The following is a 144179-nucleotide window of genomic DNA, read 5'->3' as shown; positions in this document are numbered from 1 at the left end:
CCGGTCAATCCAATTACGAGAAATCCAGGTCTTACCACGGGTCTTAGCCAATCCGATGCGAGGACCAATTTGACCCAATTATGGGAACATCCAGGTTACTACTGGACTCTTATCCAATATGAGACCTGAATTGGTCGGGCGACTCAATGTGGTCCCGATTACGGGGTTCGATTCTGTTTCAGGCTGTCCTGTTCTCTGTGCCGTTTCAGAGAACGTTGTTTTCGATAAATGGATTTCTTAAAGGTAAAAACGGAGGAGAAAGCTCTAACGGCGAGAGCCAATTTTGGATCCAAGCTTGATGGCGAGAGCCAATTTTGGATCCAAGCTTGACGGTGGGAGCCAATTCCGGATCTAAGACGGAAGATTGAAGAAATTCACAGGATAAGGTTATGGGGGATATAGTTTTGAAGGGCGCATTTTTTTTTTTTCCTTGGAGAATCGGGGGGAGCTAGTTTCAAGCTTTTGCAAGGTTACTAGTTCGGTTTTCATTGGAGGTTTTTGAAGATCAAGGGAATTAGAGAAGAGGAGCTTCATGCTTCGAGTCGGGGAAGGGAAGACATAGAATTTGGATTTTTCTTCTTCGTAGAGTTTTGGAAAGACTGAGGCAATCGCTGCTGAAGTCAGTATTGTAATGGTGAATCGGAATTTTTAATGAAGTGGGTTTGAATACTCTTGACTGTTTTGTAAAATCGAGTTACGTCTGTGATTGAAGGATTAAAAGGGTGTCTATAGGATTGAGTATGCGGAGTGAATGAAATTTATTGGGTTAATCTAACAAGACAGTCAGTGGATACAAGATCGTAAGTACAAAGCGGTATTGAAGATTAACAGTTTGGGTTGTTCGGGGTTCTCTGTAACGTCTAGAGACCTACCGGCTGGGATAAAAAGGACTTCGACAAGCAGTCAAAGAGCATCCGTATAGATTTACGGTACATTGTTGCAGTCGTTTATATTCCAGCAGTCAAAACTGATAGACTGCTTGACTATCGGCGAATCTCCATACTACCTTCTACAGCCAGACGCTCGACGCGTTCTCGAGTAGGAAAGCACGTAATACGACAAAAAGTGGTGAACCCGACGTGAAAGCTTGAGGTAGAAAGTATTGGATTTCGGTTGATTATATCTTTATTTTATGGAAAACGAAAATAAAAATTTGGAAGGATTTTTGGGAGGAGTTTCTGGTGGGGAGTCTTCTAAAGGACAAGGTATGCACATGGATTCATCTATTGCTAGTTTGTTTCAAGCCTTCTCATTGTCAATGCAGCAATAGCAAAGCAATGATCGAAAGGAAGCTTTGGCAACCAAAGCATTGCAAGCAGTGGTCAATAAAATTGATCAATTTGATGGGAGGAATATTTCAAGGTATTTAAGATATAATGTTCGTGAAATGGAATTAAATCGGGTTTCTGAGAAGAAAATGGTTGCACTATTTGGACTTGTCACGATACCTGAGATAAGGGACCACATTACATCGATTACGGATCGTTATGGGAATTCATGGGAGGATTTTTCACATGCATTGAAAGACGAATATTTCTTGGAAGATGCTGATCGCGTTACTAAGAAGCTGTTTCTGGGATGGATTGAATGGCCCAATAAGAATTTGCAAGCAACAGAGCTACTAAGGAAATTTGAGAGGCAATACTCTCAGTTATCGAAGGTAGAAAAATTGACATTGGAGCCGAACAAAGTTGATCTATTTCTTCAAGCTGCTGATGGAGAATTGCAAGAGAAATTAAAACCCCTTCTTGAAGACAAAGAAGAAGATGAAGGATTGACAACGAAGTGGAAGAACGTTGAAGATGTAGTGGGGTTGCTTACAAAAAAAGAAAGGAGGAAGGATAGGAGCAATATTCCGAAAACAGTACAAGCACCCAAAGCTCCAGTACGTACAACACCACCAACAATGCCTACAGTTCAACCTTCGACATCCTTGTCAAAGAAAGCAAATATGGATATGGAAGAAATTATACGAGGAATACGAGATCTTCAAATCAAATTGGCAAGACCTGAAGAAAATACTTCTATAAATAATTCGAAGAATGTTTCAAAAGAAGGATATGTACAAAGATGCATTTGGTGTGATGATGCTTCACATACTAGAAAAGATTGCAATGAATTTAATAATATGATACGGCAGGGAATTATTTGCTGGAAAGATGGGAAGATAGCATTGAAAAATAGAGAGGATCTTCTTCAAACCAATTTTGGCAAGGGAAGAATGAGAGCATTGGTTCAAGATTACTTAAAAGAGCATGAAACAGTAGCACGAGAAAGTGCAAGTTATGGTGCTAGGGTAGATGATGAAATTGGTGGAAGTACGGAAACTAGTGAGTTTTGGGCTTCTGCCGTTTCTAAAATGCAAGAAGGGAAATTACCTCGAGAAGCGTTATTGAGAACTGCAGCTACAATACGAGGTAGAACAGGTTGGGAGGATCCTGTTGAGTCTCTTTCAATTCATGCATATATTGCTAAGAGCCAACATGAAGCTTTGATGGAAGAAAAAAGACGAGGAAATTTTGATGATACTAGAGAAGGAAATTCTTTTAAGAGGCAAACTCAAGGAGACAAGGCTCGAGAGGCAGCTTCACAAAAATTGCCTATAAAGGATACCTCAGTATCATTGGGAGAAAAAACAACGGAGACAAAAAATAAGGGCAAATCAATTGCTTATAAGCTACTTTCTGACATTGAAGCGGCAACAAATTTGAAAGGGGTGTTGGAAGAACGTATATTAAACGCTAAGGTGGAATTCACATTGAAAGAAGTTTTGGAAAATGCAAAGAAGGAGTTTCATGATGTTATCATTCACAGCATTAAGCGGAAGAGACAATTAATGGGCGAAATTGGAATGAGTCATGCTATTGATGCAAGAATATATAAAGATGAAGAAGAGGTTGATATTGGTTATAAACAACCAACAACTGAAAATAATGGGTATAATCAATGAGTACGTTTCGAAGATTATAGTGATAAGAAAATGGAAACTTTGAGCCATTATACTCAAAAGCATTCGGCAAGGGCAACTACTGAGGTATTGGTGAAAGTAGGAGATATAGAAGAACCAATTGTTGCTTTAGTCGACCATGGTTCTGAAATAAATCTCATGTCTAAAGATCTTTATAAGAAGCAAAAATGGCCAATTGATATGAAATATGGATGGGCAATACGAGCAGCTAATAACACACGAGGCGAATTATATGGAGCTTGTCCAGATGTCAAAATTCGGATTGGGGATGTTACGACGGAGCAACATTTCTTCGTTCAAGATGCAACGTCTTATTCGTGGATTTTAGGACAACCTTATATCACGGCAACACGGATGGAAACAAAAGTACTTGACGACGGTTCTGCTTATGCAAGAGTACGGAGCGAAGATGCGAGGAAAGCTGTACAATTTCTAACAGTACCTCCTAACCATGAACGGAATCGAGATAGGTTGAGGGAGAAACCATTGCCAAAGATTGTTGAAGGATTTAAGGATTTTGGGGAGGTACCACAGTAAAGCGAGATTATGGAGGTGCAAAAGAGGAGGTACTCTCTCGAGATGAAGGTTCCTTTGATTCGAATTTTATTGGTATATTGGAGAATGGAAATATTATGTATAAGAAAGTTGATGATTTTAAAAGAAAATAAAGAAAAAGATTATATAATATTGAAAAACAATTATGCAAGATAGATACATTGCAAGATGATGAAAGGATTTTAGGTGTTTATGAAGAAAATGGACTGGAAGATTCATTGGAATTGATTACATCTATTGGGTTAGGAGATAATGATAAATTGTTGAGATTCATTCGAGAGAGGTTTATACCATGCTTGAATCTTTTCAAGCACTAGAAGTCATAGTAGAGACGAGATATAAAACGGCAGATAAGAAGGTAAAGCCTGTTGCCGGACCATTACCAGAGGATTCTAAAGAACAAATGGGAGAAGCATCAAAAGAAGCAAGTTTAAGAGATTCAATGAGTATTGGACATCAATTTACTGAAGAAACTTTTGAAGAATTGAAGATTGGTTTTCATGGTTCTTTATTGTCGGAGGAAATTACTTGCTTCAAAAAGATGTTGGCTAAACAAGGTAGATCGTTTGTCTTCGAATCTCATGAAATTGGGTGTGTGGATCCAAATATTATAACACCTATGGTTATCTTCACTCTACCGCATGTACCTTGGAATCTAAGACCGATTCCAGTACCGAGGGCACATTTACCTAAATTGGTGGAACTATTGAAAGAAAAAATAAAGATGAAAATATTGGAACCTCATTTGCGCCGTATTCTAGTCGATGGTTTACTGTACCTAAGAAGAATGGGTCACTACGGTTTATTCAAGATATGCAGCCGGTGAATGCTGTAACTATCACGAATGCAAGAATTGGACCTATTGTGGATGAATTTGCTGAGGCGTTTGCTGAAAGGGCGATCTATTCAATGGGTGATTTGTATTCAGGTTATGATCAATTTTAACTTGTCGAAGAAAGTAGAGATATGACAACGATGAGGACACCGCTTGAATTGGTTAGAATGTGCACTCTTCCTCAAGGCGCGACTAACTCAGTTGCGCATATGATGAATGGGATGAATAAGGTATTGAGAGATTTTATTTCGGAAAAGACTATGCCTTTTCTGGATGATGTTCCAATAAAAGGGTGCAGAGAAGGAGACAAGGATGAAACTTTAGATACGAGGGGGTGTCACAGATATGTTGTCGATCATATATAAGATTGTGAAAAGATTTTAACTCGACTTGGAGAAGTTCATCTTCCATTATCAGGTATGAAGTCCGTATTTGGAGTACAAGAGGTTGTAATTGTTGGACATTTATGTGGATCCTACGGAAGAAAACCAGATCCGACTAAAGTTGATGTAATTGGAAGGATGAAAGAAGATTGTGATTCTTTAACAGAGGTTCGCAGGTTTTTGGGTGCATGTGTATTTTATCAAATCTGGATCCCTCATTTTGCCCACATAGCAGATCCATTATATGAACTGTTACGCAAGGGTTACCGATTTAAATGGGAAGAAAGGCATATTCAGGCAATGCAAAGATTGAAGAAATTATTGATGTCACCTCCAATATTGAGAAAGGCTGATTATAAGTGCAATAGACCTGTGATTCTTACTGTGGACACTAGTTCAATTGCCATTGGATGGGCTGTGGATCAAGATGATTCAAATGGGAGTAGATTTGCAATTCGATTTGGGGCTAAAGTTTTAAGTATTCGTCAGCGTGCATATTTGCAAGTCAAAAGAGAACTTTGGAGAGTCGTTTCGGCTATGAAAGCTGAAAAGGACTATTTGATTAAGGCAGTAGTAGTAATTGAAACAGATTGCTTGCCATTGCTTGGAATGATTATTAACTGTTCAACGCCAGATATTGCAATGTTGAGATGGATTGCTTATATTAAGTCACTAAATCCAGAATTTAAGCATATCACTGGGAAAGACAATTTAGTAGCAGACATGCTATCTCGAGCAAGATACGAGAGGGAGGATGAAATGGTTAAAGACATTGATGATGTCGGATTGAAATTCTATTCAATATCAAATCTCAACAGGGAAGACAAGCTATTTCTTGAAGAATCTTATGAAGGAGAATTATTGGATATTGGTCATTACTTGAATACCTTGACTAAGCAGGAGAATTGGTCTACAGAAAAATTCAAACAAATAAGAAAAAAGGCATATGGATTTTTACTTCGAGATGGATTCTTATGGAAGAGACCGAAGAAAGGAATTGGGATGCCATGACGAGTGATAGGCAAAAGAAAAGAAAAACTAATTATTAAAGGAGTTTCATGATAGCTTGTAATGGGAAAGTTAAAGAGTGGCCATGGCTTTTGTCATTTGCATTATGGGCTGATCGAACAACACATAGTTCGGTGACAGGATATATGCCAGTAGAACTTATGACAGGTCGAAAACCAATTATGCCGATTGAAGAAAAGGTACTTACTTGGAGTATGCTACCATGGGAAGATGGATTGACAAGAGAAGAACTTCTGGCTATTAGGATTCGACAATTGGAGCAAAGAACGGAAGATGTCCAGATAGCATTGGGAAGGTTAAAAAGAGCAAGGTTACAAAACAAGGCGCAATTCGATAAGCAACATCGATTGAGACCAAAAGCAATCGAGGAAGGTGACTGGGTACTTGTTTATGACAATAGTCTAAATAATCAACATAGTACTTTGCGAAAATTCTCAAAACGTTGGTTTGAACCATATGTGGTAACAACTGTTCATGATAATGCGACTTACTCATTACGGGAGTTAGATGGTACAAAGTTGAAAATACCAATTGCAAGGAAGCGAGTAAAAATATTTAAACGAAGACACGCAGAGATGAATATGGAAGACCTTAATGAAGGTATAGAGATTCCGCAGCAAGAAGATGAAAGTGATTTGGATAATGAAGGTGACGAAGACGAACTGGACAAATACGTAGAGGATATATTCTGAATCAAACAGCAATTGGGTAAATTGGTGTATACCGGAGGATGCACAGGTTCAGAGGGTGTGGATGTCGTTTTGTAACACGAGTATACAGTGAAAATAAAAAGAAAAGGGAATTTTATTAATATCAGTTACCTCGAATATTGGGAGCAACGACCAACTCCTGTACAAATACTGAGTGGCCAGGTTCAGTCACCCCGTTACAGTCAGCCAGGGCATACTGAAATGCTCCATTCAATTCTAATAATAGGAGTCAGTAGGAAGAGAAGGACCAATTCACACGATGGTTTCGAAAAGCCAATTGGATCCAATTTCGAGAATCCAATCCGGGTCCTCTTATCCAATATGAGAACTGAATTGGCCGGTCAACCCAATTACGGGAAATCCAGGTCTTACTATGGGTCTTAGCCAATCTGACGCAAGGACCAATTTGACCCAATTACGGGAACATCCAGGTTACTACTGGACTCTTATCCAATATGAGACCTGAATTGGTCGGGCAACTCAATGTGGTCTCGATTACGAGGTTCGATTCTGTTTCAGGCTGTCCTGTTCTCTGTGCCGTTTCAGAGAACGTTGTTTTCGGTAAATGGATTTCTTAAAGGTAAAAATGGAGGAGAAAGCTCTGACGGCGAGAGCCAATTTTGGATCCAAGCTTGACGACGAGAGCCAATTTTGGATCCAAGCTTGACGGTGGGAGCCAATTCCGGATCTAAGACGGAAGATTGAAGAAATTCACAAGATAAGGTTATGGGGGATATAGTTTTGAAGGGCGCATTTTTTTTTTTTCCTTGGAGAATCGGGGGGAGCTAGTTTCAAGCTTTTGCAAGGTTACTAGTTCGGTTTTTATTGGAGGTTTTTGAAGATCAAGGGGATTAGAGAAGAGGAGCTTCATGCTTCGAGTCGGGGAAGGGAAGACATAGAATTTGGATTTTTCTTCTTCGTAGAGTTTTGGAAAGACTGAGGCAATCGTTGCTGAAGTCAGTATTGTAATGGTGAATCGGGATTTTTAATGAAGTAGGTTTGAATACTCTTGACTGTTTTGTAAAATCGAGTTACGTCTGTGATTGAAGGATTAAAAGGGTGTCTATAGGATTGAGTATGCGGAGTGAATGAAATTTATTGGGTTAATCTAACAAGACAGTCAGTGGATACAAGATCGTAAGTACAAAGCGGTATTGAAGATTAACAGTTTGGGTTGTTCGGGGTTCTCTGTAACGTCTAGAGACCTACCGGCTGGGATAAAAAGGACTTCGACAAGCAGTCGAAGAGCATCCGTATAGATTTACGGTACATTCTTGCAGTCATTTATATTCCAACAGTCAAAACTGATAGGCTGCTTGACTATCGGCGAATCTCCATACTACCTTCTATAGCCAGACGCTCGACTCGTTCTCGAGCAGGAAAGCACGTAATACGACAATGTATGAAGTTTTTGGCCAAATTCTCTTCTATATATTCCTTGAGTTCAGCTAATTCATTTTGAGATAAATTGTAGATTGATCCAAATGGCGGTTGTGTTCCTCTTGAAGGTCAATTGAGCAGTTATAGGAATGATGTTTTGGAAGAGTATCCACATTCTTTTTCTCAAATATATCTTGAAAATTTTGATATTGGCTTGGAATGCCACTTGAAGTCTTTCTACCAATAGAAACAAGTGTGGCATAAATGATACAAGGTGATCATTTTTTTGCAACATACAAGAAAGCACTTACATTCACAAATATAGGTTTAATTATACTAGACTTATGACTTTCTGCTTGATTAACTACACTCTTAGTTATACTTTCAGAAAAGTCAAGACTACGAGAAATCCAATCTATTTTAGGATTATATTTTTCTAGCCATGATAAACCTAAAATGATTGGATTAGAAAGAGATCTAATGATATTAAATATTATAAAGCTACTATGACCATTAATTGCTATTTCTATAGGAAGGATTTCATGAGTAACATCTCTTGAAGACAACGGACGACCATCTATGACTTCTACATGAACAATTTAGTTTTCTTTACTAAAAATATGCTATATCTTTTAGTAAATTTTTCATCTAAGAAATATGCTGAGGCTCCTAAATTTAGTAAGGTAGAAGCTTTGAGATATTTAGGTACTAGAATAATATTTATCGTAAAACATGGAAGGAGTTCTGAAGAGAGGATAGGACTTTCACTAGGCGTTGTATAAGGTTCCAACCACACGGTCCCTATTGTAGCTAGACAAATTTGATTTCCAACATGCTATCTTTTTTGATAGCTGTACTCCTTATTTTATGGTTGCGTTGCTTCTTTGGACATTGTTGAGCGTTGTGCTTAGGTTCTCCACAATATAAGCTTAATCCTTCTTGATAACAACAAGTCTTTTCTTGCTCAGTAAGAGGTTTGAAACGTACTGCATCAATTTGCATATGCTCTACTTCTGAATGTATGTGTTGAAGAGGTGCTTGTGTTGCCATTGAATTATAGTAACGTTGAGGTCCACTTGTATGGTTCTCAAATCAGAATTCAAAAAGGTGATTGTCGTACTTCACAGCAAAGTCAACTACTTGACTCAATGTTTGAGAATCAAGTAAGTTGAACATTAATTTTTTTACCTCATATTGTAATCCGTAGAGAAATTGGCTAATAAGTGCAGCATCATCTTACTTGATATCAATTACAAGTTGTCAAAATTGTGAAGCATAGAACGTTAATGATTGATTGCCTTGTCATAAAATACGGAACTTATGGGTTGCAACCCAAATTGCATCATATTCTCCATACATGGATCAAAACTCTACCAGAAAATTCTCTAGATTATCCAATATTAGATCTCGTTGTTCAAGAAAAGATGAAAACCACGATAGTGCTAAACCTGAAAGAAGCATATCAATGAATCTAACTTGCGATCCTGGAGTTGGATAGCTTTAGGATTGAATTTCAATCACAAGTTGCACTTAATTGATAAATCCTTGAAACTTATATCTGGTGCCATCAAACTTCTTGGATAGGGCAATTCTTGGTTCTGTAACATTGTAAGGGTGTTCCACCATAGGAGAAGGGACATGATTTGGTACAGATGTTGAAGTAGTTTCAATTATTTCTATATCTTCACTTCTTACCAATCTTGTTGATCCTCGTGGTGGTAAATTGAGTTGATGCATCGCTACCATTAATTCCCTCAATTGCTCTTACATTTGTGCCATTGTACTCTTCATTTCAGCAAGTTTTGACATGATAACACTTAGAAAAAAAAAGATGTCTAATATCGCTCAAGAAAAATAGAAGAGAGGACTTGAGAACAAAGAAAATAATAAGGACAATATCACTTTAGAAGAGGGTAACCTGTAACTTCTAATATGCTTGCGTCTTATCAAGAAAAAGGGATAATCTACTCTTAATCAGGATTAGACAAAGTTCTTATATTATAGGTGTACTCTTGTCAATCTGTCAAGGACAAAAACATGATAAAGACAAATAAACAAGTGAGACTTCTCTCATAGAAAGATGACAAAATAGAAATAACTTGATATATATATATATATATATATATATATATATAAAGAAAGAAACTAGAATGGCTATTGCCAAAAGCCAAGAAAATTAGAGACCCTTGAAACTAGACTAGAAGCAAGAAAGGAGTTGACAAGAATGAAGAAGGCTTCACTCTTGTCTCTATATATATTATCTAATTAGGGGCTATGTGGCGATGTTCTATAGGACCTCCAATATGTGTTGACTTTGTAGGACACATGCCTTGACTTATAAGGCAAGTTTTTCTACGTGTAGGCCATATAGTTAGCTTGGTCTTCAAGCTAACAACATGTGTGGTACATGGCCAACTTGTTGATTACATTTCTAATCCCAAAAAGTCAATTAAAGACACCTATAAAGTCAAAGCAGCATCTATGAAGCTTCTAGAAAGCTTCCATACCAAATACTATAGAATTAATTTACTTTTATCTACTTTTACTTACTTCTACCTATTTATACATGTGATTATTGGCTTACATGCATATATCTATGATACTATGATAAACTTTAAATGATTGGATTAGAAAGATTTAATGATATTAAATACCACAAAGCTATTATGACCATTAGTCATTACTTCTATAGGAAGGATTTTGTGAGTAATATCTTTAGAAGACAAGGAACGACTATCTATGACTTTTATGTGAACAAGTTTAGTTTTCTTTACTAAAGATATGTTAAGTCTTTTAGTAAATTCTTCATCTAAGAAATACATTGAGGTTCTTGAATCCAACAAGGCAAAGGCTTTGTAATGTATAAGTCCTAAAATAATATTTAATATAAAACAAGAAGAAGGTTTTGAAGAGAGAATAGAACCTTCATTAGATATTATACAAGGTTTCAGCCACACGATCCCTATTGTACCTAGACAAACTTGTCTTTCGATATATTGTCTTCTTTGACATTTGTACTCCTCATTTTATAATTGTATCATTTCTTTGGACAATGTTGAGTAGTGTGTTTAGATTCTCCACAATATAAGTACAATCCTTTCTGATGGTGATAAGTCTTTTCTAACTCAATAAGAGGTTTGAAACATTTCACATTAATTTGTATATCCACTACTTTTAAATGTATTTGTTGAAGGGACATTGGTATTGCCATTAAATTATAGTAACGTTGAGGCTTACTTATCTAACTCTTAGATCAAAATTTGAAAAATTGACTGTCATACTTCATAGCAAAGTCAATTGCTTGAGTCAATGTTTGTAGATCAGATAAGTTGAGCATCAATTTCTTTATCTCATATTGTAATTCATAGGAAAATTGGCTAATAAATACAACATCATTCCAGTTAATATTAATTACAAGTTGTTAAAATTGTGAAACATATAATGTTATGGATTGATTGTCTTGTCATAAAATATGGATCTTATTGGTTGCAACATGAGTTACATCATGTTTTCTATATATGGATCGAAACATCACTAAAAAAACCTCCAAATTATCCAATATTAGATCTTGTCATTTAAAAAAAGATGAAAACCACAATAATGCTGAACCTGAAAGAAGTGTACCAATGAATGTAACTTATGATCATAGAATTGGATAGCTTTGGGATTGAAGTTCAATTACAAATTATACTTGATTGATAAATCCTCAAAACTCAGATCTCGTGCCATCAAACTTCTCAAGCAAGACAACTCTTAGTTCTCTAGTACATGAAGAATGTTCTACCATAGGAGAAGAGATATGATTGGATGTAGATGTTGAAGCAGCTCCAATCATATCTATATCATCACTTCTTTCCTTCTTATTGTTCCTTACAGTGGTAAATTGAGTTGATGTATCGCAAGCATTAATTCCCTCAATTACTCTTATATTTGTACCATTGCATTTTTTATTTCAACAAGCTTTGCCATGATAATACTTAAAAAATAAATATCTAATATTGCTCAAGACAAGTAGAAGAGGCGACTTAAGAACAAAGAAGATACTAAGAAAAATATTAGTTTAGAAGAAGGTAATCTGTAACTTCTAGTACACTTATGTCTTATCAAGAAAAAGGAGTAATCCACTCTTAATGAAAAAAAGACAAAGTTCTAATATTGTAAGTATATTCTTATTAATCTATCAATGACATGAATTGGAAGATGATGCATAAACTTGGAAAACCTGTATTAAAAGAAAAGTGACAAAATAGTAATAACATAGTATATATATTAAAAACAAATTGGAATAGCTATTGCCAAAAGACAAAGAAACTAAAGACTCTTAAATCTAGAATAATAGTAAAAAAAGAATTGACAAGAGTGAAGAAGGCTTAACTCTTGCCTCTATATATGTTATAAAATTAGAACCTACGAGGCGATGTTCTATAGGATCTCTAATATGTGTTGACTTTGGAAGATATATGCCTTAGCTTACAAGGCAAGTTTTCTACGCATGGGCCACAAAGTTAGTTTGTTCTTTAAGCTACCAACATGTGTGGCACATGGCCAACTTGTTGGCCATATTTCTAATCTAAAAAATCAATTAAAAACATATATACAGTCAAAGCAACATCTATGAAGCTTCTAAAAAGCTACTATATAAGATATTATGGAATTAACTTACTTTTACCTAAATCATATAGGTAATTATTGGTTTACATGTGTATGTCCATGATAAGTGGTCAATTAAGCATTGGTCATTAAGTCAACCATGATTTTTTAATATTTTAATATTTAGATTTTTTAAATTTATTAATTTTTATTATATAATTATTTAATGGTTAATTCAATATTGACATACCACCAAATAGTATTCTTTCTAAATGTGAGATTATTTCTATTCAAAATAATGCTCCTATAGTACAAAAATTTTATTAAGTTTTATTTTATTTAAATCCACTTTGCTCTTTAAAAACATAAGCTAATAATTTATTTGTATCAATTACAATAATATATAAATTTTATTTATAATGATATTGTATTACTTGGCTTTAATTTTTAAAAATATGTACCAAAAGGATTTTAAGAAATAATTTATTTTTATTTTCATGTCACAATTTTAATATTTAGTGATGCAAACTTGTATTGTATAATATGTCATTTTTTGATTAATATAATTTTTTGTAAAAAAATATTAATTATTAGAGATCATTAATCATTGGTGGTGGTGCATTGAAGGTAGAGAAGGAAATCATTCTTGCCATGGTCCTACAATCTAGGTTGCTTACTTTTGCCATGTAAGCCATATAAACTTGCTTCACCCAATCATATATAGCCACATAACCTCATTGGCCATATGGCTACTATTAATAATATTTTTTTATTAATAAAATTCAATAAAAATCAATTAATTATTAGAAATTAGAGGTTGTTGATTATGCATCGTAGAATGAAGTCAATTCCTAAGATTTTTTTATTAAGTAATGAAGATTATTAGTTTTTGAGGGATTAATATATATATATATATATATATATATATATATATATATATCATATATAAATGCACACATACACAAAGATTTTAATATCAAAAAATAAAAATTCATATGGTAGTTTGAAAAAAATAATATATTAAAATTAATGGATAGTTATCAAGGTTTTTGTTGTTTTTGTGTATTGGTCTATTTTTACAATTCACAATACTTTATCATTTATTATCATTAAACTAAAAAAATATATAGTTGGATTACTTACTTGTAGTTTTATAATAACAAAGTTTTTATTTTGAAATAATATTTTAAGATTCTTTTAGAAATTTTGTTTTATAAATCTTTAGCTAATATTTTATTGAGAACATTTGCAATTTGAGTTGAAAGTCTTGACAAATTGATGTGATTTTCTGCCATAAAATTAATGCATCAACTATAGTTAAGTCTAATTGTTGCATGGCTTGAAATAAAATGACCAAAACAAATATTTAACCAATCTAAAGTACTTACTCTCTTTCATCAAACATCTTCTATTTAATCAACTTTTTAATATACTATTGTGATATATCCTTGCAATACAATATGAAATTAACCAATGGTTAATCAAACATAATCTAACAATTAATAATATCACCAATGAGTGATATATACTACAATCTTTCTTTGGCAATAAAAGTTGAGAACTAGATGCCATTGTACCTGTAGATGTTAAATCAATCACATACCAAATTGAACTTGTATAAGCTATAATTACTTGTCATAATATGTATGTAAAAATTTGACCACCAAATTTAAGAAAAAGTTTAAATTATCAACATGCATTTTCAAACATTTTTATTTATATATATATATATATATATATATATATATATATATAAAGAAATATTAAATAGATCCAAGTTTTTACTAAATCAACTCACCTATCTTAACCATCATAAAAAAAGGAATGATTTTTAGATTTATTTCCTCTTTATTATATCTACAACCAATAAAAACCAACCACATTCACTATTCTTGATTACCATATTCTTCATCAAAGACAAGTCTATTTAGTAAAAGCATTGGTCTATTTAACATTCCCCTTTGTGTCTGTATATATATATATTTATATATTTACACACATATAAATAAATAAATAAATAAAACTACAATAGGTTTCCTTTGAAGTTTCTACAACACTAACAAATCTAACAAACAACAAGTGCACTTTTTGAAGTATTTACACATTTGATCTTCACACAAAACTAAACTTAGAAAGGTAGGAAGATAACAAGATAGAAGAATGGTATAAAATATTCTCACCTTAAATAAATCCTACTTGAAGATCTCTTCTTCTTCACTATTGATTTCTAACCTCAAATCACCATATGTTTCGTAATGAGAAAAAGGCAAATGGTGGCTGAAGAATCCATCTTCACTCAATGTTCAACCCTCACAAGATGCTTCAGTTCACATTTTTAGTTATTTAGTGACATCTAGATACCATGCCTCCAATTCATGTCTCACAAAGGCAGGAGCCCTCCAGCCATTGGTTATATATAATAAATGTTATATGTGAAAAATCCTTTGAACTTGCTTTTCACATCAAAACTTTTATCTAGAAGTTGACCATGTGTAAAGAATTTAAAAAAAAAAAAAAAAAAAAAAAAAAAAATCGCCCTTCATATGTGTACACTTTCAAAAAACACAATTAACAACCTCACAAAGATCTCTTTGTCAAACACGCCAAAAGATACAAGCGTCATCATAAATAAGCAGCAATGCTCGGTACATTTAATCCAGCATTTTTGTCCAATCATGTGGTCCCCATATTTTAGCAAAGTCTTTAGCGACTTTTTCTTGGTCCCTCCTCGACAACGCCTGCATATGAACTTCCTCTTCTTCGATTTCTAACATTCCTTCCAATACAGCCCTACCAAAATCCGGTTTGAACTTGCTCTCATCATCAATCACATGAGCATAACCTCCGTTCATTCCAAACTCTACATGAAAATAGGGGAAATTTATGGGCACAGAGGACCGTAGGCCTTTGATCCGAGTGTCAATAAGCCTCTTTGCATTATGTTGACTCCATTCACTCTCTGCTTCGTCGATTGCCTGCAGCGGTTTCCCACATCAAAATAAGAATAGTAAGAGTATGAGAAGAGCATCGGACATCTTACTTCGAAATAGACATGTACTTAAATAAGAAATCGGGCTCAACCTTCTTGAAGTAAAGAGAAGCATCCTTGGCAAAAGTGGATGGAATGGGTACACATTCCACCAAACAGTGGCGCTTTTGACGAGATAGATGCATGGCTGTCTCCAAAAATATAACCTCCTTTTCCTGCTCTCCAAACATGCGTACCAAACACTTCTTGAAATTACGAAGTTCCTCCCAAGTATCATCATCGACGTTACGGGTAGCTCCCTCGTGCTGCATGGGCACTATGTAACAATGGCCATTTACAAGAGGTCGTCTTGGAGGTAATGTAAGGTATGTATGGTTAGCAATTGCCATAGTAAGATGCTTGGGTCTCTGTACATTGTCGAAGCATAATTGGCAACGCTCCGTTTGTGTTTGAATGCGATTAAATCCTTGTACTGAAGGGCGTTCTCTCGCACCCTGGGAAGATTTCTTCTTCTTTTTCTCTGCCAGGGGACCCAAGTATTCATACTCGTCATCTGCTTTATACATCTTGTGCTGACCTATCAATCCTGCCAATGCTTTGTCCGCACTTTCCCTCCGTGATTCTAAAGTTTTTTTCCCCAAAGCCTCGAGCCTTGCTAAAACTTGCGATGGCCCAGGGGCAGACTGCTTTTCTTCTATGTCATCTGATTGCTCCCTCGCCACATTAGCAGCAGCATTTGCAGTAGCATTTACAGCAGCTTCGCTTTGCTTCTGTCAACACAAAAACATTTGGACAACGAATGTTTAAGTAGATGATTCGAAAAGCTCTCAAGAGTGCTGGATCCTCACACTCCACAGATCCTCCAACCAAAAGGAAAAGAAAAGCAGAGCGAACTCACTATATCCATTAACCAAATGTTATCGCATCGAAGATGCAATTCTAAAGAGTTCGAAGGCGTACCCTGTCCCCACCCCTATAGAGTTCAAAAAAAATGCCCAGTACAAGGTTTTTCTCATATTCGAAAAATGTATTCCTCCATCTAGATTGTGAACTAAGAAAATGCCTAAATTTAAGTCATAAACTTACCTGAAGTTCGTCTGCTTCCTTGTGTTTGCCTCGAAGCCGCAACTGCATCACTTTTGCTGCAACTTGGTTACTACTCAAATTTTGAACCTGCACGCTAACTTCACCCTTTCGCCCAGTATCAGCCCCAGCTAATACTGGTTTAATGTTATTTATCCCATCTGCATGATGAGAATCCACTCTGTGAGCAGACTCAGAACTTGCAATGTTTGTGACCTCATGTGAAGATTTTATGCGGCTCGGAGCAGCATCCCCAGTCTCACCCTGAACCTCCACTCTTGTGACCGATTTCGAAACAGTAGTCACACGAGCACTACTACCTATCTTGACATCGTGTGGATCAATGTCCTTCACAATCTTGGTGGTTCCAATCTTAGTCGTAGTCCTGATCGTAGTGGAGGCATGAGTTGCAGTGTTCGACTCTTTCTGAGACGGAGAAGATGGCACCCTCTTCAAGAAATTTCCATCATTTTCAAACTTGTTGTAAGTTTGAACGGCAGCCTTTAATATAGCAGTATCTTCTGGTCGAATACCTCCGCTATTTCTCCAGGACAATTTTCGGTCCACTCGTGGTTCTCTCATACGGTTATCTTTTACTTTAACGTCTTTCAAATAATCTCTGCTTCCTGTCCTTATCCTCCTATCATCCTCGTCCTCTCCCTCTTTGGATTCCTCCACTTTCGTGCGTTCAGCAGCCTGAGGGGTATCAGTAGTTTTCCTCGTTCTGTCTCTTTTAGCATGCATATGTGCATTGGCATGCGCTGCCCTTTGAATCGCAACGCTGTCGACAAGTGAAGCTAAAGAACCCCATCGTTCTTCGACCACCTGACCATTCCAACAAAGCGTCAATTTCTAGAAAGCTTCTTTTAAGTAATTTTTAATTACATGAACACAACAGTAAACAATATGAGAAACAAGCACAGCCATCTCGTCCTAAAGACAGGTCCAAACATAATTTTACCACCTGCTCGGCACCACGGAAACTCAGAACACAAACCTCATCTAGCTTTCGGCCTTCACGTGCAGCTTGCTCTTGAGCCCTTTTCAAGGCTTTCATTCGCCAACTCGCACCACCATCTCCAATACCTGGTGGAGGTGGCAACCTACCACGACCTCCTCCGCTCAAACCTCCCTTTTCTGTGTCGGTAGGCAGTCCTTTGCCATCGTTTTTCCAATAAGGATTAAGCTCTTTGATATTGCTGATTGGTTTCTGTGAGGATAGGCAAAAACCAAGCCATTAAAGAAACCTAACAAACTATTCAAGCCTTACCTACGCACCTCAAAATTTTAAATTTGTAAAGTGTATAGGAGTATAATGCCCTTGAAAGCAGCCAACAAAAATGAATATAAAGGAAAACCTAGTTTATAAATTCTCAAAACCTTAAGGCAAGAGAATCGAAACAATCTCACATCACGATTGTTTCCACCAAGATACAGAAGAGGACATCATACCTCTGGTTCGAGAACTAGCGCATCGTCAACCTTCGGAGCCGGCGGTCTTTCTGGAGCAAGGTTCATCCATTCTAAACCTGCCTCCTTCCTTTTGTTCTCTTGCAATTCACGGTTTTTCTTCCTGTTAGAGACACCATCTGCAATTTGATGTTCGAAACTTGAATGTTAGGGTTGAAGTTAAGTGGAGCCCTTGGAAGCTCGACTGAATTATCAAACATTAGCTAATCCCACCCGAAGAGGTTGCAACAAAGGCCTGCATATTCGAGAATGTGATCTCTATCCAAATCCAAAATCCAACCCCAAACCTCTTGCAGGTGCTCTCCTCAAAACCAACAGCTATTCGTAGGTGCAACTTCAAACCCTAGTCATTTAAATACCACGAATTCCAGCCGTCTCCTGGTGCGCGAAAAAACGCCAGAATTGACAGAAATATCAACCAAGAAAGCACCTGAGTCTTCGGATGTATCGTCGCTGCTATACTCTTTTTCTTCCTCTTCATCCTCAGAATGCTTGGATTTAGATTTTCTCCTGTAATCGGATCGATCATCCTTCAACTTATACTTCCGCTTCTCATCCCCGTGCTTGTGTTTTGCTCCATACTTACGCTTCTTGGAGGACTTGTCGCCTTGACCTTCATCACTAGCAGTGGCGGGCAATTCGTCCCTCGGAATGAACCGCACTGCCCCTAACATGGCTACATAAACGCCTTCTCAAAAAATTCCACAACAATCGCTCAATTCCTAAACTCCCAAAAACGGCCCTTCTGCCCGCTCACCAACTCTCTACTCCAGGAACAAGAAACCTGCTCGAGACACGAGCCATCACTCCACATGACATCATCCACGGCAGAAGAATCCCTCTGAACGCACAGCACACTTGACTAATACACTCCCTGTCTCCGTTACTTCACAACATAGAGCGGCATGAAGCGTGCGTAGCACGCTGAAAGTAAGATTACGACGTTACCTGAAAAGCTCTTCGAAGAGAAAACGTGGCCGTTCGCTTCAACAACAACGAGCTCGTAAGCAGCGTCAAGAGAGTGAATCAAGTGAAACTAAACTGACGTAGGTCCAAATCGTCAAAAGAGTGCTTTCTCAAGCTCGCAATTACACAATTGCACACCTTATTTTCAATTCCAAACGACTGCTTGGAAACCTGCACACCTCTGCAAGTCAGACCTAGAAATTTGTTGCCGAGAGCTTTAAAAAAGAGACGATTGCATGAGGCTTGTGGATGAATTTTCAGAATCGTCGGATGAATTTTACTAACTGACGACGTAAATCCGCTTAAGGGCTTCATCTGATAAATGTCGTCCAGCGGATTATCATCCGCGGGGCTCAGTCCACTCGACCCTCGCTGCCTGTCCGCTGCCCCTGGTAGAATGCGGGCAGCGGGTAGGGTGGAACAGCGGGCTTTCTTTATTTAAATATCAATTTGTTGTCGTTTTGGTTCAAGCATTTTGTTGAGATCGTTAAATGTAGCCGGCTCTCTCCATAATATTTACTGTAGGCTACAGTAAATACTGTAGCTACAGTATTTAGAGTCTAGTAGAGAAGTATTGTTTATCCTCTCCCCTTTTCTCTTCTTGTATATGAGACACAACCAAATCAATAGAATTTTATGTATGAAGCTCTCTCTCCTTAGAAACCCTCTTGTGTGTATGACTTACTACTACTCTTATGTGTGTGTATTACTTACTATTACTCTTATATCTGTCTAAACATTCTCAACACATTATCAGCACGACTCTCTTCTACACACTATCACAATTTTTTTGCTCTAGTCTTGACTCTTCAAACCTGTTGCTACTCTTGTTGAGTGTCTGCCTCATGATCTTGCTATTCTTTTTGCTGGCCCCTCACACATTAGTTGCTTGCTTAGAGTACTTGTTCTGCTCTTTGTCCTGCTTCCTTAGAATACTTGATCCAGCTGAGCTTCACCCCAGCTTGCTCCCTAGTGTGCCCTGTGCTTACCGCCAAACAACTGCCAAGCTGCCGTTGAATCGCCACCAAACTATCGCCAAACTATCGCCGAGCTACCGCCAAACCGCCATCAAACCTGTTGCTGCCACTGCCGCCACTGACATCCTATTGCCCACCCAATCGTCGTTGACGCTGATGCTGTCGCCACTGATGCTACCGCTGCTACCCTGCCGCCGCTGCCACTGTCGCTCACCCCAGCACCTTGTCGCCGCTGCCACCTTGCTGCCCTATTGCTGTTGCTTGCTGCCTTAATCCATATTCTCTTCTATAAAAAAAATAAAAAAATAAAAATAAAAAATTATATTTTTATTTTTGAAGTTCAAGTTTATCATTTTATTTGACTTTATGTTTTAAGGTATGTTTTATCTAACTTTTTTACTTGATTTTGTCTTTTGCTTTATAGATTTATTTATAACGAGTGCTTCAACATCTTCAACTACTTTTACTATGGTTCCAACTATTACCAGTGCATCCCAACATTTTCAACCTCTTTTATTTCCACCATTGACTGTGGATAGAAATAATTATCTATTATGGACAAAAATGGCAAAAACAAATTTATTTACAAAACAACTCTTGGATGCCATTATGTTTGAAGAATCTTCTACAATAAGTATTTCTATTCCTCTTGCTATTCGTTGGAAAGTACTTCTTCTCCTTCGTCGTCATCTTGTACCTGCATTACAACATTAATACTTGGAAATAGAAGATCCTATAGAACTTTGGAAGAATCTTAAATCTAGGTTTGATCATCAAAAGACCATTTTCATTCCAAGTGCATGTCATAATTAGACACATTTACGTGTCTTGGATTTTTCAAATTTAAATGCTTTCAATAGTAAAATGTATAGTATTGTCTCACAATTATAATTATATTGACAAAGTATCTCTGAAGAAGAAATGATTGAGAAAACTCTCTCTACATTTCCTCTTGTATCTACTGTGCTTGCACAATAATATAAGAACATGAAATTTCAGTCATTCTGATCTCATGTCCTATCTACTTCTTATGGAGAAGTAAAATGAGCTACTCTTGCGCAATGTGGAAGCTCATCCTATTGAAACTATAGTTCCAGAATCTCATGCACTTAATATTTTAAAATCTAAGAAAAAATTATATAAACATGGAAAACGTGCTTATAAGTATCAAGGTAGTCATAGTCATGACTATTTCTACCCGTATGGAAAGAATAAACATTCTACTATTAATTATAGTAGAAAATAAAAATCAAAGATGCATTCTTACCCTAAATATGGAATGATTGGACATTTAGCACATGCATGCCATACTTCAAAATATTTTATTAAAATATTCCAATAAAATAAGAAACTACAAGCTGAGGCTTGTGAAGTTCATACCATGGATGCATCGATAGATTCAATTAGTGTTGATGACTTAGAAGCTTATATGAATGATAAAATCTCTAATGATGAATCAAATGATGCGTTCATTGATTCTGCAACAACACATACTATCTTACAAGATAGATAATTTTTTATTAAAAAATCTTCAACTTGGCAAACTAAAAATATGATGACCATGGCTGGAGCAAATGCATTTTATTTCCAAGAGGGCATAACAATGATAAAATTACCTACGGATTCTATCATAAAATATAAACATGCAATGTTTACACCCTGAGTACCTCGGAGTCTGATCAGCTACTAACATGTACATATTAATGGTTATTACCTCTATACCGCCATTTTAAATAGAAAAGAGGTTTTGGTTTTTGCGAAGAAACATAAAGTTGTTGAAAAAGCTTTTGCTACAGAAAATGGTTTATACCGAATTATGATTCGACCTCCTATTTTATTTAATTTTACATCATCTATCACAAAGAATCGTGTTTCTCTCTAGCAAAGACGATTGAAACATCTAGGATCCACATTATTTAGAAAGATCATTTTATGTATAACTGGGCTTAATTTAAAGCTTGTGGATGTAGACTCTATGGAATTATGTCGTGCATGCGTGTAAGGTAAAATGATTACTCAGCCTTTAATTTAGAAACTTCCACAAGAATTACCACCAATACTTAAAAGATTGCATAGTGATATTTGTAGTCCTATTAATCAAATATTGGGACCATTTTGTTATTTTTTGGTCCTTGTTGATGCATTAAATAAACAATCACATGTTTCATTCTTATCAACTCGAAACATGGTGTTTGCCAAACTTATATCTATGCTTATTCATTTTCGGGCACATTTTCCTAATTATCCTATAAAAACATTGCGTATAGATAATGCAAAAGAATTCACATCAAAGTCTTTTGAAGACTATTGTACTGCAACATGAATTGAGTTGACATATTGTGTTCCATATGAATATGCTCAAAATAGACTTGTAGAGTCATTTATAAAGCATATACAACTCATTACTTGGCCACTCCTCCTTCAGACAAATTTACTTGCATCTATGTGGGGTCATGCAATTTTACATGCTGCAGCATTAATATGCCTCCACCCTTCTTTTCTTGAAATTATTTGACTACATGAGCTTATTTTGGGTCGTGTTTCAAATATATCTCACTTACAAGTATTTGATTGTTGTGCTTGGATTCAAGTACCAAAACCTCAATGGCGTACCATTGGAACTCATCGACAGAAAGGCATATATGTTGGTTTTGATTCTCCAAGTATTATTTGTATTGTTGATCCATCAACTAGCAAATTATTACATGCACGTTTGTAAAATTGCCATTTTGAACAAAATATATTTCCATCTCTTCAAGGAGGAATATTCAATCAACAAAGAAATAAAGTACTCATATTTGAAGTACTAAAAATGTTTACAATGAATCCCGATCCTAGGACATCTTTGGTAAAAATTGAAGTTGCTTAGATTTTACATCTAAAACGAATTATAGATGAAACACCTGATGGCTTCAATGATGCACCTAGAATTACAAGAGTTCTTATTAATGAGGCTCAGAATCCACCTGCTTAGATTGTAGTGCCATTGACTATAATACTTCAAGATATAACAACAACAATTAAAATAACTTATCGACCAGATAAGCAACCGCATAAGAAGAAAGCTATAAAATTGACTAAGCTTGGTTTTATTTCTCAAGAAATTGCCACTCATTCTGCGGGACTACCAATTCATGATGATATATCCATGCATAATGTACCTTCAATTCCTATGAAAAATAATCTTGGAATTGGAAAGAATAAGAACAAGTTGAGTAAAGAATTATTTATTCTATATTGTGCTACAAATGATATTTGGGACAAACCATCTATTACAGTAGATGAATCATTTGCATATATGATTATAGAAGCTCTTTCTTATAAGAAAGACAATCATGAACCTCAAACCATTGAAGAGGCAATGTGTCACTCTAATTGGTCAAATTAAAAAACTACTATCGAGGAGGATTATACCTCTTTGCATAAGAGGAAAGTCTTTGGTCCAATTTTAGATACTCTTACATCTCGCCCTATGGAATATAAGATGGTATTAATATACAAGCGAGATGCTCAAGGTCAAATAACCTGCTATAAAGCTCATCTTGTTGCTCAAGGATTTACTCAACGATTTAGCATTGATTATGAATCTACATATTCTCCAGTCATGGATTCAATTATATTTCGATATATTATTTGAATGACAATTCATGCCACCCTTGAAATGTATATGATAGATGTAGTAATTACATATCTATATGGTTCTCTTGATGCAAATATTTATATGAAAATTCCAACTGGCTTAGAAACAGGAACTCCAAATGGATCTGCTCCAAGACAATATCATGGTATTAAATTATGTAATACCTTGTATGGTTTAAAACAATCTGGACGCATGTAGTATCAATGTCTTCAAGATTATTTAATTACAAATAATTTTATAAGTGATCCACTAATCCCTTGTTTGTTTATCAAACGAGATAAAACTAGTTTTGTGATCATCGTTGTATGTGTTGATGATCTTAACCTAGTAGGCACTACATCTGCATGTATTACAGCTATTAACCTACTTATGCGTGAATTTGAGATAAAAATGGTAGGAAAAATAACTTTCTGCATTGATCTTCAGATTATGCATCTAACAAATGGTAACATTTTTATCTACCAACTAATAAATATTAGACGAATCTTGTAAAGATTTAATATGATTGATGCTTATCCATTGTCCATACCAATGATTAGACGTGGTTGTGATGGTCATGATCTATACTATCCATGCAAAGAGGAGGAAGAAATATTGGGAGATCAATATCCATACCTCGTAGTGGTTGGAGCACTTTTATATTTAGCTACATCTACAAGACTAGATATTGCATTTGTAATTAGTGTTCTTACAAGACATAGTGCACGTCGAATACTACGACATTGGAATAACATCAAATATTTATTATGTTATTTAAAAGGTACTGAAGACTTCAGATTATACTACACACAATCTGCAAATCCAAAATTGGTTGGATATTGTAATGCAAGATATAAATCTGATACTACAATAGCTAAATCTTAAACAAGATATGTATTTTTAAGACATAGAGATGCAATATCATAGAAATCAGTGAAACAAACAATAACTGCAACTTCATCCAACCATGCAGAAATTATTGCCTTACATGAAGTATCTCAAGAATGTATTTGGTTGTAATCAATTGATGAATTCATTCAAACAACCTGTGGATTTTCATATGATGATTCTCCAACTATCTTGCATGAAAATAATAGTGCTTGTATAACACAAATATAAGTTGGTTTAATTAAAGGCAACATGACAAAGCATATTGATGCAAATTATTTTAGTTATATCCATGACTTGATTATTGATCAAGCACTTATAATTAAGAAAATTGAATCTACAAATAACCTTGCTAATCTCTTCACCAAAGCTCTTCCATTGTACAACCATCATTGACTTACTTATCGCATTGATATGTGGCGACTTGCTTTTCTTGAATAAGAAAGTTAATGAGCTCTTTAAATAATTAAAGAGAATGATATTGCACTCTTTTTCCTTCATCTATAATTTTGTCCTTAAAAAAAATAAGATTTTTCTAGATAAGGTTTTAATAAAACAATAATTGTTGATTTTGTAAGATCACAGAAAAGTATAGATCATAATTCTATACAAATTTTATATTATGTAAATATTATGATGAGCGACGAGGAGTGTTGAGATCATTAAATATAGCCGGCACTCTCCATAATATTTACTATAGACTACAATAAATACTATAACTATAGTATTTAGAGTCTAATAGAAAATTACTATTTATCCTCTCCTCTTTTCTCTTCTTGTATACTAGACACAACCAGATCAATAGAATTTTATGTGTGAAGCTCTCTCTCCTTAGAAACCCTCTTGTGTGTATGACTTACTACTACTCTTATGTGTGTATATTACTTACTATTACTCTTAAATCTTTCTAAACATTTTCAAGACATTTGGAAGTTAGTTATCATGGAATAGGTGGTAGCATGGAATCAAGTGGCTACCATTTAGCATCGTCAATCAAGTTTGAGAATTAATGCTTCCATTCCATACATTTATTATTTCCACCTATCAATCAAGGAGTGTTTGAAAGGTCTAGCACCCTCATCTTTGGCCAACTAGTTCCATGTTTCTAATCTGACACTTATATTGCTTGAATTTGATCAATAAATATATCATAAGTTGTTTCAAACCAACCAATCTCCTTAGTAATAATTTTATATAACAAAAAATAGCTAGCAATTTTCTTTCACCAAATACATCCACCTTGATTTAAAGGTGTTTTATTTTATAACAACTACTAGTCAAAACTAGTTGTTTGCAACAACCACATCATACTCATAGGCACTAAATGAATTAAGCTAAAGATACTAGATTTTTCAAGTACTACCAAATGATTGAAAATAGTAAAAATATGGATAGAAAGATTAATTTTCTAAAGATTTTTTGGCTACCACCCTTTGTATTATTTCTTTTATTTCTTATAAACAACATCTCTTATCATTTGGCTTTCTTACAAGTAATATCTCTTATCATTTGATTTTAATGTATTCCTCTTTGCTTTTGCTTTGTGTCATAGATATATACATTTACTTTAATAATTATATGGATGATAGAGTGAAGCTTTTTTTATTCTTGTCAACTTCTTTTTTACTTCTAGTTTAGTTTCAAGGGTCTCTAGTTTTCTTGTATTTTGGCAATAGCTATTCTAATTTCTTCTTGAATATGTATATATACATGTTTATTTATTTCTATTTTGTCATTTTTTTTGAAAAAAAATCTCACTTTTTTATTTACCTTCATCAAGTTCTTATTCTTGACAACTTATCCATTAAATTTAAAACTTACTATTAGAGACTAAAAAAATCAAAAACAAAGAAAAAATAAAAGATAAGAAATAAGAATAAATAAATAAAAATCAAAGAATTAAAATATAGAATATTAAAAATAAAAATAAAAAATAAAAAATCTTATCAAAATAATAATCTTTTTCATAGATATTTATATTGTTGAATTAAATATAAATAAATAGAAGTAGGTAGAAACATATTAGATATAAAATATATTCTTGAAAAAACTTTAAGAAAGTTTATTAGATATAAATTAGATATTTGGACTTTTATAAGTATGCCACATAACTATTGAAATTCATCCAATAAATTTTGTACTTTTAAGAAATCATGTAGGAAACAACTTACAATTTGATTCTTATTCTATAAGCCTTATAGTCTTTAAAAAGCTTTGAAAAGGTTTTTTTCATAGCTAGTATATTAAGTCAAGATTAAGACAATCATTAGTTTTGAAAACACCTATTTTATGTTCTAATCTTAGTTCAAGACTTTTTAGCTTCTTTGTAACTGATAATGACTATTATAATTTTATTATTATTATTATTATAAGAATTTGTTAAAACCATAAATTAATTTTATTAAAACCACACCCTTTCTTAACATTGAATGATTTATTTTATATCAGTCTCTTATCTTCAACCCCATTCCTAGATCAAGCTCTTCTTATCTCCTCTCTTTATCCTAAGTCCATTTCCATTCCACCTCCCTTTTAAGTTTGAAGGGCTTTTATTGTTATTCACCTATAAAATATTTATACTATGATTTAAATAAGATTAAATTACTGCAAACTTAATATTATAATTTATTATGAATATTTTTATTTTAAATTTAAAAACTTTAAATTTAATTATTATTTTTTTGTTTCACATTAAAATTTAAATATATTTATAATAAATAATTAATAAATTAATATCTACTAAATATATTATATAAGTATAGTTTTGTTTCTTAATACAAAAATGATAGAGATAGTACATCAAAATAGGAGGTAGAAATGGAACTATGTGGCTATGGTGTAGAGATGAGATAGGGTAGAGATGAAATTTGACTAGGTCCAGCTCAATAATTATAATGCATATTTTAAAATATATTGTTAAAATTCAGAAAGAATTCATTGAAGATCAAATAAATAAAGAAAAAATTGTGATCCAAATCTATATGTTGGATAGAAGCCGTTATAAACCAACAACTTTAGTATGTCAAATTTTAGAAAAAGACTTATTTTATTGAAAAATATAAATATAAATATTTTTATAGTTATTATTCAACATCACATATTTCTCCAAATCAATAGATTTTAGATGTAAAAATGGCTCAGATTACAATATGTCAATTATGTATGACATGCAATGAGGTCTCATGCCTTTGATTCTATCAAGAATCTCCAAAAACCATTTAGATCAATATCTTCTATAATTTGTTACATTTCATTTATTTTTAATACATATAGATGTTAAACTTTTACAATGATAATGAAAATAGATCTTAAATGATATATAATATGGAATGAAATATTTCAAGTTTCATAATTTTTTAACAAGTTTTGATAAGTTTTGAAATAATCTCCAAAGAAATGGTCAAAAACTGAGTCAATGAGATAGCTTCGCTTTAAAATTTATTTTTTTTAAAATCACAATTATACAATTTTTTACAACCTATAAGCTTTTCAAATATTTTAGATAACTTTGTAAGATTACAACACATCTTCATATTTTTTACTTGAATAGTCTTTACAAGTTGCTAAAAATGTTAAGCAAAAACCATATTTTGATACATTTCTAAAGTATATAAAATATAAGGTCGTTTAAACTTCTAATTGTTTAAAGTGAAATTATAAGAGAGACAGACTTATACAATTTGAGTTTTTTCAATCTACTAAAATATTCTAAATAATTGGATAGAACTATTAATGATGAACATCTTTTAACATTAAATATTTTTATTTTAGTCAAACTTCTAAATAAACTTGGTAATAGGATAAAATTACAACACCTATCAATTTCAAAAGATGATAGTTAGTTCAAATTGAATAATAATTAAGGCAAAGATTTAAGATTTGTACTTCTACTAAGATTTAATTTTTTTGATTTTTTAATTGTCCAATTGACTCTAATGGATTTATGAAGTTTAGGCATTCTTTGAAATCTAACTTCAAAATCTCTATCAATTTTTCCAAGGTTTCTAATATGATCTTTAGGTATAAAGAAGATTTTGTGACTCAACCCTTGAAAGTTGTTAGTTATTTAATTGAAATAGATAAGCTTATGAGGCTCTTACATTCATCAAACTCCAAAGATATCAAGCCATCAATATTTCCTAAAGAATCAAATAAAAACTATAGACTAAGATATCTTTTGAGATTGAACATTTTAAGTCTCTTCACTTATCTAAGGAATTCTATTGCTTTAGTGATATTAGAGCAATTTTTAAAATTGAAAGATTGAAAAATTTGAAATATTGAAAGATTAATCTTAATTCCAATAAACTTAGGTATATTTGCAAAGCTTATATACCCTTTGAGGCTCAATTCTTCAAGTTCACCCAAATTCTCTACAAAATCTAGAAGACCCACAAAAAATGAATAATGATGAAGTATAAATTGGTGAAGTTGTTTCAATTTTTTCAATGAATCTAATAATATTGTTAAAGCTATATATTTTTCGAAGTCTAAAGTATCCAAATTAATCAAAGTTCCAACAGCTTTAAATAAGCTTTCCAAGCTTGAGTATTTATATAAGTTGAGTTTTTGTAATTAAAAAATGGATTTCGGCAATTCTTCAAAATTTTGATTTGATAAATAAAGTTTTTGTAATTCTAAAAAAAATTTGAATGAAGTTGGTTGTATAATGAGACATAGCCAATATTTTATTCATAATACTTAAAGCTTGTCAAGATTTATTATTGATTCTACCATAAATTTCAAATGCTTGTAATTTGATAAATATAGCATTCATAAGTTTTTCAATTGTCCAATAGATCTTAGTATTTCTTTTATCAATTCTCTATTTAAAAATAATTTAAAAAGTTCATTTTGATGGTTCAAAGATTTGAGTAAAATCTTTATCTTATAATTTGAGACAATAAGCACCTCTAATTTTTGAAGATGAGAAATTGAAGGTTGCAATTCGTCCAATTGTATCCATAATAGATCCGATTTTTTTACATTTTAAACTTGTATCATACAAAGATAATAATATAATATATTAAACCTAAATTTAATAATTTTTACATGTTGATCTTTCACAAAATAGAAAACATAATACCACTATGATGTGTAATATATAATAATAAAATTTAAGTTAATATTAATCTAACTATAAAAAGTACTATTTTTATTCAAGACATATTATAGAAGCAATATATATTTGAAGAATCAATCATGGATAAACTAATTAATAAAATAATTTGAATAATCAGTTATTTTATAAAACATTTACAAGTTATAAAATCAAATTATTATAATAACTTATGCAAATTTAATACCTTCAATAAAATATTCTTGTAAATATTATATATATATATATATTTAATGAATGGAAGTTGAATGCTACATAAATCAAAATCATCCAGTTATTGAATTCATATATTATAGGTAGTTTCTTATCATCATCATTTGGCCAAATATATTTTTGAACATTCTTTTTTCATTTCAAAAAAAAAAAAAACACATTAAGTAGAAAAGAAATAATAGAAAAAAATTCATTATACATAAATATTTATAAGGCTTTCAAATGTAATAAATCAATACAATCAAGTTGAAAACTTGAATCATCATTATAAATGACTAAAATTTGAACATTATCAATGACCTACACAAATCAGTAAGAAATCAATGAAATTAGCATGTAATATATAATTAAGAAGAAAATAATATTTACTTTTTAATAAATAATAATTAGTATTAATTACAAATATTGAAGATATATATCATTTTATTTTTCATCTTTAAATATGAATGTAGCATCCATAATTGACTATATTATCTACTTGATTTTACAATCTTTCAATCCATCTCTTTCAAATGACCGTGTAGTATAAATTGGTTTTTATTACCCACTTTTATTATCTAGTTTGACAATAAATTATTTAGTCCAATATGTATAAAGAATCTTTATACTTCATAAACTTTTAGAGTCTTTTATTTTGGTATTCAAATAAATATACATGCAACATCTAAAAATATTTCTTTATAAACATCCATCATTGAATTGTAGCTTATTTGAAAAAAATTATAAAAGGATTTTTTTCTCATAATACTTCCATCATTTAATCATTTATGTTCAAATTTGTGCATCTAGATAAGATAAAAGTAAGAAAAAGAAAGAAAAAGAGCTAGTCTCAAATACAGACATAATACAAATGGAGGACGTTTTCTCAATTAATATTAAGAAATTGCTACTAGTTACAAATATTTGGAGGCTTAAGTTGAATCAATTGGAGTGCACAGCTTTATTTGAGAAGTACCATGCAAAATATAAGAGACGCTATTACTTTGGCATGAATAAGAGCTTTAAGGTGGATGTGACAAAAATAGCAAGAGTGGCTCTTGTAAAAATGTGAATTAGGTCGTTAGAATAGAAAGGAATTGAAAATATCTATAATAGGCTATCTACAACATTTGACTTAATCAAATAGATTTTGTGCCTCATGCCAATACCATTTACCTCCAAACTTGCTAATTGGAATAGTATCAACGATGGAAAGTTCTACACAATCAATAAACAGCATAGTACAACAACTACCAACATGATACTTGAAGAAGAGTTGTATGACCAAAAAGATGAAGTATAATATTGAGACATGTATATTATTTGGTACTCCAACTATTAAAACTTAGAAGATATTTTGAAGTACTATAGTCATGTAAATAATATCAATCCTTTTAAAAATATATAGAGAAGAGATATTATTCATGCTGAAGAGAGATGGATTCAAATGGGGAGGCCTAAGAAGATTTGAAAGAAAAAAAAATCCATTAATGCAGAGTATGCACTGTAGAAGGTGAGTTTGAAGTACTAACTTTATATTATTTTCAATTCTATATTTTTTGATTGTAGGTGGTATTTGGTTTATAGAATAAGATGATTTTTTCTTTCAATATACAATGTTGATGGTCTTAAAAGTAGCAACCATATTTACAATGTTTATATTTTTTATTTAGAAGTACAAATATTTCTTGTCACAAACTTTGCTAATTATCAATGTTAAAGGAAAGGAGTTCAAGAAGGTTTTTAAGGATGTTATGGCCAAATTTAGATTAATTTTTTATAGCAATGATATGTTTACTAAATAGAAAAAGATAATTACAGACTACCAAGAAGAAAAACTTATTTGTCCAAAACATAGTTACAAGATGAATGAGTTACCAAATTAGATCTCGAATGATAGATTTCATAAAAGGTTCTTTAAGAATCTTAATCCATTTAGTGAGTTTGAGATCAATGATTTGGCCATATATATTCTCAACAAGAAGCCATCTTCATTAGACATTGAGAAGATGGTTCTTAAAGTTTTGATAAAAAATGCCTCCAAGAAATTATGAGAGCATGGAATTTTTGGACCAAAAGATTGGACATAATAGAAGAAGTACAAGAAGTACATTCTTATTGAAATTCATAAGTTGAGTAGCAATAAGCATCTACCAAAGCAACAAATGATCCAACTATTGTTGTAAACAAATAAAATTAGAGACGATTCAAGAAATAGAAGAAAGTAAACTCTGCAGCAATGCATTTTTTCATGGAAGCTGCAAAGAAAGATTTTATAAAGAGGAAGTTGGTAATGTAGAATAATAATAAGGGCATTCCTTTCCAACTTATCCAACAGCTATAACATTACTTGGATTTTGAGCCATCAATTGCAGAGCTTGAATCAGCTGTGGAATTTTGTGCCATAGAAGATATGCCTAAGTTTAGGAAATTTCTTCATAATCTTATCTTGAAGCTATCAAAACTTAAAGACCCTCTACTACCATTTGGATGGAAGTTGATAGATTTTTACAACATATTTAGTGTTGTGATAGGAATAACAATTAACCATTTTTTCTATAAGGAGTTTACTTACTTCTACCTAATCATATAAGTAATTATTGAAGTATATGTATATGCCTATAACAATTATAGAGCTTAAGGTAGATTTTGTGACTAGGATGAGTTTGAGACCAAGTTTAGGAATCAATTTTGGCCCATTAATGCGAAAAAGATAGCATGCGATCTGTTAAAAAATCTTACTCAAGCTAGGTCGATGCAACATTATGTCTCCCAATTCAAGTCTTTATGTCTCCGAATTGGTAATGTTTCAAAGGAAAAGATGATGGATCAATTCCTACGAGGTTTTAAACTTAGAATCTAGTGAGAAGTAGAGTTAAGGAATCCACAAACATTTAAAGAGGTAATTTGGATTGCAGAGAAGATTGATGCTATAGATTTCAAAAATCATAGATTACAACCTATACCAAAAGTCTTATGGTGCTATTTAATATTAGTGCACAACAATCAATATCAATAGAAATTGATGCCTTACAAAGATCATTGAGATTACAAAGACGACAAATATTTGTGTAAAAAGGATTGTGTTTCTATTGTCAAGAGCTAGGCCATCAAATCGAAGGTTATCCAAAACATCAAAGTGCAAGTAACGGCAAAACAAGGTAAGTTTATAATCTTGAAACTCACTAAATTAATAATGAATCAGAGCAAGAAAACATGGCTTCTTAGTAAAGGCACCGGGAGCCAGTATTAGACGTAGCTATTGTTTCTTAGAGACAAATGGCATAGCCATAGACAATTATAAAAAAAAGTCTTCCGATGCTTCTAACGAAACTACTAAGATGACAACCATGTCAAATACTTGTAGATTGTGACTCTATAGAAAATTACATCTCAATTGAAATTGCTGAGTAGTTTAAAATTAAAACCAAGGAAATCAAAAGAAGAAGTACATATCTTGTAGATGACCGAAAGAACATATTGAATGAGACGTGTAAAGAAGATATTTTGAGATGGATGGACACATATGTCTTAAGAGAGAGATTCAAGGTAACAAAGCTAAGATATGATATTATCCTTGATATGCCATGGCTGGAGATATAAAATAAGCAAGTTGATTAGATAGCAAGAACTATCTCTTTTGAAAATAGAAGATGCAAGGTGATTCTTCACACCTTCATATTAAATGAAGAAGAAAGACAATCTGCAATCAAAGACTTACTTGTATGGATAATCTTTATGAAGAAGCAACTACAGCATGAACATCTAATATATATGGTAGTTCTAAATCTTGTGTCAATAGTAAGAAAGATAGTCAAAGGGATAGAATGAGCGGAGCAAATCATACAAAAATATCAAGATGTCTTTCCAACCGACTTATCTAGTGGCGTACCTCCTGATTTAAGTGCCCCTTTCAAATAGAACTATTGCTTAGAGCCAAACAAGCAAGTTGACCAATTTGTTGCCTAACACCAAAAGAATTTAAAGAACTATGGAAGACATTGGATGAACTCTTGGAAAAAGGCCTCATTCAAGAAAATACATCACCATGGAGAGGACTTTTACTCTTAGCACCTAAGAAAGTTGGTAGACTTTGCCTTTGCATCAACTATCAAGGTCTCAATAAGCAAATTCTTAAAAATGCATATCTACTTCTACGTGTGGATGATCTTCTTGACCAACTTTGAAGTGCGACCATCTTTAGTAAATTGGATCTTTGGAGCAACTATTGGCAAACACCTATTGCAAGAGAAGGTGGAAAAGATGGCATTTTGTACATGCTATGGATATCTCGAATGGTTTGTTTTATCCTTTGGCTTCACTAATGTTCCAACTTCTTTCATGGATTATATGAATAGATTATTTCGAGATCTTTTAGACAAGTATGTAATTGTCTTCATTGTTGATATCCTTCTATATAGTAAAACTTTTAAGAAGCATAAACAATATCTACAAGAGGTGTTGCTCCAACTATAAGATAATTGTATTTATTACAAGTAATTAAAATATGAACTTTAAAAGTCAGAAGTCATCTTTGTGGAGCATGTGGGGTCCTCCAAAGGCATGCATATGGAGCAAGATAAGGAAAAAGTAGTCGAAGATTGGCCAAACTCTAAGGATGCTTTTGAAGTTTGCTCATTTATAGGCCTTATGAGATACTATTGTCATTTTGTTTGATGATTTGCTCACATTATTGTCTCATTGACAAACATTTTGGAGAAGGTTGTCCTATTTGAATGGAAACTAGAGCAACAAAATACCTTTGATAAGTTGAAGGAGGCATTTATTACTGCTCTAATATTACAATTGTATGATCTTAATCTCTCTTATATGCTTGATATTGATGCTTCCAACTTTGCTGTTGGAATGGTATTTCAACAAGACTTTTGTAGGGGCCTTCAATGTGTGGCATATGAATCACGCAAGCTCAAAAAGATAGAGTGCAATTACTCTACATATCATCGAGAGCAATTAGCAATTATATACGCTGTTGTATGGCATGATTTGCTATCTGGGAATACACTAGGTATCTAGCTATAGAAAGTGTAGCTTTAAACTTTATATAAATCTTGTATTAGCCTCCCAAAACTCCTTTATTTTTCCTAAAACTCAAAATATAACAAAACCCCTTCAAAACGTATTTTTTCCGTGAAAGGTTTTCTTGTCTTGAACTTTAGAAAATCATAACTTTTGATTTAAGTATTTAATTTGTTTCAAATTTACAACATAGGTAGAATTCATTCTTAACTTCTATCACAAAAAAAATCAACTAAAAATTCACTTCCAATCTTTTGGTATCTAAGAAACCCTAGCAGATGCTCTAAACCCTAATTTATAAGCATCCAAACACTATTTTCTTAATATCTCAAGAATCCAATATTAAAATGTCTTAAAACTTATACACAAAGTTTATTAATATAAAATTACATATTTCTTAAATTTTGAGCCAAAGCCTTGTCAAATTGCTCAAGATATAGCTCAAGAGACAACCACTAGAAAATCGGGTTACTTACTACCCTTAGATTGCATGCACTGACTTCAAAATCTAATAACTCCTTCACTTTAGCTTGGAATTTAGTAAGTAGTATGTAAAAAGTATAGCTGCAAAAATGCTCTCCATAGTTGCAGTTGCCGATCCTCAATTGTTATCCGTACGCATGCGTTATGCCAAAAAGAGTGACAATAGCTTCTAAATCAATACCTTAACTTTGAGCACTTATATCTCCTTCATATAAACTCCAAACCATACAAAACTTGTACCAAAACCATAGCTAAAAACCTAAACTTCCTGACCCTAGCCTTCAAAACTCGAATGGCTTCGAGAAACTAACCCTAATCCCTAATATGGCCTAGGGCAGCCTCCTCAAAGTCCATTGGTCATGATTTTTTACCAATAGGAATGGAGATTTTCATCATTCATCCCCATTCATCTATATTGGTGCCCTAATTACTTCCTTTGCTACCAAAATCCTTCTTCAATCCTTTTTCTTATAAGATTTGTATAATTTATGCTCTAAACACCAAATAAAAGAACCAAAAGAAGTTTTCAAAGGTCACCAATGTCTAACAAAGGTGACTCTAAATATTTAGAAGTTACTATCAACCAAAACCAATCTTAAAAGCCATTATCAAAAAAAAATTAAAGTTATACAAATTCTATAGTAATCTTTTTAAACAACCTCTTTTCAAAGTAATAATCAAATTATATTCTACAACCAACTAAAATCTACTAACATGGCTCTTACCATGTTACTTAGTAAATTATATATTAAGTACATAATTACATTATTTTCGTATAATGCCCGAACTACAACACGACAATGCCACAAAGGTGTGGCGATACTATTTGTTAGAGAAGCCATTGGTTGTTTGGACTAACTATTGACCCTTGCTACATGATTTACATCTGAAAAATATGAAATTGCGGCATCATCGTTAAAAAGAATAATTGTAGCTTTTTGATATTCAACATGTGTACAAACAAGGGCGACAATATATTATGCCAAATAATTTATCATAAAGACCAAACTTGAAGGATAAATCAAAAATCAAGGCAAAAGTCGCTACGATTAATAGTATCATTTCAAATCTAACCAAAGAAGTAACATAGAAAGAAGCTATACAACGAGATGTTTATTTTAAGATAATTAGTGATCAATTGAATGTAGGTGATATATAATATTAAGATTATACTCTTAGTATAGGCTTACTTATTTCAAAAAGTAAATTTATACACCTAACAATACTAAATTTTTGACACGCATACTTTAAGAAGGACATGAAATCCTAATATCTAGAGATTTGGAATGAAAAAAGACCCTAGAACGGATTTTAAGGAAATGATTTTGGATAGATTTGGATCATGATGTTTGAACCTTTATATGCTTGTGCAAGTCATGTTAATATAATAAAGCACGTAATGCAGCATTTTTTGGACTATTGCTACTAATCCACTATCTACGACACGTTAGGAGTAGATGACTATGGATCTCATTATGTATTTGCCGCAAATGCTTCATAATCATACCGCAGTTTCTGTCTTTATAGATCGATTATCAAAGCAACTTTACTTCATTGCAATGCATTTAGATATTGATGTTCCAACAGTTACACAAATCTTCTTTGATACCATCTTTTGTTATGATGGATTATCTTATGTGAACATCTCAGATCAGGATCTATACTTTATGGGAAGTTTTTGACAAGTCTTATTCAAGCTATTAGGCATACAACTTGTCATCTCTACAACCTTCTAACTTTAAACAGATGGACAAACAAAGCTTGCAAATCAAACCTTAAATGATATGTTGTAGGCATTTGTGGCAATTTATCATAATGATTGAAATGAATACTTGACATGACTGGAATTTGCTTATAATGATAGTATTTAAGCAAGTATCAATCATTCACCATTTTTTCTTAATATTGGTCAACATCCAATTATGCCAACAACTCTCCATCATGTCATCAATACCAATAATTTGACAACATAAGAATATATACAATAACTTACAATGACCTTATAAGAGGTATGGTATCGCCTCTTAAGTGCATAGAATTGACAAAAATAATATGCAGATAACCATCAGTAATACAAGACTTTTTGGGAGGGTGATGAGGTGTTACTTTCCAATACCAATTTCTCACTTGCTACATCAACTCAAATCCGTAAACTAGTACCTTGGTGGCTTGGACCTTTTTGCATTTCTGCAATGATATTTGATATTGCATACTGCCTTGAGCTTCTGCCACATATTCAAGTCCATCTAATCTTCTATATTTTACAATTGAAAGAATTTCATATTGAGCCAATGCACTTTTTGGATCAACAATAACCACCACTACCACCATTTGTAGTTGATGACCAACAAAAATATGAAGTAGACAACGTTTTGGAGCATCGCTACCCTTGTCGTGGTAGTAGACATCCACAACTTTGGTACAAAGTTCTTTGAAAAGGTTATCTCATTTACAATATAATGTGGAAAGTTACACAAAACCTCATTCATTACCAAAAGACAATTCGGAGATACCTTGAGAGTGAAACGAGGATGTTCCACATTAGTAGAAGGTAATTAATTATAACAAAGTATAGATAAGATAATTATATAAATAATTAGAACCATAGAAGTTTTTAGAATTGAGATTAGATTAGTGGACCAGGTAGGATCCATTGTAGAATATTCTAGAAAGGATTTAGGATGGTTATTTAGGTAGAACCTACCATAAAATCTTCTAAAAAAAGAATTTAATGTAGTTATTTATATAGGACCTACTATCTAAGAATATTCTAAAAAATCCAGGGTGATATGATAAGATATAAACAAGACTAGCCATGGTCTTTTGGAGTATCTAGTCATATATGGCTTCAGACCCTTTTTTTTAGTAAAATTTAGTTTTGCATCTTTCTGTTATATTTCTGTTTGCTTAGTTTTGTCTTTTTTTTTCATATTCTATTTAGTTTTTTTTGATTTTATTCTATTTTTTTTCTTATTTTGTAACGAGATTTTATGTTATTGTGGAATAGAAAGATCTTAGATTTTTGAGATAGTTTAGTCTTATTTCATAATAGCAGTCAAAGTTCCTTAGGTTGAAGCGTCACTCTACACATAGTATAATTTGAATTAGATGTGAATATGGCAGAATAAGCATTGCAATGAAGGTCTCTTTATATAGCTCAATATTGCCTATGATATGCAAATGTATAAGTTTAACTTACTCATAGATCTTTCTGGATGCATAATGAAAGATTAGCCAATTTACATATTAAAAGATCTCACTGCAAGGAATTGGATTGATAAATTTCAAGATGAATATCTTTTTATAAGAGAGTTATGCCACATATTCCTTATGCATGTTTTTTATGCAAAGGTCCACGTACTTACATAGACCAAACAAATCAAAATTATTTGTTCGAAGCTACTCATTGTGCGTATGGTATATGATCTCTATTGTAGAGGTCATAGAATTGCCAAAGTAAAAAATCATATTTGTTCAAGTAGCAAAGAATATTTCTTTGTGAATATCAATTTTTATATTTTTTTACATAATTGGCTTGAAAAAAATTGCCATTTTAGATCTCTACAAAGACATTCTATTGTACTTTAAACTCTTCTTTGAAATGTTCTAATACCCTTAAGTACTAATCTTATAAAAATTCTTACCATTGCTTGTTTCTAAAGTCTTGCATGTAATTTTTTATAAATATTCCTATTGATTCTTCTTTTAACCATCAATAAGAAAAAAAAGATTTTTATGCGTCTCTTCTAAATAACTTATGAAGTATATAAGATTACAAATAAATAATTTCTTCCAAAAGATCAAAAAATATAAGATCTATAATATGATTTAAACATGTTGAAATCTTATAAATATTAAGCAAATTCCATGAAAGTTCACTACTTTGTAATGATAATCCATTATAAATGTAAATTTCTCACCAATAGAAGGTTGTGTAAGAGCACCATGATTATCCATGATTGAATAATTTGAATTCTATCTCCAACTTATGAATAAAGTTATCTTTTTTTACCAACAAAAGTTGAAAACTAGATGCCATTGTATCTATAGATATCAGATTAATTATATATCAAGCTAAACATATAATAACTCTTCATGTTGCTTATTTGTATAAATTTGTATGTAATTTTTTATAATATTTTTATTAATATGTCAAAGATATAGAATAATAGTTAAAAATAGAAATATCTTTCTAATTTCAATATTTGAAGCTAATTTCCTATCTTCAAAAATTTTGCTATACAAAGAGATCTCAATAAGTATTTTTTGTCCCATTCAAGCACAATCCAATAAGTTTCAACTTTCTTTGAAGCCATGAAGACTGTAAAAGATTTCTTTAAAGTTTTCTTTGTTATAGTATGCAAGATTAGCATCTAATACTTATTGATCTTGTATGTGGCATTGATCAAGAACACATTTTGATTCATACAAACCTAATTTTTTGAGATATGTTGAAAAAAAATATGGATTATTATTCCACTATATTTTAACATATATGTTATCTAGCAACCTTAGCAAATAAGGCCATTGAGCAAGATTTTAAGCAATAAATGTATATCAAGCAAAATCTTTGTAAATTTTTAATGTAAATTATAGATTGATTTTTGTATAAAAACAAATATTTTATCATGTTAGCATATTGCTAGCAAAACCTTCAACGAGCAAATATTTTCAAGTAGCAAACTTTCAATACATGGACTTTTAATCATTCTTGGCTCTTACACATACCATGTTCAAAAAGAGCCAACGACAATATATAATTGTGCTCAAAATTGGTGATCTTAAAGTATTAGAAATTGTTTCTTTTTTCTATCCACACAAAAATTTCAAATGGACAATTACTTTTTTAAGTTGACTTCTCTTGTTTTTGAAAAGGTTCAAAAATAATGCTTCTATAGCTACCATAATATAGTCACAATAACACCACATGCTAAAATGTTTCTTTAAGTACTTAGTCACAATGACATAGTCACAATTTGTTGTATAGATCTAGACATCTTTGAATAACTTTTCTTGTGAATTATACATTTTTTTTAATTTGGTAGAAGAAGGTTCATAATGAGAGAAAGAGAGAGAGAGAAAAAAAAAGATAAAGAAAAAAAAAGTTATGACAAAATTTAAATTCAAATAAAATGCAAATATTATTGATTTCTTAATTTGAGACTTTTTAAGCTACTTAAGCAATAGCTTTGTATTATCAAATATAAATGATAGTAATTGAAACTTAGAAACAAGTCATAAGACATAAGATCATTTAAGGTAATCATTTGAAGAAGAAATTATATGTATATATAAATATATATATATAAATATATATATATAAATATATATATATAAATATATATATATATATATATATATATATGAGAGAAATTTTTATAGAAAGAATAGAATTCATCAGATATATAAAATAGTGTAGTATTTGCATTTATTATGTAAAAGACATGCATTATAACTTGACTTACTTTCTATACAAAATATATGCAAAAAAAACATCACCTACTATTATATGTGACCTTTAGTCTAGATAACATCTTAATACTATCCGCAATCCATCAAATATTTGTATCAACCTGTCCATTACTTAGGATTTTAGTTCTACTTAACAAGATCACATATATGTGTACTAACCTCACAAGTTTCCATTTACTCTTGGTCATGGCTTCAATAGCTTTTAAGTATATATCTTGATGACTAGATAGACACCACACATCTAATTAATTTCTCAAATTGATACCTCGTCCAAGCTATAGCAATACATTGTAATTATATTTATTCTTTATGTATATATATATATATATATATATAGATAGATATATAATTTATTTATATAATATCATGAATCAAAAGCCTTGACGATGGTATTAGCTAGAATCAAAAATTTATACACATTATAATGGCAAAAATAGTCTATCTAGTAATCTTGTTGCTAACTTGAGTTAACAATACTAATTCTTCATGCATCGCTTCTACATACAATACAACCTCAATATGTACAATATTTATAAACCACCAATGCAAAAAAAAAAAAAAAAAAAAAAAAATGTATAAAGCTTAATAGTTCTACAATTATTTGTAGTACACTATATGTATTTGAAAAACATTGATGAAGCATTCGAGAAGGTATTCAATACAAGTGTGGAGAAAAATACTAGAAATACCAACTTTTAATCTATAATATAATACTTGGAAATATGGAATTGATGCTCAAGTATGTGTCTAGATGATAGAATAGTATTGTATAAGAATTTACATCATTGCAAAAATTAGAGTATTGATGGTATACAAAGTACCAATTGAAAATAATTTAGCTTGTGAAAGGCTTGTAATGCAAGACCACTATCCTTACTTAACAAAGCAATGATTGATGGAATTATTACATACTCAAAATTTTATTGAGGAGTCAAACAAATGGATGTTGAGAGCTATGTTGTTATACAATCCAATTATGTGCTTAAGTTCTCTTTAAAAATAGTTGCTTTGGTGAGAATAATACAAGTAGTAACTTTTAGAAACTTACACATGAAATTTGTTGACAAAGTTAAATTCAAGGTTTGAAACTAGCACCCACTTGCCTTTAATGTGTAGGAAGAAGATGGGAACTTAGATGGTTTATTTCTAATATGTGCTATGGTAATCTTTGAAAATCAAGAAAAAAACTATTAAGATAGGTGCAAATTTATAATTCTTTTTTGTCGGCTTTATCTATGTAGATCATTATAAGGAACATTATCTCTTGACCTTGTCCATTGATCAATCAAGGAAACTACTAGAAGGAGAGTTGTCATTCCCCTCCTAATATCTTCCCTCTCTCCTTCCCCCTTGTAGTTGTATTAAGTAGCAAGATCCATGTAATAACATTCAACCAATCAGAAATCTCCAAATTTTTTTAGGCTTGAGTGTAATAACTTAAGATGTGCTTGTAGCCTAAGCCTTCTGTTATTATTCTAAAAGTGATTCTTATACTTGATTTGCAATGAAAGAATAATTCTTAAAATTACCAATATATATTATTTTCCAAAAATATTATATTTAAAACATAACATATCTAAAAATTAATTTTTTATGCTCACCTTATTAATTATATAGTTACTACAAATGATATATATTACAATGAGTATTGTCATTCAGACTAAAATAGTCCTATGCAACTACAAAAATATCACTATTCATATCAAAAAATAAAACATTTACATAGATTTATTTTTTATTTTATTTTTTATTCAAAGTAATGTTTTTTTTATGGAAGTTGATGAAAAGGCAGTTCTCAAAAAGTCCAACTTAAATGCTACAATAATTCCAAATGATATAATTCCAAACCTTGGTACGTTTATAGTCAAGTGACTGCTCATTCTAGGTCCAGGTGCCACGTCGTCGCAGGGGGGCTTGCCAGGTGGATTATAGGCGGCACACGTGGACTGTATTTTGGCGGGAAGCTGAGGGTTCGGCAGCGAAGGGAGGAGCACTTCGAAGCTCCTAAGCTTACGTAGAAATTGCAACGGTTTTCGAAGCTCGACGAATTTGCAGCAGCAGCGGCGGCGATGGAGGTGCACAGGATCCCGCAGGGCCAGTACGTCGACGGCCTGCGATGGCTTCCCATTCCTTCCACACTCGCACTCTCACTCTGGGATGCCGATACAGGTCATGCCCTTGAACCCCTGGTCTCTCTTCAGACTTGCTCTTAGCTGTGGATTGAATGACTCGCTACACTCTCTTCTCCTCACTTTGATGCGCTTGGATCGTTTTACGTCGCTTACATCTCGAATTCCGTCGCGGTTTCTTGCGTTCGGGGCGTTGGATTCGATCGGTATAGGATATGAGCTGATTCAGGAACCAGTGTTTGTCTGGATTTGCAATATGGGCCATTTCCGTTGTTTCAGGGTGCTTGTGCTCTAGGGGATAATTGCTACGTGATTTCATGCGTAATGTAGTGTTAATCATTCCTCTTCTCACATGCATTTGGTGCAGAGGTTTACGGATGTGTGGGTTTAGGGTTGTGCAAGGGTAAACAGTACGCTGTGGTAGGGTTCCTTGACATGTTATTGACAAATTTGAGAAAATAACGGAGTCTTATTCTTGATAGAATCTGCATTTCACTTCCAAGAATTAAACGCGGGCTTACTTGTTTCTATACAGGGTATCAAAGTATGTTTTAAGTTCGATGTGGTTGACTTGAATACTTACGTTACTGTTAGCAGTAGCCACTTGCATTTTCTATTGTATAACCTGGGGTGTAGTCTCGGCAAGGTTGTTCATTCACGAGCAAGATTGTTGAACCATGTATGGTTCTGCTGTGCATGAAACACTGAAACTGCATTGCCCTCATGTGTTTGCAAACAGGCCTTTCCACTCTCGAAATTGCTTTCCTTCAGGATCCTGAACAAGAAGGCCAAGCACCATGGATGGAGACCCAAGCTTCCTGGGATTTGAGCACCCGCACGAGTGCAATGAAATCTTCCTCGAACCAATCCAACATTGCTCTTGCTCTAGCTTCGGAGACTGGTTCTTTGCAAGTCTTTCTTATCGATGCCATGAATCCTTCTTTGGACTCTGCACCTCTGGTTCTGGAACGCCTGCACAAGAACGTTCCATCGGCTTTGGACATCCAAAAGGATACCCTTCAGTGTGTTACGGTGGGCAGCGACGGCAGAATCAATTTGGTGCAAGTAAGAGTATCTCCCTAGATAATGTTGCATGGCCACTGACCTGCTGGGTTGTCTTACAACGCATGCTTTTTGAAACAATCTTGTGCTCTAGTTCTGCCAGATCTATTTCGACCATATCTGGGACTGTTGCGCAGGCCCGGCAGTCAGGACTACAAGGCGATTGCTTGCATGATAATCGTGGCGTGCTATCATACTCAACAGTCTGCTGGGCGTCACCTACTGAATTTGTCCTTGCAGGGCATGGGGCAGGAATTCAATGGTGGGACAATCGCCGGCCTGGTGGAGCTGTTGCTCAGTCCCCTGCAAAGTGGTAAGAGCTTGTCACAAATGAACACCACTTCAGAATGGACCTAAATAGGTAGATTAACATGTGTTATCAGCTGTTGATGCACCAGGGGAGTGTGGGTTTCAGTAATTTCTGGTACACTAAAGATCCTCAGATATCTATTGCAGAGGGGAACTGACGGGACGCAACAGGGTGGGTGCAGATGGAGTTGGTAGCATCCACACTGTAGATGTCCACCAGTCTCGCAAACATCTTTCTGTGGTAAACTATTTGTGGCGCATATTTGAATTGAGCTCATTTTGCCTCAGCTTGACCGTTTGTATTGCCTCAAAGCCTATGTGTCTTTACCGGCCAAGTCGATCCAGAAAAAATACGTGAATGAATGTCCTTTTAGGAAAATGATAAATAATAAACTTACTGAGACGAAAGCCAAACGTTGATGCAAGGCATTGATACAAACGTTGATACAAACACTGAAACGTGAATACCTTCTCCACTTGGTTTACTCAAACTTCAACAGTCTGTTCAGTCACTTTTTGGAGGCAAAAATAGCTCGTTGTGGTGTTAATTATCAACAATACTAGCGTGTAAGAATGTTTGACCAATCAACATGCGATTAAACACAAGGCATCTTTGTAAAGGTGGGAGGCTCAGGAGGAACAGTCCTGGCATGGGATTTGAGACGGCAAAATGAGCTCCACTCTCTTGCAGGAAGGGGCTGTAAGAGTGGCTCCAGCACAGGTGCAGAGGGTGAAATCTGGAACGTGAAACTAGATCCAGCGCTGCAAGTAGGCCAAGGCGAGTCCGGAAAGATACCTCCGGTCTTGATGTGCTCTGAAGATGGCATTCTTGCTCTTATTGAGTCTGGTTTGTACCCGCTCCTGAACACCCTAGTGTATTTTATGGATGTATTTAGTGCTGTGCATTGATGTAGGTTAGCCTGTTTTTTGAAATGTGGTTTTTGAAGGACATTTTTTCAGGAGTTATTATTTTGAGTTATTATTTAGGAGTTATCTTAAGCATATTCCCTTGTAACTCATGAGCATGAAATAGTTTTACATTAATTGCATCAGCAATAACTGATGAAATTATGTGTTTAACTTATCAGGAATGACTACGGAGTTGGCTGTGGAATCATGTGCTATAAATAGCTTTGATGTTGACTTAGAACTCGGATCTGTCAGTATTCTAACCTCTCAACTGCCCTTCTGTTTCTTAGCGTTTATTTCTTTTGTAACCTAAATCTGCTTCAGAATGTTCTTCAGCACAGTTCTCTTTTCTAGTTTTTGGATTGGTGTTTTTTTGAATTACGAGTTATGTTGGTTTTGCAGGAAATAGTGTGTGCTTTGGAGCATGAAAGTGTGTTGTACGTCAAACGATCATCGTAGTTTTATGAGAAATATATAGTACATCAGAGCTCAACTCTTTTCTCGATTGGGAGTTCTGTTAGTAGTATCAAAGTTTTATTCGCTATGGATTATTTTGTTACAGGAAACTGGTGCAAGTTTTTGAGATCAAGCCTGAGTAAAGAAGTGGTCGAGAAGTGCGAGTCTGTAGAATGAATTACACGTAGGAGCAAAGAGCTAGCATACCACAAGATTATGTTTTTTTGACTTGTGGAAGGAATCCATGCCTATGCCTTCGAGGTAGTGACATGTTTTCGAAGTGGTATGGCTGATTGAACCAGAACATGATTCTCAAGTTCAAACCTGGTGTTCATGTATTCACTTCAGCTTGATGTGAAGTGATTAACTCTTTCATTCAAGTAATCACCATACTATTTCTGTTCAAATATTGAAATGAAGATTGACGTAATATTTGAAACTTACAATTTAAATCCTTCATAAAAAATCAAAAATCAAGAGATCAAAACAAGAGTTTTAATTTTATGATATGTATGTATGTATGTATGTATGTGTATATATATATATGCATATAGCTAATGTAGTTGTATTTGTTGCAAAATTGATTTAAATGCAAAAATTTAGAATTTGTAGTAAATATATCACAAATATTAGATATAGAATTAATAATAGCTTTTTTCAATTGTAACATTTTAATTTAATTATACTTTAGTAAGCTATAAGAATTTATCAAAAATTATTTGAAAAAATATATTTAATTTTAAAGTTTGGAATTACACAATAAAAATAAAATTATGTAATATATATATATATATATATATATATATATATATATATGCACTTACATATATATAAGAATAAAACTTAGATGCCTTTTACTTAGAGGACAAAGTGAGTGAACTTAATTTTTAATTTTTTAATTTTTTTGAAAATGAGAAGTTTTCTTTAATTGCCATTATATCTCCAAAAGTAATTCAAAATGCTTTAAGAAGAAAAAATAAAGTACAATAAATTTATTTCTCTGCATGGTATAAATAGTGGTGACTTTTGAGATTTCTAATAGACTAATCTAAAAGAAGTAGTTTTTAAAAAAATTGAAAAGCCATGTGATTTAATACATAAAATAATTATTTTTTAAAATATATATATATATATATATATATATATATATATATATATTTATAATTTTTTGAATCTAGATTTAAATTAATACATTATGGAACAAGATATAAATAAGAAATTTGTATAAGAATAGATAGTTAGAACTGTGGAAGTTTTTAGAATTAGGATTAGGTTAGTAGACCAAGTAGGACCCATTATTGAACATTCTAGAAAGAATTTAGGGCGGTTATTTAGATGGGGCCCACCATAGAACCTTGTGAAAAAGAGTTTAAGGCGATTATCTAAGTGGAATCTACCACTTAAGAACATTCTAGAAAGTCCAAGGTCTTTTGAGGCATCTAATTAGATATGGCTTTAGACCCTTTCTCCTAATATAATTGGATTTTGTATCTTCGTATTTTATTATATTTTGTCTTAATTCCAATCTCTTACTTTTGTCTTCTGTGTCTCATTTTGTTTGCTTCTGTTCACTTTTGTTTTCGTCCAATTTGTCCTACTTTGTAATGAAGTTTTATATTACTGTGGATTAAAATGATCTTGAAGACTTGAGATAGATTGGTCATGTTCCATTGATATTAAAATCACTGTTAGACTACTTATTTTTAGTAGTGTATCAATAATCATCATCTAAACTAAGGTCAATTATCGTGGTCACACTGGGTACTGCATTGAGGCTACCACAAGCTACTCTTAAAAAATCAACTGGGAGGTGAGAAGGCATTACAATAGTGGAGTCTAACGGAAAAATTAAAGCATGAGAGATATGGCAAAGCAATTCTAGATGGAGGCTCAAAATCCAACATTTCTTAGGCCATATAGCTACTTTGCAAGGGCAAATAGAAGCCTCAAGGACAAAGGAGTTGACATTTGCTAGGCTGAAATTGAGTAAGCTTAGAACATAGTCTAGGACTTTAATACAAGAAGATGTATGTCAATGGCTCTTCAACATGCGATAATACCTCCATCTATCTAAGGCAAATACTTCTAAAGGAATTACATATGTAGCAAGTTATTTGAGAGATGCACCAGCCATTTGGTGTCAATATCAAATTCAAGGCTATATAGGTCAAGGTGGATTTTGTGATTGAGAGGAATTTGAGACCGAGTTTAGAAATCAATTTTGATCCATCAATGCAGAGAAGATAGTTGGCGATCAATTGAGAAATCTTACACAATCTAAGTTAGTGCAAGATTATGTCATTCAATTCAAGTCCCTATGTCTTCAATTTGGCAATATTTTTGAGGCAAAGATAATAGATCAATTCCTACAAGATTTAAAACATGGGATCTAGTGAGAAGTAGAGCTAAGAGATCCACAAACATTCAAAGATGCAATTCAGATTGTAGAGAGAGTCGATGCTATAGATTTTAGAAATTGTGGAGCATGACCTATAACACAAAGTTCTATGCCGCTATCTAATATTATGGTACAACAATCAATATCAATGGAAATTGATGCCTTACAAGAATCATTAACACCACAAAGACAACAAATATTGATGCAAAAGGGATTGTATTTCTATTGTTGGGAGCCAAGCCATCAGATCGGAGATTGTTCAAAATGTCAAAATTCAAGCACTAATAAGACAAGGTGGATTCACAATCTTAAAACTCATCAAGTCGATAATGAAACAAAGCAGAAAAATAAAGCTTCTCAGTAAAGGTGCCAAGGACTAGTACTGAGAATAGCTACTGTTTCTCAGAGACAAATGGCATGGCCTTGAACAATTATAAAAAAAATTGACTAATACATCTAATGAGACTTCTAAGAAGACAATTATGTCGAATGCTTATAGATTGTGGCTCTACAAAAAACTGCATGATAATTATAGATGTCGATGGGCTTGGAATTAAAACTAAGGCAATCAAGAGAAGAAGTATATACCTTGCACATGATTGAGAGAACATATTGAATAAGACCTATGAAGAAGAAACCTTAAAGTTGACTAACATCTTTGTCTTAAAAGAGAGGTTTAAGGTGACAAAGTTAAGATATGATATTATCATTGGTATGCCATGGCTAGAGATAGAAAATAAGTAAGTTGATTAGATAGCAAGGACAATCTTCTTTAAAGATTGTAGATGCAAGGTGATTCTTTGTACCTCAGCATCTAGTAAAGAGAAAAGACAATCTGCAACCAAAGACTTACTCATAGGGACAACCTTTATAAAGAAGCAAATACAGCATAAACAATTAGTATATATGGTGGTTTCAAATCTTATATCAAGAGTAGGAAAGATAATCAAAGGAATAAAATGGGCAGATCAATTTATACGAAAATATCAAGATGTCTTTTCAATTGATTTACCTAATGGCATGCTTTCTGATCAAGGTGTCTCTTTTCAAATAAAACTATTGCTTAGAGCTAAACCAATAAGTTGACCAATTTATCACCTAATATCAAAAGAACTTGAAAAGCTATAAAAGATATTTGACAAACTCTTACAAAAAGGCCTCATTCAAAAAAGCACATCACTATGAAGAACACTTGTATTCTCTGCACCTAAGAAAGATGGTGGACTTTGTCTTTGCATCGACTATCAAAGCCTCAATAAGCAAACTATTAAAGATACATATCCACTTCCATGCATGGATGATCTTTTTGACTAACTTTGAGGTACAATCATCTTTACTAAATTAGATCTTTGTAGTGGCTATTGAAAAATACTTATTGCAAGAGAGGATGTAAAAAAGATGACATTTTTTAAGCACTATGGATATTTCAAATGGTTGATTTTACTTTTTGGCCTCACCAATGCTTCAACATCTTTCATGGGTCACATGAATAGATTATTTTAGGACCTTTTGTCAAGGACAAGAACTTAATAAAGACAAATAAATAAGTGGGACTTCTCTCAAAGAAAGATGAAAAAATAGAAATAACTCAATATGTATATTAAGAAAGAAACTAGAATGGCTATTGCCAAAAGACAAGAAAATTAGAGACCCTTGAAACTAGACTAGAAGCAAGAAAGGAATTGATAAGAGTGAAGAGGGCTTCAGTCATGGCTCTATATATACTATCTAACTAGGGGCTATGTGGCAATGTTCTATAGGACCTCCAATATGTATTGACTTTGTAGAACACATGCCTTAACTTACAAGGCAAGTTTTTCTATGTGTGGGCCACATAGTTAGTTTGGTCTTCAAGCTAACAACATGTATGGTACATGGCCAACTTGTTGACCACATTTCTAATCTAAAAAGTCAATTGAAGATTCTTATAAAGTCAAAGTAATATCTATGAAGCTTTTAGAAAGCTTCTATAGAAAATATTATAGAATTAACTTACTTTTATCTATTTTTATTTATTTCTACCTATTTATACATGTAAATACTGGCTTACATGTGTATGTCCATGATACCTTTTGGACAAATATATAATCTTCTCATTGATGATATCTTTGTATATAATAAAACCTTTGAAGAGCATGAACAATACCTTCAAGAAGTATTGCATCAGCTGTACAATAGTCGCTTCTATTGCAAGCAATCAAAATGTGAACTTTGGAAGTCAAAAGTCACCTTTTTGGAGCATGTAGTGTCTTTCAAAGGCATAGTTATGGAACAAGATAAGATGAAAGCAATAGAGGATTGGCCAACTTCCAAGGATGTTTCTGAAGTCGGCTCATTTTTAGGCCTTGTTAGATACTATCACTATTTTGTTCCATAATTTGATGATATTGTTGCTTCATTAACAAACCTACTAGAAAAAGGTGCTTCATTTGATGAAAACTGGAGTAGCAAAGGGCCTTTGATAAGTTGAAGGAGGCACTCATTACTACTCCAATATTGCAACCATATGATCCTAATCTTCCTTGTATACTTCACATTGATGCTTCCAACTTTGCTATTGAAGTGGTCCTTCAACATGACTTTTGTAGGGACCTTCAATTTGTGGTATATAAATCATGCAAGCTTAAAAGGACAAAGTACAATTACTATGCTTGTGATAGAGAGCAATTAGCGATTGTACATATGACAAAGGTGTAGCAACACTATCTCTTGAGGAAGCCAATGGTTGTTTAGACTGACCATTGACTCTAGCTATACAATTTGTATCTAAAAAATATGAAATCACTACATTATCATTGAGAAGAAAAATTATAACTTTTTTATATCCAGCTTGAATATAAGCAAGGGCAACAACATATTGTACCATGCAACTTATTATGGAGATTGGACTTGAAGGATGAATCAAGAGATAAGACAAAATTTACTACTATTAATAGTATTATTTTAAATCTAACCAAAGAGGCAAAATAGAAAGAAATAATGCATTGGGATGTTTATTTCAAGATTGTTAGTGATTGATTGAAGGTGGGCGATATACAGTATCAAGATTAAATTCTTAAAGATGGCTTATTCTGTTTCAAGAAACATATTTATGTATTCAACAATATTATACTTTACATGTGCATACTTCAAGAATGACATGACATTCCAATATTTGGACATCTATGACAAAAGAAGACTATAGAATAGATCTCAAGGACATGATTTTGGATAAGTTTGGATCATGATTTTTTAGCCTTCGTATATTCCTACAAGTCATGTCAATGTAATAAAGCATGCAATATAATATCTCTTAAACTATTGTAGTTAATTTTGCTACCTACAACATGTTGAAAGTAAGTGACTATAGATCTCATTACGTCTTTGCTACAAATGCTTCATAATTATATTGTGGTTACAATCTTTATAGATTGACTCTTGAAGCAACTTCACTTGTGCGTAGTACACTCAAATATTCATGCCCTAGCGCTTGCATGAGTCTTCTTTGATACTGTCTTTCGTCACCATGGATTACTTCGTATCATCATTTCATATCAACATCCATGCTTCATGGAAAGTTTTTAGCAAGCCTTTTTCAAGCTACTAGGCACACAACTTGCCATGTCTATAGTCTTTCATTTCTAAATAAATTGGTAATCAGAGTATGCATATCCAATTTGAGAGGATATGCTATGGACATTTGTGGTGGTTTATCATAATGATTGAGATGAATACTTGATGTTTTTAGAATTTTCTTACAATAATAGTATTCAAGCTAGTACCAGTCATTCACTATTTTTTCTTAATACCGGTTAACATCTAATTACACCAGCAACTCTTCATTGTCTCATCGACACCAATAATCTGATAACAAAGGAATTTATACAATGGCTTAGAATGGCCTTATAAAAAGCACGGCATTACATCTTTTGTATATAAAATCAAGAAAAGTAATATGTAGATAACCATCAGTAACACAAGATCTTCCAAGATGATAATCAAGTATTATTCTCCAATGCCAACTTGCCATTTACTACTTCAATCCAAATTTGTAAACTAGTACTTCAATGGCTTGGACCTTTCCACATTTCTACAATAATTTTTGATATTGCATATCGCCTCAAGTTTCTACGACATATTTGGGTCTATCTAGTCTTCTATATTTTGCAACTGAAGGAATTTTATACTAAGCCAAAGCGCTTTCCGGATTGACATCAACCACCACCACTATCAATTGTAGTTGATGACCAATAAGAATATAAAGTAGATAGCATTTTGGAGCATTGCTACCTTGGTTGTGGTAGTAGACATCTACAACTTTAGTACAAAGTTCTTTGAAAAAGTTATTCCATTCATGATAGAATGTGGAAACCTACAGAAAACCTCACTCATTGCCAAAAGACAATTTTGAGATACTATCATGAGCAAAACAAGGACGTCTACATTAGTGGAGGGAGATTAATTGTAATAGGATATAGATAATATATTTATATTGGAATAGATAGTTAGAACCATGGAAGTTTCTAGAATTGATGTTAAGTTAGTGAATCATGTAGGATCTATCATTGAACATTCTAAAAAGAATTTAGGGTGGCTATTTAAATGGGATCCACTACTTAAGAACAATCTAGAAAATCCAAGGTAGTAGAACAAAGTATAAATAGGACTGGCTAGGGCCTTTTGGAGCATCTAGTCAGGTATGGCTTTGGACCCTTTTTCTTAATACAATTGGATTTTATATCTTCATATTTTATTCTGTTTTGTCTTAAGTCTAGTTCCTCAATTTTGCCTATTGTGTCTCATTCTATTTGGTTCTATTTAATTTTATTTTGGTCTAATTTGTCCTACGTTATAATGAGGTTTTATATTGTTGTGGATTAGAAGGGTCTTGAACACTTGAAATAGACTGTACCTATTTTATACTACGACTTGTAATAAAAGAGTGATTTCATCTATTTCAAGGTTTTTTTTAGTTTAAACCACATCTAAAGAATAAAGCTTCAAAAAGAGAGTTATTTACTAAATTATGGACCTTGATAAGGCTTTTGAACCATCGCTTTTCAAATTGGGGTTTTAGGTATAAAGTACCTCTTTTGTTAATTATCAATCTTGTCAAATCTTCTATCTTTATTTGTATAGTTTTTACAATTTTTAAACTTCTTATATCTTCATGATAATTAATATGTTTTATTTATATGTATTTAATTTCTTTTTTGTTTATACTTCTTATTCTTTATACATAAAATTATTTATTTATAATTATATTTTAGATTCTATATCTAATATTTCTTCTTTAGACTTAATACTCTTATATAGAAACAAAAGCAAATAGATTGACAATTATAAAGAACAAAGTCTATTTCTAAAAAATAACAAGTTTTAAGAAATAGATGCAAACAAAAAAAATATAGAATCATCAAGTCAAAAACTTCTAAAAATTAGAAATAAAGAAATCATAAGACAGTTTGTTGATCGAATTGTAATACAATATTATGGCAATTTTTAGAATAAATATTAATGTTTTAAATATTATCTTAAAAAATTATAGTATTGATCAAATATTTATAAATTATATATATATATATATATATATATATATATGCTAAGACCATCAAATTTGAAGCTTATAATGTATTGCAATTAAAATTATGCCTTGTGGCTAAGTGTGCTATTAACTTAATAATAAAACATAGAATTAAGTTTCATAAGATATTTGATTGAATATTTTGTATTTTTTTTAAATAAATTTTAATTTTTTAAATATAATTATTATTTTTATGAAAAAAAATTACAAGTATTTGATTTAATATTTTAATTTTTTAAAACTTCAAGTTTAAAATAAAATTTTAATATTGGATTTTTTTATATCAATGCTAGTAGTTAAATCCATTGGCTTTGCCAACATCAAGTAAGTTTTTGGCAGCCAATCAAAAATATATAATAAATAAAATAAAATAAAAACACAATATACCTCAACAGCTGATTAGTGGCTCTTATTGAATTTTAAAAAAAAAATGAATTTACAAAATAATAAAAAAAAAAATGGCACTACATGAACTAAGTGAAAGTTGGATTCATTTGCATTGTTGTTGCCACCAACTTAGCTCGTCCCATCCTCTGATCTTAATAAATTGGATACTTTGGAATAACTAGGTTGAGCCTGTAACTGGGTTTTACCACCCTAATGCTCCAACCAATGGAATTTTTTGACACTTCAACTAATATAGGCTAGTCAATATATATATATATATATATATATATATATATATATATTATTGTATTTAAATAGATTTTATGAATTATCATTTTTGTAATCCTTTTATATTTCTATATATGTCCAGAATGTGAATAAAGTCTACTATATTCTTCATTACAAAATGCTTACAATATTGATTTAAAATGATGGTAAGAAATCCAAAAAGATTACTTTGAAAACAAAATTCGTAAATAAAATTTGGTGCAATGAGAATGTTAACAAAAGTTGAACATCAATTATTTTTAACATAGTCTAATCAAAATTAATATTGTTTCAAAATCCAAGTTACTTCAATACTATTTTATAATATCTGTTAAATCTAGAATTGCTTCTTTTCATTATATTAAGATATCAAAGTTTTGAATTCCACTTTACCTTTATATGTACTTCTGAATCAGAATAATTATTCAGAAAAAGAAACATTCCTAGAAGCATCAAAAACGCTAAAAAGTGCAATGTACACTAATTAATAGATGTAATACAATAAAAATATCAATAGCACATGTGTAAATTTGTGAATGAATGATAAAAATCCATATCAAGAACAAAAAGATATTGTCAAAAAACCCATGTCTAAAAAACCTTTCAGCCATAATAATATCACTTATTCTGCAAAAAATTGTAAAATTTAACTTATCCTTTGCTTTAATCAACCAATTAAGGGTTAATTTAATGCTTCAATTTCTAGGGTTCTTATAATCTGGAAAGGATTTTTAGGGTTTGTCCTTGGGTTTCTCCAGATTCGCACCATTGTTGTTCCCTTGACATTCGAGATTGGAATTGTTCCCCGAGTTCCCGAGTTTGTCCCCAATGATGTTCTTTATGGCTCGCCCGAGCGCATCCAGCGAGGATCGCTTGTCCCGCGTGGCACCCTTCGACGTGGTGCTCTCCGCGTCCAGCGTGGCACGGTGGTACCGACACATCAGCTCCCGCAGCCTCGACGTCTCCTCCCCGAGGGACTCGAAGACGTCGGACTCGCCGACGCGCCAGCCCCAGTTGCCGGCCTGCGTCGCTGGGATGTTCATGCGCGACGCGCTGTCCAAGCCCATCACGTCTTGCATGGAGACGATGCTGGTGCGCGCCACGGACGCCACAGCGCCGCGGATGAACTCCCAGTGCACATCCGCGTCGCCCTCGAAGCGAAGATGGGCCCTCGCGACCTGCTTCTCCGCGTCGCTGGCCTTCTTCCACCACCCCACACACGTGTCGTTGTCGTGGGTCCCGGGGTACACGACCTGATCGAGCTCGTGGTTGTGCGGGAGATGGGGGTTCGCGGCGTTGTCGCTGAAGGCGAACTGCAGCACCGCCATGCCCGGTGCCTTGATCTCCTTCCGCAGGGCGATCACGTCCCCTGTGATGATGCCCAGGTCCTCCGCGATCACGTCGATCTTGCCCACGGCTTCTCTCATGGCTGTGAAGAACGCGCTGCCCGGGCCTGCCTTCCACTTCCCTCCCATCGCATTCTGTGCCGTGGCTGGGATCGCCCAGTAGCCTGCGAATGCGCGGAAGTGGTCGATTCGGAACTCGTCGTAGAGCTCGTACGCCCGTCGTAGCCTCGTGGCCCACCATGCGTATCTGTCTTTGGCCATTTCTTTCCAGTTGTACAGAGGGCTCCCCCACAACTGCCCCGTTGCACTGAACGCGTCGGGCGGCACGCCGCTGACTTGCATGGGTACTCCGGTTTTTGGGTCTAGTTCGAACAGTGCCCTGTGAGCCCAAACGTCTGCCGAATGGCCTCCTATGTATATTGGCATGTCGCCGAGGATTTTGATGCCCGCGGCGTTGGCGTACTTGTGGACGGATTGCCATTGACGGTGGAAGAGAAATTGGGCTGCAATGAAGTTGTCGATGTCGCTCTTGTGTTTTATGCGGACTGTCTTCATGGCATTTGGATCTCTGTCTCGAAGTTGAGTTGGCCACGTCCACCACGTCTTCGCGAGTGTGCATTGATCTATAGAAGCAAACAGTGCTGCATCTTCCAACCACACAGAGATCTTCGGGTCCTTTCTGAACCTTTCTAACTCTTCTTTGAGTTTTCCTGAGCTTTTGCTCACAAGTTTAGCTGCGGCTTTCAATATGAGAGGATTTTTTATAGCCGCGACTTTGGAAGAATCCATACGTTTCACTGGAAGAGGTTTCGGCAGATCAGTTTTTTCCAACAATCCGTCTTTCACGAGTTCCTCTAAAGAAATGAGTAAGGTGTTTCCACAATTGGCATTAGATCCGGCGTATGGTGAACCATCTTCTCCTCCTCTTGTTCCCGGAGGAACTAAAGGCAAAACCTGCCAGACGGTGCATCCAGTTTCTTTCAACCAATCTAAGAATCTATACGTGTCCTTGCCGAAGTCTCCAATTCCATTAGGTCCTGGCAATGAAGTTGGATGTAAAAGAATGCCGCACCTTCTTCGAGGTGCTTGCTTCAGGGGATCATCATCTTGATACTTCGCAGGCAAATCTTCTCCTATTCCTACACCTAATTTCCATTTCTTCATCCTCACTGAATTTTTGTCAAAATCCATGACAGATAACCAAGATCTTGATCCATTTGTATAGTTGAATGGGTTGGGTAAATACGAAACTGTAGGCGGTATAGTTGTGAAGAATTGGTGATTATTCTGAAACACTGTTGAGTGCAAAGCAACGGCTGCGGCTTGCAGAAGACGAGAATGATTCTTTCTCAGCTTCTTCGTTGTTCTTGAAGTTCTTTCATTGTTGCTCTTGCAACAAGACATAAAATCTTTTGATGTGAGAGCATTAAAGAACTCATGTTGGAAGCACTCTCGCTTGAAAAAATTGGTTGCGTCAGTAGGTTTTCCGAATTTGAAGTGTTGGCCTCGTTGAATTTTAACAGCAGAGAAACATAGTTCACCTGGAGTAAGAGTTTGGTTGCCCAGCACAAAGTAGTTTGCGTTTGTAGGTTCTTTTTTCAGTGCTTCACAATGCACCAAAGAAAGTCTTCTTGTCGGTAAGCTCTTCGTACACTTCACTGACAGTATGGAAGACTTTTTAACTTTCTCGAAACATTCGAAAATAATGGCAGAAGGATTAAAATACGGGTTTGTCGAACACAACTCCATTGAAAAGGTTGATAAAGCAACTCAGACAATCATTTTTCTCTTCCGCCAATGGTTAATCTTGCTGAAAAGAACCACTTTATCGTTTTGCTTCTTACCATTGAAATTTTATTTGAAAGCTTTGAACTTTACATTACTGTGTTACGTTCTTCCATCTCCGGTTTCTCATCATATGTGAATGACAAGATGTTCTAACTATTTCTTTTTTTGAAGAAAGAAAGAGCATTAAAAAATCTGTTACTAAGCATTTGCTCAAATTCCCTTCATTGAGGCACGCGAAGGGAAATCGATACTCATATTCGAGCCAACGGTTACACGTGCTACAAACTATGCAACTCTTCATCATGTCTATTACCATCCACAAACCACTTCAACTCCCATGAGACTCTCCCACAACTGCCAGGCAACAGATTTCAGGACAGCTCTTGGAACCACGTGGGTTGTCGATGTTGCGCTCCGAATGTGATGAGGGTCTGCGTCCAACGAAGATTTCGATCTCGTAGGAACCTGCTGCAGGTACTTGAAAGAAATTAGCTTTAGGATCTTGACAAGCATTAGTTCACTTGAAGCTCTGCAACATTCCAGGTGACGCAGTTGTTGACAACGAATTACTCCATATCACACCACTGGCAAATTCGCAAGATTTGCAAGGCTGCATTTGAGAAATGAGCACCTTAACGTGGATAGTCTAGCAAAAGAGCACCACTCCGCTTTGAATATTTCTGAAGGACGAAACCACTTCAAAGGGAGAATGCGGTGTTGATGTTTGTTGTAGAATGCGGAGCAAGAACGATAAAGACACATTGTCGACGTAAGTCACTCTCCACTTCAAACCTCGACTCTTCATGACGACCCTCTGAGGGCTGACTAAATTGTTTCACTTGATACTGAACAACTTTTTCGAGACCAACCGGTGAATTTACGAAGAGTGCGCAGGTTGGCTCTTCATGGATCCTTGTATCAGTAGGAGGATGTCATTAGTTCAAATGCAAATATTGAGTGTGAGCCAAATTGTGATATCTAAATCCTCGCTGAGTATCTTCTTTTGCAGTTTACTTTTCTTGCATTCAGAGACCTAAATGACAACTTTGACAGTTTGAAAACCACCCTTACAACAAATTACACCTTGTATTCATTGTTAGCAATATTCTAAGAAAGAATTGTCCAGTTAGCTTTTCCATTGTCGGGGGTTTGTCATTGAAGCAAGTGGCTTAACCATCCCGCTCAAATATTCCAAGGGAGTTTTAAACGAAAAAGATTTGCAAATGAAAATGTCGAATGCATCTGTACATGGCAACCTTAAGTGTCGAATGCATTTGAAAAAGCACGGCAACTGGTAACTCAGCCAAATGTGATTTGGAAAGAAATGAAGGCAACATGTCAAGCATGGCAAATTGGACACCACAGCAGGGTGAGAAGTACAAATCCGAATACATAGAACCGACAAGTTTTGGAGGTTGATAGGAGATGGCCACAAGATCACCAATTGTAGCGGCGACCAGGTGAGCGATCCAAATTTTATGTAAAAAATGGCGAATAACTCACTAGCTATACATGAGTAAATGCCAAGGCAGTTTCAAACCTCGGACCGAGTCACTAAATCGCTTACGTTACATCTGTTAATCTGCACATCAATATCCACGACGGCCCAATGTAGGCCTCCTGCAATAAGAAAATCCTCGACAGGACATCTCGAGATCCGCTTGGAGCAGCAGGGTTCGAGAGAGAGAGAGAGAGGAGCACAATTTGACCTCACACCTGCGAGACCTTAACAAGGAAATGGTTATAGCGGCCGTAGTGCGTTTCGACAACTGGTTTTCTTGTTCTCCTGATGCAAACACTAACTTCCACGTTTGCAAGTCTTGTGTGACCGTAGTTGCACCAGGATCAGAGCGCGAAACGCCCGATTGTACATAGGCGCCTTCAGAACATAATGTCGGAGTGAAGGATTGACTTAGGTCAAACGGATATCATCCTCAGATAATAATGCACATCGTGTGAAGAGTTGTCCCAGAACTTGAAGCTTAGGCCACCAGTCGAAAATTCCGCTTCCAATGTGTCGGTTCTCCAGAGGAGCTGGAGATCAATACCACTCGATCTACGATACATTCAGCTCGAACATTGAACAGATATTGAAAATGTTAGCTAAAAGTGAGCATTCAGTCACTTGACCACACAGCAAGCTTCGACATGCCTCTGTCGCCAGAAGAAGACAGCGAAAGAGCGCTACTTCTATCTTTTCCTTTCACCTTCAGCTGGGCGTTGCCGTGACCCGAGCCCTTGAATCCATTCGCGAGGACATGGATAGCACAACCGCAGTGCCGGTGGTAAGGGTGTTTCGAGTGAGAAGAAGTCGAGCATGCGCTGCACCCCAACATCGACGGCATGCTGGGACCTCCACAACCCATACTGCCACAACCCTCCATTGCCACTCAAACCAAAGAACGCCACAAAACCTCCAAAAAACGCAAAAACGTAACTTGTTCTACGTTATCGATCGAACCCAATACTTTGAACCCTTCCACGACGCTTGCTTATCAAGCGCCTCCGAGAACTCACCCACGAAACTGAACAATATACCTACACACAACACGAGAAAACCCGACACTATTCTTCTCTAAATATATTTTGCTGAGCAATCACGAAACGCCTGCACTGAAAACCAAACTCCAGCTGCTTCCTCGCCGATCAACTGCCTCGACCGAATCAAACACAGGCCCCTCTCTGCACCCCTCTAATCCTCAGACTCGCTTACTTAACAACAGCTCAGATCGGAGTAGCCAGATCGGTAGAGCCCTAATGGTTCGGTTCAATACAAAACTGCAAACAAGCGAAGGCGGTGGCCAGCAGCTCTTGACAACTGAAGCGCGCTGCGATCGCTAGACACAAGTTGGAACTGACAGCTTGGGCAAGGTACCCTCTTAAGGGAATGAACTACTGGCAACAGCAGTTGTTGGTCCCAACGCTGCAGCCATCAATGCCATGGAAAAGCAAACGCGCCTTGTATAGAAAAACAAAACGCAAGAGGGCCGAAGCCGACACACACACGGTGAATCCGGCGAGAAATCGCCGACAGGTCACCCCCCGACACGAACCCGTGCTGATATACACCGACCCCTCTCTGTGGTTCCCATGACCAGGTCTCGGGATCTCCGCATTAGGAACGGCAGGGGTGAGCTGGAGTGCCGAGCTGGAACGGTCCCCCATCACCGACCTCCTCCACATGGCGACACACTGCTATCTGGAACCTGATGCGCTGACACTCTGACACGCTGACACGCTGACACGAGGTTGTCGACGAAGCGCTCGTCACCTGAGAACAGCTTACTTGGTCTTAGTTAATTTACACCTCAGTTATTTTTTGCATAGGTTTTAGGCTTTAGGTGTTGGAGTGAGTGGGTGGCCAGGGTCACTGGGTCCATAAAGGACTTGTAAATGGAATCCCATCATGTGCATGGGTCAAGGGAGAAACTACCCATAGACTTACTTGCACCATGGAGGAGGAATGTTTAGTATATGTTCATCCAAATCCAATAAATTTTGGCTCTTTTGACTTTCTTTGGTATGCCTACTTATCATGGTTGTTGAAAAGGTGGTGAGCCCAAGTAAAAATGCTTGGGTTGAAAACCATGCAGCATACAAAGTAAACAACTGTAAGAAAAAAGAAGAATGGAATAAATTCCTCTTTTCGATGTTGAAATTGAAACCTAGAACCTAATTTTTGTGAATGCCCTCACCCATTGTAGTCTCTCTATATGATTTTTTTTTATAAATGTTTTTATTTTGAAACACATACACATATGCACACATAAAAATGGATCGTGCTCAAATATCATCTTGTAAATGATGACTTGGTTGTAGCACACATCTATAAAATATAAGTCTTCAGATTGCTTTGCCAAAGTATGTTATATGGTGCATGAAATAAGAAATTATATAGATAATGAGTACTTAAAATTGCACAAAATAGATTGTTTTTAAGTTTATGCATGCATGTATATCTATACATGTTTTATGATTAGATAAAAAATTGTGCTCAAAATAACAATATTTTGAGATAAAGTTAAATGAACATTGTACATTTCAATGTTTTAAAATCATTCTTATTATTATTTGAGGTACAATAAGATAATTTTTAAATTAAATATTCATGTAGACCCTTGGATAATTGGTATTTCATATAGATAACATGATATTTTTTATTCATAAATAGTAATTTGACAAAACTAAAAAAAGTAATTAGTCAAAATACTGATATAATAAAGTACATACACACACATGTTCTATATCTTGAATTTAAACATAGCTACCTTGTGAAAACTTTTTCAAAGGGAGTAGTAGAAATGTTAGTTTTGTAAAAGGTTTCAATATTGTACACCCCAGTAGCTAAAAAATGATAACATTGACACCAGAGCAATAAATTGGTAGGCATGTGATATGGACATGAGAACATCAAAAGAAGAAAATTGTTGGTAAAGTTGGTTTCACATTTAGACATTTATAGATCCATTTGTGGGTAACTACTAGTCAAGGAAGTAGGTGCTGCCTTTAAAGGAGTAAGAGGAGGGAAGCAAAAAACAAACAAAAAACACAAACAAAAGAAAACAATTGAGTATGGAAAGTGCTTTGACAGTATTGAATATCTCCGTTTATATTGAATGTTAATTGTTTGATATAGTTATTCTTTATATTTGTGAAGGATCAATAAATATTTTTGCTACTAGATTATCATTCAATTCAAACTTTGTACACCTTTTGAGTAATAAAGATTTGACATTGGAAAAGTCAATGTGATTACAATTATTGTGACGATGACTCATCAAGTTAATCAAAGTTCTTCACTGACACCGTTAGAAATAATTTCTCAACAACATCAATAAACAATTGTTTAAATATAATATGTGATACTTCAAACTATAGATGCTGATACACAGTTGGTTGATTTTAAGGAATGAATATTACTTAAAAAGATTATAACTTGAATATGCAAAATATGTTTTTTAATAGTTGTTCCTTTGCAAACGACATGAACTACAATATTATACTGTAAAATCTAATTTCATATCCATTACCTCCGTTACATAAAATGAGAAATAAACTTAAAATTGGTGGGTGTTTTTTCTTATAAGTTTAACAAATTAAATACTCTAAAAAGTCAATCTCATTTGATTAGTGTTTTTAGACCTCTTTTTTAGTTCAAAATTTGAATCATTGGGAAGATCCAAAACTTATCAAAAAAAATCTCACATAATATATATATATATATATATATATAAATCAAATTATGACTTTAAAACTTTGTTCAAATCCAATTCCACCTCACCTTTGTTAAAGACTTTGTCAAGAGTGGAATCAACTTGATTGACTCCCATTTTGGCATTATACATCATATCTATTGCTTAGAGAAATGACCACCAATAAAACTCATTGGAAAGCGGAGAAAGCTCCTCGGAACTTTTTGGAATGGAAAAGTTAGATCCTTGTAACTTTGTGAGCTAATTGCATTTATTCCATTGCCTTATCCATATCTCCCAAAAAGTATAGTGAAACGTAATAAAAAATCAATATATAGATATATGTATGTATGTGTGTTTGGGGAGAGGGGATGGTAAGTACTTCAATTCAACAAAGAAATTATACAACTTATACTAAAACTTACAATGATTAATTTAAAAATGTTTGTGTATGTGTGTTTTTGGACTTGACACCATATATATATTTTTTGGTTTTTTGGATTTTTTTTTTTTTTTTTTTTTGAGTACAATGTAGACAAGTTCGTATGCCACCTTAAATTTGTTTTTGCAAACTTTTTGGCTTGTTCTATTATATGTTTACCAAGTTTATGTTTATCCATGTCCAAAAATATACTTTTTAGCTATCTGGAATCACTTAAAAAACAAATAAATGAAAATTCTACCACTTAAAAATTATATCTTTCAAAAGGTGTACAGCTCCATCTAAGTGTTAATTGTATTAATATTAATGTGGTTGTATGTCACTTTGATTTTTTGATTTTTTTGATTTTTTTTGAAAATGGAACCATGACAATGGCATCAAAAGTCACACATTATATTGATACTGAGTTCTATTTATATATTTAACATAATAAGGAACAAGAGCAATAAATCTTTTACTTCCATCACACAATTTTTACATCAACTTTAGTATCCAACATATATTTGTATGAGAATAGTATTTCATTTGGATGGTGTGTATGCACATGTGGATACAACACCAAATAAGCTTTTATAATAACCTCAAAGGCACAATGCTGAACTTATACATTATGCATTGATATTCTAAATGTCCATACATTTACTAACACGCCTTGTATTTCTTTCTGTATCATTGCATTATCACTACAGTATATTTTTAATTTATAAATAAATAATCATATACATTCATATTCAATTTCTAAAAGAATTATTTTATTTGACTGTATTCAATGGATTGTCCCATAAATAAACCAATTCCATCAAAAAAACAATTGATCAAGCTAACATTTAGTACACAAAATAAAAATATCATTAGGAATTAATTTTTCAAGAAATATATATTTTTAATTTATGAGAAACACTCACTCGAAGTGGGAAAGTAGTTCCCAATGGATAGAACGTGGTTTCCAGTAGATGGAGCGAGTGCCCATGCTACGCACAGCTTTCCTTGCGAGGAGAACACCTCCCACCACTGGAAACAGAATTGGAACTTAGAAGCTCTGCACACAAAATTAGGGCTAGGGTTTTAATGTACCAAGGGTTTATGATTTATCCATTTGCCCTGCACCTCGCGTGAGGAGTGCCCTGTCGTCGCCATTGCAGGAGCTCCTCCGGACAGGTCCTGCTTCCTCCCCCCAGCGGATCTTTTATTTTGCCGTCTCGTCATTGCTGTCAGAGATTCTTCCAAGTAGCCGCGCTTATTTGCATGGATTCCGCAGCGGTCGTTCGTTTATACGTTCGTCCATTCATTCTCTCATTCTAGTGTAGGTGGAAGATCCGTTGCGACGTATTGCTGTCGTTTTGAGAATTCCCTCTAGTGATTTGGTTTTCTTCTCCGAGAGGAGGCAAAACGGTCAGCAAGGGTTTTGATCGGTCGAGCTCATGTAGGCAGGTTTACCTAAGTTCTTTGCGGGTTTGTTCATCTCCTTGTCGCTCGAACGAATTTTTGTCTTTTTTCGTTTTTTCGTTTTTTTTCGTTTTTTTCGTTTTTTTCGTTTTTTCGTTTTTTCGTTTTTTTTTTTTTTTTTTTTTTTTTTTTTTTTTTTTTCTGTTGGTTGTCATTTGTGATGTTTTAGCATACACAATTTATGCGGGATTTTGTAATGTTCTGCATTCGGATTGTTGACTTTGATTGTCGATTTTTTTGATCCCCCCCCACCCCCCACATTAACGCGAGTGAGGCAATTCCATATGAATATTGATCATTCTTCTTTTTAGGTTAATAGGGACACGTATTTGGTCGGAAGAATTAGTTCTTCGCAGATTTCAGTAGTTGTCAGTGTTAATTGGAAATGTGGATTTGGTAGCTGCCACACACAAGTACTGCACAATCGTTAGGTGAAAGTATCAGATATTAGGTGCATCTTTTCCAGCAGCAGCAGCGTTTTTAGTTGTGAAGTGCTTCGTCTTTATCGACCAAATTAGTATAGACGGTCGATGTGCAGTCACAGTGGCAAGGACCTGCATTGCTGGTTTGTTTATTTATTTCTTGTGTTTCACATTTAGTTTTATTTATTTATGGAGTTGTGCATCATGCATGCAGTTAAAATTCTAACTGATATTTTATGTCGAAGAATGTGCTTTGATGATCATCACTCTTCAAGGTTGAGGGTTTAATACAAGGGCTCCGGTCTCTATTATGGGATGGTATTTTGACTACTTGGTTCGAACCATCCTCTTGAGTATGCCAGGTTGAACTTTAACAACACAGTTTAGATTAAAAGGCCAAATTATTATTGAATTAGAAAATGCTAGTGTGAACTTCAATCTTCAGTATTCTCAACTCTGGCGTTCTCCTTTTCGAAGAAAGCTTCCGAGTGTCTGTAAGACGTCTGACAAGTGTGCGTCCTATTTCTATTTCTGAAGTACGGGAAGTATCGAATTCCACGTAGTTTCATGGATTTGTAGGACCCGAGTTGCGTAAGGTGGTGTACCATATTCAGACTCTCCAGGTTTCCGGTCTGAAATCGAAGTTGTTTTCGAGTAATATGTTAAGCGTTCAGAGAGAGCGTAAGAAGTTTGACGAGTAGCATTCTCTGTTTTTGCCGTTGAAAGAAACTCTTGCCTTCTGGTCAAAATTGAGAAGTGTATGGTGCATGTCTATGAATTCGTAAGCTTCCTAATATCCCTTTCATGCTGTCCTTCAGATTTTCATGCTCTTATCTAACTTGGCGTAATGTCTTCTTTGATGACAACGAACCTCTTTGTTTGCAGGTGGCAGGATGGCAGTTCGATGGAAAGCCGGTCAGCGGCGCAAACGGTGGACCGAGCAAGCCATCTCTCTTCGTGCTAGTTCTCTCGCTAGGCTACAAGACTCAGTTGTATCAGCTGATTTGCAATCTGATGCAGCATTTACGAATTTCGCTAAACTGCTCCAGGCTTTTGGACGACTGCCTTCCACCTTTGCACAAATAGCGGCAACCAAAGCTCTCTCTGATGTATTGCTGTCGGTGCTCAAATCTGATCACGCTTCCGCACAAACTGCTCTGCTTTTGTACGTGGAGCTCCTATTTTTGGACAATTCTCGTCCTATTCACCGCGGCTTGTTAACACCCTTGTCACGTCTATCTGACGATTGGAAAGTTAAAGTAGCAGATGCACTCAATGCCTGTTGCTTGGAGTATGGTCAGGGCGGAACAAAGCACCGAAGGTTTTCCATAGTGGGAGTCGTATCATCTATCTCTACACTTCCACAGCCGGGTATACTGAAAGGAGTATTAGAGATTTGCTTAAATGTTTTTACGTTGTCGGCTTGCCATGATATATCATGGGTGCTAGAATATTCCAATGAAGGAGGGCGGCCCCCACCAAACACAATGGAGGATTGCCAGGACGCAGTTGGTTCTCTTTATTACGTGCTGCAACATTATCCTCACACGTTTATAAATGAAGATTTGGATACAAGGGACGTCTCAGAGGAATCAACACTGAAACTTAATCAGATTCCAGTAGATCTGGATGTCTCAAATGATAAGTGTTCAGTAAATACTGAAGGACGATCCATTCAGTTTTGGTCGAGGTTGTCTGGGGTGGTGGTGTATGGCAGAATAGTTCGGACACTGATAGATGTACTTCAAACTTCGGCGCTGTCACGAGACTGCGTGGTGGCTGCAGGAGTAGGACTCTGTGCCGCTGCTCAATTCAAGAACACCAACGACGAAGTTGCTTTAATGCTAGCTAAATCGGTCTTTGCTTCTTCTACAGCTCATAGTGTTGCTGTCATATCAACTGTGGATGGTGTTAGTGAAGGACCCAATCAGTCCGGAATGATGGAAGCCGCCATTATGGATCAATGTCGAAGTAATCTCTCAGCTGAGGTCAGTAAATTCTCTGAATTTGGCAGGCTGTGTGTGTTGCGGGGACTCTTAACTGCCCTGCCTCGAGTAGCTCTCAACACTCCTCTTCTAATTCGAGAGGGTATCAGTTGTGGTGAGTCAACTACCATGAACGAACTTGGCTGCAGCACAGAATCAGCCTGGAAGTTGTGGACAATTCTCTATGACGGGATATTGCCTGCTCTTTGTACGTTCTCTGAGGGTTCTGTCGACAGTCATTTCAAGTTTCATACAATTACAGCTCTCCAAATATGCTTACAGCAAGTGCGTGCTTCTGTGACTGGAAAATTAACCCAAGAAGCACTTGATCGACTAGGTGAAGCGGCCAGTGTTCACAAAGTCATGATTAGTGGGTATGAACCGTTGCCATCAACAATGTTATCTCGAATTCTACAAATTGTGTGGAATAACTGGGAAGATCCTCTCACTCAAACCGTGAAGCAGGTCCAAGCTGTTTTTGACCTCCTTGTGGATGTCCAATTTATATTCGCACAACATGGACACAATGGCGACAACGATAATGTTGAAGCAAGCCATGGAGATTTTGTGAAACAGATAGCGTCAAACCTGCTAGCAGAGGGACGTTACAGAAAGGGCAAGTATGTGCCTTTGGCATCTTTAGCTGTACGGATAGGTGCTGAAAAGTTGTTGTCTATGAACCCGAACCTGTTGTTTGATACTTTTCATGCGCAGTCCGATGATGACGTGTGCTGTTCTGCGAGCTCATTTTTGAAAACATTTCTTGAGCGTCTGAAAGAGGATTGCTGGAGCTCCTTTGGTGGAGTTAATGAAGGCTGCCTAGCTTTTAGACGGCTGTGGATTCCCCCTCTTCTCACAGTTCTTCTCTCTGGAAATTCCCGGCTCAGGACCAATCTTAATACTTACGCACTACCGGTTGCTATGCGTATTGATCCGGACAGTGTAATTCCCATGTTGGCATTCATATTAGACGGAGCTGACAAGTGGGGAAAAAGGTCCAATTTAAGTTGGGAGGAGTTGATGGGTGCTCCTGGCTTGCCTTCTCACCTAACAATGCATCAGCGCATAGCAGCTTTGATATCAGTGCTGAAGGTGGCGCGTTCTTTAGCTCTCATCGGCGGAGATATTGATCAAAATTTCGACACCGGAAGTTCTGTCACTGGGATTACTAATGAAGATCTAAACTCATCATCTGGTGAGACTGTTATCGTGAGGGTTCAAAATGAGATCGTTCAGGTCCCCGTTTCATGGCTTGAGCAGGCGTTAACCCATCTCGATGATAGCTTACGAGTTGATGCAGCAGAACTTATCTGCTTGAATCCAAAAACGACATCTATGCCCTCTGCTTTGGAATTGAAAATGTTAAGGCTCTCAATACCTTTGAATATGAGGTGTTCCTCTACGTCATTTCGAATGCGATGGACCAGCTTGTTGAAAAAGTTCTTTAATCGTGTTCGAACTGCAGCATACCGGCATCACCGACTGAGTAATGAACCTCGGCTTGTGAAGACTTCGCCTTCTGTAATCAGTTATGGGGATGAAAAAAGAAAGAAAAGAGTTGCAGCAGCAGAGAAGCAGTTGAACGGAAATGAAGATGAGCATGTTTCGAAAGATGGGGTTAGCATTGCTGAGATGCAAGAATTTATGCAGCTGTTGACCCAGTACCTACTTTCTTCGCTCTATCCTTCTGCGCCTTACGAGCGCAAGAACATGGCAATGGAGCTTTTGAACGCAATAATTGAGGTTTGGAGTTTCTCACCTGAAGAAAAGCCGACGGGAACCAACTCACTTATTGCAGACTTTTCGCCGTACCAAGCTGGGCTTTTATCGGCTGAGGCAACTCTTGTAGTTGTTGGTGCAATCGTAGACAGCTGGGACAAGCTGAGGGAAAGTGCGTTTAGAATTCTTGTGCGTTACCCGACTCCTCTGCCAGGTTTGGAGTCAACTACCTCAATCGAACGCATTCTACACTGGGCCAAGGGCCTTGTTAGTAGCCCTCGTGTGCGAGAAAGTGATGCAGGAGCTCTTGTTCTCCGCCTCGTTTTCCACAAATATGTACTTGACCTTGGTTGGAGTATTAATGTTCATACTGTACTGGCATCCACAGTTGTGAGCAATGAATGTGGGAAAGCAGGGCCTGCTAGAATAGGAGTAGCAATAGCAGAGTATGTGGAGTCTCTGAATGATTGGCTGGAATGGGGGATTAATGAGGGGGACAGGGACCTCCTGAAGGCCTGTTCACATAGTTTTGTGCACGGGGTACTGTTAACACTTCGGTATACAATGGAAGAGCTTCCATGGGCTTCAGTTGCTGTTCAAGTGGGTGTTCACCGTCTTAGAGCCGCCCTGCATAAGCTCATCAGCCTGCTTTTGCGGGTTACCTCTTTGACTCTGTGGGTGGTTGCTGCTAGTGCTCTTAATCTGCCACCTGACATGGCTTCAGATACCTCAGCAGGTATGTTGGATGACATGATTGATGCCAATATCGACGAAGAGAGCTTTGAAGATGGAGAGGGGGTCGCCCCAGTTGAGCAGATGATCATGGTTGGCTGTTGGCTATCAATGAAAGAGGTCTGATCTTTGTCTTTATATTTTGGGTTAAAACCTCTGCATCTGTTTTTCTACTTTAGAACATTGCTCTCAATAATCCTCCATCGCTGACTCTTGTAGTTAAATGCATTCCTTTCCACCAGGAGAAGGTACTTAGAAGAATTGTTTGTTGTTCCTTTTATGATCGTGGAAGTTCTGAAAATGTACTGCAGGTTAGTCTTCTTTTGGGAACTATTGCGAGAGAGGTACCTTTATCTGAATGCTTTTCTGAAGAAGAGAAGACAAGATCGCTGGTTGCTGCAGAGGTAAGAACATAATACTAACATCTATTGATATTTCAAAAATATTAAGTTCTTTCTTATCGTCTTGTTATAGATTTTAATAAACTACATTGATCGTCATTATATAGGTTGTCTCTACATTTATGACTAATGTGGTCATAAAAATAGTTCGACCTTCTTTTATCGAATTCAAGGCTCAATCTCTACAAATATAGAGCGGAACAGCAGTGCCTTGTGCTGTGAGGGCCCGTGCCCGAAGTTCATGATAATTTTAGAACACATTGACAGCGTCTTCATATGCCAAGTAGTGATGTTATTAATATGGTTTTAATTATATGGTTCTTTTCTGGTGATGGTGTAGAATACAAGTGGGCTGTTGAACGCCGAACAGCTGGAGGCAATGGGGGCACATTTCTTGCAAGTGCTTCTGGCCATGAAACATAATGGTGCTATCGACAAAACTCGAGCTGGATTCATTGCCCTTTGTGATCGGCTTCTTCGCTCCCCTGACCCCAGGTCATCTTCTTGTGTATCTTTGTACTCAAACGTTGCAATAGATAGCTTTAACATATATGAAATTAGAGGCATGGTCCTAATTCTAAATACTTGCAGTACTCCATTTACATTCTCAAGCTCAAATGGTTATCTGCTCTTCTTTGATATATTATGTAGTTTTTTAAATAGCAGGATTTCAAAAAACATGTTACTAAATTTAACGAATTTATTCTTAATTTATTTCTAAGGCATATTCTTGTCTGAAATTTTTTGTTTTGCCAGATTTTTGTCGGGTTTGTTCTTGTGGAGGAGCTGTTGAAATATCATCAACTTCCTCATAATGCACAGTTCTTGGATTTTTTCAAGTTTGTCTCATTTGTTGTATCTTTTATAGCACAAGCAACAAGTTTAGTGCGAAATGGATTTGTAGGAGGAGCATTTCTGTGATAGATTTTGGAAATCATTCCATTGGAAATTGTTTTTCACGAGTGAATTGCAATGGATGCAGGTTGAATAAATTGCCTGAAACATGGATGCATCAGTTGATTGAAAGAACAGGGTCTAAAGGACAGACAGTAGACAATCTATTGAGACGTAGTGCTGGCATACCTGCAGCATTCCTGGCGCTTTTTTTGGCTGAGCCTGATGGTGCACCTAAAAAGCTTCTTCCAATGGCCATGAAATGGTTGATAGATACCTGTAAAAAGTTCGTATTCGCATCTACCAAAGCAAGTTCTGAAAGCAACGATAAGCATATTTCTCGTGGGGAGGATCTTGTACTTGTTGTTGACAACACCGCTGATAATTTGGAGCTGCAAACTAAGATGAAACGGCGGGATGAAGGTGTGGTGCCCACCGTCCATGCGTTCAACGCAATGCGAGTCGCATTTCATGACACTAACTTAGCTACTGATACTTCTGGATTCTGTGCGGATGGCCTCATAACTGCTATACAAGCTTTCTCATGCCCTTATTGGGAAGTTCGCAATAGTGCAACACTTGCATTCGCAGCTCTTGTGCATCGTACAATTGGATTTCTGAATGTGTACAAACGTGAATCTGCGAGGCGAGCTATTACAGGCTTTGAGTTCTTTCACAGGTTAGAAGCTCGGGTGCTTGCTGCATTTTCTCAGGTCAACTGTTTTATTCCATGTAAAGGGCCTTGTCAAAAGAGATTGACCTTGGCTGTCTTTGTCTTCCTTGCGTGTAATATTGAATTGTTTAGGAAATGAAGTGTTCGTGACTCGGTCTTCGTCTTCATTTGATATGTGCAGGTTTCCAACTTTACACCCCTTTCTTTTGCAAGAGCTTCGGTCAGCGACCTTGCAACTACAGCAAGATGGTGATGGTGGATATCAGGGCCATGGAATGACAAGTACTCTTCATCCAAGCTTGGGTCCTGTCTTAATCATATTGTCTCGGCTCAAGCCCTCGGTTATAAGCACAGGCGTGGGTGATTGGGTCAGCCCTTCTGCGTTCCGCCCTTATGTGACTTCATGTGCAACACTTGAGAATTTCCATGTCAGAGTGCTAGCATCACGAGCCCTGGCACCTCTCGTTTCGGCTGATGACTTACCTGCAGTCTTGTTGGAACTTGCGAAGAGCTTACCGAATGCAAGAAATACACCAAATATTGCGCTATCCTATAATGCAATGCATGGGGTGCTGTTGCAGATGACTGTTCTCTTGACCTCAAACTGTTCTGCGCTTCCGGATCTTGAAATGCGCCAAATGATTGTGACAAAGTTGTTCACCGAGGTCGAACAGCACTTATGGCTCGGTTCTATTCATCATTGTCCTTGCCACATGGTAGTAGGAGCCTTCTTTTGTATGTTAGAAGCAATGTTAAGTGTTGCCAAGACTTGTGCTCAAGGCGTGGTATCCATGGAGACCTTGACAAGGAACGTGCAAGCGCATCTTCTACATCTTTGCGCTGAGTGCCTGGAGGATGAAACTGAAGGTATTGCAAGCTGGAACGAGGCTATGCAGGTTCTTCTCTGCGAGCGAGCGTCGAACCTCTATTTTGGGACCATCCTCTCGAACTTGTTGTTACAGAGCATTGATGCAAAGGCTACACACAGTGACGGGCCTGAGCAGTTGAACGACTCCTATAGAAGCAGTTCGTCAGACATGTTGGCAGTGAAGAATCTAGGGCTCATGTTCAGTAGTGCGCTTTCACATAGAATGTATGAAGTGCGTTTAGAAACCCTCAAGGTTCTAAAAAGTTTCTTTTTCTGTTTAACACAACCAATCACTGAAAGGATCGGCTGGATTAGTAACTACTTGCAGCCATTGCTCGTGGAGCGATTAAGAATTGAGACCCACCCAGGTTGTGTGCGTCGCATTCTCCATGTTCTTTACGCTTGGAGGTCAGTGTTTAAGAAGAATTCACCAGCAGAGGATAGCAATACTGCTTGGGATTCATCGTCGTTGGTAACATGGGACAGGGTGCTGCATATCTACAAGACATCGAAACACGCTAAAACTAAGGAAGTCGCCATGAGGTGTATGGGAGCTTGCTTGAGCTCGGTGCTAAGCTATCTGCGCTTTACAAGTGATGAAGATTGTCATGTAGCAGACGGATCATCGACACCTGAACTTGTTAGGCGAGCAGTTGATGAATGGATTTGCCTAGTGAATAAGCATAGTGCAGCAAGTGAATCTGCAAATTTTCGCCGTGCTACAGCAGAGGCAATTGTGGCTTCCAGCTTGCTGGATCAAGTTCCAAGCGTGGCGTTATTCTTGACAAAAGTTTCAAAAGTGGGGGGGCACAGACTGGAGTTTGCGGAGTGGTACGGAAAAGGCCTATTACAGGTGTGGTGTGTCTGTGTGAAGCTCCTGGAAGATGAAGACCCAGATTTGCGGCAGAGTCTTGCATTGTCTCTGTTGGACGTCCTTGCTCTTTCATCTGGAACCAACGGAAATGCTCATTTCAATGCAGCAGTTCCGTCACAGGTAGAACGGGTGGTGCAGCTGGCTTTTCAGTGGTTGAGCTCACATTTCGGGTCGTGGCATGTATACTGGAGTGTGTTGGCAGAGTGGGTATTGGGTTCAGAGGATATAGATGCCCTTCTTGTAAGTGAAGTTGATCTGGTCAGACGTTTGTTTGACAAAGAAATTGACAATCACCATGAAGAGGAACTTGTGTTCGTACAACTTTGTTGCCTCCATTTGCGGCTGTTAGTCGGTTACGACTCTTTGTCCTCATCTGCTGAGGTTCGAGGTTCTGATTTATTACAAGGAATACATCATTCCAGGCCAGAATCTTGTGAGGCGTTTGTGGGAGCGTGGAGACAGAGGTTCCTGGAACAAGTCAAATCTTGTGCAGAGTTGACTCTGCGTATGCAGGAGAAAATGCCGTGGGTCGGTGGTGTGACAAACCACCAGGATGCGTTTAAAATGGTCTATCGTAGGCTGCTTGGTCTCTTGATTTTTGCAGGGCCTTGCATCAGCAGTCAGGCCCAAGTCCTCAAAGACCAACTTTTGGAAATCAGCAGATTATTGCGACAATTGCCTTTGAATCCGCTGGTGTCCAATGTTATGTATAAAATATTGCAGGCATATGAAACTTATGATGCGGCTATTGATTTGGGTTCCGCCAATTATCGTGCCAGCATGGGCTTAGCTTTCTGTGATAAGTTCGAGCCGTTGTTTCTTGTGGAGTGAAGCTCCTTATGGCGGATTGGAGGGTATATCCTCCAGTTGAAATTCTAGCTGCTGCTGCTGCTGCTGCTGTCCTAAGCGTGTGGAGCAGGTCGTTTCGATTATTTTGCTTCAGACATAACCATGTAAGTTGTCATAGCTTGAATACTCGGAGTTATTTTGGAAGAGGTAGTTCGTCTCACAGGTCACATCCCACTGCTATCTTTTGTATTGAATACAATTGGTTTTTTGGAATCGTAGGGTGTGGTAGAGATCAGGCTGTAAACTAATCAACACGTTGGAGTCCTGTTGCAGGAATATGCGAACTATTAAATTCATTTCACTGGATTTATGATGGTAGTTGATTCTTATGTGACACCGCGGATACGTGAAAAGAGACACCAGCGGCATACTTCATAGCGTTTTTCAGTGAATACTCAGCATCAAAACAGTAAGGGTAACCTAGAAAGGCCCTTGTGCGACTTCCCAACTCCATAGGGTTACGTGCGAGTCCCCTCGCTACTTGAATTGGCTAGCTGTAAGAATGAGCTTGCTCCGGTAATCGCAAGCATTGGACGTGGAACAATCATGTGGGGTTAAGAATTTTTCAAAGCAAGACGATGCTCAAGTTTTTTTAAATTTTAACGTCTCCATATATATATATATATATATATATATATATCCAGTGGGTTTGCTCTGCTTCTAGTATGTACACTTTTAGGTCATAATTGCTGGAAGTTCGATTTGTTTGTTGAATTAGGCATGTGTGTAACTCTGGTGAACGGCAGAGTATTCAACCAGATTTGCGGTGTCACAGTCTGCAAGCAATGTGCTGCACATTTTCACTAAGTCGCAAATGTTTCCTCCCCTGTTGAAAAATGAGCCAGCGGATTCTTCTCTCTTGTGTGGTACAGCAACGTGAAAGGAAAACCGTTCAAGCTTTTCCAGATCCGTTATGTGAATTTCTGAAAGTAAACTAATTTGGCGCTACTTGAAATTCAACCTCTTGCAGATTCTTTCATATGTATATATATATATTATATATTCTTTCATATATATATAAATGTATATATTAATTTCTTATTTTCCAGTAATAATAGAAAACAAAACATCTGATCGAAAATGAAAGATCTTACTAAATACACACAGAACAAATAATCCCACGAGTACGGCAAAAAGTCGTTTTAGAAAAACCCTAAAATTTAGTATAATTCTGCTGTACATGAAGCATTACAGGAAAATCCTTCCCTAAAGTCGTAATAAACATGAAGAAAGTTAACGAGAATGAGCTCCATAATGTACAGTCGAAAGCCAATTGCCAAATCAAAGGAAAACGAGCGGGAAGACCAAAAGAACGGAGTCCCAGTAGAAAAGCAACTCCTCAAATTAATAAAATTAAAGAGATGACAATACAACGATAACGGATGAATAAAGGAGAGTGAAATGGATGAAATATAGTTTCCGGATGAAAGATGTAAATGGATGGATAATGCACATGGATGGATGGATGAAGGCGAACGCGACATGAATCGACTTCTCCCGCCATTCCCTCCTCCTCCTCCTCCTTTTTTCCCTCCTTTTTCCTTCCTACCTTTTCGCTCTTCAATGTTCCATTCAACGTTCCTTCATCTTTGTTGTTGGTCTATGGCCATGTCCTCCCATTGCGGTTTCTCCAACGGATTACCACCTCGCTTGGTGTAGTGATCGGGAGGAGCGTGTTTCGATTACAGTTCCCCCGCCTCTTTCTCCCGCTCTGGCCAGTGCCCTAGTTGGTAGAGCATGCGATTCTCTGTGATTTCGCTCGCCTTTTATTACTTGTGTGGCGTTGTCACGGAAGGGTGGAGGTCGGAGTGAGTGTTGTAGGTGAGCAGCCCTCGCGTGGTGTTTGGTTTGGAAATGGACGTCGAATGTGTAGTGCGAGCTCTTTGCAAAGGCCTCTTGGTTTGTGATACGCGGTTGAGTGAGGGAAATAATAATAGGGGGTGCGGGCAGAATAGTGCGGGCTACATAGAATAATGGCAGTTGCTGTATTTTGAGGATGTGCTGTCTGGAGTGATGGAGTGGGAGTGTGTTCGACTGCTGGAATGTGCAATGCGCATGCTGGATTGTGGAGTGGAGTGCAGTGGAGTGAGGGGAGGTGCTAGTAGACTAGTTGTGTGCTGTGCTGTTGGATGTTATCATCGGCAGTGAGAAGGGTCACCGTTTTCCTTGAATCTCATTTTGTGATGTGTTAGGGTCATCGATTTTCTCATTTTTCGATATTGTTATTGCCATTTTCTCTGCAGGCGTTGTATCTTTTCCGACTCTCGGTTGGTTTCATTGTAATAACGCGCCAGAGGGCTGGAGACTGCAGAATTGTCAACATCACGATGAGCGGGCTTGTTAGGGGCCGACCTGTGAGAAGAGATGGTAGCGGAACTGATACCGTTGCCAAATCCGGGGCGAAAGAGACTCTAGCCATTGTGGATTTAGATGATGTGCCAGATGAAGCCTTTGCTGCGTCTGACGCGAAACGGAAGAAGACGCCTTCCAGGACTTCCGCGAAAAAACAGAAAGTTTCGGCAGGGGTGGGAGGTTCGAAGAAAAAACAAGCTCCTAAAGTGCCTAATGTAGCGAAAACCGTTGGTGAAGAAGAGGACGAAGACTCGAGTATGCTTTGCGATGATGGTGATGATGCCGCAGCTGCAGAAGAAGTGGTGGGTGCTGAATTGGACAAAGACGACGTTGATTGTTCCTTCATAGAGAGCAGTCGAATACCTTCTCATGTAGCAAAAAAAGATTATCCTCATCGATATGCAGATAGTTTACAGGTATGAATTCTCGCTTTGTTGAGCAGCGTTGATACTGTTGCTGTCAAAAAAATCAGAGGGCAATTAGGGCATTTTAACTTTGTTTGCAACAGGGCATCTAAGCTTCTTACAAAGATGCCTGTGAAACTCACAAGTTGTTGAGTGCATGACATAGCATTAATTTGCTTTAATGTTCGCAGGCGGATGGCAACAAATCAAAGAGATACAGGTTAGTTGCTCTCACTGTAATCCTTCAATCTCCCTATGCCCTCGGTCCTTGGAGATTCTGTTTAAATACTTTGCTTCCAGCAAACCGGTCGAGCTAGCTAATGTCGAGCGCGATGAATTTGAATGTGACCTGCTGGAACTTTCAGTACTTCGGCTCCGTCGTTAATACATTTGTACTATTTGAAGGATTTGAACCTAATTGCCTTTTATCATTTGCAACTTCATTTTTATTTTTGATGCTTATTTCTTGAAGACTGAGATCAGGACGCAGACTGTGGAAGAGCAACCGCTTGCTGTAATCGCACATTACCGGCAGGCTGAGGTGGAGGGGAAACTGTATAAGCTAGGCGATTGTGTCCACGTTCATGTTAGTTTCTTCCTGATCCTCTCTCTTCTCAGTTTGGGGGTAAACCTCATTGTAAAAGGGATCCCATCTCCACCGACCTTCATGCACCATCCTTATATACATCACGACACACTTCTCATGTGCATTGTGATCGAAGAATAGTTCTTGGCTGCATTGTCCTATTGCTGAACTTGGTGTCGCCAAGGATGTCGTGGTGACTACATCTGTGGTGCCAGAAATCTTATCAACACTTCATTCAATGGTGTGAATGGCGCAAGGTGTTCTGTATTTCTCGCTATGCCTGCGGTATGACAAACCTATATCAATTTTTGACGATAATGACTTGTTTTGGCACGTGGGCAGTCTGGCTTGGAGGACCCCTTCATAGGAAGAATTACCGAGTTCTATGAGAAGGAAGATAAGTCTCCATGGTTTCATGCGCAGTGGTTCTTCAGATCGTATGACACCGTAAGTTGCAAATGGATGCTTGCCTGAGCTGGTGGTCTTCTGCGTAGTGAGTCTGGTGTATTCGAGCAAAGTTTCATACCTCATGTTTTCGTCAGATAGTTTATTGCACTCACATATTGTGGCGGTCATATGTCACAGTTGATGGGTAAAGAAGGCCGGAATCACGACCCGAAGAAAATCTACTATTCTGAAGTGGCGGATGAAAACGAACTGCATGTGATTGTGGGGAAAGTATCTGTTATTAGAATTGCCTCAAAGGTAGGCCGCACGATGATGACGCTTACTCACCCGACTACCTATGTTGGCACCCTGCTCTGATATGAACGGTTGCATTGATGTTATGCGGATTTTTTTGGTGGTTCTGTTTCAAGCTTGAAGACCAAATGTCGGCGGATGCAGAGAATTTGCGTCAGGTTTCTTACTCACATCAAAGTCCGTGGTTGCGTGATAGCGTGCGGCTAGTGGTAGCGTGTTCCAGGAACTCGAGTTCAAATCTCATTGTTTTGCTTGCAATCTTGTGTGGTGGCAGGATCGATCCGACAGATCACCAATAAAGACTCCGGCCTGTGATTATTACTTTGATAAAGGATATATGTTTCAGTATGGGACTTTTTACACGCTCCCAAAAGATTTGCCTGGTCAGTGTTTGTGGTTTCTGTGTTTGAAGTGGTTGCCGTCGATTTCCGTCGATAATGAATTGGTGTATGTATTTAGTCCTTGGACATTTAGTAACCGTTTGGATTGAAGAAATGGTATATGGCGGTTTCATAGGACTGGCTTTTAATCAAATGTTGTTTCTATTAGTGTACCGTTTGATTTGAACCTCATTTTCGCTGCAGAGCCCCCTGGACTAGCCCAAGCGGAGAACAAATTCCACATCACGGAAAACACTATTGCATCGAAGAGCGGGTCTAAGTCCACGGAATCGGATAATTCATGCAGCGACTCTAACGACAAGAAAGATTTCTATCTTCTTGATCTGTACTGTGGGTGTGGTGCCATGTCGACTGGAATATGTCTAGGGATGAACCTAGCAGGCATTAATCTTGTTACGGTACGTCACCTTCATGTGTTGCCTCTCTCTATAGTATCTTCTTCCTTATGCAGCCATTTTAATGCATGTCTTGATAGGAGATTGCCCCTTGTTTGCCTGCTATATACGTGCTGTACCTCAGTTTGTTTTTCCGTCCGGATTCCTTCTTTTCTTGATCGTTACTAGATGTGTGCAATTTTTAAGCTATTAGCTCTCTTCTGCAGAAATGGGCCGTGGACCTGAACGAGTTTGCATGTATGTCATTAAAGTATAATCACCCAGAAACCACTGTAAGTTATTATTCTTTGGCATTGTATGTTGTGCACCTGGGATTCATCACGAGTTGTACCTGGGTCTCTGCATATTTGATCTTAGTCATTTATTGTTAACAAATTGTGGTTGCTTCTAATGTTGATTTGGCTTTAAATATTTTGGACACAACTTTTAGAACTAAAGAACTCTTGAGCTCCTTTCCATTTGACTGTGACGAAGGTGTACCTATCTTAAATATTGCTGTCTGCAGGTCCGAAACGAAGCTGCTGAAGATTACCTGCAGTTGCTGAAAGAGTGGAAGAAATTGTGCGAGAAGTATCCGGTAGGATGTGTTGTGCAGGAGGACAGTGAAGAAGATGAAGATGGAGATGATGACCCGGCAGCAGGGGAGTATGAAGTGGAGCGACTTCTCGGAATACGGTGGGTTGGAGAAGTAAGCGAGAAAGACAAAGAGGTTATGGAGCAAGTGGATGACGTGGTGGATAATGAAGAGGTCCCAACTGCGAAGACTCCTAAAACCCCGAAGACCCCCAAGAAAGAAAAAATTGAGAAGGACGCTGAGGTTCCTCTAACCAAAGGTCTCGAGTTCAAGGTAAGCTCCTGTTCAGCATTTATTTTAACACGAGTTTTGAGACAGACGATAGTCCTTTTCCACTGCTACGTGTCGAGGTTTTTGGGTAGATTTTTTGCTGCAGTTATGGTAATGCTAGTATCTTGCGACTCTTTGGATGTGGTTCACCAGCAGTTACTGCATAATATTCTTCCAGAAAGTTATGCTTACAAAGTCGTGCTGCTTATATGTTTGGTGGTTCTTCAGGTCAGGTGGAAGGGTTATGCTCCTGAGGACGATACATGGGAACCAGCTGCAAGTTTGGAGTAATATTTCTTTACGTTAATCGTTTTATGGCATGGATAATACTGAAACGATGATGGTATAGGCCTGCAGAGTAGGCTAAGTGGATTAGAACCATGTCACGAACTGTGGCTGTATAATGTCCGCTGACTGTCTCTTCGCTGGGATGCATACAGTCACTGCCCAGAACGTGTGAAGGAGTTCGTATTAGAAGGGAGGAGACAAAAGCTACTTCCACTTCCTGTATGTTACCACACCTTATTTTTTTATGCGTTTGATGTTGATGAGTTTTTTGTGTTGAGTAGATTCCTGGAAGTTCTGATTAGGATTGGGAATGTGGGGTGTGGATTCTTAGAGTTCGTCCTGTGTATTGTATTGATGCCATCAATAGTTTGGACCGGTGTAACATTTGGAGTCACTTCAATTGCAGTTCATATTTGCTAATGTTGTTGCTTATTGAACTTTTTCCGTATTCTAGGGTGATTGTGATGTTATCTGTGGAGGCCCTCCTTGCCAAGGCGCCAGTGGATTCAACCGGTTTCGGAACAGAGTAGATCCTTTGGCAGATCCAAGGAACAAGCAGATGGTTGTGTATATGGACATCGTTGATTTCTTGCGTCCTAGATTTTTCATCATGGAAAACGTTGTTGATATTCTCAAGTTTTGTGATGGCATACTGGGGCGCTATGCTCTTGCAAGAGCTGTGGGAATGAATTACCAGGTATAGCTTAGCCCCACAGAGCATGATTCAAAATTCATCATGATGTGATATTTTTGCTTGTGAGGGTTACATGGAAGTTCTTCTGGGTCTTGAGATAGTGATTCGGATTCAGTTCTTGGTGTTAAGATGCTTGAAATGTTGACTTACCTCACATACAGACCAATACCGTTTCTTTTCATCCAAATTTTATTGGAGCTCAATCTTGTTGTTCATGGGTTTCTGAACTTTGTGCAGTCAAAAGTTGGCATCATGGTCGCTGGGTGCTACGGAATGCCTCAATTTAGAGCGCGATGCTTTTTGTGGGGAGCGGCTAGTGACGAGGTCAGCCTTGTCATGCTATCTTTCCCTATTACTCTCTTTTGAAATGCTTTTGAACATTACCTATTCAAAATATATACCTATTTTCTATGAAAAAGTGTTTACATTAATATGGATATTTCAGTTCATGATCTGAAATTTGAGATGTTAAATGATACCTTGGGATGTAGCTTGTGTTTTGTCAGTAAAGTTAGACATCAGAAAAGTGTTCTCATAATTGTTGAAATGAATAATGCATTTGATTGCAGATACTTCCGCCCTATCCAATGCCCACACATAAGGTTATCGTACGTGGTGGTTTCCCACAGAAATGGGAGGTAAGGATCTCATTGACGCTAGTTTTACTTGCGGTGCAGATTCTTTCGGTTTAGATGACAATTGACTTTAGCTTTTCCCGCTGAAGTTGTGATCGTTCAATGTTGTTTTTTCTTTTTTTTTTGACGCAGAGATGTTTAGTTGCTTATGAAGAGAACAAGCAACCTGAATGGTTACAGCTACCTCTTGTGCTCAAGGATGCACTTTCTGATCTTCCTGCTGTAAGCATTTCCTTGTCCAAAACCTTTTTGCATAGACGTGGAGCTGAACGTGTTATTCGAAATCACATGCAATGGTTTTTTGGGTGAAATAATTGTATTTTTTTGCTGTAGGTTGGGAATGATCAAAGCAAAGATGACATTTCATACGACGAGGAGCCGCAATGTGATTTTCAACACTTCCTGCGCTTACCAAAGAAAGGTATCTGACGTTGCTATATTTTGAGCACTTAGTATGCAAATAGTTCAATAGTTGCTGATTATGCAGATGATGAAAACTTCAATTACTGATTATTCTAGAAGAATTGCATTGAAGAAACTCGATTTCATGTTCGGATGAGTGCAGGAACTGGTGGTCTAGGCAGTCTTGGTCCACAACAAAAGAAAAAAGCTATCCTTCCAGATCATCGACCTCTTTGCTTGAATGCAGATGACTATGAACGCGTGAAACAAATCCCGAAAAAAAAGGTATGTTCATTTATCGTTAGTAAGCTAAATCTCTGATTCTTATCCCCTACTTTTGTTACACCTGCCAGCTCTTGCTTCTTAAGCAGTTGTTTTCAACTAACTACTTTTAGAACAGAACAACACTGGTGGAGCAATATCAGAAGTACACGGAATGTTATTCTTTAAGCATGAAAACTTGCATGATTAACGACGTTGTCTGGCAGGGAGCGAATTTTAGAGATTTGAAGGGCATAATCATTAAAGCGGATGGAGTGACTGTGGATGTGGTCAGGGAGCCGCGCGAACTTCTGAAATCGGGCAAGCCCTTGGTATGTAATCCGCACATTTGTGTGGTTTCAGGATCGATGAATTTTGAGTTCATTGCTACCTTTTTAACGTGACGTATCTGCTTGGATTATCTTCTGCGTGAGCTACTAATCTCTGCATTCGACATGCAGGTGCCAGACTATGCTATTAGTTTCATACGTGGACGCTCTTTCAAGTATGCCTTTTTAACTTATCTGGGGATATTTTCAAAGTTTTCAAGTATTTTGGTGAAGTATATTTTTTTGTTGTTGTTCGTCTCCTCCTCCTTTTCCTCCTCCCAGTCATTTACTTCTATCTCCGATCACGGGAAGGTTGGAATCTGACTTCTTATTGCTGATTTTGCAGACCCTTCGGAAGATTGTGGTGGGATGAGACAGTTCCAACCGTTGTTACACGAGCAGAGCCTCATAATCAGGTGCTACCATGGATTCTGTGAATAGACCAGTTTTAGGATGTCTTTGTCAACCCCACAGATTTGTGACTGGCCAAATTTGAAGACTTCTAACCTCGCAACGACAACTTGAAACTAAATCCGTTCGTCTGTCTAAGAACTATCTTTAACGATCTCTTATATATTGATTGCAGATCATTCTTCATCCTGAGCAGGATCGCGTGCTGACTATCAGAGAGAATGCCCGACTACAAGGATTTTCTGACTACTACAAGTTATTTGGTCCAATCAAGCAACGGTATGTCTGGCTTCCATCTCTTGTTCACAAATCATGTTCAATGCTGTTTTGTTTTGAAGATGCCCTTAACATGCGTTATGACCGGGGGGTTGCCAGATACATGCAAGTAGGCAATGCAGTTGCGGTGCCTGTTGCAACAGCTCTTGGATACGTCCTTGGACAGTCTTTTCTCCGTAAGGTCTCACATCAACAAGAAACGCTGGAGCTTCCTCGCCACTTTCCTTATTGCTTGACGATCGACCCGTGAGCTTCGCACGAGAAAAAGACCCCAAACGATTAATCAGTGGGATGGATTGCCGTGGGGGTTGCTCTCAGCCCCTCAGCCTCACTACTCACTCTGACCAATTTAACTCAGGGTTGCATTCGAGAGTAGTGCAGTGGTAATAACCTCTCTGCAGGTGGGCACAGCAGCCAAGAAAAGATGGACCTACGCGCTGTCACACTGGGTAATGCTCACCTGGTAGCAATTGAGGTTTAGGCAATGAGAGGGTGGGACCCTGACACTTGGGTGGAGTAGCTGTTAACTTCGACACTCCATCATGTATTCAGCAGAAGAATCAAACTGCAGTTAGTCATTTCTAGAGCTGACAACGGGCTATGTGGAAATCTGCCAAACTGTGTCTCGACCTTGCAACAATTATTACGTTAGTTACTCTAGAGTTGAGTTAAAACGAATGTGCCCATAACGTGACCAGTATTATGATTATCATAAAAGGATGCATTATTTGTATTGAAAGTGTCTCATTTGTCGAAACTTCACACGCTGCAGGTTATGTTGGCTCCTAACACTAAAATGCTTTCGACGCATCTGTAATAACCGGTCGGGCTGAGGTTGCTTGCTGCCCCGAGCCCAAGGGAATTTGGGCCAAAACCATCTCGCCTACCTTCTTTCTGTTTTTTTGTGTTTTCTTACAATTCAGGTTTATACTTTCATTCCTGTTTTTTATACAACTTTTGTCAATACCCATGTATGTCCGTAACAAAGGACATTGCTATGGAAGTTACGGCACTCTATCATTAGTATACATCATTACTAAATAAATACTGCTAAATCAAATAAAGATTTGGTTGAATTGTGAACTGTGTACATGCCAGTAATTGCTAATTGTGGTTGATGTTTGTCGTAGAGCTGATACAAGAAACAAACATGCTTGTGTAGCAACAGATAATTCATTTAGCTAATTCTCCTTGTTAGTATTAAGTGTGAAACAGATAATGCGAATTTATTTGTTGTCCCACTTGGAAATAGCAGTTGTGCTAGATTAATGTGAAAATAGATCATTTAAAAGTATTGTCAAGAAAAATACTCAACTTTTGGTAGCATACTATAAAGAAGTTTGATAGTTGTAAGAACTTAAAAGTACTTATAAAAAGAAATTTAACTAACCCACAAGAATGAGACTCACAAGAATTTAATTCAAAAAATTATGCATTCCATAATTTATAAATGTTAACTTGTAAGCATGAGTTTTGGTATTTGGATTTAATTTGCTTAAATAGGGCAATTTAGTAATTTAAGTATACTACATGAGGTTATAGGTTTTAGGATTAGAATTTAAGTAATTTTTGAATTCAAGTATAAGTTCACTAATTCAAGTAAATTATAAAGACCAATTTTGTAAACAAATTTTTACTTTTTTATTCTAAAATTATTTTATTCCTAAATATTAACTACATATACTAAGGTGTATTTTATGTTCTTTACATATATATATTTTTAAAATATTTTATTTATGATTAGTCCTATTACCTTGTATATTTTCAATTCAAGAATAAAAAAACATGCCAATTTTAAAAAATCCAAATTTAAATTATTTATTTGAATGTACTTGTTTTTTTAATATTTTACTACAATTTTAGAACATTAATAAAATTTAAAATATTTTACAGTTCCATTTTAATATAAATATTTTGTTACTATAAGAGGTTTTTTCATAATTACTTTGATAAATATAATTTTGTAGATTTTAAACTAAAAGAACTTAAATTTGTTCTACTATGTTCATTAAAATTGAGTTTTATTTTGATTTTTTATATGTACTTAAAATTACTGAAAACCTCAAAAAATTATTCATTTTAGTTTACAAAATTCTTATATTGACTTAGTAAAAAAGTAAACTAAAAAAGAAAACTAATTAACCATGATTTGATTGTCTACATTAAATTAAGTTTTTCAATATTGTACTCAATTAATTGCATTAAAATTTATAATTTGATTTTTCTTTTCTCTATAATGAGGCAAAAGGTATCTACTTTAAAGCAAAAAAAATGTTCTTAATGCTTTAAATTTAGTAGAACATCTGTTTACAAGTCATTTTATCACAAATACCAATCTCATACAACTTCTGTTATCTTCTATCATATCAAGTGAAATTTTCAATACTGATTGTTTTTAAACTATAGTTGTAATAAAAACACATTGAAGATATTTAGATAATTCAATTGTGATAAACTAGTTTTTATCACAATTGAATCATCCAAAAAGCATCAAGGTATTTTGTTTTGTTGTTGTAAGAGTTTGAAGAAGCAAATTTTTCAACACCAATTGTAAAACAATCTATAATGGAAGGGTGAATTACAGGTTGTTTTACATTCTAATGGTGAACTTCTCTGTTGCACATTCAATTAATAAAAATTTGGCAGCATCAACCCACCTCTATCTTCCACGATTGAGAAAAATATCATCTTACTTAAGTCTCATGTCAGAGTTCAAAACCATAAAAAAAACGAGCACAGAAAGCAAAACCAACCACCCATTTCTTTAAGAAAACTAAAATTCTCATAATCCCTTCATGCAAGACAACCGAAGTGCTCTTCTATAAAGTATGTTACCGACCCCTTACCGACAAGAAAAAACAATCAAACAAACAGGCCCAGTTGCAAATGTTTCCTTTCTATTCAAGGTGTGCAAAAAAAGCGAGACAGATTCACATGCTCTCCGACTCCGAAATCCTCGCCTCAGCTCGGCACTCGCACCTTCCCAAGCCGTGACTTCATATTCGAATGCCGAAGCATATCCTCAGCTTCACCACATTATATGTGCAAAACGATCACAAACTCAACACTGACTGCAAATTAGTTCACTGAACCAAAAAAAACCAAAAACACTCACAGCGCTGAGTGACTGTCATGTCATAGATACTAGTTACGGCTTACAACAGAGGCAAGCTCGCGAACAGGCTGCCAACAAACAAACAGTACACACACACGCTGCACATTCACAGACACAGCACAAACAAACAAACAAACCCACAAAGCGATACCCCCCTGAAAAAGCTATCGACAAATCCGAACCGAACCGAACCGCCCAGAAACAAACCCCTTACTACACCGAAAAACACCAACCATCTCCGTTTCAGAGACGCACCACGACTGCAACAAAAACACACTTACAAACTCACAAATCTCTGAAGGGCCAGCACAATGAATGAAGGGGGACAAAGGGCATGAATAAATGAGATCACAAAAACTGTGAACCTCCGCACCACAACCGCACCTTCAAAAAGCAAGCTTGGTCATGTACATGGCATAGCTGACTCCAGTCAGTCAGCAACAAATTTCTATTTATATATATGTATATATAAGTATATTACCGCCCCCTGATCGAGCTCTAAACTGAGTAGTGGCATAATCTGGTGACGAGGAAAGCAGAGGAGGATGAGTTTGGAATCCACCACCAATTTCCAATGTAAGAATCTGACCATCAAACTTTACAATCAACTTCTATTGTAGTAGTAGAAGGCTTCAACCATTTGGTGCAACATCACCCTTACACACTTATGTGCAACTTTACAAAGGGTGGTTGGGGCCTCATTCTCCTTACTCAAATTTTATTATATATTCATATATATAGGGAATTATTAAATTGACCTAGTCATCATTGTTGGTTGAGGATCCAACTATTTTTTCATTGGTTTTTTATCAATGAAGATTTGGTATTGGATAATTTTTTGATGATGGTTAGGATGGGTGGATCAATTTAGTAAATTTTTGGGCCAATAAAGTAATACTCTATCTATAATATATAATGAAATGTTAAATAGACCTAGGCTTTTATTAAATTGATCCACCCATCATGACAAAAAGAATAACATCTAGATTCATTTCTCCATTATTGGATCCAAAACCAATTAAAACCAACCACATTCATCATGATTACTATATTCTTCATTATAAATAGATAAATTTAGTAAAAATCTAAGTCTATTTAATATTCTCATATATATATTATATAATTCAAAAGATATAATTATGTGTGTATATTGATATATATATATATATATATATATATATATTAAATAGATTTAAATTTTACTAAATTGATCTACACATCCTAACTATCATGAAAAAAAAAAATGACATTTAGATTCATTTTTCTACTATTGGATCTACATCCAATGGAAATCAACCACATTTATCATGATTATTATATTCTTTATTAAAAACAGATCTATTTAATAAAAACATGGATCTATTTAATATCTATCTATCTATCTATCTATCTATCTATCTATTTGTCTGCAATTTAGTCAAAATATTAAAGTCTGTTTGTATGATTATTCTCCACCTTAAAAATACATTCTTCATTCTTGTGGGTGAATGTTTAGGTAAACCAATTGTCTATTGTGATGTCATTTATTCATTCATTTTCTTTGGAGATGATGTCAATAATATGGCACAGTTGACGAAAAGAGAAAGAAGTCTATTGGAGTTATCAAGGACATATATATTTATCCCAATAATTATTTATATGATTAGGTAGAAGTAGATAAATATAAATTAATTTTATAAAGTCTTCTAGAGAAGCTTTCTAGAAGCTTTATAGATGCGGTTTTGACTTTAGATGTATTTGTAGGATAGAAACTTGGCCAATAAGTTAACCACGTGTTGATAGCTTGTGGAATAAGTTAACTTTGTGTAGTAGCTTGTGGAACAAACTAACTATGTAGCACATACATAGATAACTTGCTTTGCAAGTTAAGACATGTGGTTAGCAAATTCAACACATGTTGGAGGTTCTATAGAATATTGCCATATAACTTTTAGTTAGAGAGTATATAAGGAAGCAAGAGTGAAGCCTTCTTCACTCTTGTCAATGCTATTCTAGTCTTTAGTCTTATTTCAAGACTTTTTAGTCTTCTTGTTTTTGGCAATAGCCATTCTAATTCAATATTATATCATCTTTGAGTGACTTTCTAGCTCTTTTCAGTGATACAAGAGTGTATTGAGGATTTTTTTTTCTTTGAGATTTATGTCCTTGACAGTTTAATAAAAGTGCTAACATATTGTTTCTATCTTGTTTTAGAAGAGAATGGATTAACTTACTTCTATAGCTATATTTTGAAGGTTGTAGATTATCCACCTTTAAACAAAAAATCTTATTTTCTAACATTGATCTTTTCTTTAAAGAGAGTGGATTATCCCTCTTTGTGGAAATTTTTATTAAAGATTGCAGATTACCTTCTAATTTAACTTTTTGGATTTGTTTGAGTTGTCTATAGAAAGAAAGATTATGGATGCTACCCCTAATGGAAGTGAAAATAGATTTACAACTATTGCGGATCTTCACGAGCTTGTCAATATTCTAAGGGTAGAAATTTCACACATCACCAACGTCAACCATGGGAGCACTAATTCTATACCTATGGAAGAAGTCCAGAGTCTACATCAAGAAGTTTTGTAATTGAGGAAAACAAGTTAGTCAGCCTCACAACCAAATTCAAAGAGTATTGCTTCTACAAGCTGAAGAGAGGCAAGAATTAGTATGCCCGAGAAGTTTGATGGAACAAGATCAAAATTTTGAGGGTTTTTACAATAGTAGAAGCTCTATTTAAGATTACACCTTTTCCAATATGTAGATGGATTTACTCAAGTCGGCTTCATAGGTGCAGTTCTATCTAGAAGTGTCCTTTTTTGATTTACACCTTTGATGGAAAAGGATTCATAACTTCTTTATGATTTAAATTCATTCTAAGAAGTGTTTATGGTCACATTTGGAGAAAGTGATCAAGATCGAGAACAAGTAGTAGAGACAAAACTCTTATTTTTACAATACGGATTACAATTAGCTACTACACATGCTGCTGAATTCCAAAATCTTATTTGTGATGTGGACTAGAATGATAAAGCACTTATCAATCAATTTCGACATGGGTTGAAGGATAGTGCCAAAGATTTATTTTTAATAATACCAAAAGTAAAATATTTAAAATAATTTATTACTCAAGCCATTGCATGTGACAAGCGGTTATTTGAAAGACATCAAGAACAAAGTCTTGACTAAAGAGGAACGAGTCAAGTAATGGCGGCAACTCCCAAGTTTTTTGAAACATATTCATCAAGGTTGGAACTAATGAATATTGATACGATACGTTTTAAACCTCTTATAGAGCAAAAAAAGACTCAATGTCACCAAGAGGATTTGTGTTTATATTGTGGAGAAGCTAAGTACATTGCTCAACATTATCTAAAGAAGCAACACAATTACAAAATGAGGAGCATAATTACCAAAGAAGATAATTTGTTGAAAACCGAGTTTCTCTAACTACAATAGGGGCCGTGTGGCTAAAATCAGATACAACACTTAGTAAAGGTCCTATTCTCTCTTCAAATCCCTCACCTTATTTTACAATAGATATGTGTTTAGGACCTAAAAATCACAATGTCTTTGCCTTATTAGATTTAGGAGCCTCAGCCTATTTTATAAACAAAGATTTTGTCAAAAATCAAAAAACACCTTTAGTCAAGAAAATAAAACTTGTACATATAAAAGTCATAGATAGTCATTTGTTTTCTTCTAGAAATATTATTCATAAGACTATTTCTTTAGATGTAGCAATTAAAGATCATAATAGCATAGTAGTATTTAATGTAATAAGATCTTCCTCAAATTTGGTTATTTTAGGATTATCGTAGATAAAAAAAAATTATAAGTCTCAAATAGATTGGATTTCTTATAACCTTAACTTTTTTGGTAGTATAATCTAAGATTGAGCTAGTGAAGTAGAAGTATATAAGTCTAGTATATCTAAACTTTTATTGGTAGGAGCGAGAGCTTTCATGCATATTGCAAAAGAAGGATCATCTTTTGTTATATATACTATGTCTATTTCTAATGGTGGAAAAATATCAAGTGATATTCTTAATCAATATCAAGAATTCCAAGCTATTTTTGAAAAGAAAAATATAGATATTCTTCCAAAGCATTGATCTTATGATTATTCAATTAATTTGCAAGGAATTGCTCAATCACGATTTAGACCAATCTATAGCTTATTACAGAATGAGTTGGGTGCAGTAAGGGAGTATATTGATGAGAATTTGGCAAAGAACTTCATATGCCATTCTAGATCTTCAATGGGAGCTCCTATCTTATTTGTGAGGAAGAAAGAAGAATCTCTATGGATATGTGTGAATTATTGAGGACTCAATAAGATCACCATAAAAAATAGGTATCCTTTGCCTTTGATTTCAAGACTTCTTGATCAACTCAATCAAGCAAAGATCTATATGAAAATAGATCTATGAGGAGCATACAACTTAGTTCATATTAAAGAAGGAGATGAATGGAAGACTACTTTTTGAACTAGGTATGGACATTTTTAATATGATGTCATGTCTTTTAGACTCACGAATGCATTGATCGCTTTTCAACATCTTATAAATGATATTTTTTATGAATTTTTGGATGATTTTGTTATTTATTATTTAGACGACATTCTAATCTACTCAAAAAATAGAAGAGTATGAACTTTATATTCACCACATATTATACAAAATTAAAGATGCAAGATTATATTTCAAGTTGAAAAATTGTATATTCTATATTATTCAAGTTGACTTTTTAGAATACATTATTTCCAACAAAGGCCTTATGATGGATCCTAAGAAAGTCCAAACTATCATAGATTAGAAGATTCCAAGGACAGTATGAGATGTACAATACTTTTTGAATTTTGCTAATTACTACTAAATCTTCATTAAGAACTTTTTTCGAGTTACAACTCCACTTACATGTTTGACTTATAAAGACAAATTTGAGTGGAATAAAGAAACATAAGTATCATTTGATGCTTTAAAAATGAAGTTTATTTTTGCACCAATCTTGTATTGTATTGATTTTTTGAATATATTTTTTTTATAGAAATACATGTGTTAGAATTTGCTATAAATATCATATTGTCATAAATGGAAACATATGACAAACTCTATCTAATAGCTTTTTATTTTAGGAAATTTTTAGCAGCCAAGATTAATTATGAGATCCATGACAAAGAGCTCTCAAGAATGGCATCATTATCTATAAGGCGCTTTAAGTCAAGTCATCGCATATATAGATCATAAGAACCTCAAGTACTTCATATCAATATGTATTTTGAATCATTGTCAAGCTTATTAGAGCACATCTTTATCCAGATTTAATTTCAAGATCACTTATCGACTAAGAAAACAATAAGGTCTATCAGACGCCCTTTCTAGAAATTCTTATTTTGTACCAAAAGAAGAAGATGTATCTTTTGATCAACAAAGAACAATTCTCTTAAAGCCCAGGTATTTTCATCTTCAAGCAATAAAATCAACATTGACTATTGATTCAACTTTTGTCAAGCAAATTCAATTAAGTATGTCGTCTGATCTTCTTATTCATGATATTAAAAATACTTCTTCTAAGTTCTATAACACTTCAAAGTTTGAGTTCAAGAACAACATACTATATTTCAAAAATTGCCTATATATTCCAAAAAGTAAGGTACGATTACGTGTCCTTTAAGCTCGTCATGATTTTCCAATAGCCGGTCATTTTGGATACAATAAGACTTTGGAACTAATATCAAGAGATTTTTGGTGGCCTCAAATGTGGAAGGCAGTCAAAGACTTTGTACAATCATGCGATACTTGTTCAAGATCCAAAACTCTTTGCCTTTGACCATATGGACTTCTTCAACTATTACCAATTCCAAAGCAACTATGATCTTCCGTTTCTATAGATTTTATTACAGATCTTATAGTCTTAAGTTTATATGATTCTATATTTGTAATTGTAGATTACTTCATCAAAATGGTACCATGTACAAAATCTATTTCAGGTAAAGAAACAACTAAGCTTTTCATTGACAATATCCATTGCTATTATAGATTGCCAAAGGATATTATATTGGATAGGAAGACTCAATTTGTATCAAGATTCTAGAAAATCCTATTGAAGATTTTAAAGGTGGATATAAAGCTTTCTTTAGCTTTTCATTCTCAAATTGATGGGCAAACTGAACAGGTGAATCAAGTTCTAGAGTAATATTTGAGGTGTACCATCAAGATGATTGGACAACTCTTTTACCATTGGCAGATTTTGCATACAATAATTTGGTACATTCTTCTATTGAAAAAACACCTTTCTTTGTTAATTATGGTTATTATCAAAATCTTGATATTTTTGACTTTTCAAAAGTTGATAATCCTATGGAAGAAGATTTAGCAAATTATTTGTCAGAGCTACATGCAACAATGAAGATACAATTAAAAGAAGCTCAAGAACAACAAAAGACCAATATGGATGCTTATTGCAAGGAACAACCACAATTCAACATAGGTAATAAGATATGGTTACTTTGTTGCAATACCAAGATTACTTGTCCTTCTGATAAGTTACATTATTGTAGGCTGGGGCCTTTTTTTATTTGTGAATAAATCAATCTTATTGCTTATTGATTATATCTATTGGAGTCTATGAAGATCCACCTTCTATTTCACATATCCCTTCTTGAGCCATATAAGACAATGAATATCTTTAGAAGAAGTCAAATGCCACTTCTTTCTATAGAAGTAGATAATAATTAAGAATTAAAAGTAGAAGAAGTCTTAGACTCAAGGCAGCGTTAAAATAAGTTGGAATATCTTCTTCACTGGTACAGATATGATATTAGTGAACAAACATGGGAGCCATCAAAGAATCTTATAAATGTGGTAAAGAGAATTGAAGCCTTTCATCAAAAACATCCATCAAAACTAAGATGAAGAATAGCAAATCTTTCCTATAAAAGAAATAAGACCAAAGAAAGATAACACTCTATTTTCTATCCTTCTTTCTAGCTTGTATATAGTTAAGGAGATGGAGAAGCAACAACCAATAGATTCAACTCAAGAGCTTTCATTTGTAGACTTATCAAATGAGACATTGTAATTGTCACAACCTTCAAGATGATAAAATGAAGATGAAGATCTTCAAGAATAACATGTCCTTCCTCGAATAGATGGTGAGATATAACATATTTGATATCACGACCTTAGAAGAGTCTTCCGATGTTTGGTGATTTTATTAGAGGTAAGAACAACTCCTGACGGTGTTTCAAATGTTTTATTTAAAGAAAGTTACTAAGGCCTCAACAATGACCAAATAATAGGGTGGTCTTCTTGTCCTGATATAGAACACTATTGATGGCTGAGAAGGCCTATCAACCATCTTTGAAGAGATGAAAGATCGGAGTATGTGGCAAATACAATTCATCGCATCTTGGACTTTCTCAATATATGAAGACTGCTCCTTGTTGAACGTGTTACTAAAAAAAGAGATAATATCATGGATGTATATATATATATATATATATATATATATATATCTCAATAGTTACTTATATGATTAGGTAGAAGTAGATAAATATAAATTAATTTTATAAAATCTCCTAAAAAAACTTTTTAGAAGTTTCATAGACACAGTTTTGACTTTAGATATATTTATAAGATAGAAACTTGGCCAACAAGTTAACGACATGTTGGTAACTTATGGAACAAGCTAACTATGTGGTGCATACATAGATAACTTACTTTGCAAGTTAAGACATGTGGCTAGCAAAGTCAATACATGTTAGAGGTTCTATAGAATATTGCCATATAGCTCTTAGTTAGAGAGTATATAGGGAGGCAAGAGTGAAGCCTTCTTCACTCTTATCAATACCTTTCTAATCTTTAGTCTTATTTCAAGACTTTTTAGTTTTCTTGTTTTTGGCAATAGCCATTCCAATTCAGTATTATATCATCTTTAAGTGACTTTCTAATTTCTTTCATTGATACAAGAGTGTATTGAAGATTTTCTTCTTTTGAGATTCATGTCTTTGACAAGAGTAAACGTGAATTGGTATTTCTAGCTTGTATTTAGTTTTACAAAGTAGAATATCTGAAAGATTGTAAGTATTGTTAAAAAAATAATTTTAAAAAATAAATTACTAGATTTGAATCCCAAATATGGCAAACAAAGTACATGATTATGGTGTATATTGTCTAAACAATTCTTCCAAAAACAACAAAATCCAACTGGATTATGATATACATGAGATGAAGTAATGAAGTTTAAGGTATCAATATTCTTTTGGAAGAGTTTTCAACTTTGATTACAATGTAATATAATGTAACTACCCTTGTTATTGTAGTTGCGTCTCTTAAATTTAGAAGCAACAAGCCTCAATAGGGTGCAATCATAGTGAGTTATAACAATATAACAATTGCTTTGGATGCCACATATAAAAGAGTAGTACATGTTTTTAGTGATTTGGACATAATCTTTAGTCATTTTATTGAACATACATACATAAATATATATATGAATATTTTAGTACATAAATACTAAAATTTTGAGATAATATTTATAATTTTTATTCAAATTTTTTCATTGCATTTTCATAATCAAACTAAAAAACTAAATCCCAATAAAATTAAAGTTTATGAAGTATTTAGGTTGTAAATAAAAAATTGAGTCCACACCAAAGTATATTGTTAAAATCCAAAATGACAAAATTTCATTTTTAAAAGTACAAGGATTTCAAATTTAGTTTCTTTTGGCTTCAATGGATTTTATGCCATTTTTATAATAAAAAGGCTATCAAATAAGCTTATGGTTTTTTAGCTCTATAAAAATACCTCTTTATAAATCCTAAAATTTTACAAAATTAAACCTAATTCTTTATGTTTACTATCAACTCAATGCCAAATTCTTCATACACAGACATGCATATGTTTATTTATTTTATTCTTTTGATCAAAAGACAACATTTAGGGTTAGAGCTCAATATTAGTTAAAAAGGTGTAAAGTCAAAGATACAAGTTGATAAAAAAATGATTATCAATTTTTTAAATGAGATTCAACTTGGTGCCATATAGCTAAAGCTCTTCTAATTTTAAAATTCTTTAATCATATTTGCCCTTCATGTGTATTAAAGAAATTTGTAGTAATAATAATACATTATCAATTTGCATCATTATTGGTTTCCCAAAAAAGTAGCCCTTTCAAACATCGATGGTATAAACTACCACCAGTTATCATTGAACAGTAATAATTAATTTGTCAAAAAGATTATATATCAAAAAAAGAAAAAAAGAATGCTCCATCAAAATCAATCAAAACCCTTCTAAGTTTGTTGTTGACAACAAAAAGATGGACATGTTTACTTATATACTCTTTGACAACAATTAATGGCCTTTCTTCATTAGAAAATAAACATTCTTAGAGGGTCTAAAAGAAACACAAATATTTTACTAGATCATTATATTATTCATTACTTCTTTTTTTCTTTCTTTCTTTTTCACTTAACTTAAAAAAATTAAAACAAATTCCAATGTTAGCTTGATTGACTTACAGAATTTATTTTGATTTTATTCTTTACATTGCAAAGATGTAACTATCTTAATTATAAATGTATGTGCTTCAATAAAAAAATATTACTCAGGGGTGTTTTATTTCGTGATTTTTTTTTCTTATCTTTTTATAATTATTTTAATGAAGTATGAAATTCTGATTTTTAATCATTTATTATTTTTACTTTTACTCTTTTTTATGGAAAATTTCATATTGACGTGTAATAGAATTATTTAACAAAACTAGTCTGATTGAGGATTTTCAGTGTGTTATAATGTCACAACAAGTGTATTAGAATTGTTGTGAGTTAATTTCTCTACTTAGTAAAAGACGTTTAAATAAATGGGTAATCTTTCTTTTTGTTTCAACCATTGAATGGATTCATAAGATTTCTCATAATCATTTACTTGATTTTTTTTTTAATTACATTGAAACTTAGTATCACAACTTGTTTAAATATCATTTAATTGCAATGGATTTATAATAAATTTTTCGTAGATTTCTTCTAGAAATAATGAAATTAGTAACAAAATATTGAAATTATTATTATTATTATTATTGTTAAAGTAATGAAAATTTATTAGTTGTATAAAATCAACTAATTTTCAAACTAGCACAGTAGTTATTTCTCCCATACACACATGAAAAGGGTCCTTTTTTTTAGTGCAATATTAACATGTTTATTCTCTATTCCTTTATCATTTATTAAACTATTGTAAAGGATTTGCTCTCATTTTAGTTTAAAACTCCACATACTAAGCTCTACTTTTCCTTCCATTTATTTAATCCTAATTCATACCCTTCTATATTCTAAAGAAAAATCAGTTGCCATAAAGACAACGATTTTCATCAACTTATTTCATTTTCCTACCTACAAAATATGTTTGTGTGTGTTTTTCTTCATCCATATCACTTGGCTCTATGAACTGCTGTACAAATCACATAACAAAAAAACAAAATAAAATAAACAGAAACCCTTAAAAATTAGAGTACTAGAATGTAAGTTAACTTACTATATATATATATATATATATATATATAACATAATAATACACATTAAAAAAATCAAATATCATGAACATTATATGAAAACTATGGATTGTGCTTGTTAAACTTACCACACTTACAGTGCTTTGAATTTGGCGGACACTTTTGGCCATAATAAAACCTGTGGATGGAATGGGCAAAAAAAAGAAAAAATTGTTTATGAAACTCATGATTGAATAAGTTTTATGCAATTGATTTATTTTGTTTTGTTTTTTTTAAAACCCAAAGTAAGAAGCTCACAATTAAACTTATAAAGTGGGATGCAAACTTACTCAGAGGAAGATTTTGCAGATTTTCTGGGCAGAATACCAGTTAAGCAATTATTGCTTACATCCCTAAAATCATACCAGATTCCATATTAAATCTTTTTATTGGTATTTTATTATTATTATTATTGTTAATGTTGCATTGTATTGGATTTGTATGTTGCAGCATTGAATAAATCGACCAATATATTTGATGAATAAATTAAATTGTTTTCTATATAATTTTTTTCATTAGGTATCCAAAAGAAAAGGGAAGAAAAAAGAAAAAGACAGTGAGACGAAATCCACAAATTTTCTAGAAGAATTCGATTTTTTTTTCATCTTAAATTTCAAATACTTACAAGAGGTCATATTTTTGAGTTTTCATGCGTGGAAGCCGTCCACTAAAATAATTGTTTGCCAAATTTCTAAAACAAAAATAGACAATGTAATGTGTAATAATCAATAAAACGTACATTAAACTGGAATCAATGTTGCATTTTTAATAATTTTATGCAATACTCATTTGATGTTATTTCTGAAGTAAAAATGTGAAAATTACATGTTGAGAAAAAAAATAAAAAAATAAAAAAATCATGCATGTGGCAAAAAATACATGATCAAAATTTCAATATAAATATATAATTATTTGTCTTACATGGATTTGAGTTTGGACTTAAGAAGGGCTTGTGGTACGTGGCCTTCAAGTTTGTTGTTGCTTAAATCTCTATAGCATCATTTTGAAAAATAATAAATATATATAAACACATATATAAATATGAATTTAGAAATATACTATAGTGTTCAAATATTAAGCATACAAGTAATGAATAAGAAAAAAAATAACATCGCATGATTTAATTTGAGACCAGTCCTTCATTGTGAAGACTTACACATGCTTCAAATTGGGAAGTAAAGCATTCAAATTCTCAGAAATTTTTCCAGTAAAAGCGTTGTTTGACAAATCTCTGCATGCATACACAATACTAGTGAATACAATAGAACAAAAAATTAATTAAAAAGAATGATACCTTTTCTAAGAATGAGTTAGCCAAAATGAAAGATTTGAATGTATTGTAAGATGTTGTATATAATTTTTTTTTAGGCATTTATGTAAAAATATGTAAACACACATTATAAAATAATGTGATGAAATAATAATTTACAAAAAATATTGGAAAATCGAAATTTTTACAGGAATTTTAGATTGTGAAGACCACTCATTTGAGGCTGATGACCTTGAGTTCTACAATTGCCACCACAATATAAATTAGTTTAACTGTTATTGACGTTATAAATATTAAAATTAAATGAAAAAATAAAATATAGCAAAAAGAATAATGAAATGAAAAAAAAAAAAAATGGTATGGGAAATGAATTCAGGTGTCTTACAAATGCGAATTATCAAGCTCCAATAAGTGGCGTGTTTTGTTGTTATGTTTGACAAGCACTTGTGATTTTTCATCTTTTATATCATCACAAGGAGGTGTTCCAGGCCTGCATAAAATAAAAGCCAAACATACCTATAAATATAAAAGGTTATGTGAGTATACACAAACAAGTTTAGCTTCAAAAAACATATCATGTAATTTATGAAGAATACAAGTCTGGTTGAATATATATAAATAAATAAATAAATAGTTGCATGCTATTCTTCAAATTCTAATATACAGTTTGCAATGGAAAATATCAAAGGGAAGCAATATTAACAACTGCTATAATGATTTTTCTACATACATTGGAGGTTTGTATCCAGGATATGGATTTGTAAAGTTGAATCTATTCACAACATGAATTGAACACAAAAATTAGTATGCCTACTTATTATTATTATTGTTCAAACTAATCATAATTATGAAGAATTTAAAACGAAAAATCATTGGTAATTTATTTTCTTCATCATGGATAAAAGAAATAATTTATAAAACAATTTTATAAAAAAGTTTTATAAAACTAAACTATTGATATTTCTAAAGCTCAAGAAAAGTAAACAAGGGTTCATAGTTTGAAAACTTACATAGATTGACCCGGAACTGTAAAGTTTGGAAGGAAAATAGATGGCAATGGAGGCAAGTTAGGAATACTTTCATTCAAAGGTAGGATGGATGGAAAAGGGGCCCCAATAGTAATATTTGTGAGATTAATTCCAATGGACCATGGCCATGGCCACGTTAAATTTGGAGGTGTGAGTTCTGGAAGAGGAGGTGAAGTTAAATTAGAAGGCTCATATTGTGGCAAAGGTGGAATATCATAAAAGGTGAAATTAGGTTTAGTAATAGTAGGAAGAGGTGGGAGAGTCACATTTGGTGGTATGAAGGGAGGAATTGGAGGAAGAGTGAGATTAATTGGTAGAACAATTTGAGGCAAGGGAGGAAATGTGAAATTTGGGGGCAAAATCTCATAACTTGGTGGCACGGTGGGCAAGGTGTAATTAGGATGTGTGTATTGAGGCAAAGGTGGGATTGATGGCAATGTTATATTAGGTGGAGTATACTCGGGAAGTGGTGGAAGAGTAAAGTTGGAATGTGTAAAATTAGGATTTAGAGGTGGGAAAGTAAAGTTGGGTGGTGTGAAGTGAGGCAAAGGTGGAAACACAAAGGTGAAATTAGGAGCCATAAGGTGAGGGAGTGGTGGATTACTAAATGTAAAATTAGGTGGTAGTGAAGGGATTGTAGAATTGATAATGGTACCCGAAAGAGGTGACCCAATTGGCGGAGTGGTTGCGTTTGCACAAACAGTTCCATTAATTCCAACACTTGGAATGGTGGTGTTAACACCCACACTACCATTCACTCCAACACCCACACTTGGGAGTCCTGGAATTGGAGACAAGGGTGGAAACTTTGGAAAAGTAGTGTTAAAAATGGGAGGAAATCTAGACACATTGGAAGAGGGGAAATTGAGGGGTGGAAGGGGTGGAAATGTTGGTAAGGTGATATTTGGTAGGGGAAGTGGCGGAGATTGTGGAACACTTGGTAACGGTGGGAATGAAGTAATATTTGAGATGTTAAAAACGGGGTCATTTATGAGAGGTGGAATGGAAGGAAGAGGAGATAAAGGTGGTACTGTGATATTAGGAGGGACCACTTCGGGCAAAGGTGGAAATGTGTAATTAAGAGGATGGAGTTGGGGTAAAGGAGGTAATGTGAAATTTAAAGGAGGAAGTTGGGGCAAGGGAGGAAGATCAGGAAATGTAAAATTAGGTGGTTGGAATTGAGGTAGAGGAGATAGACCAAATTTAAAAGGATTCCAAGGAATAGAAGGAAGAGGTGGGAAGGTGGTTCTGTTTATAACACTGAACCATGGACTCCTCTGTGAAGGCGGAAACACTGGAAATGTGAAGTTCCTACATCATCAACATTCACATATTAAAATGCAATTTTTATTTATTTATTAATTTATATGTTCATCCATGTCTAAAGGGTAATTTTGACACAAATCATGAACGACATCTTAAAAATAGTTTAAATAAACTCCATTATACAAACACCAAATGCCAGCTCCTAAACATGGCAAATTTCAACAGATACAATAAAACATACAAATCAAAATGAACTCTATCTCAATGAACCTCTCTAGTAAATACAATGTGGTGAGAATTGTATCTCACAATTTAGAAATATCTGGAGAAGTCCAGGGGAAAGGATTTGGAACTGAAACGTTTCTGCATATCCGCTTACACTATGATTAACATTGGTAAATTATATTGAGTACATTTATATGTACACACACATACGTACGTACTTACTGACACTGCTGCAAATGATAAAATTATCAAGAACTATATATATATGCACAAACTCAAAGCAGTGAAACTTACACACAGCGCACTGGTTTCTCAACGCCAGGCACATCGATTGAAGGCCCTTCAGAGATGTTCCTGATCAAAGCGAAATTCGACGCTCAACCCACAAATCAGTGGAAAAGATTTCTCACCATACACAACACCTACGTAGAGACAGGATAATTCTAGTTTCTCCAATAACCCCATTGCAAAATTTCGAACAGGGCGAAGCTAAGCTCACAAACGAGGTTTACCGAAGAATAGCTAATTACCAGGCAAACGTCGACCAGTTGAACATGGTGGCAGTCACAACAATCCTGCGGCCCTCAAACCATAACTCTAAACATTAGGTAACGTTATTCGGTTGCAAACTCATGCGATGTGGGTTTAGAATGCTGTTTTTTTACTGATCTCGTGATAACAGGAGTAGAGATTATGCCTCGATGGGCAAGTTTCAACTCTTCGACGTATTTGCAGTTTAGAGAATAGATGTGTCAAGTCAGAGGCTAATTACCATGGCTGTGTGAAGTTTGACTTGTTCCTGCGCCAAGGAGCATAATAACGTTGGATCAATTAACAATTACATGCCTTTGAGGAATAATGAACATGTTTAATGCAGAGAAATAGGCTGCCTCGAAGACAAGCGTCGATTTAAGCTATTCGAGTTGCACCACCAAGATCTGTGCGAACTCTGTCTCCATGACATTTTTCTGTTGTGTGGGAAATTATTAAAACGGAAAATTGCTCTATAAGAAGAGGGATGTAGTAATCCGAGGGCTTACGACGCGGGCAGAGTTGGCCACGTAAAATTCCTCACACGGGCTATCCTGCGACACCAACTCATGTATGTCCAGTTCCTCATAAGTGCAACCAATTGATAAAATCAGCAAAGTTCTGCCGGTAGTGATCGAAATTCAGTTTGTGCAAACTTTAAAGATGCGGCTTGAAACTTTAAAAATGTGCATGTAACTTACGGGGGCGAAAGGTTCGGGAAATCTAGCGTCCAGTTGCTGCAAGCAGTTCACAACCCAAAATTTGAGTGACATTGTCAATTACAAGCATATCTTTCAGCATGTAATAGCAATAATCGCGAAGGATAGAGATGACGCTTACAGCGGCTGCAACGTGGGTTGAATAGTCCAGTTTGAAGTATGCAAGGTTCTGCAGTACGAAGTGCCACATAAGGATTTTCAGTAATGCAGTATTCTCACGATGCATGGGTACAGGATAGATGAGCATGCGGCCAAGCTGAAAGAACACAGTGGAAGAATACCGTACATGTTTGAAGGAGATGGGATGGAGACGTTAGGACACATGAATACCCTGCTTAACAGAAATCCACCAATTGCATTAACAAGAGGAACTTAGGAACCACTCTCCTTCACTTCGAAGAGCTGATGTGATGTCTTTTCCACAAAACAAAATAAAACTATGTGTTCAATCACGACATCAATCGCAACAATTGAATCAGGAAGGCTCGGTATTAGAGCTCCATGAGCAGACCGACAGAATCGTGGGGTAAGAGTCGTCGACATCTTACAGAGGACTCGTGATCGTGACATCCGTCAGGTTTCTGCTCCCGATGCATCATCATGCCACAACCATTTCACACTATGTTTAAATCCACATTGCTAGACGAAAAATGGTGAAACCGAACTTCAATTCAGTGCTTGAGACGACTTGTGAAATCGAGGGAGATAAGATGGAAAACTCTTACGGTGCAGAAACATTCGGAAGTGTGTTGAACATCAGAATGGGGATGGCCACAGTGGGCAAAGTGACATTCTGCGGCCTGAACATCAGCACCGGCACATTCGGAAGCGTTACATTCACTAGATCGGTGTAAGGCGACGGTACTTCGACCGTGACTCCACCTGCAACCGGTACCGAGAAGTTTCTACCCACACACCAACCGAGCACCGCAATCAATCGCATGCCAGCAAGTTCACATCAAACATTTAAAGCATATGGAGCATTTTCTTCAATTGGCGAAAGTGGAGTCTAAAATTAATTGGTGGGGTGTTCAGAACGCGTACTTGGCCTGTGTTGTGTTGTTACAACCGATTATAGAGCCCGTTAAATTGTTCCCCGCCAAGCTCCTACAGAATTACCACAGCATTCATCTTTTAGATCACAAATCAAGCAGTTGATGAATCGCCGAACTATCGACAGTGCGGATGAAAGTGCGGAGAAACTCACAGCTGCTCAAGGTTCTTGAGGCTCATCACCCACGTCGGAAAAGTACCGTTCAGCTGCGGGTTGTTTGCAACGATTCTGAAAGGAGATGCACACCTCAATCAGTTCCCCTGACAATCGTAACCAGATGCTACGAATCAAAGTTTTCAGATATGAGAATGATGAGACGTCTTCAATGTTCTGAATGAGCTCACAGGGTTTTCAGGTTGCGAAGGTCGGCTATTGCTTGGGGAATGGCACCCAGGAAAGCAGTATTCCGGATGGTCAATGAACTCAAGAACTTCATTCGATTGATATCATTCTGCTCATATTTCACCGAAGTTCATCAGTCTCCACAACGTAGACCTCAGTAATTCATTAACATCATCAAATCTTAAAACTTTTCGATAGCAGAATGCTTACAGGAATTTCTCCAGTGAAATCGCCACCTTCCAGCGTCCTGTATTGGTAACCAAAACAAAGTCGACCTCCGATGTAAGTCCTTTGAATGTCAGACAGTTATCACATACATGACCGATAATCTGCGTGATCCGGGACTCATATACAGTTGAAATTAGCTTACAAGTTGGTGATGGAAGCTTTCGCGTCGTCGCACTCCACCCCTCGCCATATGCCAGAGCAAGCGTCGGTCAGCTGCTGGTTCCACGAGCTCAACGCCGTTGGATTCTCTAAAGCATTCTTGAAAGACAAAAGCGCACCCTCTGCACGCCCCCAACCCACAACAAACCTTACACAAGAGCCATCTAGTTCCCACAACTGCACTCTTCGAAAACGTTGCAGGAAGTTAACGAATTAGACAGAGGAAAACGAATTTCACATACCTTGCGAGGCGAGATCGGCGAAAGCTCCGCCAAGGAGAGAGAGCACAAACAACACACGCACCCTCGTCATACTGACTGCATCCATGACAGTTTCTCTACGCACAAACCATACACACAGAAAAGGTGTTCATAAACTCGCAACCCCTCGCATCGTAGTCTACAACGAAGTAGAATGTCGAGGTGACGGATCTGAGAAAAGCCCACCCTACCTTTCGTTTTCAACGAGTCCCGGGCTCACTCACTCACGGCTGCGCATCAAAAACCAAAGCCCATTCTCAGCCAAAGACAAAGAAGCACCTCCAACACTGCAGTCTACCCATAGTGCCCAAACCAGCGTCGCATCATCATCATCATCAGCTTGTGTAGCATCACCTCGCACAATGAATGATCCAATGCCGCCTGCACCTCAACAAATGTAAGGTCCCCTGGGGGGAAGGATATAAGCAGAACCGAACAGAAGCAGGACTACTTACTTACTAGACTATCTAGTGACGGAAGAAAATGGGGAGATGACGGTAAGTAAGTGGTTACGGGGATCGCTGCAAGAACCGCAGCGTTGTTCGATCACTTAAGAAGATGCACTGGCGTTGTGTGTTGTCACCGCCGCCTGGACTTGGCGGTTTCCAACTAACCGTATTCACCGAGTCCCCGAGTGGGGACAGGCCTGCAGGCCTCTCTCAACCCGAGCTCAGCGTCTGAACTGCCGCCCTACGCGGTAGGTAGGTAGGTAGCCTCCACCCGAGCTCGGGGGGCGTGTGGCAATGTGCTCCCGAGCTCGGGTGTGGTCGAGTGGGGGCCCCCCAGGCGGAAGGAAGCGACGGGAACACGCGTTCCCCATTCTGTTTGTGTTTATATGGAGAGGGAACAACGAATGCGGCTTTTTCATCCATGTATGGATGAATTCTTATCATTTGTGGGCCATCGCTCTCATTGTAAATAAATAATGAAGTTAATTTTAAGACTAAATTTGTTCTATTTACAAATTAACTAATCACAAATTAATTTTAAGACTAAATTAGTTAATTTACAATAAAAATTTTTCTATTCAACAATGTGTAATCCTGTCTTTATATACACATGTATATTTATATATATATATATACACACACAAAAAATTTCATACAACATGGGTTTCCACCAGTATGTATATATGTATGTATGTATATATGTATATATATATACATATACATACATACATACATATATATACATATACATACATACATATATATATATGTACATACATACATATGTATGTATATGTATATATATGTAAGTATGTATGTATATGTATATATATATATATATATATATATAAATTTGCATACAATTTCATGCTTCCAATATTAATTCTTCCAACATGCAAGCATGAAATTGCTTAATAAGAATTTAAATTCAAGACTGATTTCCAGTGGTAAATATTACAAAATTATTAATAGTTGGACAATGAAGTTAAAGACATTCTTACATTTCAAATAAGAATTAAGTATAAATTAATAAATAATAATAAAATAGAAAAATCTTTGAAAATGAATTGTTTTTGAGATAACATAGTTTTTCTTAAAACAATTCAAAGTAAAAGAATTTAAAATTCTTATATTATAAAAAATAAATTTATAATTAAAAATAAGTTATTATTTTAAAAGAATTATATCAAAGAAAATTTGATTCAAGTATACTAAAGATAATTATTTATATTAGGTAGAATGGTTTAAAAAAGAATTAAAAATCTAGTGTTAAATTTTTTTAGTACTATAGTATTCAAAAATATCTTACATTTTACTAAAATAAATACTAAAAGAAATGATATTTCTTCAAATATTTTAAATTTTTATTCTAAGTCAAATTTCCTAAAGCACTATTAAATTTTAGCCTTCTTATAATATGCCATTGTAAGCCCAAAAAATTTTAAACTACAAGAGTTTATTAAATAATCATGCTTAACTTGTAGAAGGTATACAAAGAAAAATATAATCAAATTACATCTAATATTTGTAGAATAGAGGTTGGTGTTCATAAACCTTAATATAAAATATTAAAAAATCTTAGATTAAACTTATTAAACGTAAAATAATCTAAATAGAAGAAAACATATCAAAGTGTGATATATCATATTAATATTAAATTATATTTTACATAGACAAAATAGATATTATTATAAAATCATCTTGTATTTTTTAAAAATTAATGTGTAACATAGTAGATTTTCTTGCCATGCAATTTAATATGTTTCTTTAGAAGTTCTAAAGTGATACAATGATATTTGTTTAGCCCCTTTCTGATAGGAGGGAATAAGAGGCAATACCTCCCATAGCTTGGTATACGCCCTATTTGGTAGGAGCTAGGATACTTTATAGACAATATTTGAAGATTTTATCAATTCTAGATGTTAGAATTTGTAGAGCCACAATTGCATGTATGTGTTTTTCTAAATCTTAGAAAAATAGCTCTAGTCTATGTTTGTTTTTCTTTACATGTGATTTTAGATTTGTTTTTTCAACACTCTAGCAATTTCTTCTAAACTAATAGACAAATAGACAAGATAAAGGATCTTTTGCCCAACCTTAATTCCTTACAAATGAATTTTTTTTAGATGGTTTTTATTTAAAGGTCAAGCTTGAGAATTATTTTATAGAAACCTTTGCTACTATGGTCTAATAATTAAAATTCAAAATAACACATAATACATATTTTAAAAATAATTTAAAATACAATATAGAATTTTAAAAAGATATCTATAAATAAATTCTATGTAAATTAAGTACTATTTTTAAAATAATCTTAAAATAGATTCAAAATTTAAAAATGTGAGTTTGTTAGAAAATTATATTAAATTTATTATTGATATCTTAAATATTAATATCATAAATAAATCTTAACTAGATATATTATTAAGAATATGTAAGTTTTTGAAATAATATGAATATTGTAGAATTTTAGATAAAAATAAAAGTACATACTAGATCTTAAATAAATCAATGAAAATAAAAAAAACATAATTTATTTAAATAAAAATATTTTTATTTTTTAAGTCTTTCATAAAAATAATTTCATTTTCATATTTTTTTAATCTGTTAGAAAATTTTATAAACATATTTTATGAATTCAAATAATTTAAAATCTAACCTTAAATTAGTTTTAATTTTTAGTTATTTTGATAGGTATAGATTTTCAAAAAAATGTATATATCAATTTTTTATATATTCTTAATTTTATATATAAGATTGATATGCATATTTACATATACTATTGTTAAATTTTAACTGATTTTATTTGATGATAATTAGATCCTAATTTTTAAAATATATAATAAGAAAAATAATAAGAATTAATTGTGATATTGATTTTTAATATTTATATAAAATTATGTTTCAAAATCCAAATTAAAAATATAAGTAGTAAAATAAAAAAATTGATTTTCGTTTGCCCAAGAAACTTGTATCTTCAAAGTTATGATATCAAAAAAATATTGCTATTTTTCATCCTTTTGATAAATTTTCTTACACTTGATTTATCATCAAAAGTTTTTTTATTTTTTTACTGATTTCATTAGTTTGAAAAGCACCTTGTAAAACGTTACACGAAAGTCATCATGGCATGATGTACCATTTCAGTAAATTCAAACAAAAATGTTAATTCAACCAATCACAAGTACACGGTTTTGGGTAGAAGTTGATAATTAGATTGTTGTAGTTTTGAAAGCTAACACATGTACTACTGAAAATATTAAAATCACAAAATTTGTGTGCAGATTTTTTATTTGTGTATCTTTTTTTGGACCATAGAATCTAATGCTATCTGTGACATGACATTAATACATTTAAAAAAATACATTCATGAATATATTGTAGTATTAACAATAAGGTGTTTTTTAAAAAGTATCTGATGTGATGGTATCATAGAATATTCATGGTACGTTGTAATAATGTTTATGTTAAACTAATTGATGTTGATCTTATAACAAAAATCATGATTTGATTGTTTTCAAGTGGAGAAATCCTTAACATACATTAAAATTTATTAAAATTTTATTTATTTATTTGATTTTAATTAATTTTACATAAAGAAGTTAAAATTTTAATTTTTAAAATTATTTTTCTGTAAAATTATTCATTTAAAACTTAATATTTGGATATGAAAAAAAATCCTATTTAGATATAATATTTAGTTGCAAAATTGTAGAGGAGATGCAAAGAAAAATATTTCAATATAAAAAATAGGTAATTTATTTGCTACTCTCATTAATTTAATTAGAATTTTCAAATATTTATTTGTAATTCCTTTTTTTTTCAAGTAAATACAATAATTTTAAGCAAATGTTTTTGAAAATTCTTTGTAGTTGTTGAAATTTTAACCTTAACTACCATGCATTGTGTTTTGTTTGTAACATATATTTTCTATAATTAAATCTGTAAAAAAAATTAATCTATATATATACACATGATAGTGACCATCAAAACAATAAAAAATAAAACACACTAAAATAATTGTTCAAAAGCATTATACATTGAACTTACATTTAAACGCATCAATGATCATGGATTGAATCTACTATTTCTTTTAATCTTGCTGAATTATATTCAATCAAAATTTTAATTATCCTATAAGGAAATCACTTCAAAACTTAAACTTCACAAAAAAAATATAATTAAAAAACCAAAACTTTTGCATTTATTTTATTTTATTTTTATATTATTTTTTAAATAAGAAAGGAGGAACACACAAAGTATTGATAAGTTTTTGTTACAAAAATTACCTCATCAAGTTATATGATTGAGACGTAATGTCTAATGACAAAACCAACTTGCAAAACACCCAAAATTATTCACAAACGTGTCCCATTGATGAGATTATCAAAGCCCAAATAAGAAGAGGACTCTTCGGACTGAAAGAAGATTCGAGAACGCGAGTGGCGTCACGCGAGCGCGCGTCAGCGGCCTCAGGGGGACGAGCTCGACACGCAACAAACGCGGCGTGTGGCGCTGCGAGGGGCGCGAGGGAGCGCGTTACGCCCCATCATCCCACCCCACCCCACCGAGCCAGGACGCGCCAGGCGCTGCTCCCAGCAGTTGCGAATCAGTTGCCAGATTGCGGATGAGGCGCGCTGTTTCCTTTCCTTTACTTGACAGGGTGCACTGCTTCCCTCCTCTCTCCCTCTCTCCCACTCTCCTCCTTCTAAGCCTCGTCCTCTTCTCTCTCATGTCGTGCGCGGCATCGTCCATGCACATGCTCGTTGCCCCCACGGTCCATCAGCCACCCTGGATACATCCATCGTCGCTGAGCCCCTCGTCCCCAGGCGTGTATTGCTGCGCACGCTGCTGATCGTCTCTCAGTGACTACACGCCCACAGCCCGGCACGGACGGGTGGAATTCACACAGAACGTCGGAGTTGGGTGAGTTGCAAGTTGACTGCAGCGCGTCTCGGGGAGGGTCGAGTGCGCTCATGAAGGTGCAGCAGCAAACGGGCGAGTCGAGCTCGAGGCCTAGCCGAGAATCGATGGGGAGGCAAGAGCTGTCGTCGCAGTCCGAGGTGGAGCCTCGCATTCTTCCGGGCGTGAGCTCTCGTCGCGACGGCGGCCTCGAGGAATTGCCAGCGGCAATCTCCTCGCGTCGAAGCTTCAAGAGGATTTGCGTCTACTGTGGGAGCAGCCGCGGCAAGAAAGACATCTTCAGCGACGTTGCGTCTAGCCTGGGCCGAGAATTGGTCGGTTAGAACTTCTCAGTCTCCAGCTTCTCCCTCTACCACCTTGAACTTTCCATTGTGTGTTTCACGAAATTTAGGTGAGGACGTGCTCTCACCGACTGACACGGCCTCCCCGCTGGCTGTATGTTCTTATGTGTCTGCGCTTCTCATTCAGAGAGAGGCCGTGAGTCGTACGTAAAATACGATCCAATACATGAGCCACTGGCCGTGAAGAGCATGAATTCCACACATTGGAATGATGGGAGTTTCAGATTACTGAGGGCACACGGTCAGTGCAGCCTGACAGGGGTACTGATGGATGATCAAGTGCCGCAGCTGGGGTCTAAGCTTTTGCAGGGGCTGCTTCACATAGTAGCCTCTCCGTTACACTACCAGCGCAGCTCATCCATTGCTGTCAATCATCTTTTGAACATTAAATCCTCTGCTGTGTATCGGCAAATCACTCCAGTAGCACAGACAGCTGTAATTTGCAAGCTGCAGGATTTGGATGATCATACAAACGGACCTTCCCAAAGTCATCAAAGCAATTATAGGAAACCTTAGGGCGACGAAGCTTCACCCCTTCATCCATAAATCCAACTCATCACGAATGTTTTCCGGTGATCTTGTGCAGGTGAGGAGGAAAATAGACTTGGTGTATGGTGGAGGTGGCAATGGATTAATGGGTAAAGTGGCGCAAACTGTGCACGACGGAGGTGGTCATGTTATAGGGTACACACAATCACCTCATTACTTTACACCCTACACAGTGGTCAAGCGACATCTCAAAATTCGATTGCTGGCCTTGACTAGAGAAAAGTAGGGCGTCAGTGCTATTCTGCTCACTTATTTCTATGATGGTGATTAGCTTGGGAAGACATGTGTCTGCTCCCGACGTCGGATAGCACGGCTTTCAATCCCCATGCATCTTCCCACTCGAGGCTTACCTGCGAAGGTTTTTCCTAGATTGGATACACGGCAGAATCCACATTTCTTATCGATATTAGGAGAATGTTCACGCTTAGGGAGGTCGGTAGGGTTTACTGAAAGGCTTTCTCTTATGCTTTGATGATTAATTGAAGACCTAGTTGTTGATTGATCGCAATTGGAACTTGCTAAATCTGGATTTCTCTGGGCACCATGGTTGCTTTGAAGGTATTGACGGGAATGCATTGCTATGGGGTATGGCTGTAATTGGATGGTTGGCAGTGTGATACCCAAAGCTTTGATCGGCCAAGAGGTCCGCACTTTCTAACCATATTTTACAAGGGTTTTAGCCCTATTTCGTCCTTCCTGCAAAGTGAGCGTTCAGTCGCGGACTATCTCTGCAAAAACATCCTGGAAATCGCAGAAACTCCACGTGTAGAGAACAGCTTTAAAACTACCACAATTAACGGGAGAAAACTCTCATTTATGATTCATACGTATGCAGATTTCGGGGCAAACAGTGGGGAAGCTTGTGGCAGTGAGTGACATGCACCAACGGAAAGCGGAAATGGTTCGAGAAGCGGATGCCTTCATAGCTCTCCCAGGTCACGCCAATATTCCTCTCTTGCATTCAACTTATCAAGAACTTCAGTGTAACACTTCAACATAGAACGTCAAATGTCATTCACTGATAGAACCAAGTCCGTGTGCAGGCGGTTATGGCACACTCGAGGAGTTACTCGAGGTCATCACCTGGTCCCAGCTCGGCATTCACGAGAAGCCAGTGAGTTGTTTGACGCTTGCACTCCCCAACTCATGAAAACACAAAACCTGGTTGAGGCATAACCCAGTCTCCTCAAAATTCAGATCTCAGATCTCACACGACAGTAGTGCAAGTTTAATACTCTTACATGTTCTGGTGTCTGATTCTGTGCTTGTCATTCAGGTCGGCCTGCTCAACGTCGACGGGTATTACAACCCTCTGTTAACACTTTTCGACAAGGCTCTGGAGGAGGGCTTCCTCCAGTTTTCAGCTCGCAGCATAGTGGTGTCCGCACGAACACCGAGTGAGCTTCTCGACAAGCTGGAGGTATTATGCGACTGGTCACCTGTTCATTGCTCAAATCCCACATCAACTGCATGTGATAGTGTATTAGGTTGTTATTAATTATTATTTTAAAACAAATTTGCGTCGTTAACGTGCAGGCCTACACGTTGGTTCGAGATCTGAGTGCTCCCAAGCTTCGATGGGAAGATGCAAAAAGCCTCGTATATGAGCCTGCTGTTTCCAGTGCAGCTCTATGACCCATGTGGTAGCAAGCTTCTTTCCCTTTCTCCTTTTGCCCTTTTCCTTGTGGACATTGTTCCTTCCGCGGCCGAAATTTTGTTGCAGAGCATCGTTTTCTTAGCTTCCACAGAGAGTAAAAGGAAGCAGTAGATGCCAGGCTCATCAGCCAGTTACAGTGCTAAAGTAGAGCAGAACCAGAATAGGATTTTTAGAATAGGCTATGCGTGGGTGCTGTCATGATTCAGCTAGTTTTGCCTCTTAGAAACAAAGAGTTTAAAAGAAAAACACATCTACGTTGCAATGACTTCCAAAGGACTGGTGGAGTTCAATGTGTAGTACATGATTGCAAACATGGAATTGTGGTTGCGGTGGATATGCCATAGCAACTCCACAACATGAGACAAAACCAAGAAAAAGAACATATATATAGACACGTGTACACACACACACACACACACATATATATATATATATATATATATATATATACATACATACATACATACATATATATGCTTCAATTTGTGTTTTTTTAATTCAAATCTTTATCTTGACTTTAAAATACAATGGTTCTTTAAACGACGTGCTCAAAAGTATTTAAAGACTTCACTTTTCATTACAAAGTCTACATTTTAAAACCATTTTTTTTTTTTTTTTTTTTTTTTTTTTGAATTCCTTGCTAAATTTTGTATTTCAATATAAATATAAACCCCTATTGGATATGTAAATTGATTAGCTTCTGTAGATATGGTGAGTTTTGTGACTTTGGAAGCATTTGTTTTTAAAGCATGTAGAAGATATTTGATGAGTGGTCATGGTATGGAAAGAGCTTTTGTTTGCAGGAAAACTTGGTAAAGTAACACTTGTGTTAAAGAAGTACTTTATCAGGTAATACTAAGAATATTCCAAATAAAAAATTAAAAAAAATCTACAAAAAAATTTAATGTACCCACCTTTAGGAATCACATCTCACATAAATCACAAAAAATAAACGGATCCATCAGATATCATTGCATCCATATTATATATTTTCACCATAAAATCACATTACAAATGATACAAAAATACTCAGGCACAATAAGCCTATCCATCAAATTTCAAGAACTAAAAGATGCAAATGACACTCAAAACAAGAAGAAAACATTTGGAAAAATACTCATATGCTTCATGTTTAATGCAACATAATCACAATACAATGTAAATTCATGTGAAAAAAGTACAATAAAATAAAATAAAATAAAATAAAAATTAATTTACACCTTCTGAAAAAAAGAAATCTTTATTTAAAAACAAATAAATAAATAAAATCATCAAAAAACATATTTTGTTTTTCAGTACAAATGCTAATCTATTATGTAACAGTCTGATCTATTTTCAACAGAAACGCATGCACAATTTTATTGTATTCATTTTAAAATTGTAAAAGTAAATTTATCATGGGGAATGGCTAATAAGGGAATAGACCAAGACCAAGGGGGCCAGATGCTTCAAATTCTACGTAGAATCGATGTTTGGGGGGACGCTAAGGAACGAACCACAATGCGCGTCGTCCTCTGGTCACCGTCTCGCGGACGCCGACTTCGTCCAGAGGACGGAGAGAGAGCATAAATGCTTGCATGCGGCGGGGGGAGACAAAGCGGGTCCCTTCGGTGCTTGAGCTCCAGCATGCAGAACCCGATCTCTCGCGATTGTCGTCGTCCTCGCACGTCGAGATCTAAAGCCTATCGATCCCCTTCCCGATCTCACACTTCATGTAAGCATTCATCAGCAGCCTCATGCTTCATTCAACCGTCAGCGCCACTTGTTCGGTTTTCTGGTTGGGCGGGTTGCGAATCTTCGGTTTTCTGGTTGGGCGGCACTGGTTTGTCGCGGCGCCGTTACAACTTTGGGGGTTTCAATCCTTCCGCTTCCGCTTGTGTTGATCCTCTTTACCTTTTTGATGTGCTCGTGTTCTTTAGCTTAACCCCCTTGCGAATGTACCCTTTTCTTTTGCCGCTTTCACCCAATGATGTCTTTTTCTGAAACAACGCCTGCGCCGTTTGGACTGTTCTGCTGATATGAGTCGCAATGTTGTTCCTGATTCGTATTTATGTGGATCTTGCAGAGCTACAGAAGCGAGAAGTCGTTATTGACGCTCATTGGGGGAATTGGTGTCTGGATCAAACTCTAGCCGCGTGGACACGGCACACAATTGTGGTGTTTTCCTTTCGATCTTGCTGTAGGGTGTCGAGCTCGGCTGAAGCGCAGCAGCTCTTGGGAAGAACCCTCCGCCGCAGAAAACAGGGATGGAGGATCAGCTGGGGACCAGCGACAATGATGCTTCCACAGCGAAACGGTTCAGAAGGATATGCGTGTTCTGCGGCAGCAGCAGCGGTAGAAAAGATGTCTTTACCAACGAAGCGCTTAGTCTGGGCCGAGAATTGGTCAGTGAATATGACTTCTGCATACAACTCTTCAACAAAATTTTCACTCTTTTGACCTAATCCCGTTAGCGCTCCTGCTCTCCATCAATTTGCACCCTGAGGATCACAAATCCCCCTTCCTCTCAGTTTCCTTCATCGCACGCAGACTTATTGGATTCTGACTCGGGTCGAATCTTGTTCACTTGGTGAGCGTTCGCTGGTGCAGGTGAAGCGGGAGATTGACTTGGTATACGGCGGTGGAAGTATAGGTCTCATGGGCCAAGTGGCGCAGACAGTCGATTCTGGTGGGGGGAATGTTGTGGGGTATGTCGTTGAATCCTCAATCTTAACGGCCATTCTATACCCCTTTATCTTCTTCCAACTGAGTGAATTGACCTGGGATTCAGCGATGAAGAGTTCATCATAATTCCTGCGCATGACAAGATACAGCATTGAGTTAGATGTCGATTGTAGAGTCTGTCATAGCACTGCACCACTTGGAAAGCTTGGCGGAGACTGACGTGGGTAATCCTTGCTTGGCAGCGTGATTCCCAAAGCACTCCTTGGCAAAGAGGTATGGTTATGTTCACAGGCAGCAAAGTCAATTGACATTTGTAGGTGCTGCAATTTTTTTCAATCTGTTACTTAGAACGTTTCATTTGGTTAAGAAAGGCGTGCATGATCAGTTTGCCACGAAATGGATGGATTTATCCGTCGATTTCATGACTATTCCTCGAGAAGTGAATCCTGGCGGCGAAGTGAGTACAGTTTCAGTGACGTTGCGTGGTGTTGTGACTGCGTTCAAACGATCTTATCTGAGAACTTGCTTATTTTTTCGCAAAATTTTTAGTTCATGTCAAACTTCTGCTCCACGAAAAACTTGCAGATTACGGGCAGTACAGTGGGAGAGCTGATCGTAGTGGGGGACATGCACCAAAGGAAAGCTGAAATGGCGCGTCAAGCAGATGCTTTCATCGCACTTCCGGGTAAGCACAGTGCAATGCTAATTCGGATTCGATCGAGTTTGGAGAGCATTCGCATGAATTGTCTTGAGATCTCGGTTGGTTCCCAAGTAAAATGAATGCACTGGGATCACCACGTGGAACTAACCTGTAATTTAGAACCAAAACCATTTCCTAAAGTTTGGTCAAAGTTAACGTTATCCTGTAAAGATCAGATGACAAACTTCCCAGCTAGAACCCATACAAATTGCAGAAGTATGAGAGAGTAGAGTAATTCTCAGATTTGGAATTCTGGATTTAGTGCAGGTGGTTATGGAACTTTAGAAGAGCTTGTGGAAGTGATCACTTGGAACCAGCTCGGCATTCATCTGAAGCCGGTATTTCCATAAACACATTATTTCATTCCTCTTTCTAAATCCTCCTCCGTGGACGTTGTGAGTTTAATATAACTCGAATTGGGCAAATGCTGCAGGTGGGGCTTCTGAATGTGGATGGGTTCTACGACACGTTGCTGACATTCTTCGACAAACAGCTGGAAGAGGAGTTCTTCGACAATTCCGCACGCAACATCGTCATGTCCGCGAACACTTCGAGTGAGCTACTTGATAAGCTGGAGGTAGTAGCCATTTTGATTCATCATTCATGTTATGCCATTCCTGCTCTCAGTTGGAACGACACTGATTCGACCTCTGGATTATCTGCTCACGCCATTTCGATTGCGTCGATTGTAGGCGTACACACCTGCTTTCGTTGCGGGGCCGGAGTTATGCTGGGAGACGGACCGGCGTGTACCCTTCGGTTACAACGCTGGCCCCAAGGCTGGACGCAGCAAGTAAAACCTTATGGATCGTTCGATTATGATCGGCACAAGCTTTACTTGTTACAGATGCATTATTGCAGGAGGACGATTCTAGAAACACATCATAAGCCTCACAAGGACTACGTAGAGGTACGCCTAAATCTTCAGGCCTTCTCTGCTATCACTCTTGAGCTCTCTGGTAAAATTGGACCTTCAAGTGCATTCGCAACTCGCGGTGTCGACAGCCCCATGCTCAGTTTTTGTGCTGACCAGTCACTTATGTCTAGCCAAGACAAGCGAAGTCTAGCAGCTTGGTTAAGAGTACATGATTTATGAAGAGGCGCCAGATTAGCTTATTTTTTCAGAAAACGATTGCCGTCGTTGTTTTTGTATGACATCGTATCGATCCTAATCCCCGAAGCATGGTTTGATAGAATAAATTTGAACTACAGCGTCTATGTTCAATGCAACAGTTTGAATTACAGTTCAAATTCTGTTGAAATAAATTGTTGTTTCATTTTCACAGAAAGAGAGATCAAAGTCTGTCTGAATTCGTGTTTTTTATGTGCGTATTACCTCTTGTTGTATGAATATCTGAAACCTCCGTGGATCAGTGGTAGTAGAAGATCATAATGCTGAGTGGAACCCTTGCAAATTTGAGATGCTAGTCTGATGCCTTCTTTTAGAAACGTGGGAGTGAGACAGCATTAGATCAATTATAATTGAGCTGGTGCTCATTGCACTGCGTACATGCATCATCAATGCTCAATAACTCTGAGTTCCTTGCACGTAGATCGATCTATTTTAAGAAGAGCCGTCTTCGACAACACGGAGAACTTCGTTCTGCTCTAAGATCACGGTTGATATATCGTGTGAAATATAACTTTGTTCCCTGCACAAGAGAGTGATTGTAGCTTATTGACGTGTTTTCACACAAAGTTGTAATCTCCATATTTGAATGGGAGGTCGCTGTAAGATTCTTAGTAATCTTCATGCAATTGCATCAATGAACTACAGCGACTTCCACGATTAGTAGTCTTTCGTATTATTCAAAAGCGGCTGAGAATGTCTCATTCGAAGTAAAAAGTTAATAAAATAACATTTTTCTTACTCAATTATTCCAGCCTTTTTAACTTAAAATGTTGCAGATAGAAGCTATTGAATTATGTATGAAAATAGAAAATTCACAATCACCACGAAGTTGGGAATTCGTATGTTTTGGTTTGGACCGAATCACGTTCATGCGGCACATAATGTACACGTCAACGCTTATGGAATGCAAGTTGGTCTATAAAGATTTACATAGAAGTGACGACGCTTGGAACGGGTAGGTTAAAACAAATGAAAAACTGAAAAAGTAATAACTGCTGCAGGTTTTCAGAGAGGGTAACTTTTGGAATTCAAGTTCTGTCGAAGTACAATTATGGAAGTACACCGCAGCCGCTTATCTAACTTCCAAAACGAGACATGAGCGACGCTAACAGACTCATCGTTAACGGCAGCACGTTTTTTAAAATTTCCATGCATATTTAATAATGTACACCTATATTGAAGGACACAATTCTGGAGACTGCCATGAAGCAGGCATGAGTCTGCGAGAAGGGGTCAGCAGGTGGGTGATGAATAAACTCAACACCCACAGCCCCAACATTCCACAATCGCAAACCAACTCCTCAATTCCATCTCTTGGAATACATGCAAGCAATTATCGTCGAAATCGTGTATATAATGGGGTGTGTGTAAGCCACTGATCTCCTAGCTTATTGCGGGCCTGTGGCCCTCCCGTTTGCCTGGTTATAGAGGTACGGAGCAGCAAATCTCAGGGCCTGAGAGATCGGGAACTAGTACACTGAATCATGCCCACGTACTGGGTGATCAAAACTACAGCTGCGAGGTACCGAAGCGACAAATGTGGTGTGAGAGATATAGACTTATCCGAGCTCAGAGATCTCGGTAGCGGTTATCAGCTAGACTTTGCATTCATTGCCTTCGTAACTCCAGAAACTGTATGATTTATCTGATTCGTAGCCTCCCAACTCGTAAACCAGGCAGATCTGATGCAAGCAAAAGCATCGCCGGTGGGTGGTTACTTCTTCTTCTTTTTATGTACGAATGAAAACAATGGGTACATACCATGAGGAGAATGAGTTTGCCAGGGCTGTGGAGTCCTACTTATTCTTTTGTTATAGCATTCAATTCTGTATAGTCCTACAATTTGACTCCAGCCCTTTGATTTGGTTTGATTTGAGTTTGTACTAACTACGCCCTAATTCTTCATGTCTCGCTGCGTTTTATTTTTATTTTTAAGAGTACATCGTCGTCATGGAGCGTAATTGCTGCTCCTTAAACATAATGCTTTGTTTACGGTGTGTGTTGTTTTTGCTTTAATTATATTGAGTTTCGTTTTTTCTTTTTCTTTTCGACTCCTGCTTCTTGTTTGTCATGGTTTCGTCTTTAGTGTGATAAGCGATTCGATGTGCCTATTACGAGCAAGCTGCTCTAAACTATACCCAATTTCGGTAAATTAAATACCCAAAATCTTGACTATCTTCCGGAAGGGGTGTGTCATTGTTGTCAGTATCTGGGAGAGAGATGTACATTGTACCGAACGCGGTACCTCGCGTCGTGACGGCAGTACTTTGACGGAATTGAATTCTAATGCAGATGTTGTTAAGTATGGGTGCCTGGCAGGCTGCGCAGCTGGTCTGTTCTTCGCAACCTTAACACATTCCAAGGCAGTGTCACAAGAATCTATCCTCTCATCTCGCAGTAAAAGCCTTGATTGAGTTGTTGTGCAGTTATCTATTGGCATTGTGTAAACCCTAAGAGTTGTCTTTGAAACAGTTGAACTAGAAACCAAGGTCATAAGAACCTCTCTTAGTTGAAATGTTGCCTTTTGAGCTGTAGAGCTCAACATTTTGTGATGGTGAGTTGGTGCTCTATAATCGACACCGTATTAGGTGTCAGATTAGGATGGTAGGGCTCATCAGAGAATCCAGTATGTTGACATTCCGAAACGATACAAAACGTTTAAATATTTCAAACCATTCTTGACCCAAAATCTCTGCGTCATTGATCTGTATTCAAAATATTTCGTTTATGTATAGTTAACAACAACCACTAGTTTTGTTTTTGTTTTTTAAATAGGAACCAAACATACAGATTGTTAGAATATGAGCAACCAATAAAATCTCGAGGTTGCCGTGACCAACACAGAAGTTGAACATTCAACCATGCATTTATTGATGTAATCTGGTGGACAGACATCATATTTTGTCTTAAGCCAAGCATGTAGGATTCGCAGAAAAAGACAATTTGCATGTTCATCGTCTAGAGAAAAACACTCAAACGCCTGAGCGTGCAGGTCAGCTTGGTACACCAAAATTGATTGGTGATTTGTACATTCAGCATCATTGTTATAAGAAGTAACACAACAATAGATACCCGGCTGAGACCTTGCTTTTTGAAATGTCAATGATGGTACTTTGTTTGTTATTAGGTACCAAGTTTCTGCAATCACTTGATTGTGCAAATTTCAGTGTTTACGGGTTCTAAACTTTCAGAGGATTATTCTTAATTGAAGGAAGATTCAAACAACTTCCAGAAGGACCCACTTCAGTTTTGACTTGAGACGCCTGTCTCAACTCACGCAATGCAATCTCCTTGGAAACATTTACTGTGACCACCCTTTATTTCTATATATATATATATATATATATATATACTGGCCAGAAATCTAAACCTAACTGTTAAAACTCCCATTGTAGGACAAGTTTGTCGTTTACTCTGCCACACTCTACTCACTTCATACGTAGAAGTCAGACGAAGCAGCTGTGATTTGAGGCAACAGGATAGCAAATTGCAGAGACGTGACAGAGTATTATTTTCAAGGCACTACTGGTCATGGTGCATATACTGACCTAGGGCTTGCCAATCAGAGATACCCTTATTAGTAAGCGTTAAGTACGATGAGCGGACTTAAAATCAGAGCACACCAAGTAAACTTAAAAGTAAAATTCGAGATTATCAGAATTGGAACAAATTACTACACAAAGCAAAGCACGCAACCTGATGGAAAAGGGCGACCAGAGGGATTTAAACTTGTCTGATGCACCGTGGTATAGCATTGATTTATTAAATGCTTATTACACTCAATCTCACTTCCAAGAGGCACGGCTTTAGACTAAAAAACACAAGCGCTGATCAGCTCAAGGAGATTAATATGGACATAGCTTTAGGGCATGAACCCATGGAAGCCAATCAGTCCCGACGTTCACAAAAAACCTGTTTCTTACACATGCGAGATGGTTTTCAAGTGCTAAGTTTGTACATTTTCCCAAGATCAGGCGTATCCCATCCTCCACCATGTTGTCGCATGTTCAGAGAAAGATGCTCTCAAAGGGAACTCGATAGAGTTTTAGGAGGGACTGGATTGCTCCAGCCTTAGTATCCAGATGATGGAAAGCCTTCTAGTGCCATAGACCAGTCTGAGGGATGCATAGAAGTGTTGCTAACACCACAAATTGGACTTTTTTGCATGGTGTCCAAAGTTCGTACTTTGCTCCAGTCAACAAGGCGTGGACGATGCTGCGACCACACTTAGGACTCAGGATTTTCCTCGATGGGGCAAAGTTCCAATGCTCTATCTAACAGTAGGATCGATTTCTCCTAAATAGATCTGCTTGTCACTACCACATGACCCAATAATAGGTTCCTTTGGATGAAACACGGCCTCATTTACGGAACCTGAATGTCCAGGAAGCTGCAACCAGACGCCAACACAAGATCCATAAGCATTTGACCATCTTAGAATTGCTCGACTTCATTCTAAGACGCAACAAAAAGGTTGTTGAACTGCAGGTGGGTAAAAGAAAAGGCCCGTGCTGATCATAAGCATATGAACAAATAATGAAGTTGGTTGAATGATACTAAGTAGACTGAAAGCTAAAAGCAACTAGACCACAGATCTAACATCTAGTGTGACTCATATGAGTGCATACCTTGTACAAGATTCTTCGAGATGTAGTGTCCCAAACGTACACCATGCGGTCTGCACTGCCCGATGTCACCTTCTGGCCATCTGGTGACCAATTGCATCTCAGCAAGTTCTTTTCAAAATTGTGCTGATGACCCGTGAATATCTTCACACATCGATTCTGCAATCGGAGCAAATTACAATTAAAAAAAGAGTATCATTCTGTAAAGAGAGACTACATTTTAAAGCCACCTCCCTCTATTGGGACCCATTGCAGGCCCAGAGTGATGTAATATAGGTAAAAAAGGAAGGCTGCAAAAAACTTGGAAACAATGATGATTGGCTTAAAGACATTGCATTAAAAAAAAAAAAAAAAAAAAAAAAAAAAGGCAAATTGACGAGGTTACATATGGGAATGGAGGATGAAAAGCTCCCATCCAATAAATAACAAGACAACCAACCTGAGGTGCATATGGCCTCATGTCCCAGATTCTCAACGTGCAATCCATGGAGTTGGTAAGAAGATAGGATCCATCCGGGCTCAATTGCATGCTAGTTATGGTCTCGGTGTGCCCTTGTAGCTTCATGGCCACTTCATTCTTGCGGAGGTCCCATACTTTGATATCGTTATCAATACCTCCACTGAAGATTTTGTCTGCGCCATCAGAGAATGCTACTGCTGTAACCTGCTTCACCGTACCGATTACTGAGTGGATCAGGAACATCACTAATGCCATTGACGTTGAATCATAGCCAACGCCCACAAGATTCAAGGTATACAGTTTGACTTTCAAACTGGCCCGACTAAAAGACACCCATGTAGCAGCCTCATGCTACATTGAAAATCAATACCTGGCCAGTGGAACTAGTTCTAAGTCTTACCACCAAAATAGTCATCACTCCAGTGTATATCGGAATATTATGAGTTCAGAAAAATTCCCTTTAGTATCGACGGGCGAGCAACAAGCTAGTAGATGAAACCAACCTGATATTTGTCTGGGAAAGTTTGGATGCAACCGCGATGGCGCATATCCCACAATTTAGCAGTACCATCATCCGAGCCGCTAACTATAAGTGGTGGTCCCCTCCTAGCAGCGCTACAACTATTCACATATAATGAATGCTCTGCCATCTTTTTAATCTGCAGAAAGTTAAGATGAGGAAAAGTGAATTTCGAGTTGATGGTTCTGGTAAAACATGTATAGGAAAGTATAATACAAACATTGTATCCACGAACTCGCACATCTTTTTATGCCCAAAAACAAGAAACACACCTGTTTCCCGGTAACTGCATCCCATGCGCGCACTGTTTTATCTGGACTAGCTGAGATGATGTGTTGCCCATCACTAGTCCAGCAAAGATCCAAAACGGCATTGCGGTGTCCCTTCAACACCATATAATTGTCACAATCACCTTGCACATTCCACAAAACTGCAACCCCATGTTTCAGGCAGATACAAACACTACTGAAAAAACGATAATCCTAAACACGAAAACAGGTATATCCTTGCGGTCATAAAGTTAAAAATAAAAAATAAAAAATAAAATAAAAACACATTAGGCCAGAGAACAAGCAAAGTGTACTTGAATTGAGCCCTCATAGACCTTCCAGAAAACTTTTCACTTTGAAGAGAAACTTACAGATATCCTTGTCATGCGATCCAGAAGCTATTGCTGTGCCTTGAGGGTTGAACTTCATAGTATACACAGCACCCTGCACGAAAACAAAAACAACGATGTTAAGTTGTAAAAAGCCGATGTACGCAGAGCACAAAACGAATAGGCTTTGAAATGAAGAAAAATTAACATTAAACAATATGATTCAAGTTAAAAACATACTCCGTGGCCCGTAAGCAGCATAATGGGAGCATCGAGGCTGGACGTCCGTTTAATACCCTGAAATATCAACACAATTTCAAATTGAATATTAAAAATCTGCGCTGAAAGGAAAATCAAAAAGACTTCCGCTCATGAAAGTTCACCACATATTCCTTATTAAACAAGAGTTCCTCCAGCTAGAATGTGCGGGTGCCTCCTGATTCAAATTCAAAATGTAAAATTGAAGGATGCGAAGATGAACTAGGGTTACTACATGGAGGATTAAGACCAAGAGTGAAAAAAACAATCAAAGTATCACTCATTTCCCATACCCTTCTCCTCATGAAGGGTTATTTTCTATGGGGCATTTACTGGCCATTGGGAAAACACCGAACTTGAATAAGTATTGAAACAAGACGAAGGTTGCATCAAGTGACAATTGAAAATAGTATTACCTCCACAGTTGTACTGAGTTGATTGCCAGCCTGGGAAGCTGGACTTCTCACGGGGACTAAAGATCCTCCATCGGTGCGCTGCCGCTTCGAAACCAGAGCCAAATCATCGACCTCACCTTCCCTCTTCGCGGCCATTCTCGTTAGCTCCAGAAAGAAAGCACCTGCAAACCTAAAATAGCTCCGAATCAACACCCAAATGCCCTCCGAAATTGACAAGCTGCAATTTTATGCACTTCGAAAACCAACAATGACTATCAGGTATGTAAGTGTTCTTTCACTTCAAAGAATATAGGGTCCATAGCTCATCGCAAGACCTAAAATAAAAAAAATATAAACAACACTAAACCTCGCCATTCTCGACAAACTATAACCACTACCAAACCTCGAGCTAACATTTCTCATACATGGAAGTCATCGATATTTTTCGAAGAAACGTCCTCAAACCACAACCACATTCGTAACACTGACAAACAGAATTGCAACACTGTACAAGAATACAACGCTTCCCCCAGAGTAAAAAAAACAACAAAAACCCTAAATTCATCTGTTGAGAGCGGAGAGGCACTGCTTCAGACAGCCCATAATTCCAGAATTCGTGAAACTGATAACATCTAAGCGAGGCATTCATCTCCAACCAATCGGTTCAACAACTGCTGAAAAAATCACCTGGTACGAAATCCGAGTGGGAGGATCCGAGAACCTCAACTGTGCGAGAGGTTGCCAAAGTGGAGGGTGCAAGAGAAGATACTCGAGTGCGTCGAAGTGCGTGAAGTGAAGAAGGAAAAAGAGGGGAAGCATCCACTCCACTCCACTCCACGAACGAAGTGCATGCAGCAACAATTGCGCCGCGACACTGCAACAACAACAGCGAAGGATTCGAAAGCTGCGGAAGAAGGTTTACTCTCTGCTAGTTTCCTTCCTGCTACGACGAGATGAGAAAGCCCCCAAGTTAGATGAACGAATCATATACTGCATCATTTGGATGGATGAACGTTACCATCATCCGCTGTTCAACAAGAAAACGTTATTAAGCAAGACATTATCCGATTTTTGTATCTTGCCCTCATCTAACCTTTTTTTACTTCATTTGTTTGTTTGTGGTAATCCATGTGTGACAGAGATGATGGGTGGATACATCAAATTGTGTGAATAGTTATGAGTGAAGACAACCAAATGTTGGGAGTTTTAAAAATATTGATAGAAGAGATGTAGAATTTATGGTTTGAGATTTTTTTTTTTAAAAAGAAACACAAAATTATTCATAAGTAATTAGAGGTACTATTGAAGGTTTTAGGTTTATTGAAATATTTTGATTCAAGAAGCTACTTGAATTGTTTTTGTTTGTCTAACATAAGGTATTAGTTGGATACTTTTTCTGCTATTGCCAATATTATTCTTGTTTGTCATGTCTAGTAAATAAAGACTCATTTAACATATTATCTCTACTTTTTAATCTTATAATGATCTATTCACTAAGATTTGGATAGAGCCTAATCTTTTATTTTCTTTATTATTGTATCTTTTGTAAATAATTTATTATATTTTAATATTAAAATTGATTAAAAAATAAAAAGATCTTTATATTTAAATGAGAAAGTAAGAAGTCTTAAATTCCAAGTTGCTTCAAGTTTATTTTAGAGTTATAAAGCTTATTTTTATAGATTTTGAAATGACTTTGTAATCATTGTGCAAAGTCAAGGTTTGTATTAGTAACTTTGGATTTATGCAATAAAATTAGGACTGGCACTATCAACTAGTTTGTGAGATGCATACAATATCTATGGTTCAAATTTTGTCAATATGCAGTTGAATGGATGTGCTAATTTTGTGTGAACTTTCATATTATTCTAACTATGTAATTAGAAGATATTTAGTTATTAGTGCAAGGACATAGTGGAAGTTGGTAATTTAAGGTTGGATAGGATTTTTGCAATATTTGAAGATCTACTTATTGAAACAAAGAGGAATTTGGTGTGGTTTTAGTAGTATAATATATTAAACTAAACACCAATTTGGAGCTGAAGTTAATTTTTTGAATTTATAGAAGACATATTGTTTTACTAGTATAATTTTTTTTATATGAACTAGATGGTTGGATTAGGAATTATAGTAAGTTGAAGCTCGTTGCCTAGAATTAAAATTTGGAGAAAAAAATTAGAAGTTGCAAAAAAAGGCAAATAACAAGACAATTAGAATTTGTATTCTCTTAAGGTAATTAAAAAGAGTATTTTTGAATACTTTGCATTGGCTTTAATTTCTTTTATATTAGAATTCAAATTTCTTCCTTCTTAATGGTTGAAACTTATTAAGATTTCTTAAATAATTTTAACATATGACTTCACCTTCCATAGTCAAGTACTCAATGCATTCTCAAACAAGAAGACTTGTAATATGATATAAATGGTGAACTTGACATAAAATTTTGGAGTAAAAGGTATTGAATTTTATTCATTCTTATTTTGATTTGATAGAAAAAGAAGGCAAGAAGATGGAAGCTATAGCTTTGAGTGGATGTACAAGTAGAGCTTTTGTAGAGCTTTAGATGGAGCTTCAAGTAGAGCTTCAAATAGGTTTTTTATTAGAGAACAAGATATGTATTTCGATCCAAATACCATAGATATGTTTCATGCATTCATATTATTTATGCAATAATAATAGAGCATTAATTTCAAGAAGACTTTAGCAATGAAAGCATTGCAAGCAATGATTAATAAAGTTGATTAATTTGATAGAAAGAATATTTTTAAATATTTGAGATGTTATGTATAAAAAATAAAATTGTATCATATTTTAGAAAAGAAAATAATTCAATTATTTGAACTTACTATAGTATCAGAGATAAGAAAGCATATAAGGTCAATTATAGAAAAATTTGGAAGTTTATGGAAGATTTTTTTATATGCATTAAAGTATGAATATTTCTTTGACGATATTGATTGAGTTATTAAGAAATCATTCTTAAAATGGATTGAATGGCCTAACAATAATTTACAAGGTATAAAATTATTAAAGAAGTTTAAAATGCAATAATTTTTATTATCAAAAGTAAAAAAGTTAATATTAAAATCAAACAAGGTTAAATTGTTTGTTCAAGCAATTAATGGAGAATTGCATGAAAATTTTGAGGTTCTTCTTAAAAATAATGAAGAAGATGAAGGATTGACAAAAAAATAGAGAAAAATTGAAGATGTTATAGGATTATGTACAAAGAAGGAAAAGAGAAAGGATAGGGTTGGTGTTCAAAGAATTATATGGATATCTAAAATTCAAGTGCCTATTTCATGACCAATAGTATCTATTGTCCAACCTCCAATGATTACATCAAAGAAAGAAGATATGGAACTTGAAGAAATTATACATGGAATGGGAGATCTTCAAATCAAATTTGCAAAGCTTAAAGAAAAGACTTCTATAGATGGTTCAAGGGCTACTTTTAAACAAAGATATGTACAAAGATGTATTTGGTGTAATATTTTTTTTATTCTTGAAAAGATTGTAGTGAATTCAATGAAATGATGCAGCAAAGCATTATTATTTAAAAAGATAGAAAAGTCATTGAAGAATACTTATGATCTTTTCCAAATCAACTTTAGTAAAGGAGATATGAAAATATTAGTTAAAGATAATTTGACTACATATAGGATTATAGCAATAGAAGCTATATGTTATGATACTATAGTGAATGATGATAAGAAATAAGATTTTATTGGAAATATTGAACTAAGTGGACTTTGGTCTTTTTCTATTTCTACAATGCAAAAGAAAAAGATACTATGAGAAGTATTATTGAAAACTATTGCTATAATTTATAGACTTATAAGATGGAAGGATCCTGTAGAAACTCTTTGAATACATGCATACATTGCTAGCAGCTAATATGAGGCTTTGATAGAAGAAAAAAAAAGATTCTAAAAATAGAAGAGAATGAAGTACTTCCAAAAGACAAACTTGAGGAGACAAGACTTATGAGATGGCTTTATAAGAATTATCAATGAAGGATATTTTGGTAATATTAAAAAAAAATTAAAAAATATAAAAAACAAAGATAAGTTGTCAATATTTAAAATATAATTTGATATTAAGGCAATAGAAGATTTAAAGAGGGTACTTGAAGAATATGTACTCAATGCTAAGATTAAATTCACATTGAAGGAGATTTTGAAAATACCAAGAAAGAATTTTATGATATCATTATTGACAATATTAAACAAAAGAAGTAATTAGTGGGAGAAGTTAGATTGAGTCATGTTATTAATACATATATATATGAGAATATAAAATATTTATTTGATAATTATTATAAATAATTTGCAAGTAAAAGAAAGAATTATAATCAAAGAGTTTATTTTGATGATCAAAGTGATAATAAATAAATAAATAAATAAATAAATAAATAAATAAATAAATAAATTCAAGTCATTATATTTGAAAGCATTGAATTAGGACAACTACAAAGGCATTGGTGAAGGTTGGAAATATAGATGAATTGTTTGTTGCTTTTATTTACTATGGTTTAAAAATAAATCTTATGTCTAAAAATCTTTATAAGCAAAGGAGGTGGCTAATTGATTTTGAGTATGGATGAATGATATAAGCAATTGAAAATATATGAGATGAATTGTATGGTATTTATCTAGATATAAAAATTTGAATTGGTGATGTTGCAATGGAACAAAGTTTCTTTATATAAGATACAACATCTTATCTTCTTATTTTGGGGCAACCATACATTATTGCAACATAGATTAAAATGAAGATATTTGATGATGGTTCAACTTATGCACTAATTTATTCTAAAGATAAAAAATAACAATATAATTTCTAATAGTATCTCTAAATTATGAAAAAAATTAAAAAAAAATTGAGAGAGGATCTATTGTAAAGAGTTGTTGTAAAATTCAAAGATTTTGAAGAAGTACTATTATAAAGGAAAATTATAGAGGTACAATAGAAAATATATTCTTATAAGATATAGATAAAATTGGAATTGCTTCTTAAAGATAAAGAAGAAGATGAAGAATTGACAATGAAATGGAGAAATGTTGAAGATGCAATAGATTTGCTTACAAAATATAAAAAAAAAATGGATAGGATTAATATTTCAAAAATAGTATAAATATCTAAAATTCAAGTACATACAAAACAACCAATAATGCTTATTGTTCAAGCTTCAGCATATACATCAATAAAAGAAAATATGAGAGTTGAAGAAATTATTTGTGAAATGTGGGATCTTCAAATCAAATTTGTAAGACTTAAAGAAAAGACTTCTACAAATAATTTAAAGACTATTTTTAAATAAAGGTATATATAAAGATATATTTTATGTAACGATATTTTTCATATTAAGAAGGATTCTAATGAATTTAATGATATGGTGCAATAAAGAATTATTTTCTATAAAGATAGAAAGATGGCATTATAAGATATGGAGGACCTTTTTTAAACCAATTTTGTTAAGGGAGGTATGAGAGTTAGGATTCAAGATTCTTTAATAGCATATATGATAGCAATACAAGAAAGTACAAGTTATAGTGTTAGATAGATGATAATCTTGATAGAAGTATAGAGAGAAGTAAATTTTGGACTTTTGTTATTTTATAATATATATATATAAAATACCTCAAAAAGTATTATTGAGAATTGTAACAATAATATGCGATCTATGAAGTTGAAAAAATCTTATAGAAGTTCTTTCAATTCATGCATATATTACTAAGAGCCAACATAAAGCCTTGATGGAAGAAAAAAAAATGAAATAATCTTGATGATACAAGAGAAGGAAATTCTTCTAAAAATCAAACTCAAGGAGACAAGGTTTGTGAGACAACTTCACAAGATTTGCCTACAAAGGATACTTCAATAATATTAGAAAAAAAAGTAAAAGAGACAAAAAATAAAACTAAATAATAACTTATAAACTACTCTCTAATATTGAAGCAGCTATAGATCTAAAAGAAGTATTGGAAAAATATGTATTAAATGTTAAGGTATTAGAGATAAAAACTCAATAAAAAAAATAAAAAAATAAGACTTTTTCAAAGAAATATAATAAAATAGAAATAAAGAAGTATGTATATTAAAGAAAAACTGAAATGACTATTACCAAAAGATAAGAAAACTAGAGACTTCTTGAAACTAGAGTAGAAACAAGGATAGAATTGATAAAAGTGAAAAAAGCTTCATTCTTGCTTCTATATATATTATCTATCTAAGAGCTACGTAGTGACATTCAATAAGACTTCTAAAACTTATTGACTTTGCACAACATGTGTCTTAACTTACAAGACAGGTTTTCTACATGGTGCCACATAATTAGCTTGTTTTACAAGCTATTAATATGTATGGTACATGGTTAATTTATTGATCAAGTTTTTAATCTATCAATCAACTAGAAATACATATAAAATCAAAATAACATCTATAAATCTTCTAATAAGCTTTTTTAGAAGATATTATAAAATTAATCTATTTTTATTTACTTTTATTTACTTATATTACCTAAATAATAATAATAATTAATATATGTCCATGATATTATTTTTCATTCTATTGACAAGTTCCACAACGAGCAATGATCACATGTCAAGGAAGTCTAAGATATAAAAAATTATATTTGTTATATACTATGATCTTTATCCCCTTCAAAGATAGTTGATAAGTTGTCTCAATCATCGATAATGTTCTATTCTATCACAAAAAGTCCACCTTATTATTTGATCATTGTTGAGACCTTCATAATTTCTTTCAAAAAAATCATTTGTAACACCATTAGGGATTGTTTATATCTCTAATAAAATCACCCAATATCAAGACTCTCTTCATAGGTCATGATAATAAATGCATTGTAACTTGCTATCTATTCAAAGAAAAACATATCACTCTTGAAGGCCTTCATTCCTATAATGCCATCTTAAAGATTGTGATAATTATAATTTTTTGTCTAATAATTTAGTAAATGATAGCACTTTACTTGAATCTGTTGGCTGTTGATTTTTTATCTCCTTAATTCTACAATTATACAAAAATTACAAATAAGGATAGAAGATAGAATGTAATCTTTTTTAAATTGTATTTCTTTTATAGCAAAGATTTGTTATCTTTCATCTTGATTTTGATGGATGTTCTTGATGAAAAGCTTTTACCTTCTTTGCTACATTTGTAAGTTTTTTTTTGGCTTTCATGTGTATTTATTAATATCATATCCATGCCAATGAATAAGATATTCAAACCTATGTTGGTGTCATCTTAAGTCTAAGACTTCTTCTATCTCAATTTCTTGATTATTATCCACTTCTATAAGAGGTGGTGATATTTGTCTTTTCTTTCGAAATATTTAGTATCTTATATGGCTCTAAAAAAAGTATTTAAAATATAAAATGGATTTTTATAGATTCTAATAAATATAATAGATAAGCAATTGGATTGAATTATTTATAAATAAGAAATGGTTGAAGTCTACAATAATTCAACTTGTCACAAGAAAAAATGGTTTTAATATTACAATGAAGTAATCATATTTTATTACTAACATAGGAATGAGATTGTTGCTTGTAAAATAAGCATTTGCGTTACTCATTTGTTGTTCTTAAACCTCTTTTAGCTGCACCTTTATTATTATATATAACTCAAATAAATGATTTATCAAATCTTTTGTTGTAAAATTATTAATTTTAAAAAAGTCAAAAGCACCAAGTTATGAATGATAATCACAATTAATAAAAAAAAAGTTTGAGTAGAAGAATGTATTATATTATTATTAATAAATTCTATTAATAAAAAAGAATTGTTCAATCATCTTATTAGTAGTTGATGGTACACCTCGAATGCTATTCTAAAACTTGATTTATATGCTTTGGTTATCCATGAATTTAAAGATAGAAAGTCAAAAATAGTTATATGTCTATCTTTAAAATCTTAAAAAGCATTCTTCAAAATCTTGATACAAATTGAGTTCTCCTATCTGATATAATATCTTTAGACAATCTATGATAATAGTAGATTTTGTGAAATAAAAGTTTGGCAGTTTCTTCACCTGTAATAGATTTTGTATATGGTATAAAATATGCCATCTTAGTGAAACAAGCTACTATTACAAATATAGATTCATAAGAACCTATGATTGAAAGATCTATAATAAAATCCATAAAATAAAAGTTTATAGTTATTTAAAAATAGATAATAGTTGAAAAAGTCTTTAAGGTTGATGATGAGGAGTTTTTGATTTTAAAGGAATATCACAAGCTTATATAAAATCTTTGATTACTGTTGTACTATAATTGCTTATAGCATGTAAGAATTAATTAGAACATATAATATGATTATAAGTCTTGGTGTATGTTAGAATGGTTAATAAATTAATTTAAATAAATTGGATATAAAAAACTGTATTTTGAGTTTTATCTATTTTGATTATAGTATTTAAAAAATTATAAGACCTAAATGTTTAGTATAAAGCCTTGAGAGGAGATTAGAGCCTAAAGATGAAAATCTAAATTAGTAGGAGGCTTATTAGAAGGGATGAAAGAAAGGCATAGTTGGATGAAGGTAAGAAATGGGAATCTTCATTCCTATTGGTCGAAGGCCATGTCCAATGGGCTTCAAGGAGGCTGCCCGAGGTCTTATTAGGGATTAGGATTTCACTTTTGAAGGCATTCAAGCTTTTGACGCTTGAATCAGCAAGTTTAGGTTTTTGGATACGGATAGGATATAAATTTTGTGTGATTTGGAGTTTTTATGAAGGAGTTATTGGTGCTTAAAGTTAAGGTATCAATTTCATACCTATTTTCACTCTATGGGGCATAACATACGTTTACAAAGAGCAACGAAGGATCAGAGATTAGAGTTGGAGAGAAGACTTTTTTGACTACATTTTTCATGTACTGTTTGATGAATTTGGAATTTGGATAAAAAAGTTATAGAGAGTTGAAGTCAGTGCATCCAAATCAAAAGCACTAAGTAAGTGATTTTATTCATAGTAATGGTTGGACCCATATCTTGAGTTTCTAGACGAATTTTGAGCTCAAACCTTTTGAAGAAGGTAGATTATTGTATTAAAAAGTTATTCATGTAAATTTTGTGGCATTTAAGTACTTAGTTTGTGAGATATGAAGAAAATTGTATATGAGTGTATAAAAACTAGGATTTGAAGCTATTGTTAGGATTTTGGTGATATCTTAAGATCTGTAATGAATTTGTAATTAAAATTTGTTGTAGTAGTTTTTTAAAGTACATTAGTACTTCATATAAAATTTGAGTATATTTGAATGGTTCGATTGGAAGATATGAATTTTTTGAAGTTTGGAAATAATATCTTATAAAGATATATAAAGATTTATAGTTTTTTAAGATATTTTGGATTTTTTGGGAACTTAAGAATTATATATTTGGTATAATTTCTCCTAAAAGTATTATACACATATACAAACTTGGGCTTTCTTATCTCAAGACTTAATTTAGCAATTAGTAGCAGCTAAAAGCACAGTGCTTTCTTGAGGCTTAACTCTCTCTATTCTGACACTGCCTTCTATATTTGAGGGCCATTAAAAATTCCTAGATATTAATTTCAAAATTTTATTATATCAAAAATATGCTACTATTGGAAGTTCATGATAAGCTAGAAGAATATGTAATCGAGCTTCATCTTTTAGAACATATAAGCATCCCTTGAAATACAATAGATTTTTCTTGAATTCAAACTTAGAAGTATCGTTAGACTTTGAAAGATTTTCTTTAATATCTCAAATAAGAGAATCAAAAGACATACTTTACTAAACTTGCTTAATAAAAGTTGAATCAACAATTAGTGTTGATTTAATAGCTTGAAATTAAAAATATTTTTTTTTAAGAAAATTATTTGTTATTAATTAAAAGAAATATTTTTTTCTTTTCATATAAGATAAGATTATTTAGAAAAAGCGTCTAATAAATCTTATTATTTTTTTGGTCAATAAATGATCTTGAATTTGAATCTTGATAAGAACATATTTTAGTGGACTTGGCAATGATTCAAAACACTATTATACTATAACATGACTATATAATAAAAATATAATAAAAAATAAATTATTTCATTAATATCTAATCATTTTGGTTCAATAAAAATTCATTAAATTTAAACATGGCTTTTATAAAAGCCCTTAGTTTATTTCTTGTCTTAATAGCTAGTAGATTAAAGGTTGATTAATAATTTTGCCTTTTAATTATAGAAATTCTTTTACTGCCTTAAAAAAACCATAAATTAATAAAAATAAGGTAGAAGAAATAAAAAATTAATATGATTCATACTAGTATTAAATTGAAGGTAGATTTGGACTAAAAAATCCTTAGAATAGATTAGATTGATATCCAAGGATTGACTGTTTGTAGTACAAGGTCAAAATCAAACTTCTAGCCACTAAAACGGCCACCTAAAGCAAAGTATGTATACATTTCGAAATTGGCAACTAAAATTGGAGAGCTAGCTTTAAACTCATTCTAAAAGCATAAATCTTATTTTCATAAGATTTGGAATGATTTTAAAATTATTATTCAAAATTAGGATTTGTATTGATGACTTTAAATTTTTGCAATGGAATTAAAATTAATACTCTTGACTAATTTGTGCAATTGGTGTCACATCTATAATTCAAAATTTGATAGTACTTGGTTGATTGGATGTGCTAAGTGTACATAAAATTTTATATTAATCTAATAGTGAAGTTGAGAGATATCTGATTTTTGGTACAAAACAGTATTAGAAATTGGCACGTTGAGATTGCATAGGATTTCTATGATATCTAAAGATCTATAAGTTGAAAAAAAATAAAATTTGGCATGGTATTAGAAGACTTAAAGATCAAGCTATATATTAGTTTTGAATTCAAGTTAATAATTTTAGAAGGAAAAATTACTATTGAAATATTTGTATCAACTTTTAAGTTGGTAGCTAAGTGATATCAATGCAATTTTTTGGATATTTTCTCATAATTTATAAGTTGAATTGGATTGAATTTTCTTGAGCATATAAAAGACTTTTATTAGCATTTTTATGCAAAATTTTGCATCAAGTAGATGGTCAAATTAGGAGTTACAACTTGCTGAAGCTCACTGATTAAGATTAGGACTTACAAAGAAAATCAAAATTGTTTAATTGTGAAAATAATAAGGCAATTGGAATTTGTGCATTGTTGAAGTTACTAAAAAGAGTATTTTTGAGTACTTTGTATTAGCTTTAAGCACTTTTGAATTAAAATTTAAATTACATTTTTTATATGAAAAAAATATATTAGGATTTTTTAAATACTTATAAAATATAACTTCATCTTCCATAGCCAGATACTCGGTGCATTTTCAAACAAGACAATACATAATATGATTTAAGTGGTGAATCTAACATGAAAATTTGAAGTAGAAGGTGTTAAATTATATTAGTGGTTAATTGAAACTAATAGCCCAAGAAAACAAGAAGGTTGGATTTGGAGTTTTTGATAGAGCTTTGAATGGAGCTTCAAGTGGATCTTTAAGTTGAGCTTCAAGTGGATTTTTTACTAGTCGTTAAAATATCTACTTTGATCCAAATACCATAAATATGTTTCAAGAATTTATATTATTTATGCAACAACAACAGGGCAATTATTGCAAAGAAGCTTAGGTAATCAAAGCATTATAAGCAATAGTTAATAAAATTAACTAACTTGATAGAAGAGATATTTCAAAATATTTGAGATGTTATATATGGTGTTATATGATAATATGATTATATAGTAAAATATAGAAATATGGATGTTATTATAGAAGAGCCAAGCAAAAAAATGTAGTAAAAAAATAAAAATAAAAGATAGAAAGGTAGTAAAAGTTTTTATCTTAATGGTACTTTTTTGTAGAAGGAACTTCTATTTATTTTGTAGAGGCATAAATGAGCCAAATCAAAATAAATGAAATAAGAAATTAATATTGGCATATTTAGAAGAAAATTAAAAATAGAATAAATTAAAACTTACCTCAAATTATCAAAAATTGATATCCAAAGATGACGAATTGTGAACCTAGATTAAAATCACACATTGAGGCATAAAATTATGTGTATTCAGCAACTTTTTGATTTTTTAATAGATTAAAGAATAGAATTTGATAAAAGACTTGAAGAGCAAATTTTAAGCATTGGTTTTATATCAATTGAATCAATATTGAGTTTTTGAAGGATTTTTAAAATTAGTAATATTTTCAATTGGTTTTGATTTAAAAAAATAAAAATATATTTACAAATTTGAGGATTTCTCGAATTTTTTGGTATATATATAAGTGAATTTTGGGCAATGTATTGGTGTGCTAGTTTTAAATGTGTGTAAAAGTTTTGAGATCAATTAAATGGTTACATCGAAGTATATAAAGATTTTTGTGGATTGAGGTCTTAAAAATTGGAATTTGAAGGTTAGTGAGTATTTTTAACATCTTTAGTAATCTATCAATTGGATTGAAATGAATTTTTTTGTATTAATACTAGATTCAATTTTCAATGTTTAGATAAAATTTAAGAGTAATTCAAAAGTTCAAGAAGGTTGTATTAATGCTAGAAGTTTAGTATTTACGTTGGAATAGGAGGCCGTTCAATACTTGATTGGATTATCTTACATTTCTCTCAATTGGTAAGTGTAATTGATTTCATCTTTCTTATACTTGTTTTTAATCAAGATATTAAGAAGTATGCAAATTTTGAATTGATATCAATAATTTGATCATTAGTTATTAAGATTCTATTTTGCTTTAAGTAAGTGATAGAAGTCTAGTTAGTTATTAAGGTTTCATTTTTTTGGATAAAATTTTGTTTAGATTTGATTTAGGATTTGTCTAAAATTTAATTAGAACTTAAGATTTGATCTAAGATTTGATTAGGATCAAGATTTTCTTAGAATTTGGTTTAAAACTTGATTACAAATTGATTAGGATTTGTCTTTGGTTTATCTAGGATTTAAAATTTCATTAAGAGTTCATTAGGATTTGATTTAGAATTTGGTTACGACTTAATTAATATTTCAATTAGGATTTTATTTAAAGGTTGATTAATATTTAGTTAATATTTTTATTTTTAATATTTTTAAAAGATTTTTTTATTATTTCTTCAAAAAAATTATTTTTAATATTTCTTTAAGATTATTGTTATTTCTTTAAAGGTTTATTTTTATATTTCTTTAATATTTCTTATTATTTTTCTTTAAGATTAGTTTGAATTTTTTTTGTGTTTTTTTTGTGTTTTGTGTTTTTTTTTTTTTATAACTTCTTAAAATTTATTTTGAATTGGTCAAAGTTTAATTAGAATTATTAAGGTTTACTTAAAATTTATTTAAGTTTCTATTATACTTAGTAGAATTGTTATTGCATTTCTACTCACCCTCTACAACTAGATGCTTGATGCATTTTCAAGCAAGAACACACATAATACAATAACAAGAAATAGAATTGAATCATGTTTCTAAAAAGAAGATGATTAAGCTATTTGGACTTGCTACAATACTGGAAATAAGAGAAATTATTAAATTAATTATGGAGAATTTTGGAGATTCATGGAAGACATTTTCACATATACTAAAGGAAAAATATTTTTTGAAGGATAGTGATTGAGTTACTGAAAAATCATTTTTAAAATGGATTGAGCGACCTAACCAGAATTTACAAACTACAAAGTTTTGAGGGAGCTTGAGAGGCAATATTCTTAATTATCAAAGGTGGAAAGATTAATATTTGAATCAAATAAGATTGAATTATTTTTTCAAGCTACCAATGGAGAATTACAAGAAAAATTAGAGTTGCCTCTTGAAGACAAAGAAAAAGATGAAGGATTGACAATGAAGTAGAAAAATATTAAAGATGCTATGAGTTTGCTTACAAAATAAGAAAGAAAAAAGGATAGGAATAATATGTATCTAAAATTCAAGTGCATATAATACAATAGATAATACCAATTGTTCAATCTCCAATATCTACATCAAAAAAAGAAGATATGGAAATTGAAGAGATTATATATGGGATGTAGGATCTTTAAATCAAATTGGCAAGATTGAAAGAGAAGACTTTTAAAAATAATTTAAAGATTATTTCTAAATAAGGATATATATAAAGATACATTTGATATGACAATGTTTTTCATATTAGAAAAGATTGTAATAAATTTAATGATATGATGCAACAAAGAGTTGTTTTTTGGTAGAATGGATAGGTGATATTAAAAGATATTGAGGACCTGCTTTAAACCAATTTTGATAAGGGAGGTATAAGAGCATGGATTCAAAACTCTTTAATAGTATATGGAGTAGCAACATGAAAAAGTACAAGTTATAGTGCAAGGATAGATGATGATTTTGATGGAAATATTGAGATGAGTAGATTTTGGACTTTTATCATTTCTATGATGTAAAAAGGAAAAACACCTTAGTAAGCATTATTAAAAACTATAGTTACAATATATGGTACAATAAGTTGAAAAGATCCTATTGAGGCTCTTTCAATTTATGTATATATTTTTAAGAGCTAATGTAAAGCCTTGATGGAGGAAAAGAAACTAAAAAATTTTGAAGATACAAAAGAAGGAAGTACTTCTAAGAAACAAACTTAAAGAGACAAGGCTTGTGAGATGGCTTCACAGGAATTACCAATGGAAGATGCTTCAACAACATTGAAGGAAAAAATAAAAGAAATAGAAAGCAAAGATAAGTTAATAACTTATAAACTACTCTCTTTTATTGAGGTAGCAACATATTTAAAAGGAGTACTTGAAGAACATGTACTAAATACTAAGATGGAGTTCATATTTAAAGAGATTTTGAGAATTGCTATGAAAAAATTCCATCATGTTATTATTAACAATATTAAGTAAAAGAAACAATCAAAAGATGAAGCTAGATTGAATCATACTATTAATATATGCACATATGAAGATGAAGAAGATAAATTTGATAATTATTGGAGATGAGTCATGATCAAAGAGTATATTTTAATGATCAAAATAATAACAATAAAGAAGTTTCAAGTCATTATATTCAAAAGCATTGGATTAGAAGAATTACGAAGGCATTGGTGAAGATTGGAAATAAGGATGAGTTGGTTGTTGCTTTAATTGACCACAATTTGGAGATAAATCTTATATCTAAGGATCTTTACATAAAGCAAAGGTGGCCAATTGATATGGAACATGGATAAGCAATATAAATAGCTATTAATACTTGAGATGAGTTATACGATGCTTGCTCAAATGTGAAAATTTGAATTGGTGATATTATACTAGAGTAAATATTTTTTGTTCAAGATGCAACATCTTATCTCTAGATTTTGAAGCAACCATATATTTTTGTAACTTAAATTGAAATGAAGGTATTTAATAATGGTTTAGTTTATGCACAAATTTTTAATAAAAATAGAAGATAGGTAGTATAATTTTCATTATGTCTTCAATTCATGAGAAAAATGGGAACAAATTGAGAAAAAATCCATTGTCAGGGATTATCAAAGAATTCAAGGATTTTTGAAAAATACTACTATAAAGTGATATTATAGAAGTACAAAAGGAGACATGCTTTTAGAAGATATAAGTATCTTTTATATAGAATTTATCAATATTTTTGATAAATATAAGTATTATATAAAAGAAGATTGAGGATTTTATATATATATATATATATATAAATAATTATATGAATTAATATATTAGAAGATAATAAAAAGATTAATGATATTTATAAAAAAAATAGATAGGATGATTCTTTAGAATTGATTGAATCTATTGGATTAAGTGATAATAATAAAATTATATAAATTTATTTAAAAGAAGTTCATCAAATGATTGAATCTTTTCAAGAAATAGATGTTATAGTTGAAACAAAATATAAAACAATGGATATGAAGGTAAAATTTATTATTAAACTTTTATCAAAAGATTTTAAAGAATAAATGGAAGAAGTGTTAAAAGAATAGATTTTAATGCTTATAGTTATTTTCATTGTACCACATATATCTTAGAATTCGAAGCCAATTTTAGTACTATAATAGAGTATAGATAAGATATTTGTATTATTGGTGTATAAAGATAGGTAGTTGGAGCCATATTTAAAAAGTTTCTAGAATTGGTGCTAGATTGATGGTTTATATGGAAGTCACAATAAAACATTCTAGAAAGGATTTAAGGTGGTTATGTAAGTAAGGTCCATCATTAAGAAAATTCTAAAAAAATCCAAGATAGTTGAATAAAATATAAATAGGACTAATGAAGGTTATTTGGATATCTGATCAAATATGGTCTTGATCACTTTCTCTTAGTAAAGTTTGGTTTTATATTATTTTTGTTCAATTTTGTTCTATTTTCTTTTATTCTATTTTTCTTTTTATATTCCATTCTATTTAGATGTATTCAATTTTATTTTGGTCTATGCTATTCTATGTTGTGATGAAATTTATATTACTATAGATTGAAAGGGTCTTAGCTCTTAGAAATAGTTCAATCTCATTTTATTGGTATCAGAGCAAGTATTAGTTTATTCTTTGATAGTATGTTTATAGCCACGATCTAGTTGGAAGTCAATTGTTTTAGTCACATTAGATATTGTTTTAGGATTATCACAAGCTACTTTTAAGAAATTAATTAGAAGAAAAGAAGGCTTATAATAACAGAGTTTAATAAGAAAATTGTAGTATGAAAGATATGACAAAACAATCTCAGATCAAAATTTAGATACAATATTTTTTAGGCCAGTTAGCTACTATACAAAGACAAATAGAAGCCTCTAGGATAAGGGAGCCAACATCTGCTAGATTGAAATTAAATAAGTCTGATACATACTTTAGGACTTCAAGGCAAGAAGATATATGCCAATGGCTCTTCAATATGTAATAATACCTCTAACTAACTAGGGCAAATACTACCAAAAAAATTATATATGGTACCAATTATTTGAAAGATACAGCAATATTAAAGTCAAAGCTATAGAGCTCAAGGTAGATTTTGTGATTGAAAGGAATTTAAGACCAAGTTTAGAAGTTAATTTTGGCATACAATTAATTAATTAACCTTACACAATCTAGGTCGATGCAAGATTATATCTCTTAATTTAAGTTTTTATATTTCTAAATTGATAATATTTCAAAAGCACAGATGATAGATTGATTTGTATGAGAGTTAAAACTTGTAGTCCAATAAGAGTAGGAATTAAGGGATCTACAAACATTAAAAGAGGCAATTAGAATAACAAAGAAGATTGATATTATATATTTCAAAAACTATAGAGTACAATCCATAACAGGAAGACTTATGCTGCTATCTAATACTATAGCACAATAATCAATATTGATGGAAATTGATGCCTTGTAAGGATCATTAATATTATAGAAATGACAAATATTGGCAAAGAAGGGATTGTATTATTATTTTTAAGAATAAGGGCATTAGATTGGAGGTTATTAAAAATATCTAAATTTAGATACCAAAAAATTAAGATAAGTTTATAATGTCAAGAGTCACCAAATTGATAAAAAAATAGAGAAAAATAGAATTTTTAAATAAAGACATCAAAGGCTAATACTAAAAATAGCTAGTATTTTTCAAAAATAATAATATGGCTCTAAATAACTATAAAAAGAATCAATTAGTATATCTATTGGATTAACTACTTATGGATTGTAATTTCATAGAAAATTGTATCTCAATTGGAATTGCTAACTAACTTCGAATTAAAACCAAGGTGATCAAAGGAAGGAACATACCTAATAAATGACCAAAAGAATATATTGAATGAGACATATGACAAAGAAATCTTTAAGTTGAATGTCATCTATGTTTTAAGAAAGAAGTTTAAAATAACAAAGTCCATATATGATGTTATTTATGATATGCCATGACTAAAAGTGAAAAATAAGTAAATTGATTAGCTAGTAAAGACAATCTCTTTCAAAGATGGTAGATACAAGGTGACTCTTCATATTCTTATATTGAGTGAGGTAGAAAATGATTTGCAGTGTCGTGATGTAATACAACTATATAGTGAAACTATAATCAAAATTAAAATTTTAATTAATAACTAATTATCTTGATTCAATAATAATTCAAGGTATTTAAATATGGCTTTTATAAAAACCTCTCAGGTTATTTTCTTATCTTAATAATTAGTAGGTTGAAGGTTAATTAGTAATTTTACCTTTTAGCTATAGAGACTCTTTTAATACCTTAGAAAGACCATAAATTAATAAAATCAAGTTAAAAAGGATAAATAATTAATATAATTGATACTAGAATTAAGTTGAAGATAGATTTGAGCTAAAAAATCTTGATAGGTTAGATTGATACCCAAGGATCAATAGTTTGTAAGATAGGGTCAAAATTAGACCTTTGGCCACTAAAATAACCACCTAAGGTAAAGTAAGGATTCATTTGAAGATCGGAGATGAGAATTTGAGAGCTAGATTAGATCTTCTTTAAAAATATGAGGTTGATTTTGGTAGGATTTGATAGAGAGTTAGCAATTTTTATTCGAAGCTAAGGATTATATTGGCAATTTAGGATTTATGCAATGAAATAAGGGCTAACTCTCTTAGTTAGTTTGTAAAATTGGTATCACATCTATAGTTCAAATTTTAATAGTACTTGGATAATTAGATGTTCTAAGAATATGTAAAAAAATTTGATAATTCAATAGTGTAATTGAAAGATATCTAGGTTTTGATACAAGAATATATTAGAATTTGGTAATTTGGCATTAGGTAGGATTTTTGTGATATCTAAAGATCTACTAGTTGGATCAAGGTGAAATTTGGCATAGTATTGAAGGACTTAAAGATCAAGCTACATACCAATTTTGCGTCAAAATTAATGGTTGAAAAAAAAGAATTCATTATTGGAACTTTTGCTTCACCTTTCAAGTTGGCAACTGAGTGACATTAGTGCAGTTTTTGGAGGTTTTTTTACAATCTCTAAATTAGATTGGGTTGAAAATTCTTAAGCATATAAAAGACTTACATTGACAATTACATACAAAATTTATATCAAGTGGACAGTCAAATTAGAAATTACAGCTTGTCAAAACTCACTAATTAGGCTTGGGACGTACAAGAAAAATCTAAATTTCTTAAATATGAAAGTAACAAGATAATTGAGGTTTATGTGTGATTGAAGCTACTAAGAAGAGTGTTTTTTAGCACTTTTAAATTGGAATTTGGATTATATTCTTCTCATATGGATGAAACCTATTAGAATTTCTTGGATATTTGTGAAACACAACCTCACCTTCCACAGCTAGGTGTCCAATGCATTCCCAAGCACGACAACATATAATACGACAGTGGTTAAAGGCTTACTTATAAGGATGATTTTTATAAAGAAACCAATATAATATAAGAAACCAAAATATATGATAGTTCAAAATCTTGCCTTAGTGGTGAAAGAAACAATCAAAGGAATAAAATGGACAGAGCAACTCATATGTGAATATTGGAATGTCTTTCCAACCGACTTATATAGTAGCATACCACTTGATTGAAGTACCTCCTTCTAAATATAATTATTATATGAGGCTAAATCAGCAAGTTGACTAATTTATCACCTGGTACCAAATGAAATTAAAGAGTTGCAAAAGATATTTGATAAACTCTTAAAAAAAGGCTTCATTCAAAAACGAGTATTACTATGAAAAGTACATGTATTTTTTGCATCCAAAAGTGATGGTGGACTTTGGCTTTCCATCTACTATTGAGGCTTCAATAAACAGACTCTTAAGAATCTATATCTACTTCCTCATATGGATGATCTTCTTAATCAACTTCAAGGTGCAACCATCTTTAGCAAATTAGACCTTTAGAGTAGCTATTGGTAAACAACTATTACCAAAGAAGATATTAAAAAAATGGCATTTTGTACGTATAATGGATATTTTGAATGGCTTTCTTTATCTTTTTGCTTCACCAATGTTCTAGCCTTCTTTATAGATCACATGCATAGATATTTTAAATTTTTTTTGGATAAATATGTTATTATCTTCATCGATGATATCCTAATCTATAATAAAATTCTTGAGGAGAATGAGCAACATCCATAGGAAGTTTTGTATAAATTACAAGATAATTGCTTCTATTGCAAGTCAAACATGAAAGAAGACCTACAATTTGAGGAAAGTTTTTGATGAAGATCCTATAATAATTGACAAATCTTAAAAAATATTGTACATCTTTGATTTTTTTTTAAATCTTTCAATTTATAATAGTCTAAAAATTCTTAAGATCTATTATAAGGCCATTATTTGAAATTATGTAACTTAAAAAGTCAATTAGAATAGTATAAAATACACACTTTTCTATCTTGGCATATAATCCTGCAACTCTTAGTTTTTAGAACCAAAAACAAATATAAAGTTTATATTGTTTTATATTTATAGAGTAGATTAAAATGTTATCTAGATAGTAGACAATATAATTATCAAAATACTTATAAAATATATTATTCATTAGATGCTAGAAAAAAACTAATCTACTTATGAATCTAAAAGGTATGTTATTATATTTAAATTATCCATGTTTGATTTAAAATATAATTTTTATTCATTTATTTTTTAATGTATGTTATATTATATATATATTTTTTAATCTATTTTTTATAGATCTTTGTTTAATTCAATTGTCCAAAAAGCCATAAAATCAAAAGTAAAAGATATCTAATTTTGATAGTGATCTTATTGAGTTCTTAATAGTCCACACAAACTTGCAAAGACCTATTTCCTTCATATTTAAGATAGGAGTCCTTACTAGAGATTTGGAATGATATATAAAGTTCTTAACTAAATTCTTGTCAATGTATTCTTTGAATACAATCAATGCATTTTATAATAAGCTATGGATTGGTCTAAATGGAGGTTGAGCTTCTTCTTAAAGATTGATGGAACAATAATAGAGACAATATTTTAGAAAAATATTTGCATTCTTCATCTCAAAGATGAATTTTCATTGAAAATAGGTAAAGTATATATATCAAAAGTTGATCCCTTGTTTACAGCATGTATGAAAGCTTTTGCACCTACCAACAAGGATTTAGATGTATTGGACTTATAGGTTTTTATTTGATAAGTAGAATCCTGGGCTAAATTATGAGAAAAATTAAGATTATGAAAAATTTAGTCTTTTTGAGGATTATATTTTTTTAACCATAATAATACTAAAATAATTATATTAAAAAAAATCTACTCACATTAAATATTACTAAATTATTATGATCTTTAATTGTTGTATCTAAAAAAATTATTTCATAGATAATGTCTTTAAAGAACAATAAATAATCTACTATGACTTTTATATGTATGGATTTATTTT

The 144179-nt window shown here is 34.4% G+C and overlaps 9 protein-coding genes and 1 long non-coding RNA gene across 20 annotated transcripts; 5 read left to right on the top strand and 5 right to left on the bottom strand.

Moving 5' to 3' along the window:
* Positions 1 to 13889: 13889 nt before the first annotated feature.
* On the bottom strand, positions 13890 to 14767 carry LOC141045544 (uncharacterized). Its single transcript, XR_012217755.1, has 3 exons — positions 14631 to 14767; positions 14249 to 14307; positions 13890 to 14027 (listed from the first exon to the last, which is right to left on the bottom strand). It is a non-coding gene; the product is annotated as an uncharacterized LOC141045544 (long non-coding RNA).
* A 271-nt stretch (positions 14768 to 15038) lies between these two features.
* Positions 15039 to 19152, bottom strand: LOC112283957 (uncharacterized). Of its 3 annotated transcripts, none has more exons than XM_024523379.3 (7): positions 18941 to 19152; positions 18423 to 18680; positions 17975 to 18111; positions 17520 to 17732; positions 16526 to 17347; positions 15532 to 16209; positions 15039 to 15425 (listed from the first exon to the last, which is right to left on the bottom strand). In XM_024523379.3, exons 2-7 carry the CDS (start codon positions 18664 to 18666, stop codon positions 15102 to 15104), a joined length of 2418 nt encoding a protein of 805 aa, XP_024379147.1. In that variant the 5' UTR covers positions 18667 to 18680; positions 18941 to 19152; the 3' UTR covers positions 15039 to 15101. The 3 variants fall into 3 exon arrangements, with proteins under 3 accessions (XP_024379147.1, XP_024379146.1, XP_024379148.1); XM_024523378.3 differs by having other exon boundaries at positions 18423 to 18776; positions 18941 to 19137; XM_024523380.3 differs by having other exon boundaries at positions 18423 to 18668; positions 18941 to 19137.
* Positions 19153 to 42799: 23647 nt separating this feature from the next.
* LOC112283179 (nuclear pore complex protein NUP43) lies at positions 42800 to 46017 on the top strand. 2 transcript variants are annotated; one of them, XM_024521592.3, is made up of 7 exons: positions 42800 to 42914; positions 43614 to 43939; positions 44177 to 44249; positions 44428 to 44486; positions 44867 to 45092; positions 45334 to 45404; positions 45557 to 46017. In XM_024521592.3, exons 1-7 carry the CDS (start codon positions 42815 to 42817, stop codon positions 45611 to 45613), a joined length of 912 nt encoding a protein of 303 aa, XP_024377360.1. In that variant the 5' UTR covers positions 42800 to 42814; the 3' UTR covers positions 45614 to 46017. The 2 variants fall into 2 exon arrangements, with proteins under 2 accessions (XP_024377360.1, XP_024377358.1); XM_024521590.3 differs by having other exon boundaries at positions 44074 to 44249; positions 44417 to 44486.
* Positions 46018 to 54552: 8535 nt separating this feature from the next.
* Positions 54553 to 58630, bottom strand: LOC112283720 (4-alpha-glucanotransferase, chloroplastic/amyloplastic). The gene is made up of 2 exons (XM_073534450.2): positions 57991 to 58630; positions 54553 to 57824 (listed from the first exon to the last, which is right to left on the bottom strand). The coding sequence occupies exon 2, from the start codon at positions 57318 to 57320 to the stop codon at positions 54957 to 54959; it is 2364 nt and encodes a 787-aa protein (XP_073390551.1). The 5' UTR covers positions 57321 to 57824; positions 57991 to 58630; the 3' UTR covers positions 54553 to 54956.
* A 5361-nt stretch (positions 58631 to 63991) lies between these two features.
* Positions 63992 to 74453, top strand: LOC112283338 (uncharacterized). Of its 2 annotated transcripts, none has more exons than XM_024521916.3 (7): positions 63992 to 64151; positions 65747 to 69417; positions 69609 to 69701; positions 70039 to 70193; positions 70681 to 71271; positions 71447 to 73960; positions 74130 to 74453. In XM_024521916.3, the coding sequence occupies exons 2-6, from the start codon at positions 65755 to 65757 to the stop codon at positions 73836 to 73838; spliced, it is 6894 nt and encodes a 2297-aa protein (XP_024377684.1). In that variant the 5' UTR covers positions 63992 to 64151; positions 65747 to 65754; the 3' UTR covers positions 73839 to 73960; positions 74130 to 74453. The 2 variants fall into 2 exon arrangements, with proteins under 2 accessions (XP_024377684.1, XP_024377685.1); XM_024521917.3 differs by lacking the exon at positions 63992 to 64151 and adding an exon at positions 64178 to 64445.
* A 937-nt stretch (positions 74454 to 75390) lies between these two features.
* Positions 75391 to 83575, top strand: LOC112283921 (DNA (cytosine-5)-methyltransferase 1). The gene is made up of 23 exons (XM_024523324.3): positions 75391 to 75677; positions 76100 to 76624; positions 76804 to 76832; positions 77096 to 77198; positions 77541 to 77645; positions 77784 to 77903; positions 78175 to 78283; positions 78485 to 78699; positions 78903 to 78968; positions 79202 to 79543; positions 79769 to 79827; positions 79981 to 80047; positions 80283 to 80525; positions 80760 to 80846; positions 81092 to 81160; positions 81290 to 81379; positions 81491 to 81578; positions 81723 to 81844; positions 82048 to 82152; positions 82282 to 82325; positions 82496 to 82565; positions 82736 to 82839; positions 82936 to 83575. Exons 2-23 carry the CDS (start codon positions 76184 to 76186, stop codon positions 83084 to 83086), a joined length of 2829 nt encoding a protein of 942 aa, XP_024379092.1. The 5' UTR covers positions 75391 to 75677; positions 76100 to 76183; the 3' UTR covers positions 83087 to 83575.
* Positions 83576 to 96099: 12524 nt separating this feature from the next.
* LOC112283350 (uncharacterized) lies at positions 96100 to 104088 on the bottom strand. 4 transcript variants are annotated; one of them, XM_024521939.3, is made up of 27 exons: positions 103764 to 104088; positions 103555 to 103649; positions 103296 to 103434; positions 103136 to 103172; positions 102928 to 103034; positions 102737 to 102811; positions 102574 to 102636; positions 102255 to 102434; positions 102078 to 102110; positions 101816 to 101860; positions 101651 to 101698; positions 101512 to 101547; positions 101320 to 101364; positions 101052 to 101078; positions 100810 to 100854; positions 100574 to 100633; positions 100364 to 100417; positions 98771 to 100099; positions 98491 to 98532; positions 98146 to 98250; positions 97949 to 97999; positions 97647 to 97721; positions 97412 to 97480; positions 97116 to 97181; positions 96781 to 96843; positions 96589 to 96629; positions 96100 to 96390 (listed from the first exon to the last, which is right to left on the bottom strand). In XM_024521939.3, the coding sequence occupies exons 2-27, from the start codon at positions 103637 to 103639 to the stop codon at positions 96371 to 96373; spliced, it is 2940 nt and encodes a 979-aa protein (XP_024377707.1). In that variant the 5' UTR covers positions 103640 to 103649; positions 103764 to 104088; the 3' UTR covers positions 96100 to 96370. The 4 variants fall into 4 exon arrangements, with proteins under 4 accessions (XP_024377707.1, XP_024377708.1, XP_024377706.1 ...); XM_024521940.3 differs by having other exon boundaries at positions 96100 to 96387; XM_024521938.3 differs by having other exon boundaries at positions 96100 to 96387; positions 96580 to 96629; positions 103764 to 104087.
* A 4909-nt stretch (positions 104089 to 108997) lies between these two features.
* Positions 108998 to 111756, top strand: LOC112283336 (putative cytokinin riboside 5'-monophosphate phosphoribohydrolase LOGL10). Its single transcript, XM_024521912.3, has 7 exons — positions 108998 to 109258; positions 109872 to 109969; positions 110447 to 110477; positions 110670 to 110769; positions 110878 to 110948; positions 111111 to 111254; positions 111371 to 111756. The coding sequence occupies exons 1-7, from the start codon at positions 108998 to 109000 to the stop codon at positions 111467 to 111469; spliced, it is 804 nt and encodes a 267-aa protein (XP_024377680.1). The 3' UTR covers positions 111470 to 111756.
* A 1289-nt stretch (positions 111757 to 113045) lies between these two features.
* LOC112284066 (putative cytokinin riboside 5'-monophosphate phosphoribohydrolase LOGL10) lies at positions 113046 to 116731 on the top strand. 4 transcript variants are annotated; one of them, XR_012217674.2, is made up of 9 exons: positions 113082 to 113205; positions 113557 to 113875; positions 114081 to 114178; positions 114398 to 114428; positions 114741 to 114840; positions 115123 to 115193; positions 115289 to 115432; positions 115548 to 115765; positions 116409 to 116731. XR_012217674.2 is itself a non-coding variant. In XM_024523583.3 (8 exons), exons 2-8 carry the CDS (start codon positions 113738 to 113740, stop codon positions 115650 to 115652), a joined length of 687 nt encoding a protein of 228 aa, XP_024379351.1. In that variant the 5' UTR covers positions 113082 to 113205; positions 113557 to 113737; the 3' UTR covers positions 115653 to 116144. The 4 variants fall into 4 exon arrangements, 2 of the variants coding, with proteins under 2 accessions (XP_024379351.1, XP_090107673.1); XM_024523583.3 differs by lacking the exon at positions 116409 to 116731 and having other exon boundaries at positions 115548 to 116144; XM_090251547.1 differs by lacking the exons at positions 113082 to 113205; positions 116409 to 116731 and adding an exon at positions 113256 to 113369 and having other exon boundaries at positions 115548 to 116144.
* A 2978-nt stretch (positions 116732 to 119709) lies between these two features.
* LOC112284065 (uncharacterized) lies at positions 119710 to 123735 on the bottom strand. The gene is made up of 9 exons (XM_024523581.3): positions 123531 to 123735; positions 122865 to 123025; positions 122431 to 122487; positions 122233 to 122305; positions 121865 to 122022; positions 121576 to 121731; positions 121052 to 121276; positions 120616 to 120771; positions 119710 to 120377 (listed from the first exon to the last, which is right to left on the bottom strand). Exons 2-9 carry the CDS (start codon positions 122997 to 122999, stop codon positions 120258 to 120260), a joined length of 1080 nt encoding a protein of 359 aa, XP_024379349.1. The 5' UTR covers positions 123000 to 123025; positions 123531 to 123735; the 3' UTR covers positions 119710 to 120257.
* Between the last annotated feature and the right edge of the window lie 20444 nt (positions 123736 to 144179).

Source organism: Physcomitrium patens, chromosome 6, assembly GCF_059467195.1.
Source record: "Physcomitrium patens ecotype Gransden chromosome 6, ASM5946719v1, whole genome shotgun sequence".
NCBI classification, from domain to species: domain Eukaryota; kingdom Viridiplantae; phylum Streptophyta; class Bryopsida; order Funariales; family Funariaceae; genus Physcomitrium; species Physcomitrium patens.
This window is presented reverse-complemented; position numbering and strand designations above follow the sequence as displayed.

Excerpts from the sequence above, each read along its gene's own strand:
- LOC112283957 (XM_024523379.3), bottom strand. The coding sequence starts at position 18,666 with ATGTTAGGGGCAGTGCGGTTCATTCCGAGGGACGAATTGCCCGCCACT. Across the intron at positions 18,112-18,422 it reads CGATACATCCGAAGACTCAG|ATGGTGTCTCTAACAGGAAG; the intron begins GTGCTTTCTTGG and ends ATCAAATTGCAG. Across the intron at positions 16,210-16,525 it reads AGGAAGCAGACGAACTTCAG|AAGCAAAGCGAAGCTGCTGT; the intron begins GTAAGTTTATGA and ends TTGTGTTGACAG.
- LOC112283179 (XM_024521590.3), top strand. The coding sequence starts at position 42,815 with ATGGAGGTGCACAGGATCCCGCAGGGCCAGTACGTCGACGGCCTGCGA. Across the intron at positions 42,915-43,613 it reads ACTCTGGGATGCCGATACAG|GCCTTTCCACTCTCGAAATT; the intron begins GTCATGCCCTTG and ends GTTTGCAAACAG. Across the intron at positions 44,250-44,416 it reads GCTCAGTCCCCTGCAAAGTG|GGTGGGTGCAGATGGAGTTG; the intron begins GTAAGAGCTTGT and ends GGGACGCAACAG.
- LOC112283336 (XM_024521912.3), top strand. The coding sequence starts at position 108,998 with ATGAAGGTGCAGCAGCAAACGGGCGAGTCGAGCTCGAGGCCTAGCCGA. Across the intron at positions 109,970-110,446 it reads GGAGGTGGTCATGTTATAGG|TGTGATACCCAAAGCTTTGA; the intron begins GTACACACAATC and ends GATGGTTGGCAG. Across the intron at positions 110,770-110,877 it reads TGCCTTCATAGCTCTCCCAG|GCGGTTATGGCACACTCGAG; the intron begins GTCACGCCAATA and ends GTCCGTGTGCAG.
- LOC112283338 (XM_024521916.3), top strand. The coding sequence starts at position 65,755 with ATGGCAGTTCGATGGAAAGCCGGTCAGCGGCGCAAACGGTGGACCGAG. Across the intron at positions 70,194-70,680 it reads CTTCGCTCCCCTGACCCCAG|GTTGAATAAATTGCCTGAAA; the intron begins GTCATCTTCTTG and ends CAATGGATGCAG. Across the intron at positions 71,272-71,446 it reads GGCTTTGAGTTCTTTCACAG|GTTTCCAACTTTACACCCCT; the intron begins GTTAGAAGCTCG and ends TGATATGTGCAG.
- LOC112284065 (XM_024523581.3), bottom strand. The coding sequence starts at position 122,999 with ATGGCCGCGAAGAGGGAAGGTGAGGTCGATGATTTGGCTCTGGTTTCG. Across the intron at positions 121,277-121,575 it reads CTTTCCCAGACAAATATCAG|GTTACAGCAGTAGCATTCTC; the intron begins GTTGGTTTCATC and ends ACGGTGAAGCAG. Across the intron at positions 120,378-120,615 it reads CTCGAAGAATCTTGTACAAG|CTTCCTGGACATTCAGGTTC; the intron begins GTATGCACTCAT and ends GTCTGGTTGCAG.
- LOC112284066 (XM_024523583.3), top strand. The coding sequence starts at position 113,738 with ATGGAGGATCAGCTGGGGACCAGCGACAATGATGCTTCCACAGCGAAA. Across the intron at positions 114,429-114,740 it reads AAGCACTCCTTGGCAAAGAG|ATTACGGGCAGTACAGTGGG; the intron begins GTATGGTTATGT and ends AAAAACTTGCAG. Across the intron at positions 115,433-115,547 it reads AGCTACTTGATAAGCTGGAG|GCGTACACACCTGCTTTCGT; the intron begins GTAGTAGCCATT and ends CGTCGATTGTAG.
- LOC112283921 (XM_024523324.3), top strand. The coding sequence starts at position 76,184 with ATGAGCGGGCTTGTTAGGGGCCGACCTGTGAGAAGAGATGGTAGCGGA. Across the intron at positions 77,199-77,540 it reads GCGATTGTGTCCACGTTCAT|TCTGGCTTGGAGGACCCCTT; the intron begins GTTAGTTTCTTC and ends GCACGTGGGCAG. Across the intron at positions 82,153-82,281 it reads TGAAATCGGGCAAGCCCTTG|GTGCCAGACTATGCTATTAG; the intron begins GTATGTAATCCG and ends TTCGACATGCAG.
- LOC112283350 (XM_024521937.3), bottom strand. The coding sequence starts at position 103,639 with ATGGATGCAGTCAGTATGACGAGGGTGCGTGTGTTGTTTGTGCTCTCT. Across the intron at positions 97,182-97,411 it reads AAGTCCAAACTCAAATCCAT|AAATTTGGCAAACAATTATT; the intron begins GTAAGACAAATA and ends TTTTTGTTTTAG. Across the intron at positions 96,844-97,115 it reads ACTCAAAAATATGACCTCTT|GGATGTAAGCAATAATTGCT; the intron begins GTAAGTATTTGA and ends GTATGATTTTAG.
- LOC112283720 (XM_073534450.2), bottom strand. The coding sequence starts at position 57,320 with ATGGAGTTGTGTTCGACAAACCCGTATTTTAATCCTTCTGCCATTATT.